Source organism: Plecotus auritus, assembly GCF_963455305.1.
Source record: "Plecotus auritus genome assembly, chromosome: 4".
NCBI lineage: Eukaryota > Metazoa > Chordata > Mammalia > Chiroptera > Vespertilionidae > Plecotus > Plecotus auritus.
The window spans coordinates 181,618,841-181,740,736 of NC_137775.1; the positions used below are offsets into that span (position 1 = coordinate 181,618,841).

Below are 121,896 nucleotides of genomic sequence, written 5' to 3' on the forward strand. Positions count from 1 at the left end.
GACCGGCCAGCAATTAAATGGGATGGCCAGAAAAGTCCATCATCAGGGATCAAGCCACTGTTCAAAGTCATATCAGTTTTTAAATAGTGTGTGGGGTTTCCTGATGCTGACACAAGCATAAATTCACAGGGATACAAACACACTTGTCAGAACCCCACGGGCAGACCCCTACCAACCCCAAATGAATCGGGCTGAGAGTGGTAAGCCAGACGACAGGGAAACTACACCCACCGTAAATCTTCTAAGTCCCTTTCTGCTTATCACCGTCTAAGTGTCCTTGATGGCTCAGTTCTGCCACAGCAACTTTGAAAAAAACCAAACAGATGATATGTATTAAGCACCAAGTCATCAAAAAAAAAACATCACTGCCCACATAAACAGTATCAAAGTGATGTGAGAGAGGCTGGAGAAATAGGACATTCAGACCACAAAGTCTAAGCTCAAAAAAGTCTAACCTGGAGACATCAGAACTCCTAGAACTTGGGAGAAAGTGGTTCTGAGCATCAGGTCTGTAACTATATAATAAAATGTGTCCTTAATGAACATTCACACCGTCTCCATAATATGGCAGTTGAGGCCCAGAACGCAGTCTTTATCTTTCATGCCAGTGTAGTGTGTCTCTTGACTGGCTGGTTCATGTTAACTGTTTGCCTCTCCTTTGTCTAAAATAGGGACTTTTCATTGCTGAGACAAAGGGTCAATTCTAGGCAAAAGGAAAGGCCAAATAAATGAGTTAGGAGCTAGCTAGTAGAGCATACCACATTAGCACAAATAAGCTATCAGATCTCCGTGGTCATCTTGGCTCATTAAAGAGACAAAACTAAACCAAGCAAGGAGAATGAATCATGTTTGGCACTTACAGAGAGCAGGCCCGGGGTCAGGGTTAAGGTCATTAAGAGGTGGAGAGAGGCAGGGATTAAAGCTACATTCACTCGTAGGGTCTCTGAGATTGGAACTCTACGGGGAAATTTCTGGAAAAGGCCTCAAATAGTCCTTTTCCATGGAGTTACCACAGAATATTTCAAATTCTATCCATACATGGAATGAAAACTAAGTTCAACTGGCATAAAACGTATGTAAAATCATGAACTTGATGCCCTGTGAAGGCTGCTCAGAGGGGCTGGGAAAACTCCATCTGGAAGCAAATTAACTCTTTCAGGGCACAAGGCTGTCTCCTAACAGTGTCAGGGGAGTAATTCACTTCCAAACGGCCCGTTCATTTTTATAAGGAGAACTGGTAACAATTATGCCAATTTCATAGGACTTAAAGGGAAACTAATGAAAGACTTTTTATTTCTCTGAATGTGACAACATCAACGAGGAGTTTTCTGCGCTCAGATCCTGTTTGGTACTGAAACAATATTCGTTCTAACCTCCAATAATCCCAACTCGAAAGCATTTTAGGCATTTATCATTTTTAATGACTGCAGCAAATGCCAAAATTTGTCCTTTTGAAGATAAAATGCTACATTCAAAAAAGTCATGGGATTTGCATATACAGCCAAGGCTGAGAAACACACCCCAAACCTGCCCTTTGATTTTATGAGTCTGGCTGTGAGGAAGGTTTCCACAGTCGCTCACTCTGCCAATGTCATTATTTTACTGTGCAGCCTGCCAAAATGCAGCCCGTAGCTAAGCTTGTGTGTCAGGTTTATTCAAGTGGCTCATTCTAGATGAGCCCTCTTGCCATCTCTTTACCCGGCATGACGGACTATCATTAATAAAAACGTATTGATCCCTGAATCTGTTCCCGGCTATTAAAAAAAAAACACCCTAATAAATGAGATGGCTATATGAGCAATAAATAATACCCAACCAGAGAGAGTCCAAAAACTGTCAGGAGCGCATGCTTCACATTTTCTTACACCCTTAACTAAGAGGAAGCAGAATTTCCGAGCTAAAATAAACCCTGGAGGTCAGCGCAATGCTCTCATTTTAAAGAGAAAGTGACCCACAATACTGTACCGGAGTGCTGGCGGAGGGCCAGACCAGCTCGCCTGCCTCCCAGGCAGGGATGGTTCTGGTAAGCAGGCCACTCAGAACCTTCCCTGCAGGCTGGCTGCAAAGTGCTTCTGCTTTCCCGTATTTTCCTATTAACATTCCGAAAGAGTCAAGTTCTCGTCTGCATACAGAGGCCTGCATCCTTTTTAGGTATTCCTGAATTATTAAATGATGAAAACAATTACACAGTAAAAGGTCATCTGCAACCTCACTGTCACCAATGAGAGACGCTTCCTTGTGCGCCTCGCGGAGATGGACACGCTAGCTTATGAGTCTGACACCTTGCATGGAACGTTACAAATCCCCATGATGTCCTTAAGCTCCCTCTTCAATTGAGCTGAAAGATGGTTAAAAACCCCACTCGGGCAGCCGACTCTCCATGGGCTGGCCATCTGAGAATGCTCCCGGGTACAGTTACTGGGGCCGAGGCTGGGAGGAATGGTGCTGTTTCCCTGAGCAGTGGGGTAGAATTTATGCACATGGGTAACGCTGCTCAGAGCTGCCTTTCTCCCCCACGCCCCGCAGGAAGTGGACAGATCACACACATTTCTGATTGCTTAGCATAAAAGTCAAGATCAAAACCCGTGCAATGAGAAAGATGGCTAAAGAGGAGGCCTCGACCAGCGTGGAGTTCACCTACATTTGGGCTCAGCTGTGGCTGCGCATAAGCACCACCATCATGATGTCAGGTTAATAGCACGGTAGGAGAATCTCTCAAACACCTAACTTCACAGAATCCCTCGAAGAAATCAAACCCGTGTTATTATGAGATTCATCTTACACCTCAAGGTCTATGTAGCAGGATATGAAAGCCTGCATTGGGAATTGCTGTGTCCGGTTAAGGGAAATTTGTGTGTGCTTATTTGCATGCAAGGTGAAGTTTAAGGTACATAAATAATGAGACAAAAGCTTACTACCAAAAATGCCTATTTTTCCCCATGAGTTTCTTCAGGCAAACAGCATAAGCTAATCCTTTGACTAAGCAAACTTTGTAAAAAACCCACCAGACTTCTTGGGCAGCTGTGTATCATAACTCAGAGTAAAAGAAACTGGATCTGTCAAGGAAGAATCTTTAAGAAACAAGTTTAGGCCATTAGTACGTCACCTCCCACAAACCCAATGTCCTAGCTTCCAACCCCTCAGTCATTCGCACCTTGATGGAACTCCTGCTCAATGCCAGGTGCTGTCAGAGCTCCCTGGCGTGGAAAACAGACGGACAGACTAGCAAATACAATGTAATAGGATACGTCCCATGACACAAGACACAACCAAGGGCTATGGAGACAGAGGGGGAACGACTCAGCCTGAGGTGGCTCAGGAAGGCCTTATAGAGAACACGGTGCCTCAGCTGCTCAGCCAGGAGAGGAGGCCATTTTAGGTGAAGGAAGCGGCATGTGCAAAGGTGTGTGAGAAGCAGGGCATGCCTGGGATATGACCAGCGCTGGTGAAGTGGGAGCAGACCACAAAGGCCCTGAACAGCACGCTGAGGAGTTCAGACTGCATCCGAGGCTCCAGTTTTATGCAGGGGATGACTGGGTTTAGATTGCGGTCTTAGAAGGACCTCTCACACTGATGTGAAGAGTGAATTGGGGAGGAGCCAAATCAGTGGCTAAGCAGCAGCTGGGACTCTACAGAGACCAAGATGAGTGGGTGCCCACAGCTGCGAGGTCAGGGGAGGGAGAGAACGGAGAGTGAGTGTAAATGGGCACTTGGGACTTTGCACGGTGAAGGGAGGTGAGGGCAGTGCTCTCGGATAGGATTGTGGTGGTGACGTGCAGCTCTGTAAATTTACTGAAAGTCGTTGAGTTGTACATGTCACATGAGCACATTTTATTGTATGTAAATTATCTCTCAGTGAAGCACTTAGAAATAAGAGAGAAGCAACTGCAGAGACTGAAGTATCCTAGACAAGAACGGATGAGGGCCTGAGGAAGGTGCTAGAGATTTGGAATTTGCTATGGAGAATGGATGGAGGAGGAGGAGGAGTCAGGGAGGGATTCTGGGAACCTGGATGGGACAGGGACCAGGAGGAGAAGCAGATCTGCTGGGGAGGATGGGGAGCTTAGGTTTTGATATGCCAAGTTTAGAGGTACCTGTGGAACCCACACCTGGGCAGGGTTTATCAAACTGCATCATAGACACGGGGGCCGATAACTCTCCTGGGGGCTGTCCTGTGCATTGTAAGATGCTTAGCAGCATCCTTGGCCTCTACCCACACTATGCCAATAGCATCCCCCACCCCCAGTATAACAACCAAAACTGTCTCCAGACAGTGTGTCCTATGTCCCCTGGGCGCAAAACTGTCCCAGCTGAGAAGCACTCACCAAGAGAGAAAGATCTTCTCACATTATTTCCCCCCTTATTTTTCAGAGACATCATTCACATACCACAAAACTCACCATTTAGAAGTGTACAATTCAGCAGTGCCCTCGCGGTCCCGGATCTGTCTCTTGCTTCAACAGTGTTTGGACGGAATAGACCCAGGTATGCCCCTTCTTCCAGCCTCCAGCCACCCTCCTGTGTCTTATCCAGTCACCACCTTCAGAACCACCTCTGGGACCAGCCAACACATCCGGGTTTTTTTTCTACCTTAACTCCTTATTGCCAAACAACCATGAGCTCCCAAATTCACCAGAATTATTCCACCGAGGTGGAGTCAACCACCTGGCCAACCTGCAGCTGCAGGCCTCCCACACCTACCTCTCTCTGGGCTTCTATTTCAATTGCAACCATGTGGCTCTCGAGGACGTGGGCCACCTCTTCTGAGAGTTGGAGGAGAAGAAGCACGAAGGTGCTGAGCATCTCTTAAAGTTGCAAAACAAGCGTGGTGGCCGCAATCTCTTCCAGGATGTGCTGAAGGCTCCCCAGGACGAGTGGGCAAAACTCAGGACCCCATGGAGGTCGCCCTGGCCTTGGAGAGGAACTTGTACTAGGCCCTTGTGGAGCTGCAGGCCCTGGGTTCTACCCGCACAGACCCTCAGCTCTGTGACTTCCTGGAGAATCACTTCCTGGATGAGCAGGTGAAACTCATGAAGAAGATGGGCAACACCTGACTCACCTCTGCAGGCTGCCAGCCCCCAGGCTGGGCAGGGCGAGCATCTCTTCCAAAGGCTCACTCCAAGCATAACTAGGAGCCTTTGGAACCCAGAGCCCTTTGAGAGGCCCCTCTGCATCCCCCGGTGTCTGGCTTTTATCTGAGCCTCTCTCTCCCCGAAACAACCAGCCATTCTTTTAACCACCCTGTCGCCCTCTCCCATGCCTTGGACCAAATACAACAATGAAGCTTTTTGCAGCAAAAAATGAAATAAAAGTGTACCAATCACTGGCCTTCAATACATTCACAAAGTTGTGTAGCCATTATCACTATCAAATTCCAGGACATTTTAATCACCCCAAAAGGAAACTCCGTACCTATCAGCACCCACTCCCACTTCCCTCTACCCCTCTGGTCCCTGGACACCAATCATGACTTTGTCTCTATGGCTGGCCCATTCCTGACATTCCACACAGAATCACACAGTATGTGGCCTCTTGAGTCTGGCTTCTTTCATTTAGTGTGTTTTCAAGGTTCATCCCCGTTGAGCATGATCAGTGCTTCGTTCCTTTCATGGCCAGTCTCCCACGGTGTGGATACACTGCTCTGTTTATGTCATCATCAGCTGAGGGACATTTGGATTGATCCCACTTTTTGGCTATTATAAATAACCCTGCTATGAACAGTCATGCACAAGTTTCTGTGCAGACATTTCATTTTTCCTGAGTACACAGCTAGGAGAATTGCTGGATCACGGGGTAACTATGTTTACCCTTTCGAGGAACTGCCCACCGACTTTTCAAAGTGGCGGCACTCTTATAGTCCCCGGCAGCAGCATTGTGCGAGGGCTTTAACTTCTCCACATGCTCAACAACACCTGGGATTGTCCTTCACGCATACTTTTTGTTTCAAGTTCCCAAGCAGGCATTTAATATTAGGCTACACTGTTTATGACTACTTCAGCGATGAAAAAACTAATGGTCAGAGGACAGTGACAAACAGGTCATGCTTAGAGGTCAAGTCCTTTCCAGCATTATTATTTATTATTCTATGTTGCAAAACTATGATTAATTTCAACGCTACTACGGGCACATGACCTGGGCGTGCTGGTTTTAGTTTTCAGAGAACCCCCACGCTTGCCCTCTTCCCCACTCAACCGTTCAAAGACATCCACTACTTAGCAAGTGTCCCCTCTCGTTGGTGCACCATTATCTTTCCCTCTTTATTTAATCATTCCACTTCCATCAGCACAACCCATATCTCTCATCTTAAGAACCAAGAAAACTTCCCTTGACACCATATTCCCTGCCAGTTATCTATCCCACTTGTCTGTTCCTTGTACAGCAGAACTCCTTGAGAGTTGTCTCTCCTCATCACTTCCAGTTTCTCTCCTCCCATCTTCAATCCCATTCCCAACACTCCATCCAAACACTTGTCAGGGTCACCAATGGCTTTTGTTTGGCCAAATCCAAATGATTCATCCTCAGCCCTTCGATTACTCAGTTCATCAGGAGCTTTTGATACAAAGAATCATGGCTTCAGGGATGCCACTCCCATTTTTCCCGCCTGACTGATCCCTCCTCCTCAGGACCCCGTGCCAGTTCCGCCTCATTTTCTCAACCTCTAAAAGTCATGGAGTAACACAGGGCTTGTGCTTGGACCTCTGCTTTTCCCTACTTAGATGGCTCTGAGGCACCTAAAAATAAACTCCTGATTTTTTTTCTCCTAAATCTCTCACCATCTTCCCCAGAGTAAATGAAAACTCCTTTCTTTTATCTTCTCTACCAACCCTGAGGTTATCCTGGATTCCTACCTTTCTCTCATCTGTTGGTGGCTCTTCAAAAAAAAATAAAAAATTATATATATATATATATATATATATATATATATATATATATACACACACACACACACACACACACACACACATATATATATTTATTTAATTGATTTCAGAGAGGAAGGGAGAGATAGAAACATCAATGATGAGAGAGAATCATCATTGACCAGCTGCCTCCTACATGCCCCACACTGGGGATATCAAGCCTGCAAACCGGGCATGTGTCCTGACCGGGAATCGAACCGTGACCTCCTGGTTCATGGGTCAATGCTCAACCACTGAGCCATGCTGGCTGGGCCGTTAGTGGCTCTTTTATGTTCAGAATCTGACTTCTTCCTGCCTCCTCCATCATGAACATTCTGGTCCCAGCCGCCACCATTTCTTAACTGGATTATTACGATCACCTCCTAACTGGGCTCCTTGCTTCCACCTTGCCCCCACAATCCATTCTCCATCCAGCAGCCACACAATCCCTTTAAAAAGTAAGTCAGAGCACATCAACTCTCTGCGTAAGATCCTTCCTGGCTGGCTGTGACAGGGTGTTTACAAAATGACATGATGGCCCTCCCCGTGCCCACACCTCCACAGTCCCCTCCCGTGCGAACTCTGGCTTGGCTAGGAGACTTGGGCTAGTACAGCCACGAGGTGAGCAGGGGCTTGCAAAGTGCTGTGTTGTTGCTGGGAGCACCGCCACGTGAACAAACTCGGGGAAGCCCTAGCGAGTGAGGCCGAACTAGACCCTCCAGTTCCAAAGGAGGTGGCCCAGTCCAGTAGAGGAACTCAGCCAAGCTAGAGAGTCTTGAGAAAGAATAAACGTTAGTTATTTTAAGCCAATAAATTGGAGGTGGCAGTGTATCAGCGTCTGCACTCCCATCTCATGACGCTTCACTTACAGCCTCCTGGTTACTCCTCATAGCTGGTGTTACCTGCCTCGGGCCTTCGCACTGTTCCCTGCACTTCCAATGTTCTTTCCTCACATCCTGCATGGCTCCCTCCCTTTCTTCTCTGCTCAGATGTCACCTTATCAAAGAACATCTCCCTCACCACCCTAACCAAGTACCCCTGGTAATCCCACCCATCCTCCTTACCCCCCCCCCCCATTAGTCCTTATTATCACCTGACATATGCATTGAACATTTATTGCTTGTCTGTCCCAACACCTCACACACGTGAGAGACCAGAATTTATGGTTTACAAGGGCAGGATTTTGTAGTTAGGTTCATCACCATTGCTCCAGCACTTGCTATAGTGCCTAGAATTTTTTATCATCAGGAAAATGATGGAAGTTGTCCTTCTGCCAAATCTGGTGTCTAGGGTCACCTGGGACATTTCTAGAAGCAGAGGTGGGGAAAGTGACAATTGTGCTCCATATTGTTACGTCTTACATTGCATGCGGCTGGTTTTCTACAGCACCCACAACCTAGAAGCCATTCAAACCAATGTGACTGAGGGTTCAGGCAGAGCAGCAGGGTGCTGGCTTGCCGCTGGCCAATTCCCCTCCCCCTTTTCCCATCCTTTCCCCATTCCTCTGTTACACCAGTTTCTCAGACCATCTGATTGTTCACTGAATGGCTGGGAAGACACAGAAACTCCAAGAAAGGATTATCAGCATAGAAATTTATTCAATTTCAAAATAATATGGTTCTATTTAGAATACTATAATAATTATCTAAAGCAAGTATCATCATTGGCTCTGAAACAGGTCTAAAGATGTCATTCTTTTGAAGTCAAAAATATGCAGTAAGAATGTACAAGGAAGGAAAAATATAAAAACAAGTTTGCTGAGTATTGGGAATTGTTACAAGAGGGACACACTAAGATACTGTAACAGAGTCCAAATTAGAAAACATACAGCAAGTTCTCCTGCTTTATCAATTCCCCAGAAAATAACTCAGTAACCTCAGTAATGCAAGACCACCACCACCTGGTGAACAGGACAAGCTTGCTGAGGGACACAGGTAGTAGCTCACTGTATTCCCCCGTTCTCTAACTCCTTCCGTGCACTGAGTTCTTTTTTTCCTTTAAGATCAATTTTGTCCGGTTGGAGAATATTTTATTTTGTTTGTAAAGTGGTATAAATAATATCCTGATTGAAGTAATCAATGATTTAGCTGAAGATGCTCAAGGATCAAACTTTTGAGAAAAGTCAATCAGCTAGTTAACAGAGACCACTGGGGGCTTGCAGAAAAAAAATTCAGATAATGTATGTTTGCTAAATAGATAAAATTAAGCAGTAAAAAATGGGTGAGAACCCATTTAACTGTGACCTAGACAATCCGAAGCAGACAGGTGACCTTTGATTAAACTCGTTTACTTGTGGAGTGAGCGGTGGGGAGGCTCCGAGACAGAGTTTGGTTTCCAAGAGTGTCCAGGGCCAAAGTGCCAACTCAGAAGGTCTCCTCCTCTCGCAGGAACTGGAACACGGACGAGAAGTCCTTCTTCGAGTAGCCCTTTGCACACATCATCCTGTAGATCTGATGGGCCTGGCTGCCCAGGAGGATTGGGCTCTTTGTGCTGGTGGCGGAGTCCTGTGCTAATCCCAGATCCTAAACCAAACAAGGGCAGGAGGGACACGCTGAGACGGGGAGGAAGGCTCATTTTGAACTGTGGCTCCCCAAGGCTTTGGTTTCAAAGAAGAGAAAATGAAGTCTGAGAACAAAAGATACTTATAAACACTATGGTAAATTATATGTATATATACATTTTATAAGTGCTTTCGCTGATAAACTGCTGCCAAATTGCTCCAGCCAGAAACTTTGTCCCCTCTTCTCCCCCGCCGCCCCACTCCTCCGCCTTCCACCAGACCAGTTTGTTTTAACTTTGACTTTGCACAAGGGTGAGATCACACAGGCAAATGCTTTTGCAGGATCTGCAGAAGCCTGTATGCCCAAGCCAAACCCCACTGTGGAATTACTGGATATCCAATCTCTTATTCAACAAATATTTAGCAGCCACTATGTGCTGGGCAGTGTTCTAAGTGCTGGTGATACCCAGTCACTGTTCTATGCTTACTGTCCGGGGGAAGACAGACACCAAAACAAATCCTAAGATTCCAGACAAGGGCTGTGAAGAAAAAGAAAGCAGGGTGAGGGGTTAGAAAGTGATGGACAGCAAGGGGGCGGGGGGGGGGGGGAGGAAGGGAGGAAATGTTTAGGGAAGACCTCCCTGAGGCAAGACACTGGACCTAAGACCTAGACGTAAGGGAGGTAGTGAGTGCTCTGGAGAGCTGGGGGAAGAGTTTCAGGCATTTGAACAGCAAGGTCAAGGTCCTGAGGTGGGACATGGTGTGCATAGTAAAGAAATAACATGAAGCCAATGAGGCTGAATTAGAGCCAGCCAAGGGGCTGGGAGGGCACGGGGCCGGACGGCAGAGGTGGAGCACGGAAGCTTTCATGTCTGCACTTGAAGTGCAATGGGACAACCATCTTCACGATGGCCCTTTAGTGTCTCATAGACCTCATCCTCACTCTGGAAGTTTCGGAGCACAGATGGCTGTTAGAAAACAGACAAAGTTAACATTATAAATCTTCTATAGTTAAACTGTAGCTAACATATATCTACTACCATAAAAATGGAATCTTGTCCAAATTTGAAATATCTGGAGTACATGGCAGATAAGACAGGTGTGGATAACTGAAACAATATTCCCCTTATTTCATTTACGTGTGATTTTATTCGAGCTGCAAACAAGTGGCAAAACCAACTTGATTTTCTCCTTACCATTACCACGCTCACTTCCCCCACCAAGCGCAAGTCAACGAGCAGTGAGAGGGGAAAGGCAAGAAGCAAGATGAGAACTAGTTCTACTCTTTGCAGAACGTACTTGATAACTGAGCAATCACTGTACCATCCACTCAAGAGAGAAAATGATTCAAAGAAAAAACAAGCAGATGTTAAAGAATGAATTAAACCTCTAGCTTCTTAAATATGTATGATGTCACAGGTACAAGCATTATTTTGTATTTATTTGCATAATATTCACATGTAAAGGGTAGATCTGGAAAATCTACTTAACCTTCAATTCTTCTATAGCTTCGACTAAAAAGCAAGTTGAATTATCACTCGCACACTTAACAAGCGTGGGAGTGCTCGTGCGCTGACAGGCAGGCCAGCCTCTTGTCAACACCATTGAGCTGCACACCTGTAAGATGTTTTTATTTTTAAATGACAGAGAAAAATCCACATAGGAAGATGGCACTTAAATTTTTAACCTAGTAATAAAACTAGAATATAAGAACTCAGCAAAAATAACATATTGAGAAGACAACACTATTGAGAAAAAAAATTCTAATGAGAGTCTTTCAAAGGAGCAAGTAAATTATTATCCCAAATAAGAGTTCATGAAACCAAAAAAGGGAAACGCAAATGCTTTGGTGGCTGCTCCCTTAAAGCATGAACATTCTTAAAAGGAAGAGGTGGCCTTTCAGTCAGACCCGTCATCCTAAGTGTTAGGAAAAGAAGGCGTCCTTTGAAGCTTCCTGTACAGAATTTAAACAAATGAATATCCCACTTCACTCATCAAATAAAGTATTTACAAACTCATGAGCTCAGTGGGTGATTCAGGACAAATATAAAACAACTGCTAAAGGCTTCAATAAATTAATGGAAGACCAACATATGCTTTACAAGGAAACAGATATACTGGGGGAGTACCAAGAGTCATCATGATTTTCCATAAGCTGCTTCTTAGTGCCCATCAGGAACAAGCTTCTAGGTTCTGGAGTTCAGAAGAAAGATCTAGTTTTTGTGTTGACTATGTCCTGAGTAAATACATACAATGTGTTAGAATTTTATGAGGTAAGTCCTAGAAATAAGTGTATAAGCCTCTACTTCAATGGCCTGCTAGCACTGTGCTCCCTAGCACCGTGCTCCCTAGCACCGTGCTCCCTAGCACCGTGCTCCCTAGCACCGTGCTCCCTAGCACCGTGCTCCCTAACACCGTACTCCCTAGCACCATATTCCCTACACCATACTCCCTAGCACCATGCTCCCTAGCACCATGCTCCCTACACCATGCTCCCTACACCATACTCTCTAGCACCGTGCTCCCTAGCACCGTGCTCCCTAGCACCGTGCTCCCTAGCACCGTGCTCCCTAGCACCATACTCTCTAGCACCATACTCCCTAGCACCATACTCCCTAGCACCGTGCTCCCTAGCACCGTGCTCCCTAGCACCGTGCTCCCTAGCACCGTGCTCCCTAGCACCGTGCTCCCTAGCACCATGCTCCCTAGCACCATACTCCCTAGCACCATACTCTCTAGCACAAGATGTAATGGCAGTGAAGTAAAACACCTCTTAGTAAGTAAAGCCCCCATCTGCCCAACAAGCTACTATGGCTTTACTCATTGCAGCACTGAGGGCTCTGTAATCTCTATCACTTTATCGGCACAAATCTAACTGGCTGTGCAGTGTTTTTGCTAACAGCTCTCTGAGGTAATGAAAGATTTTTAAAAGTTCCTCTCTAAGTGCTCTCATTCTAAGCAAAATTAAGAAGTACTCTTCCTTGTAAGGGAAATGACAACTGCACTTCATAGAAGAAACAAGAATAAAACAGTAGTATCCATGTGTTCCATACTGTGCTGCCTTATGCTAGTAGTTGAAAAAGCCATTTTTTATTATCAAGGAAGTCATTTTAAAAGAAGGGCCTTTAAAAGAAAAGTGGCAGATTCCTCCTGGGCAGGGACACTGGAGAAAACGACTCAAGAAAAGGTGTCCAGCTGAGTAGAGGAGAGCTCCGGAGAAGAGTTCCCGGATAGAGCCAGCCCTGCAGAAGAATGGGGCTGCCCAAATCCACCCCTTTGATTAGAAGCCTCCTCTCTCCCACACTTGACCTGTTAGCTGCTTCCTCTGTTGGAGCCCTTAGCAGAATTTTAGGAACTAAATGAGCTAACGGGTCACAACCCACTTCATACAGATACCGAAAGGACACTGGGCATAGTGTCTCTTTCATTCTTCCATGTGCCCTGACAAATCCCCCTGCAGAGCTGATGAAACAGGGCACCCTAGGGGGCTACCTTCTGTTTCCACCGACAGCCCCATGGCATAACTGTAAAAGCCCGTGCGGAGGATGTGCACACCTAAATACAGGGAGGGGGGAGGGGGGAGGGAGGGAGCAAGGGAGGGAGGGAGAATTAGACCATTACACATTTCCCCTCTCTTGGAAAACCTCTGCATTTACCATACCTTAGCCATGAGTGTTGTTCCGAATCCACCCTGATAGTTATTAGCCGAGGGAACTCCATCCATCACCCCAGGTACAGGATTGTAAGTGTCACTTGACCAACACCGTCCTGAGCTCATATTTAGGATTTTAGCCAATAGTTTTGGGTCAAGCCCTAACCTGTCAAAGGTCAAAGAAAAGAAGTGTTAAGTGTCAAAATCCACAAGTCACGTGTGACTTATCTACCTATGGGGATGCTCCATCTTCTCTCTCCATTTATTTTATGTCTTCAAAAATCAAAGCAGATGGGTGAGAGTGAAGAATCCAATCTTAAATTATAAGGCATTAAGAGCTAGTGATCAAACCATTCTGAGCCAGACCTTCTGCAAAGAGAGAAAACCTTCCGCACTATTGTACTTCTAAGAAATAACACAGTCGCAGAGAAGTGCTGTTGGTTTATCACACGTGGGTTTTCTATGGACATCATGCATTTACGTGTCACAAAAGAACCTTAAACGAATATGGATCATCTAAGTTTTACATTCTTTATTCACAAATGATATATTTCAGAAAGAAATATTGACGGAGAAACTATGTGTCATGGGAGTCTGTGTGCATTTTCATGTCTGTTTATTCTTTTAGCTTTTCTGAGAACACATGCAAGAGATGAGCCATGGGCAGTAAGTGAGCTTAAGAGAAGTTATCGTTATCAAAGAAGACCTTTCTTCCTGCAAACTTCTCCTTGTTTATTAAATCTCCTTCAGACAATCTTGCTTATGAAGCAAGTCTGCACCGAGTTGTGACATATGCTATCTATTCGGAGACATGCATTATAGTTCTGGGCCAACTGCTGATAAGGTTACTGATCCTGATAAAACAAAGCTTGCCCAAGCGGAAACATCATTTGTTCTATCACTGGGCTGATGGCATAAACGACTGTTCAATGTGGAACCGGAAAAAAAAAAAAAAAAGAATCAAATGCTGTATGACTTTGATCCTAAGTCTCTTAATGCAGTTTGGGAAGCACAGTTTTCCGAAGTATCACTAAATCAAGTTTCAAATAAAACCTGCTGCTTTTTCTTAAAACCAATCTCTTCAAGAATTAAAAAAAAAAAAAAAAAGACTGGAAAGAGACACATATAAATGTTAAACAAGCTGCGCATTTTGGCATGTTTAAGTTCTTGTTTATTTAGTGTGTTCAAAATATATGTCTGCTTACTTCCAAAGCTGAATATCATGACCAGTAAACATTCTGCCTGTGTTAGTACAGGGGGCTTGGGCTAATAGCCAACATGTATATGGACTTGTCATGTAATAAAACTGTTATGTATTATTACATGACATGCCATCTATATGAATTCATATGGTGGGTCCTGTTATAATGAGAGGTTTTTCCTAAGGATTATAAAAGGTATCAAAGACCCAATCGAAATTGGCTATCACACATTCTGTCCAACTGTAGACTGCTGGGAAGAAACACAACAGTTTCATTCATTCTTTTATAAAGATCAAAGTTTGTTACATGTATAGTTTGCTACCAATGCTTTCTTTCCCCTTTCAAATAGAATTAGGCTCTCAATACACTGTTGCAGGAGGTGACTTTGGAGAAGAAAAAGCCAATGTGCTTAGGGAAGAACTGTGAAAAGTAAACTCACAAATTAACAAGTTAATTTGTGCAACTGCCGATATGTTCTCTAGGCACAACGTCTAATGTGTTCCATGAGCAAGAATATTTTAAAGACCCCACAACATCGCTTTTCCCTTCCATTTGGAATATAATTTAGGGGTTTCCTAATTTAGATTCTTTTAAAATGGTTTATCACATTTAAAGCAGCAGAGTTGCTCCCCTCTTTACAATTAACCAGGTTATAGGTAACAGTACCGCCCCACAGTTTGTACTGCTAAAGAAATTCATGCCTTGTCTGTAAGCCTCACCAAAATGGTGAGCAACTTAGGGGTATCCTTCGTAAACCCCTAAGTTTCATTTTTCTTGAACGTTCAAGGGAAAACACTGGCACTCATTCATGGAGTCCTTTTTGGTGAACACATTACCGTTCAGGATTTAGGAGCACCTGAGGGGCACGCGAAAACGAGGCAGCAGTTGTTGCGTGCTCACCTCTCAATCAGCTGCCTCCCACCATGCTGATTCCCTTTAGGAGATGGCGACTCCCTCTCCGCTTTTCCTCCAACCACCCCCCACCCCCCGCCCAGCATTAAAAAGAGCAAGTTAGAAGTGTTTTGCATTTCATCTTTCTGGAGGTTTTTTCACCGGCACATATATAACTGACAGTTAAAATTAGACATGATATTAAAATCAGTTGCTGGAGTCCTCTGTCTTCCACTGAAACCAGCTCGAATACACAGTAATTGTCATTCAGAGAGTCTATCCTAGAACGTCATGCTTCACTGGAGAAGACTGAGTTTCCATCTGAAATCAACAAATTAATCCAAGACAGGTATCTGAAAGGGCAAGTTTAATAGGAAGCAGCTACTGGGCTCTCAACCATGATAAAATGTTATTGCTGTTTCCCTGTAAATTGGCTGGGAACATATGATACTTTCTGCATAAGAGCCCCACTGCTGTTCAGGAGATATACAGCTCAAGCCGTCAAAAGGATGACAGTCTGTCAGTCCCCATAATAACTTGCCACTGGATGTGGTTCGTGAGTGCACGCGTGCATGCATGTGGCATTGCAGTTGCTAGAATATTCTCTGATATAAACAGAATGAATTCATTGCTCTGACCGCATATATAATGCAACTCATATAAACGTCACTGTGTCAAATCTACTCACCTTTACAACACAAGAATTTTAAATGAACTATTGAGAGAAGTAAAAATGCATAAATTGTAAAAAAAAAAAATTAGAGAATTCAAATGTTTACCTTCGCTGTAACCAAGGCTTTTAAGGGCCAAATAAGTTTGTTCACTTTATAATCTCTGTATCTATCTATACTGTCTGGTTTTACGTAAGAACAAAGCCAATGATTTCACTAAAGTGAACAGCTCTAGAAGTGAAACATCTAAGACCATGTCAATCTTAGTCAATCATTCAGTGACTCAGCTAATGCTCACACAGATCTTCCCTGTGCAGGTGCTGTACCTGCTGTACCTGGAGCCAAGGAGACCAGAGTGAAGGCGCTAAGTCCTATGACTGCCCTCCAGGAGTGGGCCAGTTAAGATACACACCCAGATACCTTTGACCTGAGGCAGGAGAAGTGTCTGCCTCCCTCCCTCCCTCCCTCCCTCCCTCCCTCCCTCCCTCTTTCCCTCCCTCTTTCCCTCCCTCTCTCCTCTCCTCATCCCTTGACAAATCTTCATTGAGTGTTTATTATGTGCTAAGTATGTTCTTAAGATATGGCAGTGAACAGACAAAGCCATTCCCCTTCATGTTCTAGTTGGGAAGACAAAATAAACAAACAATCAAACATACACACACACACACACACACACACACACACACACATATATATATATATATATATATATATATATATATATATATATATATATATATATACTGAGTGGCCAGATTATTATGACCACCCCATCAGTACTTCGTTGGGCCACCTTTTGCCTTAAATACTGCAGCGATTCTTCTTGGCATTGACTCCACAAGATGTTGAAAGGTGACGCGAGGAATCTGACACCATGCCTAATGAATAATAGCACTGTCCAGTTCTGTGAGGTTTGATGGTTGTGGAACCAGCTGCCTGATGGCTCTTTGAACTTCGTCCCACAAATGCTAAATTGGATTGAGATCTGGTGATTGTGGGGGCCACGTAAGCAAGGTAAAGTCTCCCTCATTTTCTTGAAACCACTCCTGCACAATATGAGCACCGTGGCATGGTGCATGGTCTTGTTGGAAGAAGCCATCTCCATTGGGATATGCCATCAACATGATAGGATGAACTTGATCAGCAACGATACTTAGGTATGTTGTGCTATTCAGATGTTGTTCCACACGAATTAAAGGGCCCAAATCATGCCAGGAAAACATGCCCCAAACCAAAACACTGCCCCCACCAGCTTGAAGGATTGTACTCATGCATGTGGGGTGCATGCTTTCATGCTGTTTCCGCGAAATTCTCATCTCTGCCATCTGCATGATGCAACTAGAAAAGTGATTCATTGGACCACATGACTTTTTTCCAATGCTCGACTGTCCAATCCTTGTGTTCCTGTGCGAATTGGAGACATTTAACTTGGTAACTGCAGACAGCAAAGGTGTTTGAACAGGCCTTCAGCTTCCATATCCCATACAATGCAGTGTACGGCTAATTTGCCTACAAATGTCAGGTGGTCATAATAACCTAGCCACTCAGTATGTGTATGTGTATATGTATATGTATATATATATATGTGTGTGTGTGTGTATACACATACACACACACACATATACATATATATGTCTTATGTATATAAAATGCCATCTAGTGAGAAGTATTATGAAGAAAAGGCATTCAAGTATATTCAATTCAAATACTAACCACTACCCCCATGACATCAGTCACCACCATGTACTGAGCAGCTATTATGCGCCAGAATCTGTTTTTAAAGATTTACATGGATTAACTCATTTACTCTTCACTACAACCCTATGTAAATATACTATTATTTTTGTCATTTTATAGATAAGAAAAGCTTAAGTCGATGGCAGAGCAGGGATGCAGACATCAACTGATACCCAAACTCTCACCATCCTCTGAGTCTCACTGGGCCACGTGGGTAGTGAACTTGATAGCCAACCAGCCAATCTAATGGCATTTTATCAGCTTATTAAGAAATTGGGTCAAACTTTTACTCCAAACCTTTTGCCATTTGCTAAATCTACGAGGGTATACACTTAAGGCCTCAGTCATCACAAAAACAACACCAAACAGGCAACATCTTCTAATGGCAGGAGTCCAGAAACTAAAATTATTCTTCTGGGGAAAGTTTTCATCTTGAACAGCCTTCCAGAAGTTCAACTGTTAAGCTTTTGGCAGAAGAAGATAATATGGTTGTTGCTGGAGGGGCCTGGGCCCTGGTTGGTAATGCAAACAACTTCTACCACCACTACTGAAAATAATAATAATAATAAAAATTCCCGGTGGAGCAAATATAAAAACAACACAACACAACTCAACTATCAATGCTGGTGCACAGGGACAAAAGCTCTCTAATGCAAGCAGGGCACTGCGAGGGCCATAAAACTGCATCCCAACCAGAGCCCAATCAGAAGGGAGAAAGGTCTAGTAAAAAAGAACCCCAAAATACATTTGTATACCAATATTTTTTATAGATTACTTTTTTTATAGCATTTTAAACTTTCACTAACATCCATAAAGACTCACTGTAAAAGATCATAGAGTCAATAAGAGTTCTTAACTGTAAGATTTTCTTCTTCTTCTTTTTTTTTTTTTTTTTAAAAAGGAAACCGTGTTCAGGAAAAACGCTGACTTATGAGAACAAAATTAATCAGAAATGATCACTTCATAGGAATAGGTGGCTCAATTTGTAAATGTTGACATTAATGCTCTAAAAATGTTCACTTTGGAGTGAACAGAATATAAATGTGGCAGAACCACTTTGATGCTGTACTACTTTGTGGGAATTTACTACTTGGGAATTTATGCTCACTGATGCCAATTTTCTCTTTCACCTTGCAAAGCTCAATAAATTGTGGCTGCTCTCTACACTCTATTAGAGAACAATCCTGTCATTTTAAACCATGTCTGTAAACCATGAAGAAAAGACAACAGCAGAAGCAATCATTTTTAGGACTTTCAAATCACTGAGAATCTTTGTAAGATAAATTGATAAAATCCTAATGCTATGAAAATAAGGAATTCATTAATACAATCTGAAGAACCAGAAACATAGCTCATTGTAACAGTTAGGTAAAACCAACAAGTTCTTTGTGTTCAAGAAGAACACACAAATATACATATATCTGGAACAGTAATGTCTATAGAGTTTTGAGAAAAAATTAAATATTTGAAAGTTCTTATTTCTAAATATTATTTTTGACATTGTGGATCAAAGCCAATGATAAGGAAAATTTTATTTATTGCTTCTGCTTTTAATATTTCTATTTGGAATTTTATCACTTTTCATTTTTTATTTGATAAACCACTCTAGTAGCTAGTGTATACATTTCATTGCATGCATTTCATTCAATTCATTTGATTTTCATACTCTTATTTTTTTGAGATAGAGAGAGAGAGACATCAATTGGTTGCCTCTTGCACTTGCCCTGACCAGGGATCAAACCTGCAACCTGGTGTACCAGAAGATGCTCCAATAAACTGAGCCACACTGGCCAGGGCCATACTATTCTTTATTAGCTGGTATTTGGAGTTGGACTTCCACAAGCACTTACCATACAGAAACTTCATTTGAGAACGGCAAATGACCATCTAATAAGAGTTTTGCTGGGAAAAGTATTTGAGAAGTGCCAGCGGCTACATCACTATGCCTAAGGAACATCCTGACTCAGTAATGCTCAAGGTAAGAAGCGGAATGTTAAATAACAGGCACACATAAAGAGGGAAATGTCAGTACAGTATAACCTAGGTTCATCCAGGCTTTTACTTTTTACTGTGTTTTCATTTATATCCGGAAAAAATGAAGATAAAATTCTAGAGATGAACATGCATACTAATGCTCTAATCTTACTGTCAACACCAATTAATTTTGTATGCAATTTTGGTGCCAGAAATTTATATTTTCTTCCTCCATGAAATTAGTCTAGACATATAAACAACTTACTAATAACCAGTTTTTCAATTATAATAAGTGACCCATAGCCTAAAGCCGACTACAATACAGAAATAACAATGAATAACTTCCTATACACACTACCAGTTTTATTAAAGCTTTGTACAGATATGCTAAGTTTACCATCTTACAGACACTCAATTTTAAAATGTAAATGGTACAGGATATTGATAAACCAATTAGCGCTGATGCAAAGCAAATTCCTCTTTTATCTCAATTACAACATGACAACTTAATAGGTCAAGATAGTTTAACATCTGAGACAAGGGCAATTCAATAAAACAACAGCATCTTGATATGGTAATTAAGAGGAAATGTGAATCCATTACTATGTTTTAAAAAATATCTCAAATACTTAGGCTCTTTATATTGCTTTCATCAGAAGCTGTGATACAAAGTACCACTCTGATCTGTTATATGTTTGGTATGTAGTTTTGGGAAGTGTGAAAAAAACATCCGAATAAAGCATACTGCTCTTCAAGCATTCTCTAAAGTAAGAAATATATATTTATTAAATTCATTAAATAAAAACATTAAAAAATTAATTAAGTGATTAATCAAATGTAGCATTCCTAACCTCCAAAAAATTACAGGCTTAAGTTAAGACATTAACCTTAAGCATTCTAAGGGATGATCATCATCGGATGAAAAACAGAATTCCTGAATCACTTTAAGCAAAGTATGAATGTCATCTTATTTTAATGGAAAGATATACCCTTAATGTAAAGTGACAAAACCAATGACAAGTTAAAATGAAAGATGTATGCCATCCAGTTGATCCAGGGAATAAGCAACTACAAGCCCCTATAGAGTAGGTATTGGGGACTATATTTAAAATAGATACATAAAACCAGTCATGGGGCAGCATAACACTTGAATTCACTACACATTAATGCCGTGTTTTATATAAATTTGTCCCACACTGCCAAAGCATGTTTAAATTTTATAGTAAAAGTGTTTCTTGCATTTCAACCTAACAGGAGAAATGGAGCTTCCACATAAAAAGGATAATGTGACTTCGAATATACAGCACAATGCAGTTTATGGCTATGGCAAAGAATATTCATGCTCTCCAGGGTCCTATTGGTTGTCAAATAAGCAAAGTCTATTAAAGTTCAATAATGAAGTACTTTCAAAGTGTTCCTGGATCAACTCATTTATCTCATGAACATTTTTTTTCAACATCAGAAAAATCAAAGCGGAAAGCTCATAAAAATGGTTAGCACGTGAAAATGCACTATCCTACAAACCTGATCCCAAGATTCATAGCTTCAGCGGTTCCAATCATACTAATAGCTAACAGCATGTTGTTGCAGATCTTTGCAGCCTGAAAAGAAATGGAGTACGTAGTAAATACCTTTATGTTCAAGTTATAACTCACAGGAAGCTTTTCTTCACCCAATTCCACATACTTCTTTCTAACAGTAAGAACATTCAACAGTGGCTTCTCTCCACTGGGAAAGGAACATGGCGCTGTGTGCTTCCCTCTGAGCCTAACACACTATCCCAGAGCAGGGGCTGGGGGCCGTGGCATCTCTCCCGCTAGGTAAGACCCCACAGAGCTCCTCCTGTGCGCTCAGCATGAGAGGGAATACTGATCTACGTGTCATGCCCGCTCTTAGAAGGGCGGGGCTTACATTCTAATTAGGGAAATGGGAATGACACTGAATGAGAAGGCAATGAACAAACCAACGAAAACAAGTGGTAAATTGTACGATGGAGGCTATAAGATAGAGACAATAGCTGTTCAAAGAAATAAGATCACTGAGGTAGGAGCAAAAGAGGAAGTGGAACCTGAAACCACTTCTCCGAAGGCCAGGCAGGATTTAATCATGCAAGAGAGAGAAAGGAGGAGAGGGGGGGGGGGGGGAGGGAAGGTAAATACGTAAGAGCATGGGATGGTCTTGAGAACAGGAAGAAAACCGACTCGTGTGCCCAAGTTTTAAAGAATGGTGAGACATTTGATGGCTAAGGCTAGGGAAGAGCTACGAAAGCTAAGGAAGGGTGGAGGGTTAAAATTCATTTGACATGGTAAGAAATAGCAGTCTATTCAAAGTTTCAGAACGGGCAAGGACTATAATGACACAAGCATCTTGATGGAGTTAGTTTCGCTTACAGTGTTGGGCAGAGTGGTGAACCTGGAATGCCATTAGGCTTCGAGCAATAAACGAGGTGTGAGACAATGCAAGAAAGACTGCATCAGGAAATACCTGGTCTGGAATGGACAAGACGGTCAACAATGAGAGCCGCTGAAGCAAAAATCATTAGAACTTGGAGACTGACTAGACAGGGGCATGGAGACAACAGACATATCTAAGGTAATGCCACAGTCTTGAGTAAAAGCACGAGGGAACCAGTGACCAGGATGGAACATTAAGAGGAGGAGTGTGTCTTGGATGAGAGGGAGATGAGCAGCTTAATTTCAGAGTTCTGAATTTTCATTCACCTCTGTCTGACTAGAAAGTTGATATAACATATTTCTAAATGAAAACTATTTGGTTTTCAAGAAACAGATTAAAATGCATAGATTATATCTACCTGACTATACTGCAAATAGAGTTATAGCATGTAATTAGAAAATTAGAAGGAGGATAACAACAATTCAGATAACATGAGCACTACAAACAGAAACAGCTTTAAAGGATGATTTCGGGGGTCACTGGGATGATAGGTCAAAATGTGAAGGATGGAACTTGATATCATTTTTTTTTTATAAAAAAATTGACTAATGTCTGCTTAATTCCAACACGAATAAAGGAAAATTAGTTTATTTCAAATTAATTTAAGAATACTTGGGCCAACAAAACATACACAGATTGCACAGAATAAGTAGGAATAACAACACGGTCAGGAATGAGAAATGAACACTAGCCAACTTTCCACCACAAGCCAGGGCCGTCGATGTGAATGAACACGTCACCTGTCCAGTCCCCACAGCACCACAGTACACCACGTTGGAGCCCATGCAGCTCAGCAACTCCTTGGCAGCAGCAAATTCCTCTTCGACTCCTCCCACCATGAACGTGAGGTTCCCAGACCGAGCAGCTCCGACACCTGGATGGTTTGGGGGAAAGGGAGAGTGAAATGGGAGACAATCCCCAAACCAACTGAAAACATCTTGCTTCCAAATTATCTTTGTCAGGTATGTACAAGACACTCTAAATTTCTCCTGGAATATTTTAATAATCAAATATCATGTAGGTTAATCACAAGCCAAAAGAGACAGACTTAGTCAAACCCTCAATTCATCTTAAATATTTAGGTACAATCATGGCAGGACAGACACAGGAATTTGAAATGTGAATTTTATCATTCCCGTGCATCTCTTATGCCTCTAAGTAACCTACTCAGCAGTAACAGAAAGCGTAGGAAAAAGGTCATTTGTACCCCAACCAGCATGGGAGCAGCCAGGGGAGTTTACTGCCTGAGTATGAATTTGGGGCTCTGGCTCACACGCTTGCTCTCCACACATTATCTACAGATGAGATCCACGAAGAGCGACCGGCTCTTTCTCCCATAAAGAAAGGAGGCATTTCAGTAAGAAAATAGTTGCTTATTTAGAGTGATTACAATGATGTGCACTTTCCAATATTATTTGATTTTTCTTTTACTTCCTGCTATCTACCTCTTGGGCAATTCATTCCTACTGATATGAGCAGGAAGAACAAATAAACTAACACTGGTTTGGCCAGTCCTTAGCATCTTTTTACAAGCGCCTGATGCATGTTCATTAATTGAAAATAAGTGAAGAAACAACTTCTACTTTAGCACAGAAAATATGCCCTAGACTTACCCTAAAAGGGTAGGAAAAGGGGTTGGCAGGGGAGGGAGCTTTATTTATCCACATTTTTATTAACTGTAAAATAAAACCAAGGATATTATTACTGTTTTTGGTATTAGAGAAATCTTAATTCAAAGTTTTCAAGTTAGGTTTTGTTGTTCAAATCCAGGACAGTATTAGAAGAGCTATATTAGTACAGTTTTTGCCTTTACAACTTATTTTATAGTACAGCTAGGAATAAAGAAACCCTAATTGTCTGCACTATGTATCAAATCTGGCCATTAGAATGGACAGCTGCAAGTAATGGCCTACTTTTGAATTTAATTTATTCAATGAAATACACAGTTTTTATACATAAAAAGCCCAAGTGAGGAGAGCCCTATTTCATTCAAATTATGAATATTTTGCAATTGCCAAATCAAGTAGCCTTTCTATTTTATAGGTCATGCTATTTTTAACTAATTATTAAAAGCAAAAGAAGTCAGCATTATGTTAGCCAAACAATTTTGGAAGGAGGGGTAGCCACATGTGGTGAAGGCCTGAGAGGCTCATACATACAGTTAAATTACATTATTTCAATATATTTTCAGACACACTTCGGAGTTGATTATGTATAAAACCCCAATTATAAAAAATGCTTTTAATTAGCCAATCTGTGTCATTTGACCATTCTGATAACACTGACGTTTAAGTGACTATCATTTTTTTAGTTTTTAATTTATTTCACCAAGATGGTAGATTGTTAATGTTTTACAATTATTCTTCTCAATTTCTATAGCCATTTTTATTTAAACCACATAACCACCCTTACTTCTAATCCTGTTGATCTGACTTAGAGAAATTAGGCAGACAATTTAAGTCAAAGCTTACAAACAAATCCAGCACTATCCATCATAGGTCACTAGCTTTGTATCCAGATTACAGACTGCTAAATAGCTTCAGAGAGTCATTTATTAAAGGAAAAATTAATGCTGACAATGGTTCTCAGCTGGTTAATCTTTTGACAGGTGTACTTTCTCACTTGTTCAAACACATATTTCAAAAAGAAGAAATCAGTTACTTACGCAAGAGAAGACCACGAAAGCAAGACTAATTCATCTTTTAATTCAGAGATCTGTGGTATTTCTACTCTTTCTTGTTCTCAGTGTGGTGGTATAATTATTTCTGACTATCATAGCCTACATTCCAATCTAAGGGTCTGACTAAGGTGGGTAATTCTAAAGTTTTGGCATTCTTTGAGACTGAATACTATCTTTCCATACATATTCGTCTAACCATACAATATTATCAAACCTAGTCCCACTGCAAAGGCAAAATTAAGACCTAAATTATCCTAAAATGAATGTAACCCTTTTAAGCTCAGAAAATAATATCTAGAAAGCTGGAACTCTAAAGCTGTGTAAGACATCTTATAAATTTCAGAAGACAATGTATACACTTTAATGTTTATCAATAATTAATAAACAAATTTATTACATTGCCATGCGATTTTAAATAATTAAAGTCCACGTCCCCAAATAGAAAAACATGGAATATACACTCAAGGAGCTGCTAAAATATTGGGAGAAGTATTTATTTTACCTTATATTTTAGTAATTGTATATACAAAACCAAAATACATCGAGTGCTTAATTCTATTACAGCATTTACTGCGCCTTATTAAAATATTTTATTTTCTTACCTGATCCCTTCATTGCTCTATAAGTTCTGACAAGGTCAGCACTGTGTCTTGTTTATGTCAGCATTCCCAGTAGCTACCATGGTGCATGATACATTCAATAGCTGGTTGTTTGGTAAATAAATTTCTGAACATGGATGAAGGAGTAAAGGATCCAGGATGGAATGTCTGGTTTAGGGATGTGTCCCTTGCTGGCTGTTATTATAAACAAATGACCTAACTTCTCTGAGTCTCAGTATATAAAAAATGGGGAAAGCATTAATAACTTCTTCCGAAAGTAGCTGTGAATATATGAACATATGTTGTAAAATACAAAATACTATTTAAATGTAAGTCCTTTATACTTCACTAGAGGCCCGGTGCACAGATTCGTGCATGGGTGGGGTGGGGAGATCCCTCAGCCTGGCCTGTGCCCTCTCACAATCCGGAACCCAATAGAAATTTTAGTTAACACTTTAGGAACAGCTTTTTGTCCAGTACAATTAAATTTTCTTGAATATTCACTTATTTGAATTAGCCTATTTAATTTAATCTGAAAACTTGATTATTTTACTGTCAAATTTAATACTCTATCAACAATCTTAGTTTACCCTGTAAATATTAGTGGAAAGGATTATTTGCATTCTTGAGTAGGCCCTGAGCATTCCTGGTGCTAGGCTGGATTTAGATATAGGGCAGGTGCTGTCGGCCAAGTCTCTGTCTGTTACCTGGGTCCCAATCTGAGCTGAGCCAAGTCACACTGTCTGTTACCTGTGTCCCGATCTGAGCTGGGCGTGGGAAGTAAAGCAGCCATGGGAGCAGGAGACCTCCCTCAGACGGGGCGAGGGTTCAGGCCCCTGCAAGGTTGGGAGGGTGAGGGTCTGTGCCCCACCTCTGATGATCCCCAAGTTCTCTCCTGATGGCCCCTCTGCGACTGTGCCTGTCTTAGGTTGTTCCTTCCCTGAGGAATATTACCCGTCTCTGGCTAACCAGTCATCCTCTGGGGCCAAGCAGGGTGATGTGAGGTTCAGTTCTTTCTCCTTGGTAGCCTATGCCCCCGTGGCCTCCACGCCCAGCACCTGCCTTGGGATCCCCTGGCCTGCTGGCGGGGCCCCAGAACTGATCACATATCTCGGGGAACTCAGGTTTCTTCTCCAGGGAGGGCCCAGCTCACACGATTGGGCGAGAGACAGATCCATGGTACCAGCCACCACGAGGCTTCAAGCTCAGCATGAAAAGAAAGCTCAGGCAACAGCTGAGGGCAATTGGATTGTGAGAAGAGGGTCCCTCTTGGCACAAAAGGAACCCCTCGGGGGATGTCTGCCAGTTTAGGGCCGAATGAGCAGTGTGCCAAGCCACAGGTGGCCAGGGAGGAGCCTGAGCTGGGGCCGGGCACAGTGCGGCTTACACTCATCCCGACCTGCCGTTCGCACTCATCCCAGCCCGCTGAGCCTGCCGCCGGTGCCGCTCAGGGGATGCTGCACTCACCAGCGTGAGCCCGGCTTCTGGCTGAGCCGCACTCCCACAGAGCGTACTGACCACCAGTGGGCAGCTCCTGCATTGAAGGTCCGTCCCCTGGTGGTCAGTGTGCGTCATATCAGCCAGTCATTCCATCATAATGCTTAGGCTTAGGCTTTTATATACATACTAAAGGCCCGGTACACGAAATTCGTGCACGGGGGTGTGTGTCCCTCAGCCCAGCCTGCACCCTCTCCAATTTGGGACCCCTCAAAAACACATAATCCCTAGATCTGGACTGATAGCCAGCCATATGCACTATACTGCCAAACTGGTCATTAAAAAATTGAATCACTACCTTACACCTTACACCAAACAGCTGTTGCAAGATCAGGCCTAAACAGGCAGTCGGACATCCCTCTCACAATCCAGGACTGCTGGCTCCCAAATGCTCGCCTGCCTACCTTCCTGATTGCCCCTAACCGCTTCTGCCTGCCAGCCTGATCACCCCCTAACCACTCCCCTGCCAGCCTGTTTGCCCCTAACTGCCCTCCCCTGCAGGCCTAATCACCCCTAACTGCCCTCCTCTGCCAGCCTGGTCACCCCTAACTGCCCTCCCCTGAAGGCCTGGTCCCTCCCAACTGCCCTCCCCTGCTGGCCATCTTGTGGCGGCCATCTTGTGTCCACATGGGGGCAGCCATCTTGTGTGTTGGAGTGATGGTTAATTTGCATATTACTCTTTTATTAGATAGGACTAGAGGCCCGCTGCACAAAACTCCTGCACAGAGTGGGGTTCCTCAGCCCAGTCTGCACCCTCTCCAATCTGGGACTCCGTGGGGGACACCCCCTTGCAATCTGGGATGACTGGCTCCTAACCACTCACCTGCCGGCCTGATTACCCCTAACTGTCCTCCCCTGCCGGCATGATCTTGCCCCAACTGCTCTCCCCTGCTGGCCTGGTCACCCCTAACTGCCTCTGCCTGCCTGATCGCCCCTACCTGCCCTCCCCTGCAGGCCTGATCTCACCCCCAACTGCCCTCCCCTGCAGGCCTGATCTCGCCCCCAACTGCCCTCTCTTCAGGCCTGATCTCGCCCCCAACTGCCCTCCCCTGCAGGCCTGATCTCGCCCCCAAATGCCCTCCCCTGCAGGCCTGATCTCGCCCCCAACTGCCCTCCCCTGCCGGCCTGGTTGCCCCCAACTGCCCTCCCCTGCTGGCCTGGTCACTCCCAACTGCCCTCCCCTGCCGGCCTGATCGCGCCCCCAACTGCCCTTCCCTGCCGGCCTGATCTCACCCCCAACTTCCCTCCCCTGCCGGCCTGATCGCCCCTAACTGCCTCTGCCTTGGCCCCCACCACCATGGCTTTGTCCAGAAGGAAGTCAGATGTCTGGAAGATGGCTGGTTGACCCGGTCTAATTAGCATGTTACCCTTTTAGTAGTATAGATAGATTATATAGGATAGGATTGCTTAAATGGGGGCTGTGGGAGCCTTTTTCAGCAGGAGGAGATGCTCTTGGCAGACAAAAACACATAATCCCTATATCTGGACTGATAGCCAACCATATGCACTATACGGCCAAACCAGTCATTAAAAAACTGAATCACTACCTTACACCTTACACCAAACAGCTGTTGCCCTTAAAACCCCTCCTCAGCCCCCCCGCCTTAGGTTTTGCCTTCGCAGCAGTTCACCCAGAGTAGGTTCTGATTGGTCGGTTTCTATGCCAGTCAGCATCTCTGGGCCTATCTCTGGGCCTGATCATAGAGGCAGGGCTGATCAGCAGTCGCCCCAGGTTGCTGGCAAGCAGGCTGAACTGCTGACCTCTGGTAGAGAGAGAGAGGCTTGGCTACTGGTGAGGCGGGGAGAGAAAAGCAAGGTCTGATCACCCTGCTTCTCTCTCTGGGCCTCGGCAGCAGCCACTGCCGATCAGCCTCACCTTTCTCTCTCTCCAAGAGGTCAGCAGTTCAGCCCACTCGCCTGCTGCGCACACAGCCTAGCATTTGGTCGAGCCTTCGGTCATTTTGGATGCTACAACCCTGGCTCTTTATATATATAGATAGGTAATTTTACAACTTCGGTTGGTGAGGTGGGAGTTTAATCTTTACCTATATAATATTGCCTGGGGAGTCCTTTCAAATTTGGTATCTAAGCCGTTGTCTTCTTTAGGATAATTTTAGCCTTTCTGGATTAATCTTAGCTGGCTGGAGCTGAACCTATGAACAATGGAAGCAGGAATCCCATGGCCAGTGATGTTCCGATGACAGTGAAGAACTCCTGGGACATCTTTCAGTGGCAGCACAGTGTATGGGAAAGTGACAAGAATGCTGCCCTTGTTTGGTTTCATTCACTCAACAAAATTAACCTACTAAGAATCAAGCCTTTTGTTTTGAGTCATAAGAAACAGTAACTCTCTTCTATCTCTTTAAATAGTTTCTGATTTTTTAATTTTTTTTTTCTTGTCAATGAATTCTAACCATTTCCCTGGTTTCCTCCTCTACCCCTGCAATAAAAACTATGATGCTACACATACTGAAAACTCTCTACAGAGGCTGGAATGTGCAATGATTCTTCATGCATCTATGACTCGCCTGGGCTGTTCCCTCATATGAAATTTCCTTCCCTTCCCTCTTTGCCTGGCTAATTCCTGCTTATCTTTCAAGACAACTCATGTTAACTCTGAGAAGCAGTGCATGACCATGACTCCCTTTCTCTATTCTTATAACATTCCTAGTCATAGCTCCAATAATAAAGCTTTTCTTCTGGGGTGCCTCATTTAGATCCTTCTAGGCATAAGCTGTTTGATTCTTAGCACCCAGCACACAGCATTTCTCTGATAAACAGTCGTTGTCTTTTTAGGAGATAGGCAGTGAAGAAATCAATGACTAATAAAAATGACCAAGAATACTAATTAAGACTAAGTAAGACAATGTTTTCTAGCTTATCATAAAAGCTCAACTTTCATTTATGATTGCATAAACACATACAAGCGTAAGTGCACATGTATGAAGACGTTATCATGAAGACGTAAAATGAAGCCCATCTGATCTGAGTTAACAGACCTGGAGTGAAGGTCACACTGCTTGGACAAGTTATAATACCTTTCAATCTAAATTCCTCTACCTGAACGTGGTGATAAAAACATTTGCCACACTTACTTTGAAGCTCAAATGAAAGAATGCATTGAAAAGATATTTTACACAGTTATCAGACAAATGCTATGAAAAACTGAACAGAGCAAGTAAATCTACTTGGCTTGAACATGTCAAAACCTCTGGCCTAACAGTAGCAAAGAACTGGAAGTTGGAATTCAGTCTTACTGAGAAGCGGAACCAAGAGTTTTGACAGAAAAACTATTCTGCAAGAGTTGCTAACTTAGGATAACCAGTAGAACTCAAAATAGAACATCATTTTCAATTCTATGGCTACTGGGAAGAGGCCCTCAAATCCAAAGAGGGAAGAGATGGGAATCTAAAATGTACATCAATAGAAAAGAAATTGTGAGGTAACCAGAACCCACCCCCCCAAAAAATAAAAATAAAATGTACATCAAATGATGTGCTGACACACGCCAGCGTGGAAATGAGGATGCCCACTCCCCCAGCCAGCGTGGAAAGGAGGACCACATGCCTCTACTCAGTCCAGAGTCAAGGATACCCACCCCCAGCTCAGTCCCCCCCAGTATGGTCCTGGGGGCTCCCCCACCACCCACAGCCGCAGCAGCACCAGCAGTGGTGATGGGACCCCAGCCTCCTCCTCTGGCCACAGGCAGATGGTAGTTAGGAGGATCTTCAGTTTTTTTTCTTAGGATTCATGTCTTGGAGGCAGTCTACTAACAGGCAGCATCTCAAAAGAACAAAAGTCAAGCCAATACAATTTTTAAAAATGGTGGATGGCTAGAGGCTGGACACAAACAGCTGCAGGTGAGAGCGGTGCCAGACATACACGCCATATGTGAGAGGACTTGGTCCAGCGACTGTGGAGGTGTGCAAACTGCCGAGTTCTCTGCATGGGATTTGCATCAGGAGGGTATCTGGCATCTCCATGACCTTCAGAAGTGTCTTATCCAAAATACCTGCTGAGCTGGGAGGACGGCCTGGAGTGCCCTAGTGGTCAAGAGGAGAGGCTGCCCTTGACGAGGGTCCACCCCTCAGCCCCACCAGAATGAAACTTTGGAGACTATTTTCCCTGGGGCCCTTCTCCCTCCCCTGCTCTCCTTTGCTCCCGTGTTTGTGGGAATTCTTATTAAAAATATTAGTTCTCGCAAATTTTGTAATACTAGTAAACTTGAAACTCCAGAAAAAAATTAGATATGTCTTTAATACTGTAAAAATCTTGCCACCAAAGCACTCTCGTTGATATATAGCAAAACGTAGTAAATCACTTAATTTACTCAAAAGAACTTAAATGTTTTAACCAGTCTGCCATCAAAAGAGATCAAGAAGGGGACCAATGGGAGTTGGGCTGCAATGTGAGCCGTCTTTAAAATGCAATTGTTCTAATCATTTTCTACAGATGCAGCCTCACAAGGGGCTGCTGTCACAGGGACCATTTACGACTTGTTATGGTGTCTCTATTGTTTACCAGCGACATTCGCTGAAAAAGGCGACAGCTGGGACAGAAAGCTGCTACTCAACGAACAATATAATCCCGTGAAAGTAATCAACAAATTTAAGGGTGTTAATTAACTTTACACTTTATCATGTTCAATTAGTTGTCCTTTCTAGAAAAGATTGCCGTGCACAATCAGTTTAGAGCGTGCCATGTTTGATTTGTAAGTGATCACTGTTTCTGTTTCAGAGTCCATGTCAGATGTTCTCTTGGGTTTTGGTGACACAGATGAATGGCTCTGCACATGTTAGGGGGTGATCTGGTTTAACATAAGCCCGCATAACATAACCCCTTGTTAACACTATCTCTGGTATTATCCAAGCTGGGAATGGAATAGCAAAAACTCAGTACTATTCTGGAGTCAGATAAACAAAGTTTAGTTTGTTATCCTGAAATAAACAAAGACACAAATACATGGAGACTTAAGCAATTTTTCATCATTATTTTTCAAAATAGGACTTGTCTTTCAGGGGCATGTTTGGGATCATTTCCTCCCAGCAAGATCTCAAAGCTCTGCTGCATTATGCAGAGAGCACCACCGTATCCCTCAGACTTTGCATAATGCACAGCCTTCTCCATGGCAGGCGAACAAATGGTAGGGATGTACTGTTAAGTACTGGCTGGTGTTAAATTCTAGAATGTGACTTTTAAATCCAGAAGCTGTATTGTATAAGAATGGAAAACCTGCAGGGAAGTGTATTCATCTATGAATGCAATGCGCCTGTTTGCTTACTTTTAGTGCACTTGTTCCTACTTGCTAATAAGACAAGGAAAAAACTCATGATGGAGTGACACTATATTCAGTATTGCATTTTAATTAAAGTCACTACAGTTCCTCTGAATTGATAGAGCTTTGCATCAAAATATATCCTAAGTCTTTGATGAGGTAAACAAAACCCAAAACTAAGGTTTGGCAGGAGATGTCTATCTTTAAGAAAACAAAAGCAAGGGACATGCACCTATCTCTTAAAACACACACAAACACACAAACACACACACACACGCACACACACACACCTAAATACATAGGATTTTGAAACATCTTCACAAAGCTAAACCTTGCTCTTCTAGACTAGCTGTGTCCTGCACAATACAAATTAAACACATATAAATAAGCTACAGCTGGTTAGCTAGTGATGGCAGACACAAGGACAAAGCTGAACTTCTTCAAAATAGAAAAGTTGTTAACGCTGAAAGCTAATAATGTCCTAAGTTAAATATTAAAGAAGAAAATTATAGGCTATATCTGAAACAGCTGAAACCACAATACACCACAGCAGAAAACATCCGTTTTCTGCAGAAGATCTGCAGGGAGAAGGGAAGCGGTCGATAGATCCTTAAATTGGAAGCAATAGCCGTTCTTCTATCCCAAGTTGGCAGCTGCTACATTTGCAGACCTGGTTCATTATTTACCCATAATGACCATCAAGCTGCAGTCAAAGTCAGATCACAACAACTGTCAGCAGCTCTTTTAATTAGCCTTGTTTGAATTCAGATAAATATCACAATAGACCTGCTTATGCTGAAAGAGCAACAGAATGTTCCTCCTGGTGCTGGTCTGGCTCGAGCAGGACCAGTGCAGTATGGAGGCCGTCAGACAGAAATGCACAGTGGGGTTTTGGAAGGGTGGGTGGGGTAAATCAGAGAATGAATTGGTTTGCTTTTCACTTATTTTGAAAATCACTAGAAAATGAATTCTCTGGCATTCACCCCAATTCTAGATGGTGGGTAACACTGGATTGCAAAGAAGCACGAGGCTCCTGAAAGCTAAGTATCTGCAGTCCAAGGGAAAAGCTAATTTAATGCCTGTGGAGAGTGTGATTTTCAAAACTCCCATCTTGTAGATAATGTATCCTCCTGTTTTAAAAATCATTCTTAATAGCCAAATAAGAAATCTTGCATTCAATAGCTTACAACCTAAGTGTCCTTCTATTTTACTTTCTTTAGAAGTTGCATAATTTTCTACCTTCTTCTGTGACAGGAATCAGATATGTTCCTATACATTTTCTATACATTCCTTGCCTTCATCATTAACAATCACAAAGTAAAATAAGGGTAATAAGTCAATTCCGGGCAATCCAATCACTGCCATATTCTGGGAGTATTTCCCCCCCTCCAGTTTGCCTGAGAAGAAAAACAAGTGTTATTCAAATCTATCTTATTATTTTGTTGTTTGAGGTTGATGGCTGAAGAGAGGTATATTGAAGTATCCTACTATTGACGGTGGAACTTTTATCAAGTTTTCCTGTGGTGCCACACTTGTTTGCTTTTTGCTTTTTGGTAATTTTTAAAAATATATTTTTTATTGATTTCAGAGAGGAAGGGAGAGGGAGATAAAAACATCAATGATGAGAGAGAAACACTGATTGGCTGCCTCCTGCACACCCCCCACTGGGGATTGAGCCTAAAACCCGCGCATGTGCCCTGACCTGGAATCGAACCGTGACCTCCTGGTTCATAGGTTGACGCTCAATCGCTGAGCCAAGCGGACAGGCTTTTTTAGGTACAGTACATGATGTTTTTAGAGCATGTCTGCTGAAGTTTTCCTTTAGCTGATAATGTCTCTATTTCACTTTCACTCATGAAAAACATTTGCCATATATAGAATTCTGGTTTCAGCACTCTGGATATGTTGTTCCACTGCCTTCTGGGCACTTCCTGGCTTCTCTGGAATCTTTCAAATCACTGTTCCCCTGTAATGCATCATTTTCCTCTGGGTGCTTTCAAGATTTCTTTCTTTTTCTCTGGTTTTCGGTAGTTTGATCTAATGGATCTGAGCATGGATTTCTTTGAGTTTCTCTTGCTTCAGGCTGAGCTTGTTGTATTTATAAGTTTGTCCTTTGTCAAAATAGGGTAGCTTTCACAGTCATTTTTTCTTCCAATATTTTTTTCTGCACCTCACTCTCTCATCTCCTTTTAGAATGCTAATGGCACAAATGTTAGACTTTTTTATATTATCTCACAGAATCCTGAGGCTTTGTACATTCTCCCCCGCCCCCCGCCAAGTCTTTGTTCTCTCTGTTGTTCAGAATAGATATGCCACTTCTACCTTCATAATTGACTTCAGAGAGGAAGGGAATGGGAGAGATAGAAACATCAATGAGAATCATTGATCGGCTGCCTCCTGCACACCCCCTCCACCCCACTGGGGATCAAACCTGAAATCTGGGCATGTGCCCTGACCAGGAATCAAACCATGACTTCCTGGTTCATAGGTTGGTGCTCAACCACTGAGCCACACAGGTTGAGCACCAATTCTATCTTCATATTCATGGACTCTGTCCTCTGTAAGATCCATTCTGCTTTTGAACAAATTCAATAATTTTTTTAAATTTCTGGGTATTGTATTTTTCAGTTATAAAATTTCAATTTGGTTCTTTTTTATAGCACTATTCCGTTACTTCTTGGAACATGGTTATAATAGCTGTTTTTAAAGTCACTGCCTGATATGAAACATGTGCGTAATCTCAGGATTGGCATCTTGACTGTCATTTCACTTGAGAATTTATCAGACTTTCCTGGATCTTTCTATGTCAAGTAATTTTTCATCATACCATAGACATCTGGAATATTGCATGTTATGAGACTCTGCGTCTTGTTCAAGTTCTATGAAAAATTTTATGTTTTGGTTTTTGTCCATTTGTTTGTTTTACCAGGCAATCAACCTGGTTACGGTCAAGCTACAAATCGCGACCTACCTTATGGGTGCTGTGGGTCCAATGTCAGTTCAGTTACAAAGAATTTGAATCTGTCCTGCATGTGCATCAGGCAGGGGCCAGTCTGACACATGGGAGGCTGTCGACCCTATAGTTAAGTTCTTAAGTCTTTTGGGGGGGATGCTGTATGGCTCTGGGGTGGCCCCCAAAGTGCATATAACATTATGGGACCCCTTTTCTCGAGTTCTCTCTGAACCCCAACACTCCAGTACCCCCACACTTCCAATCTTCTCCTTGTGATCCTCTAGCTATAAAGTCCTCAATTTCTGCAGTAGGTTAGTCTCTGGGGCAAAGGAGCAGAAGAATCCTATATAATAAAAGTCTAATATGCAAATCAACTGACTGGCGGAATGACTGTCGCTATGACGCATACTGACCACCAGGGGGAAGATGCTCAAGGCAGGAGCTGGCCCCAGCCTACAGGACCCAGGCCAGCCAAGGCGAGTGCCAATGGGTCCCCCCCACCACCACCATCACCCTGCTGGTCACCCCGCAGATCAGCCCTGATTGCTGGCCAGGCCTAGGGACCCTACCCATGCACGAATTTCGTGCATTGGGCCTCTAGTAAAGATAATAAAAGCATCAGAGGTTCCTCCACACTTGGACCATATTCCTCTGGTAGAGAGAAGGATTCTCTTCCCTCAAAATTTTAAGTGTCTGCATAGCCACCACTGCCACCATAAAATCAGTTTCAGGAGTAAGGCTTGCCTTGTGGCAGAGCTGGGAGGAAAAAAAGATAATTTATCGCCCACTCTCTCTGTCTCATAGGCCCTTCCTTTCTGCTCCGTGGACTAGAACGCTCCCCTCTTAAAACTCCCGCCCCCCTCCCACTCACGCACAGTTCCAGAATTCATGTTGCCTTTGAATCCAAGCTGGGAGATACAAAGGGGGGAAGGGGCTTCAGGAAATCGCTGGCAGAGCTTTTGCACCTCAGCTTCTGTTTCCTTTTTCCAATCTATTTGTTATCATTTACTTTTCAGAGTCCTCAAATAGCTGTTCCATTCATTCTGTCCAAGGTTTTTTGTTATATTCAGTAGGAGAAAAGGGCAAAGTGTTTTCATTCCAATCTTAACCAGAACAGGAACCTACCCATCATTCTTGAAGAAAAGTTTTGCTGGATGAAAATTCTAAGTTGACAAGTTATCTGTCAGTACTTTGTCCATATTATTCCACTGTCTTCTGGCTTCCACTGTTGCTCTTAAGAAGTCAGCAATTCACACAAAAGACTACATACTATATGAATCCTACATACAATAAAACTATAATAAGAGAAAGTAAATCAGTTATTACCTTGAGCTGGGGGAAGGGAGTGACTACAAAGGGGCATGAAGGAACTTTCTGGGATGAAAATATTCCATATCTCTCTATATAAAAGCCTAAGTGACCAGTTGACCGTTTGAACAGTCAACCTGTCGCTATGATGCGCACTGACCACCAGGGGGCAGACACCCAATGCAGGAGCTGCCCCCTGGTGATCAGTGCGCTCCCAAAGTGGGAGCGCCGCTCATCTGACCGATTGGCCCAGGGCTCATGGCTGGCCGCTAAGCCCGGAGACTGCAGCGAGCGGCAGTGAGCCAATGGAGCGGCAGGTGCAGCAGGGCTGGGATGAGCAGGAGTGGCAGGTGCAAGTGGCAGGCGGTGTTGGACTGCTGGTTCCCGCCCGATCCCCACAGGCCACGCATAGGGGCCCCACCAGTGCATGAATCTTGTGCACTGGGCCTCTAGTTTAAGTATGATAATGTTTATGACTATATACAATTGTCCAAACTCCTTTCTAAACTTAAAATGAATGAACTGAACACAAATTATACCGCAATAATTCTGAAGGGGAGGAGGAAGTCTGGTATCTGTCTATTATTCTTTTGTAGGTAATCTGTCTTTTCTTTCTAGTTGTTTTAAATATTTCTCTCCTTATTGGGATTTTCCAATTTTACCTCCATGTACATAGTAAGATTTCTTTTCCTTTTTTAAAAAATCTTTATTGTTCAGATTATTATAGATGTCTTTCTCTTTTCCTCCCAAAGCTCCCCTCCACACGGTTCTCACCCCACCCCAGGCCCTCGCCACCCCACTGTCCATGTCCATAGGTACTACAAACATGCATGTAAGATCTCTGTCCAATCTCTTCCCACACCCCCCATACCCCCTTCCCCCCCAGAATTGACAATCAGCTCCATTTCCATGCCCCTGATTCTATTACATTCACCATTTATTCTGTTCATCAGATTTTTTATTCATTTGATTTTTAGATTCATTTGATAGATATGTATTTATTGTCACTTTGTTGTTCATAATTTTTTATCTTTACCTTTTTCTTCTTTTTCCTCTTCTTAAAGAATACCCTTTAGCATTTCATATAATACTGGTTTGGTGGTGATGAATTCCTTTAGCTTTTTCTTGTCTGTGAAGCTCTTTATCTGACCTTCAATTCTGAATGATAGCTTTGCTGGGTAGAGTGATTTTGGTTGTAGGTTCTTGCTATTCATCACTTTGAATATTTCTTGCCACTCCCGTCTGGCCTGCATAGTTTCTGTTGAGAAATCAGCTGACAATCTTATGGGTGCTCCCTTGTAGGTAACTAACTGTTTTTCTCTTGCTGCTTTTAAGATTCTTTTTCTTTTGTTCTTGGCATTTTAATTATGATGTGTCTTGGTGTGGTCCTCTTTGGATTCCTCGTTTGGGGTCCTCTGTGCTTCCTGGACTTGTAAGTCTATTTCTTTCACCAGGTGGGGGAAGTTTTCTGTCATTATTTCTCCAAATAGGTTTTCAGTATCTTGCTCTCTGTCTTCTTTTGGTACCACCATCATTAGAATGTTGGTACACTTGAAGTTGTCCCACAGGCTCCTTACACTATCTTCATATTTTTGGATTATTTTTTCTTTTTGCTTTTCTGGTTTGGTGTTTTGTGCTTAGTCATATTTCAAATCTTTGACTTGATTCTTGGGATCCTTTAGTCTACTGTTGAATCTCTGTATATTATTCTTTATTTCAGTCAGTGTATGCTTAATTTCTGACTGGTCCTTTTCCATTTTTTTGGTGTTCTCACTAAGATCCTTGAAGGTCTCACTAAGTTCCTCAGAGGTTTCTAGAAGATTCTTGAGTAACCTTATAACTGTGGTTTTAAACTCTATATCCAATAGTTTGCTTTCTTCCATTTCTTTCATTTATGACATGTTTGTCTCCACATTTTGCTTCCCTGTGTTTGTTTCTATGTATTGGGTAGCTGCTAAGTCTCTTTGAGTTGACAGAGTGGCCTTGTGTAGTAGGTGTCCTATAGGGCCCAGTGGCTCAGCCTCCCCAATTACCTGGGGTGGACACTCTTGGTGCACCCCTTTGTGGGCTGTGTGCACAGTCTTATTATAGTTGAGCCTTGATTGCTGTTGGTATCACTGGGAGGCACTGACCTCCAGGCCAACTGGCTGTGAGGACCAGCTGTGTCTACAATGCGAGAGCTGCTGTGCAGGAGACACCCTTATGGGACAGGACTTGCTTCAGTGGGGCTTTGGTGCTTACTGAGTCTGCCCCTTGGGTGTGTCACTTATGGATGTGAAGAGTTGTAATTTGGTATGGTCTCACACTGACCACTGGGTACACTGGCTCTTGGATCTCCAGGGAGGTGCAAGTCAGCTACTGCCTGAGGACACCCAGCAGGAGCTACAGAGAGATCTGCTGATTCCTCTTCTTTGTTTGGGGTTTTGAAGTGCCCAGATGAGGCCCAGCTGTGAAGCAAGGCAGGCTGCTGCTGCCAGGCCTTGGGCCTTCTTTTGGAAGCTTTGAAGCTCTCTGACCCAGCTGCAGTTTGTTATGTTTTAGTCTGAGAAAGGACAGGCCATTTATATGCAAAAGCCGCTGGGCACATCTTGGGTGGGGTTCTAAATTGGGAGGGGTGGGGTCTCAGGGAATCTCCAGGGCGGAGCAAAAAGCAATGGTTGAGAGAAAAACCAAAATGGCGGGATAGGTAAACACCTAGACTGCTGCCTCGCACAACAATTTCAGAACTACAACTGAAGGACAGAACGGACATCATCCGGAACCACAGGAAGGCTGGCTGAGTGGAAATTCTACAACTAGAAGGAAAGAGAGGGGCACACTGAGACTCAGGGGAGCTGCAGAAGGCAGAGGTACTGAGACGCACGCACGGAGAGGGCGGGCAACTGAGTACGCGGCTTGGTATCACTGGAAGGTCAATTCCTCCCAGTGATACCAACAACAATCAAGGCTTAACTACAACAAGACTGTGCACACAGCCCATAAAGGGGTGCACCAAGAGTGTCCACCTCAGGTAACTGGGGAGGCTGGGCCACTGGGCCCTATTGGACACCTAGCACACAAAGCCACTCTATCAACACAGGGAAGCAGCCAAAATGTGGAGACAAAGGAAGAGGTCACAAATGAAAGAAATGGAGGAAAGCAAACTACTGGATATAGAGTTCAAAACCATGGTTATAAGGTTTTTCAAGAATTTTCTAGAAAAGGCCGATAAATTTAGCGAGACCCTCGAAGATACGAAAAAGGACCAACTAGAAATTAAGCATACACTGACTGAAATAAAAAATATTATACAGAGATCTAACAGCAGTGGCAAGAAACAAGTCAAAGATTTGAAATACAAAGAAGCAAAAAACACTCAACCAGAGAAGCAAAAAGAAAAAAGAATCCAAAAATATGAAGACAGTGTAAGGAGCCTCTGGAACTACTTCAAGCGTACCAACATCAGAATTATGGGAGTGCCAGAAGAAGAGAGAGAGCAAGATACGGAAAACCTATTTGAAAAAATAATGACTGAAAACTTCCCCCACCTGGTGAAAGAAATAGACTTACAAGTCCAGGAAGCGCAGAGAACCCCAAACAAAAGGAATCCAAAGAGGACCACACCAAGACACATCATAATTAAAATGCCAAGAGCAAAAGACAAAGAGAGAATATTAAAAGCAGCAAGAGAAAAACAGTTACCTACAAGGGAGCACCCATAAGACTGTCAGCTGATTTCTCAACAGAAACTATGCAGGCCAGACAGGAGTGGCAAGAAATATTCAAAGTGATGAATAGCAAGAACCTACAACCAAGATTACTCTACCCAGCAAAGCTATCATTCAGAATTGAAGGTCAGATAAAGAGCTTCACAGATAAGAAAAAACTAAAGGAGTTCATTACCACCAAACCAGTATTATATGAAATGCTGAAAGGTATTCTTTAAGAAGAGGAAGAAGAAGAAAAAGGTAAAGATAAAAATTATGAACAACAAATACATATCTATCAACTAGTGAATCTAAAAATAAAGTGAATAAAAAAATCTGATGAACAGAATAAACTGGTGAATATAATAGAATCAGGGGCATATAAAGGAAGTGGACTGACAATTCTCAGGGGGAAAGGTGTGTGGGGGGTGCAGGAAGAGACTGGACAAAAATCGTACACCTATGGATGAGGACGGGGGTGGGGAGGGTAAGGGCAGAGGGTGGGGTGGGAACCGGGTGGAGGGGAGCTATGGGGGAAAAAAGAGGAGCAATTGTAATAATCTGAACAATAAAGATTAAATTAAAAAAAAAAAAAAAAACCAATGGCTGCCAGTCAGCCCTGCACCCGGGAGGTCCCAGCACAGGAACAATGACCTTTGTGAGCACCTCGGTATGGAAGAAAGCTGCCTCCGAGTTCCTGCCCCAATGCCAGACAGTCCACTTTCTTCCCATATGTGTCTGGGTCCCCCAGAGTCTCGCCCGGCACTGGAGCTCAGAGCAAGTGGGAGCTTGTATCTCCCTCCTGATTAAAAAAGTGGCACACCAGGTGGCAGCCCGTTCCATGCCTCCGCACCTCCTACTAGTCTCAGTGCACTTTCTTCTTTACCTCTCTAGTTGTAGTACTTCCACTCAGCCAGCTTTCCTGTGGTTCTGAATGATATTTGTTCTGTATTTTAGTTGTAATTTTGATGTGGTTGTCGGAGGCAGCAAGTACAGGTGTTTACCTATGCTGCCATCTTGGTTCTCCTCAAGATTTCTTTTTCTTTAACTCCTTTTTGGAGTAGCTTGTACTTCCTGTTTCTGTGGATTTATGTCTATCCTAGAAAATTCTCAGACATTATCATATTGACCATTTCCTACAATTCCACCTGGAACTCAGATGCATGTTTTACTTTTTCCTTTCTAGCCATGTACCCATGTCTCTCAACCTTTCTTTCATATTGTCCACCTCCAAGTCATTCTGTACTATATTGGGTTATTTCTTTAGATCTCTCTTCCTATTTACTAATTCTCTCTTCAGCTCCCATAGGCCATTTAACTCATCTATTCATTTTTAAATTTCAACGATTTTCCACCTAATTTGATATTTTCTTGTTCATTTATATTCAATTCTATCTTTTATTTCTTTAAATGTTTTATATATAGTCATTTCACATTGTTTTGGAAATTTTAGTATCTGTAGTTCTTAGGAATTAAATTTGTTCCTATTGATTCTTGGTCTAATGACTTCTCTTCTTATGTGTCTGAATTTTTTTTTTTTTTTTTTTTGAGAGTTCTACTGTGCTTAATATTTGTGAATTTTGCCAGTTCTGGGTTGAGGATGATTTTCTCCAGAGATAATTTTTATTCATTCTGTGGGTGACAGGACCTACCAACTCAGAAGACCTTAATTTTATTAGTTGGGTTTTTTCCAATTGGGTGAGCTAAATTTGAACTCTGTACCCGTGGGATCACACCTACTGTTTCAAAGATTCAGGGGAAACTATTTTATTTCCCAACCTATAACCAGCACAGACAGTCAGATTTCCTAATTAGTTTCTTTCACTGGCAGGCAGATTATCCACAGGCCACCCTTTTCCCTGGGGAAATGGCCTCCAGTTATTTTGGCTTTTGGGGGGAAGAGCAATGGGAGGCAGAGGTCAGATTTCTCACTTTGTGTTAACACAGGGCCTAGCTTTCCATTACCCCCATGATTTTTCACCTATAAATATTAATCCCCAAAGCCCCTGGTTCCTGAAATTAACATGTGCCCTCCAGGGTAGCCAGAGCTTCTGGGTTTATCACTCTAATTTCAGGTTACTAGTCAATTATTTGGTCACTGAGAATTTCCCTTATATTTTTAGGAACTTGATATGCATTATCAAGTGTGTTTTTTGTTGTTGTTAATTTATCCAACACCTGGGTGTTGTATGACAGCACAGCATTTTAATCCACCATACTGTCAGAAGCAGTAGATATCTATGTAAAGAAACAAAATGGGTCCTTAAATGTCTAAGGAAAGGTGGATTTTCATCTTATTTTTATACCAGGATATCCTTAACTCTATTCTGATTATAAAACAGGCTTCATCTTTACCATTAGTACCTGTATTCCACTGAAAATTTACAACAACAGAATGTTGCTTTTATGGGATCTAATTTCACAAGTGAAATTAAGAAATTTCATCCAACCAGTCAATCAAGTTTATAAATATTTTCCATGAAAGTAATCTAAAAGGAAACATTAAGTGCTTGAATCTCTAGATCACTTTAATTTAGTGCTTTTCTTTTTGTTTTATATATCTCATTCAAAATACCATACATAAACCAAATATTTACTGAATATTTTCTATATACAAGGAATCTACTCTTGTCTCTTCAGGGTATACAAAAATAATTAAGACCAAATTCTTGCTCAAATTAAGTTTTGTAATCTAGACAAGAGTTAATGTACTATAAAATTAACTTCAATACAAAGAAAATTAATTGCCATTAAAATGCTCAAAATTCAAAAGAGGGAAACATCACATTCCTTTGTGATGGAAAAGAGAGTAGGAGAGCCTTCACTAAAAAGATCACATCGCCCTGACCAGTTTGACTCAGTGGATAGAGCGTAGGCCTGCAGACTGAAAGGCCCCAGGTTCCATTCTGGTCAAGGGCATGTACCTTGGTTGCGGGTACATCCCCAGTAGGGGGTGTGCAGGAGGCAGCTGATCAATGTTTCTCTCTCATCGATGTTTCTAACTCTCTATCCCTCTCCCTTCCTCTCTGTAAAAAATCAATAAAATATTAAAATATATATAAAAAAATAAAAAGATCACATCAATATGGGCCAGGAAAGATTATTAAGATTATGATATGCTGGCAGGAAATTATTTGGAACAGAGAGAGAAATTCCGGTGAAGTGAATTGCAAAAGCAAATATGTAACAGTATATAAGTATGGGGTCTGTTCAGAAAATAGTAAGCACCTGAATTTGGAATCATTAAAACTTCATATATCTTACTCTCACTTAATCTTTCTCAAATATTCCTTTTGGTGCACAGGACAACGCTCCAACCAACTGAGGCACCCAGCGAGGGCAAGCAAAAGGTTATTTTTAACTAAATTCTCAATTTCTTCAAAATAGAGCTAGGAAAATACCAGGGGCATCATTTCCAAGTATAAAATACATTTTCTTATCACTTAGGGGATTTAATAAAGAACTGTCTGTATTCCCAGTGATACTGCAAAGCAGACAGCCAAGAAGAACAAGTTGATTGCTATTCCTTGTGTTCAGAGAGAACTCATTTTACTAGACAAAGGCCTATGTTTCACCAAAAAATTTTCAGCAAAGTATACACCACCACCTTCCCTAATAGCAAGATCCTTAGCATTATAAAATTATTTCAATTTTCTAGGAATCTATAATAATAAAAGCCTAATATGCTAATTAGACCGGGTGTCCTTCTGGATGTCCTTCCGGACAAAGCCAGGTCCCAGGTGCCTGCTGGCGGCTGGAGGGAAGCCTGGGTCCCGGGTGCCAGAGAGAAGCTGGTGCCGGCAGCTGGGGGAAGGAGGCCTACTCTTGCACGAATTTCGTGCATCGGGCCTCTAGTAAGATTATAAAGCTAGACACCATACCACATAGGGTTTTGTTTTTTTTAAATATATTTTATTGATTTGTTACAGAGAGGAAGGAAGAGGGATAGAGAGTTAGAAACATCGATGGGAGAGAAACATCGATCAGCTGCCTCTTGCACACCTCCTACTGGGGATGTGCCCGCAACCAAGGTACATGCCCTTGACCGGAATCGAACCTGGGACCCTTCAGTCCGCAGGCCGACGCTCTATCCACTGAGCCAAACCTGTTAGGGCTCCACATAGGGTTTTATTGGTTGGAAATTTTAGAGCCAACCAACTAGACTCCACAGAAATGCAATGCAGGTGAGAAGAGAAACAAGTGCACAAGGCACTACAATGCGAGGTGGTGTGGTAAGTGCCCTGCGTGGAATGGTGGTTCACAGGAGGGGTCACTGTACCTAAGGAGGATGTTACGGGAGGTGACATCTGTGTTGGACTTAGAGTTTGACAGATGAAAAATGAGGAAGAGGTTAAAATCCCAGTTTTAAAAAAATAGGCATAAACAAGAACCAGAGACTTAAGTAGAGGAGGTACACGATTAAGGCATGTGGATGTAAATACTAAGAGACGAGCAGAAAAGCAAGTTGGATCCAGCCTGTGGAGGGCCCTGCGTGGCAGGCTGAGAAGACCGGGCGGCTTGGGTGAACGATGTATCAGCTGTGTGCCTTGTGCAGTGGGAAGCAAACCTCAGCCCAGTGTGCACAGAAGCACAGCAGTGCCCAGCAGCAGGGGTGGGAAAGGCGACAAGAAGCAGAGGAAATCTGAGCAGCCACGTGCTGCTATACCTGCTTTCTGAGCAGAATGCACAGGACTGATTTCAGGAAAAGACACGTGCACTTGTTCAGTTTTACACTATGATTTGGAGGCCTCCCTTGGGCAACTGGCAGAGCCTTTAATGAAGAAAACAAATGTTTATCACATAAGTGGGGAAATGCGCCTTTTCCTGAATGGATTTGGGGCTAGACGGGCTAAGGAGAGTCATACAAGCTGCCCTTCACTGCTTGGCTCAGCCAGGGTTCCTTTCAGACATGCGTAAGAGTCACACTCTTCTACTCACTCATCAAGGCTGGGAAGCTTGAGAAAAAATACTCAGTCACTGAGGAAATAAAGCAGCTGATTCATATTAAAGTGGAAAAGGAACCCAAAGGAGGGAGGAAAGAAACCAGGTGAACAGAGCAGAGAGCAGGGATGGGAACAAAGGAAACCAAAAATGAAGCAAAAAGATTTTAGACAAGGGGAAGAGCGAGGAATGGATCAGAAAGAACCACTACCTCTGTGATCACATAAATGTAACTTCCATTGACAGTGAATCTTTAATTTCAAAAGAACTTTTGGTCCATGAAAGGAGTGGAGGTGGTAACAAAGTTAATTACATCTCATAATTGATCATTAAGACTAGATAACAATGCCTTTGGCAATGTACTACTCTAATGATGGAGGACCAGCATCTGAGAAATATAATAGTATATCAGCATAACCACGTATGCAAAGTACATAGAACCACTGCCACAGTTAACGTGTCATTGAATGATTAAATACGAATTCATAATTAGGAAAATCCACACTGTAATTTATTGGCTTTTCTGACTGTTCTGGTTCATTAAAAGTTGATTACTAAACACTGACCTCTAGTGGCCCATGATTTTCTAATGCTATATTGTTTCTCTTAAAGAGTCGGCTTAGATTCAAAGAACCTATTTAGTACCCTAAATAAGACCATTACTTTGAAGATGCTAATATCCCTTTTCTCTATAAAGGGAAATACTTCTTTTACCTACTCTCCCCTCCTTAAAATACATTCTGTTGGACAAATACAAAGTGCTAAAAAGCTCTCCTGCTTCTGCCCAAGTGTCACACATTCATTAACAAATCGTGACTGAGCACCTATCCTACATGCTTGGTGTTTTATTAATACCTGGAAACTGACTCCATTCATTCTGTGCCATCCAACCATAAAGTAAATCAACATTAATACGAAAGTCATGCTACTATCTGTTCACTGCCTATACACATAAGACATACTGAAAACATTTTAACTTAAAATTCAAAGATGCTAGTAAGCTCAGGTTCATTGCATACCCAACTTCTGAGGTTTATCTTAAAAGGCAATTGATTAGCAACTGTAAAAAAAAACAACAACCACCACAATCTAGCTCATTTCTTACATTTTTCTTAAAGAAGAGATTTATATAAAGACTTCTCAAAAAAATCTACTTCTATAGCATATAAATGAACTTTCCAAGCATCATCGCTCCTTTAAAATACATATTTTTTAAAGTATCCATATGCCCACAGTAGTAATTTAAGTTAAAATTAAACCCAACTTACAAATCTGTAAACATATTTACTTTTATTACCCAAGTGTACTCATTATTAACACAAGGTTCCAGAAAAGCTCATGATATGAAGAAGAGACTTGGGTATGTTAGTAAAAGAATTATACATCCCTTCATGCCCTGAAATCAGTCAAGGTATTGATCCTGGTTCTCTAAAGCAATGGCAAAACTGCAGCTTCCTTACACCAAGTGACTAAGCCTCCAATAAATTTAAGATGTAAACAAAGGAAACATACGTACCTCCTCATGTGCTATTTCTACAGAACACATGGGTATGGGGTGCTGGTTGTTTTCTGTGATGATTTAATATAGTAGCTGGATAACGAGTTATACATCTCCAAGAACCGAATCACCATTTAATGCTATTATCAACAGTTCATGACCCACCAGCACGAAATGTCAACCTGATTAATGTAAACACTGCTGACCTCAAAAACAAAAAACAACCCCTTACTCCTATTACTAGCATCTACTGTTCTTTAGTATTAAATTATAAAAACCAAATCTTTATATAAAAACAATATTTTTAGAGAATTTGGTATGCAAATGTTGCTGAGTGGTAAAGAGTTGGTAAAATTCTGAAAAGATAGAGTTGAAGATAATACTTAAATATAAACATTTGTTACAACTGAGGGCAACATTTTTTTGAAGGTACACGATTTTATAATTTCATTATGTCATTTAAAATATTTGCTTTACTTTTTAAAAAATATATTTTGTTGATTTTTTTACAGAGAGGGAGAGAGATGGAGAGTTAGAAACATCGACGGAAGAGAAACATCGATCAGCTGCCTACTACACATCCCCTACTGGGGTTGTGCCCGCAACCAAGGTACATGCCCTTGACCGGAATTGAACCTGGGATCCTTCAGTCCACAGGCGGACACTACCCACTGAGCCAAACCGGTTAGGGCTGCTTTACTTCCTTAAACAGACAGCATACTAGGGTTAGAATAAGATACCATTTTGGTTACAATGTTCACCATTACGCTCTTACTTCTTACACGAGTTTCAAAAATAACCAGAGATAAGATCACAAGGTTCTAAAAACACTGATTTTGGAATGTCACATTTCTTTCCATGAGCACAGGAGTAAGACTGCTGGTATGAAATATTTCATTTTCTCGGTGTAATTGTAGTATAGCCACTTGAAATTCAGCCTGTTTTTGTTTTACAATATGGGCAATTTTTGATGGATATAAACCTGAAAGCCTGCCATTTCAGAAGAGAATATTTAACGCTGCCATTTTAAGATTCCTGTGAGGTAACAGGAAAGTACACATCCTCTCATCAGGGTTCAGAAGGGCTCATTAGATCAAAAAGTGGACAGCTGATTTTTACTAAAAAAAGAAACGAATTTTTGTCACTACCGTGAGATAGGTTTTCAGTATATACAAAAAGGGAATTCAACCACTGCTTCCTTGTACCTGGTGTAGAGGCTGGGACTCTAAGAAAAGCATCTGAGAATAGGCAGAACAAGTCAAGATTCTCTACAACTGAATGCAAACCTTTCTTTTTAAAAAAGTCAGGATCTGTATGGTAACCAAAAAGGTTTAACCTGAAACCAATATTAAGGAAACAATCGGACAAATTCAGAAGGAAGAAAATTCCATTAGACAAATAATACAGACTCCAAAAATGTAAGCATCATGGAAGATATTTTTTAAGGGAGAGTATAGGAACTGCTCTAGATTAAAGAAGGCTGAAGAAACATGTAATGCATGAATCTTTATTAGACACTGGATCAAAGAAAAGAAAAAAGTCCAGTTATTTGGGGTATAATTGAGAAAATTTGAATATGGGCTATTTATTAGATGACACTGAATGTCAGATTTCTTGTGACGGTAGTTTTGGAGTGATATAGGAGAAGGTCTCTGTTCTCAGGAGATTTATGCTAAAAGTCTATAGGTATGGGGTGAATGGTTTCGCCAAAAAGAAGTATTGGCAGGGGGGAGCCTATAAATTGAAATTAGGAATAGAACAAATAATTCAATAGAGTGTTGATCCACATATAAATATAATCTCTTTGTACTCATTATTTAGAAATGTTTCATGAATTCTATTTTTACTGTCTTTTTAAAAGGCAGGAGGGATAGTGCCCTCAGCAGTCCCCGATCTGTCTCTTGCTTCAACAGTGTTTGGAACAGACCCACGGACGCCCCTTCTTCCAGCGTCCTATCCAGTCACCACCTTCAGAACCACCTCTGAGACCAGCCAACACACTGGGGATTTTTTCTACCTTAACTCCTTATTGCCAAACAACCCTGAGCTCCCAAATTTGTCAGAATTGGAGGCTGCGGTCAACCACCTGGCCCACCTGCCTCTGTGAGCCTCCCACACCTTCCTCTCCTGGGCTTCTATTTCCACCGCAATGATGAGGCTCTAGGACACGGACCACTTCTTCCCCGAGTTGGCAGAGAAGCAGCACAGTGACCGCATTCTCTTTCTGGACGTGCTGAAGCCTCCCCAAGATGAGTGGGCAAAACTCAGGACGTCATGGAAGCTGCCTTGGCCTTGGAGAAGAACCCTTTTGGAGCTGCAGGCCCTGGGTCCCCCTATCTCCACTCTCACCCCCCCCCCCCCCCCCCCGCGCCGCCAGTCCCTCATCTCTGTGACTTCCTGGAGAGCCACTTCCTGGATGAGCAGGTGAAACTCATCAGTAAGATGGGCAGCACCTGACTAACTCTGACTAACTCCTTGGGTGGCCCGCCCCAGGCAGGACTGGGCAAGTATCTCTTCGAAAGGCTCACCCGTAAGCACGACTTTGGAGCCCAGAGGCCTTTGAGGGGCCCCTCTGCATCCCCTGGTGTCTGGCTTTTACCTGAGCCTTTCACAGAAACTACTAGCCATTCTTTTAACCACCCTGGAGCACTGGACTAAATAGAAACAATAAAGCTTTCTGTAGCAAAAATAAAAAATAATAAAGGCAGGAGGTCAGGGAGGAAAAATTCTGACCCAAAGACCAATACTCACATCTTGATTTACAAAAGATACTTTCTTGAAACATCTGAGTCAAATTTCTATAAACTGAATAATTCTTCATTAATTTACATTATTTTGGACTGAGTTACTCTGTACTGTGTCTCCATTTTTACAATCAATACTGCATATGTATTTTCTTTCCCTAGTAGCTCTGTGTCTGTCCTGGTAATAGCTTTCCAAGTAAATGACTAACCACACTAATGGTGTTTGTTCTAGGGTATCTACTAGGGCATTATGTATAGAAATTTCCTAGCTGAGTTCCATTTTAGGGTTGTTTTACAAATAAAAACTCAACCACCAAAAAAAAAAAGGAGCTTGGTATTTTTATCCTAATACTATTTGACTCACATTAGTAAGGAAACCCAGAACAGCCCGGAGGGCTCACAGACTATTTCTATAACACACTGCCATGCTATTGAGTTACAGCCCATGAAAATCCGAAATACTTCCATACTTAAACCACACTGCAGTACATTTTCAAAATACACGGGAGTCTATTTGAACAGCCACATTCCTATAAATTAGGATTTAGGGAAAAGAGAGAGAGAACCAGAGGAGTCAAGAAAATAAAACTCTTCCTCTGATTTTAATGAAAGAAATGTAAAGGTCATAACAGACATTACTCAATATAAGAATCACCTCCCCTGCCTTCTTAAACAGATGAGAAAAAGTGATTGATGGTGCAGGAATTGAACTCAGGTCTTCTGAGCAGCAGTGTTGAATAAAAAAAGAGATTGGAGTTTCTACAGGTCCACTCTTTTGTGAAACTGCCACCAATGAAATCCCTTTGAAAAGAAAAGCTTGAACATGTAGAAATCGAAAAATTCCCATTTCTTAGTAACCAAAAATATCCAGGTAACTAGGATTATCTGCATACAAATTCCAGAAAAAATTTTCAGGTGAGCATATTTGTAGGAATTCAGTAGAAAACTCTTTAAACCAATTGTTTAAATCCTCATCCCAGGACATGCTTGGGAAGAGGAAGAGAGGGAGGAGGTCCGGAGGGAGAGAGGGAGAGATGAGGAGAGAGAGAGAAACACCCATGTGAGAGAGAAAAATCTATCGGTTGCCTTCCGTACTCGCCTCAAACTAGGCCAGCGATGGAACCTGAAACCCAGGTACATCATGCCTTGTATTTTCTCTGTGAAAGTAAGAAAGGTCATCATTGACTTTGGGGAAGGTCTCTAGAGATCTGAAGAGAGAAGAGAAGGTATGAAATGATTGTTTAGCTGAGGGAAAAGGTGAATGAACGAAGGAAATGAACTGTCAAGCAGCGTTAAGAGCCCACTTGAGATTAGTGATCATTAATATGAAAGTGAGTCCAGGCCAAGACGGTCATCCATTACTCCAAGGCAGGTGCAGGGGAAATGAAGAGTTGGACTTGACCATGGAATATAAACCAGGCAGGAAAGGAAGTCAGGACATGAGCAGGACAGAGAGGAAGAGGCTGTTTGTTATTCTGCTTCAGTTCTAGCTCTACCATGCACTACTGTCAACTATATTATCTTCCTAATATTTGAAATGTCCTTCTTTTAAATTTACTCAATGCTTTTTCTTGTACAGAAGGTATATTTCTTGATTGATTTTGTTCAGGAATGACCAAACATAGCCTATAATCTTAGTCTCTTTTACAGTTCAGGGGTTATTTGCTGGTATTCAGCATTTAAAGACCAAGAGAGAATATCATTTTTCATTCCTACCGAAAAGGAAGGAGACTCTATTATAAGGAGAGATCTGGAAAGAGAGACCAATTCAAACAGATTTGGCTTATTGTGGTTTCTTTGATAAAGGCAGATCCTCTAGAAGGATTATGGCACTAGATTTTGCCCCCAACTTTATTTAAAGTGAAGCATATTTATTTGAGAGAAGATAGACAAGGTGCTTGATTTCTCTCTTTGGATATAATTAGTATTTGAGATTAGGAGCCAAAAGACTTACTACTCTGATTTAGGATTTAGATTTAATCTCTCTTAAAAAATTATATATATATATATATATATATATATATATATATATATATATATATATATTATTTCAGAGAGGAAGGAAGAGGAAGATAGAAACATCAATGATGCAATGATGAGAGAGAATCATTGATTGGCTACCTCCCGCACGCCCCCTGCTGGGGGTTGAGCCTGAAACCCAGGTACGTGCCCTTGACTGGAATCGAACTCAGGACCCTTCAGTCCACAGGCCAACGCTCTATCCACGGAGCCAAACCAGCTAGGGCAGATTTAGTCTCTTTTGAACAGAACTATCACTTGACTATCTGTTCCTCAGTTGGTAAGGTAACCCATGCTTCTTCATTCTCCTTGAAATATTACTGTGTGCTTTATGAGTCCACAATCCCTTTCCTACAACTCTGTCATACAAAAGTCTCTATAAGCAAAAGACATTTGACAATAAAACCTTTACCTGAACTGATATGAGGTTACAGTCTTCATTTATTCTGCTTAATGTAAACACAGATGCATTTCCCTGCAGAAATAATATGTTTGACTGCAAAAGGCCCTGCTATGGATGTTACATAACATATGGCAAGTATACAGTATCATCTTTCTAAAATTTGAACACAAAACTCACATGGCTTCAAGAGTTTTAAGGGATTGTAGTCCTGTTTTGTTTTGTTTTTCCGTGTGTGTGTGTGTGTGTGTGTGTGTGTGTGTGTGTGTGTGTGTGTGTTTCCTTCTTTATGAACAGGAACTCAAACTTCTGGCTTGGGCAGAGAGTTATAATAATTCACTTCCATTTACTGAAAGATTATGATACACCAGACACTGTGTTTTGTTATTTTTATTTAATTGAACACTTGGGAATGACTCTTTAAGTCCCAGAGATCTTGAAATTTATGAACCTTAATGCAGGCTTCCCCACCTCAGAATCCATTCATCTGGTCTCCCAGAGTGAGGCGCTGAGCTAGCTTTTCCTGGAGTTCATCGGTGGTTTTCATTTCTCTTTAGTCTGAGGCAGCATGTTATATGAGTGAAAAGCATAAACCTTAGAGTCAGCCAGGCTTGGGTGTGGATTCACTCCACTTCTACCATGACTTGGATCTGTTCCTTAACCTCTTTGGTAGACCATTTCTCCATCAGTAAAATGTACTTACCTCACAGGGCTCTCATGAGGATTAAATGAGAGAATGTCTGTAAAGTACCCAGCTATTTTATTAAAGTACCTGGCTGAGAACTTATGTAATGGCAGCTTATTAAATGTTAGTTTCCCTTACCTATCTTTACCAAAAGGCATGTGCATGGTGCTATTTACTTCTTGTATTACAGCTATTAGTCTACAAGCCTTTTTTTCACATAAATAAGATGATAGTCACATGATACACTCTTCTTGTTTTCAAAGAACGCTTATTTTGACTTCAAGGGAAGCTTTACTAGTCACAGAATGTCACAGAGACACTGTTAGTATGCAGAATTTGAGAACTGAAAGAGATGTTAAAGGGAAGTAAATACAGCTGACCCTTAATGCAGGGGTTGCAGTGCCAATTAGCACGTATGTTGTATGTTATATGTACTATATACCTTATTCTTACAACAAAGCTAGAGAAAAGAAACTTAAGAAAATCGTAAGAAAAAATAAATTTATAGTACTGTACTATATTGATACAGTAAGTTTACGGCATTTGTTTACAAGATAAATAATCTATCAATACCTACATCAATAGTGTCCTATATGATACAAAATACTGTAGATGTTACATATATTACTAACACTAGACATAAAAAAAATGAAAGAAAATGTGATAAAGAAATATTTATTAAAATAGAGACAAACTCAAGGAGCAGGCAGACAACCTTGGTGGTGGGTGTTAGGGGGAGGTGGAGGGATTGAACAAAAAGAAAAAAGAAGGTAACAGAAAAGGAAAAAAGACAGAACTCATGGACACCAACAACTGTGGTGTCAGATGAGTATTAGACTTATTGAAGGGATTACTTCACAAAGTATGTCAATGTTTAATCACTACGTTGTACACCTGAAACTAATACAATATTGTATCTCAAGTGTAACTGAAAAATAAACTTTTAAAAAAATATATGCATCCTATATAATAAAAGCCTAATATGCTAAGTGTCTGACCATTGGACCATTCAACCAGTTGCTATGACATGCACTGACCACCAGGAGGCAGATGCTCCGACCAGTAGGTTAGCTTGCTGCTGGGGTCCAGCCAATTGGGACTGGGCGAGATGGGTCGGACACGCCCTGGAGCCCTCCCGCAGTCCCTTCACAGCCCCGATTGTGAACTGGTGGGGTCCCTCGGCCTGGCCTGCGCCCTCTCGCAATCTGGGACCTCTGGGGGGATGTCAGAGAGCCGGTTTCAGCCCAATCCCCGCAGGCCAGGCCAAGGGACTCCACCGGTGCACAAATCCGTGCACCAGGCCTCTAGTATATAGTATATAATTGAGCACCCCAAAGCTTTTGCTTATGTAAATGATATCTATCAGTATTTACTATGTTATAGATTAAAAAAGTAATTTTTAAAATATTTAATTCACTTAATAATAAACCCACTACATGGTAACATATTTTTATGAAAATAAAAAGGCTTTCCAAAGCAAAAAATAAATAAATGTAATGCAAACAGCAGCACTGCTTTACAATTTTGCAAATCTCTTTAATTCTCACTCGACAGAAAGCAGTTGGATTTTCTTACCAGAATGAATGCACAGAAGCAGATATACATAGGTTGTTTTGGTTGAAGTATATAAAGAAAAGCTGGCCTCATACAGATACGTGGTTGGAAAAAGGAGAAGTATTTTAATAACCTTTTCAAATAATTGTGAATATCCTTCTTTGATACTAAACCAAACCCTGACAAATGGTGATTTATTAAAGTCTAGTTGCAGTGTGGAATCTAAAATTGTTAATAAACTTTTTTTACTCTGTTACATTAAAAATCTGTCTATTTTGCACTTTAAATGAATCTTTTACCCAGGCATAATTCTGTGACATCATACAGAGATCTTCCAAATTCCCAAGATACAATATTAGAAATTCACATTCTTAAATAGAACCACAGATCTCATCATAAAAATCTTTAGTTTTAGGAAGCTATCACAGAATCAGGTACAAGTTGCCAAAAATTCTAATTTTTGCTTGAAATATCCAATTCTATCATTGGCAACAAATATTGCCAGATGCTTTCCTAGAAGTAGCAGTTTCACTTTGTTCTTTTTCTATAAAATGCCATGTCAGTCATTCTTTTAAATAAAAATGGTGTTCTATGAAAAAGCAGATAGGTCAGCTGGCAACTCAATCCCCGAAGTACTTTTCCTCAAGACAACACAGTACCACTGCAGAAGGAGTGTTTTGTGCTACACAGACTGTTAAAAAAACACATGTATGCAAAGGTCGAGATTTAATAAAATTAACAATTTTTACTGCTTCATCAAGGACAATCTTAAGTGAAACCACATGCTATGGCAGTGAAGGACACAGCACCGTCTTGAGTCATGCTAAGACCTAAAAGTTTTACCCGCCAATCCTTTTGTACTGTGAGTGATATTAGTATTATTATAAAACTAATTTTTACCTCATGGTCCCCCTGGAGGTCCACGGATGGTGCACTGAGAACCATTGTTCTTAGTAATGCTAAAAGCACATTCTTACAGCTAAATCTTTACATACACTCTTAATTTGGGGGGATAAGCTCTTAGAAGGAGAATTACTAAATTATTAACATATTTTTTAAAGCTTTTGATGCATACATTCCAACTGTTCGCTGAATTGGTTGAAGTAATTTACATACCCAATAGCAGTCTATGAAGCTATGCATTTCCCCTCCCTTTGTTCAGAACAGACTTTGAATCTTTGCCAATTTGAAGTTTGAAAATCTAACTCTCTGACGGTTCTTCTAGGCACTAAGTCCAAGTTGCTTCAGTATGAACTGCTCTGTTCCATTAGAACTTGATTGTACTACAAGTAAGTGAGCTTGGGGCTTCTGACAGCAAGTTTTTCATTTCACTGGAAAATGCTTCCGAAGTAAGTGGAGTTTTCCTGTCCTTAAAAAAGTTGTATTGTCTAGTTACATAATTATTTGAGAGTGGAAATGTTGTAAGATGGCAAAATTCTCAATTTAAGAACACAGATGTAAACTTTATGAACAGCAAGCACAAAGCTGGCCTTCTTCCACGTTTATTCTAATCTGAGAAGATGGATGGTTGTATATAATTCCTCCACACAAATGCAGTCCACCTGGAGGTGGGGGTGGGGTGGGGAAACATGAGCAAACCGACTTCATACCAGTTCATTTTCACCCATTTTCTCTGCAGTTTATTCTTTAAACATGTTGCTTTTAACTATGAGCAATAAATCAAAGACAAATTGTTAAATTATCACTGATTTTCCAAAAAACAAGTATGTCCTTGTTGCAAATATGCAGACAGAGGGAAACATGAAAAGCAATATTCTCTTCCATTTCAAGTGATAGTCAACATTGGCTCTCAGGAAGGTGGTCAACGTGGTTTCAAGGTTTTAAGAATACAACCTAATCCATAATGACTGTTGTCTGGAGCAAATGTGTTAAGAAGCGGTGGGGGCGGCTATCCTCATGTGAAGGAGGGAAACCACTCTGGAAGGTGTTTTAGCTTTGTGGTTGCAACGGTGACCACCTCTACTTTCCTGGGACAGACTTCTTCAGCTTAACAACCCTCAATGGTGACTTGTGACATTCTCCTGCCGGTCCCTGCAGGTCCAATACCCTGACAAGCCATTATAAAAAGACTCTCTTTCAGGGCCACTGGCTGTCAGAAGCCACCAGCTGGTCTGCCACAGCCCTGCAGTCGCCAGGGTCCAGCTGCCAGTCTGGGCGGTGCTGTCCATGCTGAGCAACGTGCCACCCAGCTGCTGCGTGGTCACGTCCATCTGGAGCTCTCTAGCTAGACAAATCTCTATGCCTGTCAGATCTCTTCAGCAAGCCTTGTTATGCAAATTCAATTACTCAAGTGTGCCCTATTACTGCTGGTTAACTGCTCCTACAACCAGCCTCACACTGACAGTCAGTTCAGATTTTTTGCTCACCAAAAAGTACCTCATTTATTCTTGCTTTGCTTTTCCCTTGTATCATTAAAGCTGAACAGCCAAAGTCCACGGTATTCTAACCTCTCTGCAGTGGGCTACTGTTCTCCACAAAGAGCTCAGAGGAAAATTAATTACAAAAGAAAACCTTCCCATCAGACATAAAGTAGTGTTAAAGCGGCAGCCTCCTTACACTTGACAGGGATGGTTTTACTACCAGAAATACAAAATTTAAATCTTAATGACCGAAAGAAAAATCTGGTATAACAAGTTATACTGGATCCAAAAAATGAATTATAACAGAAAATGTCAAAGTAGTACTTTTACTAATATCCATTTTTAAGTTAAAAGGAAAGAAGTGACAAGACATGTCATGAGTAAAGCCCATGATGATGGCACTACCTTATCTTCGTCCCCCACTGCCCTCCCCAGCCAGCACCCCCCCCCATTTTTCTCCTTCGTCTGCACATACCCTCTTCACCACCACCCCCATTAGGTTTCTTTCTCTTTTAATCACTCATTTTAACCAGCCAATAATTTGAAGATGATTTGGGATATGAGTATTCAAAAGCATTTAACAATCGCTAACCCTTTCAAAAGACAACTTAGAAAAAAGATTCCACCGGGATAGAGCTGTCACTCAAAGATTCTCACCCAAGTAATGTCATTATAAAATCAGACATTTTCAACAACTGAGAAGGTAAGCAAAAAAAGATGTGTGTGTCACCAGTTGCACTTACACACTAGCAGTTTCTATGACCTGAGTATAGTCGTTTAGAAGGGAAAGAGTCTAAGTAAACGTGTGTTTATGAGTCATACAAATACCAATGCAAATTCAGCTGAAACAGGTACTACAGAGTGCAGAATGATACTGGCACACCAGCCCCCAAGAATGTTTCCAGCACAGGAATGTTTAGGGTCTTTACTCTGCAAAGAACCAGTCACTTTTGACTGCAAAACTGAAAAGAATGAAAAGACAGCTGGCCAGGCACAAGCCAAATTTAAAACATATTTCAGGTTTTAAAGCCTGTAAGACAAGAGGGGATGGAGGACTTACTGATTTTAAATATATGTAATAAAGTATATAGTATTTTTAAATATACCACAAAACCATCTTGTTACCTGAGATGATTTACTGTCTTAATTCTTAATTTTGCTTCTAGAAATTATTAACATTTCCTCAATTATATCTGAGAAATCAACACTCTGAAAGCGTAAGAAGTTATATTCTCTCATTATTTTTACTGTTTCACCCTCTTCTTGAGGAAATGGGAAAAGGCATAGTGCCTATATGCTGCTAGACCTAAAAGCCCTAAAATCCAACTGTTTAGGAAATGCTTCCCAAATGCTTCATTTTTAATGATTTTTAAAAGCAAATATCTTTTAACTTCGAGGGACCAAATTTTAAAAAGTAACACAAGTTAAAATTAAAACAGTATGCAAATTATTTCACTCATACAGCTATCCCACAATAATGGCATTTTTTAAAGTGAAGAAATGGCAATATTAGGATATAAGGTAATATTGAAAATGTTTTTTTATCTAATAAAAAATTTTATCAGCATGTTATATTTCCACTTATAAGCTCGAATTAACAAAAAAAGGGTAAGTGAAGTATATTTCTAATACATTTAGAAATTATTAAAATGTTTATACTTAGGGGAAACCTTAGATTTATTTTATTTGTTTTCATTTTTATGGTATGATGAGGTTCAGAACATGGTATTCCAAAATATGCCACCTAAATATATTGAATATTTTGGGCTGAAGAAACCTAAGACACAGGCGAAGCAGGAAGGACTCTGTGACTTCCCCCTTGTCCCGTGATGTAGTTCACAAGACCCCCGTGTGAGGGGTGCCTGCCCACCCCACACACCCAGAGGAAAGCAGCAGCCTTATCTCCAAAGACAAGGCCCTCAGGGAAGAATCCCAATGGACAGGACTTGCTAAGCTTTCCAGTTTACTACCCTTTGTTCTGTCACATTTTCCCACCACTTTCTTCTCTTTCACATTCAGGTTGAACCGTTTCTTTGGGTTTCCATTTCCTTAGGAAGACTCCCTATTACATAAAACCAATATTAAATATATGTGTATGCTTTTTCTCTTGTTAATCTGTCTTCTGACAATCTCATTTACAGGGTCCCAGCCAGAGAACTTAGGACGGTGGAAGGAAAAGGTGTTTATTTTTTCCACCCTTACAGTGGATAACATCTTTTCCTCCAAATCTTTATATACAAAGTGAAAATCAGTAACTAGGATTCATCCTTAAACTACTCCTCTAGGTTCTCAAATTCTTATCAGCTAAATGAGAACTTCCCTTTTTTCCTTCTTAGTAATTCCCACAGTGGTCTTAATAACAGGAGTAACTAACACTATTGAGAACATACTATGGATCAATAAAGACTCTAAAGGCTATCTAGGAGGTATTATTTATAATGTCCATTTTACTAGTGAGGAAACTGAGTCACAGAGATTTTTAATAACTTGCTCAAGGTCAAATGGTCAGTGTTCAGCAGAGAAACTAACTCCGAACTCCAATGCCTCCGATTTATTGTAGAAACTAAGAGAAAAGGAGAAGTCACCCACTTGGTATAAAACATTCACCAGATAGTAAATGTAGTCTGGGGAAAATACTCCTCTACATCTGAATTAAACTGACGACAGTTATGTTCTCTGAGAGGCTTTTCTCTCTGGCAGGGACTCTGGCTCACTCTGTAAATGAGTGAACTTGCCCGAGTCTATACAACTAGTAAGTGCCCTGATCTTGAGTCCTGGATCCAAACCCCATGACCTTCCCATCCATCATGCTGCCCCTTCTCCAACCTCTAAAGTCTTGTTTTGTGAAGCACAGTGTGATTTGGGTTACAACATTCCCATGTAAAGAGTAATGTATGTCTTGTCTTTCCACTCTGATATGTTAGGACATCCTGGTAAAGTCTACTCTGAAGTTGGGGTTTTGGTGAGAGAATAAAAAAAAAAAAGGAAAGATAGAAATTTCATTAGTTGATTTTCACAAAAACTAAAGGCCTTAAAATTGCATTACAGAAAGGAGTATGATTACTTGGGGAGATTCAATGGTTGTATTTTACAGACTAATTAAGAGTTTTCATCTTATACATTATTTCATTTAAGCCTTGAAATAATTAACATAGATAGACTCAGTATTAATACTCTTACTACTTTTATTTACATCCAGAAAGGTAGAAGCTCAGAGAAGTTAATTTACCCAAAGCCACACGAGTAGTAGAAACAGTGGAACGCAAATCTGTCTTCAGATTCCTAATATAAGCATTCTTTTCAGTTTATCCAATGTACTTTCATACTGTAACTACTTTGCTGCCCCACTAGTTAATCAGAATTTACAAAGCAAAAACACTGATCCCCAGATTTCTTAATCATCTGAATAGTTCCTTCTTGATCCTTTCAGAAGCATAAAGCACAAATATAAAAGTTTCTCATTGAATTCAGTCAGTCAAAAACGAGTACTGTACTTTAACAGACCTCTGGTTCGCAGACTTTAAAAGGAACATCTGCTAGTACTTAACAACACCCATCTGGTCCCTTTAAAGCTTTACCTCTATCTACGCCTCAGCTGTTTAGCACTGGGAAGGTATCTGTTAATTCCTTCATAGTCCTAGATAAAGATCTCACTTACTTCTGTAAACCTGAAATATCACTTTCTTCAAAGTCTGGTCATAATATTAGCACCTGGAATTAGAAAAGCACTTTCTTGAGATTTTTCTTGTTTATTGAGATAGGCCTCAAAAAACTAAGTTACCATATGGCCCAGCGATCCTCTTCTGCATATCTACCTAAAAATTTGAAAACATTCATTCACAAAGATATATGCACCCCTATGTTCATTGCAGCATTATTCACAGTTGCCAAGACATGGAAACAACCAAAGTGTCCTTCCATAGATGACTGGATAAAGAAGATGTAATACATATACACAATGGAATGCTACTCAGCCATAAGAAAAGATGAAACACTGACATTTATAACAACATGGATGGACCTTGAGGATATTATGCTAAGGGAAATGAATCAGTCAGAAAAGGCTAAGAGTATATGATTTCACTCATATGTGCGATATAAAACTGAAACTCATAGACACAGACAACAGTATGGTGGTTATCAGAGGGAAGGGGGTGAGGGATTAGCGAAGAGTAAAGGGGGCCAAATATATGATGATAGATAATTTGACTTTGAATGGTGGGCACACAATGCAATATACAGATCATGTATCACAGAAATGTACACTTGAAGCCTCTATATTAACTAATCAATGTCACCCCAATAAATTTAATTTAAAAAAATTATTTTAAAAAGTAAAAGAAAAAGAATAAAGGGGCTTGGATAGACTAAAAAAAAAAAAGGTACTTTCTCATCACATTTGAAAGATTCTGCCATGGCCCTAGCCGGTTTGGCTCAGTGGACAGAGCGTCAGCCTGTGGACCAAAAGGTTCCGGGTTTGATTCTGGTCAAGGGCACATACCTCGGTTGCAAGCTCCGCCCTGGCCTGGGCCCTGGTCAGGGCATGTGCAGGAGGCAACCAATCGATGTGTTTCTCTCACATTGATGTATATCTCTGTCTTTCCTCTCTCTTCCACTCTCTCTTAAAATCAATGGAAAAATATCCTCGGGTGAGGATTAACAAAAAAACAAAATAAAAGATACTGCCATGAATGGTTAAGTTAAATTATATTTCCAGCCCTTCAATTTCAATCCTTGACTATCTCCTTCAAGGAACAGAGAAATGGTTACGGGGGCGGGGAGGAGAAAGCAGCTCAGAATAAATGCTAAATACTGCAAAAGAACTACCTTAGTTTTTCTTTTTAAGGGACTTAAATGATAACACTATCATATTTTAGTATAAAATGGTCTCATCTAAGTCTTTACGTTTTTAATTTTAAGCTTAGCTTTCAGTTTCTCTAAACGGAGGCACTACATAAATTCAATTAATTGTGTACAATCAAGATTACTGAAAAATTCTCCACAAATCTCGTGTCTCCCTGGAAGTAAATTATAAGTTTGGTGAGGACCTGAGCCCTCTCGGCTCACTTACATATCCCTGAGCCCACTGAAAGTTCTGACTGCCTCCAAGGAATGACATAGGCCTTTTCATTATTTAGTTTATTATATGCAAGCATTTACACATGACATAAGGCATTTACAAAAGATGGATTTTCTTAGAAGTACAATTAAATCTGCCTTCTTGAAACTTTGTCTAACAACTTACTTGTTAATCGAGGTGAAAAGACTTCAGTTTTTTTTTTCTTTTGTTTTTTTAATATATTTTATTGATTTTTTACAGAGAGGAAGGGAGAGGAATAGAGAGTTAGAAACATCGATGAGAGAGAAACATCTATCAGCTGCCTCCTGCACACCCGCCACTGTGGATGTGCCCGCAACAAAGGTACATGCCCTTGACTGGAATCAAACCTGGGACCCTTGAGTCCACAGGCCGACGCTCTATCCACTGAGCCAAACCGGTTAGGGCAAGACTTCAGTTTTTAATGAAGTCATGGGCTTCTAAAAACTAAATACACTGCTATCTTAATTTCTCATGCTATCCTTTTTTACACCCTCACCCCCACCCCACTCAATGTAAATGCTCTTCTAAATACAGTGATTCTGGAATAAACTTCATGGTGTCTTGCCAATCTGGCCCATCTCAATTTTTGCCACTTCCTCCTCCATTTACAACCAGAAACATCAAAATCCAGAAATATCAAACTGCCATACTTCATGTTCCTGTGTCCTTGCACATGCTATATTCCATTTGCCTGAAAACATGCCTCCCCATCTCTCCGTAGCATGTTTCTACTTACCTTTTAAAATGTAAATTGGACCTCACCTATTTCAAAATGCCAACCATGAGATACCCCCAAATGGATCAGAAACTTCACTTTGTATGTTTTGTATGTTACATTCAGCACAATGTGTTATTTTATGAATATGCATCTGCCTGACCTAATACATTATGTTGACCCTGAGGGCCCATTCATCCCTTTCCCCAGAACTCGGCAGAGTTCATAACGCACAGGAGTTGCTCACTAAACGTTGTCTGAATAAAAGGATGTTGAAGAATAAAGAATAGATACCTGGTGAAAACAGACTGGATTTTCATTCAGGTCATGAGACAAAAAAGGAGAAGATGAGAAGAAATGGAGGACCAGATTAAAACAAACTACTCGGACCCACTTGGATATTCTTCATTTAAAAGCTGCACCTCTACCTGAAAGTTGTTTTTGGTGAATTTTATAGACTGACTTCTTATAATGCCTAAACCTCGGGTACTTTTAGGAAAACAACCAAAAACACAATCATGTTACCATTTTTCTCGAACTCCACTCCACAACTCTGCCTGGCCCACTGCACTAACCTCCCAATTAGTCTCCAGCTTTTACCCTCACCCTGACTTTAAAATGATTTCCACACTGCTGTAATCTTTTAGAAACTCAAATCCGATCATGTTGCCCCCTACTTAAAACTTTCTATGGCTTCCCACTGTTCTCAGTATAAAGAACAAAATGAGTGGCATGACTAAAAGGGTCTTGATAGTCCTGCCTCTTTCTTCAGCCTCATCCAATACCACACTTCCCTTCAAATGTGCCACCCTCGGCTTGGAATGTTCTTCCCCTGTGTCTACCTCGTTCATTCCCTTCCTGAAGATCACAAATCAATGGTTAGTGGTTCCAACACTTTCCTAACCTACAAGAAAATAACCTCCCTATTTACACACTCCTATAGCAAATGCATCACAGTAGTAAAAATATTGTACAGCTTTTCATGATTATAAGATTGTACGATTAGTATCTGTCTCCCCTCAACTGGACTATAAATTCAATTAGGACAGGGCCTGTGCCTAGGCCAACTGTTCACTTTCCAGTGCCAATGCAGTGTCTGACCCATACCAGAAGCATAATAAATATTTGTTGAGGAAATGAATAATGAAAACACACATTAAAATAAGAATGGGCTACTTGCTCAACATAATTTTTTAATCATCTCCCTCAAACCCAAAGCTACTACTGTGTTTAAGATCAAGCCCATAAAAGTATTTTCATTAAAGTCAGGAACATGACAAGGGCACCTGTTATCACTACTATTATTCAAAATTGTTCCGGAAGTATTAACCAAAGTAGTTAGTTAAAACAGGAATAAGAGATCTAAAACTTAGAAGAGACAAAATTATCATTTTTAGAACCAGAAAACCCCAGAGACCACTGAAAAACTACCAGAAACAATTAGAGAATTCAAAAGCTAAGCAGTGCCCTGGCCGATTTGGCGCAGTGGATAGAGCATCAGCCTGCAGACTGAGGGGTCCCAGGTTCGATTCCGGTCAAGGGCATGTACCTTGGTTGCGTGCACATCCCCAGTAGGGGGTGTGCAGGAGGCAGCTGATTGATGTTTCTCTTTCATCGATGTTTCTAACTCTCTATCCCTCTCCTTTCCTCTCTGTAAAAAAATCAATAAAATATATATTTAAAAAAAAAAAAAAAAGCTAAGCAGAGTTCATATTAATATGTAGAAATCAATATTTCTCACATTTATAAACAAAAAAGTAATCTAGTTTTCTACCTTCATAGCTTCCACTATAATAATTCCAAAAGAATCAAAGGTTTACATTTTAAAAAATAAATTCAACTAAAAGAAAAACTTTACATTCTTGGAGAGGGTATGGCCCTGCCCCTGATCGGAGTCGGGGGCCGATCGGGGGTGGAGCCCACTGCAGCCAGTGAACGGGCCAACCTCCCGCGGTCCCTCCCCCAGTCAGCCCCACCCCTGATCGGCCTCTCCCACTCTGATCAAGGGCAAGGCAGCAGGCCAATGCCCCCCATGCGAGGACATAAAATTCAGAAGTCATAAAAAGTAAGATTGACAAATTAATTAACCACATAAAAATTCGAAGCTTCTGTATTTCAAAAAGTACTACATATAAACAAAATGAATAAAGAAAAGACAAACTGGAAGAAAATATCTGCAATAAATGTATTTAATCATACATATTCACACTCACTAAAACATAACCTCCCTGAACACAGAAAGATATGTATGGAGTGTGTTTTCTCTTTGATGTATTCCCAGGCCTAGGCTAGTAGTTAGTATATGGCAGTCAATAAATATTTATTGAATCAATGAATGAGCATTTAATACTCAAACATATCAATTAGAAAAGATCAATGCTTAGCACAGTGCCCAGCACACTCTAATCAGCAAATAGCTGCTGAACGAATGAATCAGTAAAAACATGCCCAAAGGACAGGAAGAAGCATTCACCGAAAAGAAGAAATACAAAGAAATGGCCAAGAAACAGTCTTAAAATGCTCCAATTCACGTCATAAATTGAAGGAAAAAAAAAAGAAATAAAATCAAAACCACTCTGCCATTTTTAGACTATCAGACTAGAAAAGAAATGTACAGATAATGCTGCCAAGAGTATGAAGAAATACTTTCTTACACTGTTGATGACAGTATAAACTTCGGTGCAAATTTTGCAATGTTTACCAAAATTGAAAATACACTTTTTTTTAAAAAGAAACAAATTTTTGAGTCACAATTCCATTGCTTAGCATTTCTCTTACTGATAAATGTGCATATACATGGAAAGATCTATATTCAAGAATTTCAGATTTGCATTTTTGCAATAGAAATCTGCCTACATAATAGAATACTCTGTAATTAAAAAGTGTAAAATAAATCTACTATACATTAAAAGACATTAAATGAAAAAAATAAGTTGCAACAAGAATCCCCCCCCCCTTTTTTTTTGAGTGGGAGGGAGGGAGGAAGAGAGAGAGAGAGAGAAACATCTCTGTGAGAGAGATACATCAATTGGTTGCCTCCCACAGAGGCCCTGACCAGGGCTGGGGATCGAGCCTGCAACCAATGTACATCCCTCCTTCACAGGCCACATCATTGTGGGAGGTACTGCCAGAATCCTCCTAATCAAACTCTTTTGCATTCTATACATCACATACTATAACCACAGTCAGACCTGCGTTAACTTCAGATACCACTAAGACCACCTCGTATTCCAACGAGGGTTTCTACAACACCAGTTTAAAAAAAAAATAAAAGACTTAGGACGATGGGCACTCCTATTATTCTTTACTATGCTGCCCTTAACTATCAAAGCTAGGAATACATAAAAGATAAAACATAAAAGATAAAGAAGCTGGAAGAGGGAGTTTTACAGGTCAGGCTATAACTTTACTACCAGTTATATACAGCTGATCTAGAAAAAAACTCTATCTTTGAATGCCAGGTAATCTGGTGAGAAACTCCTACCTGTTTTTAACAACAAGTTTGTCAGGAGGATTCAATGAATCAAACGTTTATTTCACCACAGTAGCTAAGTGGTGGCTAACATCTTCCAATTCCAGTGTAGAAAAACCACAAACTGGCATAAAAGCTAGTAGAAGCACATAATTTTCTAAAAATACTACTAGTCAAATTAATCAAAATTGAAGAACAAAGATGTGGCCAAAGAGAACAACATCTCTTAGAATATTAGAAATATGCCCAAAGAAGTCTTTTTAGCAATAAAACTATGGACAGATATGCTATGTAAGATTCAACACCATGTCCCTTGCATAAGCTTTCTGTGAGCACAAGAGACTGCATAATTTCTTTGCTCTCGCCTATGTATACAAAAAGCCAGCACCCAGAATGCCATAACGACCAGAATGACAGGTCGCTATGATGCCCACTGCAGCCAGTGAACCCGCCAGATCTATGGGTGGGGCTGGCCAGCCAACCTCCCGCAGCCCCTCCCCCAGCCAGCCCCACCCTTGATCGGCCTCTCCCACTCTGATCAAGGGCAGGGCAGTTGGCCCCTTCCCCCTGGCCGGCCCCCACCCCTGATGAGCCCCCACCACCCTGATCGGCCCACAGCCCCTCCCCCTGACTGGCCCCACCCCTGATCGCTCCCCCCCACCCCAATAGGGGGCAGGGTTGGCTGGCCAACCTCCTACAGCCCCTCCTCCTGGCCAGCCCTACCCCCTATGGGCCTCCTCCACCCCAATCAGCCCACAGCCCCTCCCCCCAGCCAGCTCCACCCCCGATTTGCCCCCCACTTCGATCAGGGGCAGGGCTGGCCACCCTTGGCCCCTACCCCAGGCCACTGGCCCCCAATACGCCCCCCCATTCAGCCCATAGCCCCTCCCCCGAGCTGGGTCCACCCCCAATCGCCCCCACCCCCCACACCGGGCCGGCCAGACCCCACCAGTGCATGAATTCATGCACTGGGCCTCTGGTCTTTAATAATAAAGGTGTAATATGCTAATTAGACCTGATGTCCTTCCGGACGAAGCCTGGGCTGTGAGGGAAGCCCGGGTCCCAGGTGCCAGAGGGAAGCCAGTGCCGGCAGCCGGGGGAAGGAAGGCCTACTCTTGCATGAATTTCGTGCATCGGGCCTCTAGTTCTTTTATAAAATAGGAACAATTTTTCATTGTGTAGACATCTGTCCCTGTATGTTCTGAGGAAAAAGTTCTGACTATTTCTAGCATTTATATTATTTCAGACAAAACTGATCACCATTTCTGGTTTTTATTCCTAAACTTTTTTTAAAGAAAAAGAAAAAGCTCAATTGATAAAGACACTTGAGGTGTAGCGGAGGCTCTGGCTAGTTCTCAGCTTGTGATGTGAACAAGGGTGTGGTGTGGTTACCCCTTCTGTCCGAGAGAGAAAGTGCTACTAAAAAACATTTTAAAATATCAACCCTTTGATGCTTCATTTTCTTTAAAAATTTGGAGGTATTGAAACATTCCTCACCCATACATTTTGCTTATTTCAAATAGACCCACATTAGAGAAGAGAGTACAAATGAATGTGGACTGGGCATATGATGAAATGACCCAGGGGTCTGGCTCGGACCCCTCACTTTTAATGCAGATTGACATTCCTACAAGAGAATACATTCCTACCATACATTCTGCACATGTTACGATCCAGATGTTGTTAGAACTCCACCGTAAAATAAATATATTTACACAGAAAAAAAAAGGAATAAATAACTTACGGGGAAAAAATCACTTCAAATTCAAAGCTCTTAATATTCTGCTCTCATCTTGTCACTTCATTGCACATCACTGTCAATGGGTGTGCTCTCCCAGCCCCACCCAGCATGTCTTTCTCAAGGAAAATTTCTTACATAAATAAACTCCAAAGAGCCAAAGTATCAACTTATGGATTGTTTTTAAAGCTTAAACTTATTAACCACCTTTGTGGTAAACAATGAATTATGAATACCACTGGGCAGCCTTCTTAAATGACAGATGTTTAAAAAAAAACAAAACAGACTCTAGCTTGTGTAGCAATTGATATTTTACATGAATTATCTTAATTTAAAAACCTTGATTGGGCCTTTCTACATTTTGTGAAAATATCAAAAAAAGCATATTGACCTATTCTGGCTGTAAATGGTTAATTTCCTTTAATTGCCAATGAACAGTGAGGTGTATGTTCCTGCTTGGGTACAATTGTTTTCAGTGCTTCTAAGAATGAGCCTAAATGTTTCTTGAAAATTAGCCAGGACCAAACACTATTGCAGACAAAGCCCATAAAAATTTTGGACATCCTTTGGGATAATAAGTTTGGAAGAGAAGTGCAGTCCATACAAGCAAACAATCAAGATTTTGGAAAAGATGCACATAGTGACATTTGGTGCATGGTTTGGAGGAGGATTTTGTCTAAAAAGGAAGTGTAACGTTTTCCCCACAGACCTGAGAGCTGTGCCTTTTCTATGCAACATTACAGACGTTACATCGGAACCCAGATGGCTGTATTCACATGTAGGTTTGGGCTGTAATCGAAACAATTGGGCAGATTAAATGTACATGGAAATGAGCAGTCTTACTTTTGTAGTTTCATATTATACAATAAACAGTTAAAAGACGAAAAGAAAAAGAAATCACAAGCATCAATGAAAAGTACACCTTCTTATTGCTGATCTGCTGATGGGCGTGTTTGTCCCATAGTTTGAATGCTATGATTCCATTTTCTTCAGGAAACTGAAGGCAATAGTAATCTTCCCAGATCAAACTTCCACCAAGCAGTTTTAGTACAACATTTATCATACCTAGCAAGCCACCAGAGGACAACTCCATCTGCTACAACAAAACAGAGAAAGATAAAGGTCTCCAAACACTTAATAGCACTTTCCAAAAAAAGGGCTATAAACCTAACACCACTGAAAGAGAAATGCAATCTGCACTTTGCAGACCTAGACAGGAATTGCTTCAATACTATCTTTTTCCCTCTTCCTCGCCATAAAAAACTACCCACCCCTAGTTGTGATGTACTGATCTACATCCCAAGACTCTTAGGAGATTAGGAACCCACAAGTACCAACAAAGACAGGAAACAAGGACCTCTTTCCCACACAAACTTTATCACCAATCCATATCAATAATTACGTACTGAGTGACCACTGGAAAGAAAAGCAAAAAGTATGCCCACTCAGAAGCATGACCAAGACAAAGTGGTACAACTCAAACTAGACACATAACAACACAATCGCCCCTTCAAACAAAGCTTAGATGCAGGACACCTTCAGAGAATATCAGATTTTAGATCCATCCATTTTAGATCATTCTGGGGAGGGAATAACTAAGGAGCCCTTCAGAAAGCAAACAACATATCAAAAATGTGTTCACATGTGAGTATACACCAAATCTGTGGTTTGGGGTCCAGAGGGAAAAAAGTTTATTAAATGCCTTCCTTATGTCCATTTTAAAGAGAGTTTAAAAGTTAGGAACTTTATTCAAGGAATTTCAGCAGAAACAGATGCAATTGATTGATTTTTAACCTAAACGTTACTTTAAATCCTTTACATTTGTTAGTTTTAAAAATTACGATTAAAATTAAGCATGAGAAAGTAATGCAAATAAAATTAAATAGCAATTTTTCAAAAGATGAGGGGCTTCTTTTTTAGGAAAGGTTTTCTTTCCCCCCTCAAAATGGTTTACATGACAAATTGTACTAGTAAGTCCCTTCTGTTGGTCCCTTTGTTATTGTGTACATTGTGGTATCAACATACAACAAATCAAAAACCTTTAAAATTCAGACAAGTAAAAGGAAAGATATCACCTTCATTTGTACTGCCAGTGGTGGTGGTGTGGGGGGGGCGGATTTACAGAGCTTAAGTTACTATGAAACGTAGAGGAAATAACAGAGGAAAATACCCTCCATTCCTTAGAGGCTAAAATCTCATTTTGGCCGAGAAGGGGAGAAGAGCCAGGTGAAGATGCACAGCCACACAGATGCAATCTATGATGTCAACAGAAAGTAAGTGGGAAACAGAAAACAGGGCATTAAAGCACAAACAGCTTATTTCCACAGTACCTGTTCCCCAAACTCATTCCCCAGTGTGACCCTCATATCCACATGACGCATACTACAAATTAAAAGCCAACAACTCCTTATTTTGGAATTTATATAAAGTTTATTTTGGTGATCAACTGTATTGTAAACATACTTAATAAGGGGTGCTCAGCCAGGACATCATAATTACCATTCTGAAGCTGTTTTTTTCCCCTATTTTTTTCAACTTTAAGCCCACATACAATTGATAATGCATGCAAATTCCCTCTTTCTCTCCTGTAAACAACAAAACAGAATGGGTATTCTTCTTTCGGTGTCTTATTTTTCTTTACCCTCCTTACTACAGTTTTCCCATATTACCTCTCCTTCCTGAAAACAGTCACATGTTCACATTAGTGTACTTCCTGCAATAGCACAGTTCACCCTTTTAAAGTCACAACCTCAATCTGCAACAAACACATCACCTCCTAAAACTGATGTAAAGATCAAGAATTGCTCATTTTTTTCTGATGAAGAATCTCATTATTATAGGCTACTTTGGTTGGAAAAGATAACATCACTGAAGTCAGGCAATGCTAAACTTAACCTTCATCCTGCCATAATCAGATGACCCACTAAAGGTCCCTTCTAATACAATCAACAACAGGAAAAGAAAGAACAAAACCATACAAAAACAAGACTTGGCTAAACTCCAGTTTTCATCACTATCCATTAGACAATTTTCTGACCAGCAATAATCATCAGTCCCTTGGAACTTTACCTCAGTAAGGATTAGGGTCAGAAAATCTTTTCTAATTTCTTTTTTCCAGAAATTTCTTGCCAATATGCTCTGCCTTTCTACCCTCTCCTTTCATGGCAATCCATCTAGTAAGCATTTCTAGAAACAATTTGGTATATAACAAGTTGGAAATCTATGGAATAAGAAAAACTAACAAGTGAAAGAATCTTCACATATGACTTCCAAAAGAATCTGGGAACTGGTACAAGGCCTTCCGTAGTGCTCCGAGCTATAACAAGAGTATTGGCTGGGGTTTTTCCCCGGTTGAATACACCAATATAAGGGGAAGAAAGGCCTCTTCTACACTCTTTCTAAACTGATGTCGATCATGTTCGAAGCTAGAAATCTATGAGGATGAAGCCAGACATACTTAACCACTTGAAATTCTCATCCTTAGAATATGTACAACAGGAGGTGGGTGGGTTCAGTTTGTTTTCCACACATACATTAGCCTGTCCTTCTTCAGCACACTTGATCTTTATAAAATGCAGGGAAAACTGGCAAAGCAAAATGTCATAGTCCTGGCTGGTTTGGCTCAGTTGGTTGGAGCACCATCCTGTGCACGGGAAGGTCATGGCACAGATCTAGCAGGTCATGGCACAGATCTAGCACAGACCTAGGTTACAAGAGGCAACTGATCGATGTATCTCTCTCATATCAATGTTTCTCCTTCTCCCTTCCTCCCTCTCTAAAGATCATTTTTTAAAAATATGTCATAAACATATTTTCTTATATCCTTCAGTGAACCTATGTTTTATAGTTAAGCTATAATGAATATAGGTTTGTAATATATATTTTTTAATATAATCTGAATTAGGTATAGAAAGAATCTTTCACAGAGTCATATTTAAACTATTAAAACACACACACCCCATTACTCTTAAAGACCTTCTGTTAAAAGCTATTGACAGATTTCTTTTCATAATATTACTGAAGAATTGTATTTGAGAGGTATTTAAAATACTGACAAGATGAAAATCATCAATCCCCAATACATAATTATTTCAGTAAAACATAAAGTGATAATCATAATGTCAAATAAGACTAAATACTACCCTTTATTATTACTATTATTATTGAGCAATAAGCTTTGATACACCGTAAGTGGTAGGTCTTAATGCTGAATACTATAAACATACTTTAAAAAGTATACATGGCCTGGCTGGTGTTGCTTAGTGGTTAAGCACTGACCTATGAACCAGATCACAGTTCCATTCCCAGTTAGGGTACATGCCTGGGTTGTGGGCTCGATCCCCAGCGGGGGTTGTGCAGGAGGCAGCTAGTCGATGTTTCTTTCTCATGATTGATGCTTCTCTCTCTCTTCCCCTCTCCCTTCCTTAAATATATATATATTTTAAAAAATAAAATCAATAAAAACATTTTTTTAAAGTATACATGCACCCTGAGACTCCCAGTAATATTCTGTAAAAGCCAATTTTTGGTATTTAAAAAGTTGTTGAAGTAGGTCCTCAGGTTATGTCAGAGATCTGTTCCTACGGCGACATAACGCGATTTTCGCCTTAAGTCAGAACCCACCTACGTAAGCACCTACGTCACTCACCTGGAGCACATACACAGCAGTAATGAAGTGAAACAGTAACAAAATTTAAAAGAAAGAGAACAATTCCTGACCTTTACTTGTGGTAAATAAATAATAAAAAACATAAAGCACATATGTACATACGTCGAAATGACGGATCTTTTTTTTTTTTTTTTTAAATATATTTTATTGATATTTTACAGAGAGGAAGGGAGAGGGATAGAGAGCTAGAAACATCGATGAGAGAGAAACATCGATCAGCTGCCTCCTGCACACCTCCCACTGGAGATGTGCCCGCAACCAAGGTACATGCCCCTGACCGGAATCGAACCCGGGACCCTTCAGTCCGCAGGCCGACGCTCTTTCCACTGAGCCAAACCGGTTTCAGCGGATCTTTTTTTTTTTTTTTTGATAAATAAATGGATGGTGACGTAACCACGAAACGACGTATGTGGAGTCCGACGTAACCCAAGGACTTCCTGTATATTTAACTAAATAACTTACATTGGGAAAGAAAAATTTTGAAACACAAGTTAAAAGAGAAAACTTATGTGAAACTGTCCTTTGTACACATATTCTGACTACACAGCTAAATAAGTTAGCCTTTGGCTCTTTTTAATACCGAAAATTCTAAAAGACCTTCCAAGGAAGTTGTATTAGAAAGTTTGAAACTTGTGGTTTTCACTTCTGTTTACACATTTTCTTGTCCCTTTTATTCCTGTGGTTGACTAAATTCAAGCATATAAAACTAAAAATTAAATTGCTTTAAATTACCTAAGTGGACTCTTTTAGTCAGCTAATATTTTTTTCTATATTTTGGTGGGGTTTTTTTTTTGGGGGGGGGGTGTCAGTGCACGGTGGTATCAACGGAGCATGAAAAAGTATTTTCTTTGATTTTATTTTTAAATAAAATAAGTCAAAGCTTTCTCATTACTTTATCACCAAAAGAAATCCCAAACTTGAAAGTACTAGTCCTAGCATAAAATCCTCTATCTAAAATGTCTTTGTTCATCAGGCAAATTCTTATAATAATTGCACGTTGTCATATCATTCCTTTCCTCACTAAAAAAAAAAAAATAAGGGTAATCTGCATTTCATGAGGTTGCTATAAAGACTAAATGGTTTAAAACACACAAATCATCCAGCATGATAGCCTAACACACCAGAGGTACTTATACATCTTAGTTGCCTTCTTCTAGAAAATTCTGTATTATTAAACTTTTTAAAGGTAGTTAAACTACTTTGAATGCACTTATTGATAAGGCTAGGTGCTTTTTTTATGCTTTCCACTCCATTAAGATTGTCAGATTTCCTCCAAGGAAGCAGGGAGGCGGAGGACAAGCAGCAGACAAAAAACGAAACAGAAAAACAGCGCAAATGTCCTTACTTTCCTTCTCTTAGGTATTTTTTTCTAAACTTGACTTTTTCTCCCTCTTACTACCTATTTAAAAATATATATATATATTTTTTAGTCTTCTTGTTCTGAAAAAGTCAATTTTAAAACTAAGCAGATAGCATATGCCAAAAGTATGCCTAAAAGTGATACGGTACCTTGGTTGTGGAGCATTTCACAGTGTGAGGCCTCACTCTTTAAAAATAAAGACTAAAATTACTGACGACTAAGCATTCTCTCAGTTATGAATTATTTCACACCCACTCGAAGGTTCTACTTGCATATAAAACTAATTCTATGCAAACACTCTCTCTTCTTTATTCTCAACCCTGCCTTTTTTTATGCCACAGAATTCACTGATGACAAACTCTTTGGATCCCAGTTCACTTCTAAACACCCCAACACTCACCCACCCGCGAAGAGATGGCCGAATTGTTTGTGTGGAGTTGGAACAACACATCTGCATTGCGGGTGGATTTACACAGACACAGCCAGGCCTGGGAGCTTAGCAGTGTGCAGTCTTTTTCCCCCACTTTCTTCTCCCATTCCTCCCCTCCCTTTTTAAAATTTAAATTACTCTTTTTAATTTAAAAACTTCCAGATGTTTTATTACCTTGGCAGCTTTACTTTTTCTCTGGAATGACTAAAAGAGTAAGTTTAAACAGTTTTTGTCAGGTTAACGGTTTTTTCATTTTTACATATGTATCTGATAACCAGTATCCACAGTGTCAAAACTGTGATAGCAATGTTACGTTTTACCTGGCTAACTTACGTTTGGCACAATTTCTTTGTTGTTTTGTAACCTAAATATACGAAAAATAAAAATGTTGCTTTACGCAGTTAAATTGGCTGTTCTCGGATCATTTTTATCAGCAGCTACACACATGCTCCCTAAGGGATATAAAAGGATCTGATGCTTGCTTCAGAGCTTTTCATTATGCTTCTTAGAAAACCATACAATACTGTACATGCAGATACAGTAAGTCATTGTCTTCTTATGTAATATTCACAGAAAAGTACTGAAATTATTTAAGAAATTTAATATTAACATTACTGTAAAGCCTAAATGCAGCTCTTCATTGAGCCACATTAACTGTCTCCTAGTCAGCAAAGGCAAAGTTGTTTTTTCCTAATTTTCAGGCTTGTAAAAAAGAATTAAGTACGATAACTATCTTTAATAAAATTTATAATTAAAGCCATCTTAGTAACTAAAATCCTAACTTTCCAACAAATTTCACTAAATTAATTATTTTATCTAAAATCAAGTAAGTTAAGCATGTTCTATCAACATAGTTTAAGGTATAAAAAAATAATGATAATCATAATGTATGCAAAACTCCCCAACATATGTAAATGATATAAATTACTAAGAATCACATTTCAAATTTAAAAAGAAACACTTCTACCTATGAGACTGCGGAAGTATGAGTACCTAGTTTTAAGTTTTGACATGTACTTTCTGCACTACTTTCTCTTCTCTTCTCATCCTAGTTTCCCCTGTACCCCAACACATACGTAAAATGGATCATTAAGGCTAGTGGTATTTTAGTACACAGCCCCTCCTCCTCCACTTAGACAGTCTTGCCTTTTATATGTATGTGGAGGTTCCCATGGTAACACTCACTTCCACCAATACTATTTTCAACTGAAATGAGAAGCCAAAATATAAATGCTTCATTACTGAATTGCATACACCCAAACAAGTAAGCATTTTTTCCTATTATTTTTTTTTTAAATAAAAAGGCAGAGTTCTGGAATTTTGGCAAAAAGGTCATTTAACATTATAGAAATAACTAGAAAAACAGAATCACTGTAGGCAATTATATAGATGCACATTATCACATGAGACTTGCCAGTGTTTATTCTTACTGCATAAAACTGATATGCTGAGCTAGGCAGCTTAGTTAATTATAATTATGAATAGTCAGTGTAATTTTTATTATCCTAGTGTATCAAATTCCTTTTTTTTTTTTTTTTTTTAATGCTGGCTACAAACAAAAAAACAACCGTGGTGAGAAATTCGAACAAAACAAGTCAAGAAGCAATTCATGGACAGCAGGAGGCAATTCCAGAACACAGGCACAATCTATAAAGAGAAACCAATACAGCTTTTGATGTTAAATAAGTAGAAATATCAGCATACAACAAAGCTAAGAAGCAGACTGTTGTATCAAATTTAAAACTAAAATATTCAGGGTTAAATGTCATGAGTACCTTTGTCTAGACTACGTTCAAATGTGAAATTTTCATAATTTTAAAAATAAAGTTCTCTCTTCATAATAATGAAGGTTGTATATAGTTAGTTTTAGTACAATACACATTCTAACCAAGTGATTCAAAATATAGGGAAGAGAAGGGTGTGTGTGCGTGTATGTGCCCATGCTTAAAAGACCATCATCAAGGTGGGGGGTCAAACATTTACTTTGAAAACATATACATTTCTTAAACAGGTTGCGCACACTAAGAAACCTCAGAGAAGAGGGTAGAGTATAAAATGAGTACCATTTCATAAAGCTTTTTGATAAATGATCAAAGCTAAGCATTAAGCATCTCTCTGCATGGCAAATACATTTTTTTAAAGGCTAAAAACCAATAGAATGTATACCGAACCTTTTTTATTCTAACAACGTATCATTGCATCCAGATAGTTGGATTAAATAATTTATGTGTTTGTAAAAATAAAACATTAATACATATTTTAATGAAAAAATCTTACTTTTATAAAATTGTAAGAGCTTTTTTTTTATGTTTTACGTATCACTTTCTTAAAATGAGTTCATTCAAAAGACTGAAGAGAGTCCCTCAAAACCAGTACAGGAAACTGAAGGAATTTACTTTCCCCCAAACAGCGTCTAAAACGTGAACATGAATGGCCTAATGAATCATAGTTAGGCTTATGAGAAGGACTAACCTGCGCCTTTCAGAGATCTTTCCCTCCTTTTATAAATTCCCATACAGTGAAACCTGCAGACACTTTTTATATAAGGGCTGGGGCGAGTGTGAGCGTGTATGTGTATGTGTGTGTTGGGGGAGAGTGGGGCCACGCAGAGGGGATTTTTATAACATTTGTAAGGGTTTTCAGAGGCAGGATCCTCTCTGGAGTGTTTTAACAAGCAAAACAAAACAAAACCAACTGTTAAATGTTCCTTTACTAAACAACAACAAAAAAGTCTATCCTCTACAAATGTTTCAACATTTTAATTTACTTTCATTTCAATATTAACCACCTAAAAGCAAATATTTGCAGTGTTCGGAAATCTTTTCAGTTCTTTGGAGATATTTAATCAACTTTGATTTAGTTGCTCTTTTACATGAACTTCAAAAACAAAATGTAGAGAACATATTATGACCTCCTGTGAACAAAAAAGAATGTATTTTAAAATCCTCCCGTTATCACAAGCAGGTTTGGATGCAATGCCATCTGGTGGCACAGAAAAACTCTTAACTAGGCTTAGGTTTTTAGAAACTCAACTGTTCTATGAAACTCCAACCATCCCTTTTGACGACTCTATCCTCCTCCCAAACACGTTACTCCTCTCAGAGTTTATCAATAAATGATCATTTTTATTTTAAAACTTTAAAAATTTTACGCAATTTACTGCAGGTGCCAATTCCTCCGTGTTTAATTATCAAAAAAGAAGCAAACTATTCCCCCCCCCCCCAAAAAAACTAAACTGTCACAAAGCTTTCATTTTTAAAAGATGAAATGTTTAAGAATGGGGGGAAGGTAGGGATGGAGTAACCGAGCTGCTTTGTAAAATTACACTGTATAATTAATTCCATGGTAAGAATGTTTTTATGGTGTGTTTTGGTGACCTTTTATTACCATCAAGTTCACAATGCTGGTGGGCTGCCTTTTAATCCCTCGGCAGACAAAGGCCCTAAATAAACACAGATCCCTTCCTGGGAAAAAGTCCACTCTGGTTAAATGGTAAGGAAATGAGTAAATCATTAGTAATCTTTAAAGCCAAAGCTATAAACTCAAGTTACCTTAAGTTGAAATGAAAGTGTCCTGCAAGAGTTTCAAAGTTCTGTCACAGATAGAAATCTCCAGCTCTTGACTCCAGACTAGGCGCCAGCTGATAAACAAACAATTTAAGTCAAGAGCTGGAGAATTCCCAGCTTTTTCATTTAATGGCTTTGGCCAAGAGTATTTATTGCCTCCAGTTTTATTCTCACTTAGCTCTAAGAGGAAATTTAAACTCATCATTATCTTAAAGCCCCATATGGGTAGCAGTCAGCTCACCTGATAGAGCTCGGTACCAGTTTGAGTCTCTACTAGAAGTGATGTAATGTAAGCTAATTAACTATAGTTTTAGGTTGACTTTTTAACAGGCTAAATAAATTTTGTTCAATATAGTTTATATTCCCACTTGGGGTAGTAACAATTCCAAAAAATTTAACTTTACAGTTGTATTCCAAACTACTAGCTAAAATGGAAAAGGACAATGTAATCTTTCATGTTTCCCCCACATGCTCCTGCCCTGCCTCCCTCCCCTCCCTTCTCTCTCCTTGTCCACTAGCCCTTGAATGTTATATAGAGCAATTTTTCTGTATAAAATGTACACTATTTCTATTAACTTCAAAATAACCACTGTTGCTCAGTCTATTTCCTAACAGAGCAGTGTGCAAGATATAAGATGTCAATGCCTGATCATGAAAAGCTGTTGATTTTATGAGTACTAATAAGAATATAAAAGTACAGTCCAATCACAGACCATGAGATACTATCAAATATTTCTAAATGCTGTTAAAAGTTTCCTATTAAAGATTATAGATCTCAAAGTCAGAATTATGTTGTTGTTTTTATTCCTTTCTCAAAATTATCACTTTATTTATTTCTAGAGAAAGTAGGAGGGGAAGGAGAGAAGGCGAGGGGTGGGAGAGGGAGGGGGGTTGGGAGGGAGGGAGAGAGAGAGACATCGATTGGTTGCCTCCCACACAGGCCCTGACCAGGGCCAGGGGAATTGAGCCTGAAGATATTTGACAATTAGAATAAACCAACTACCCTTCTTCCCCTAGCTGCTTGCCTAATAAAAAAAAAGCTGCAGAAAAATTTTATAGCCTAAGGTAAAGAGTTAATAAAATATGACATTAATGCAAAGAAAAATTCTTTCCCTCTCACTTCTTAAATTTCAGAATGTTTTATAAACCTATCTTGGCTGGAAAAGCCAATTATTTCAGTGTCTGCCAAGACTATTTTTCTACTCTTTTAATATATGTACACAGTGCATTAAAAATGTTGGCCACTTGAGAATAAGTATTACCCACACATAAGAATTAGGGGAAATGAAACGTAATTAATGATGAAATTATTTGGATGCCTCATACTGTTTCATTTAAAAAATAAAACCCTAAGAGATTGCAATGGAGAAAAATGATGACTACCCCTAACGGTCAAAAACTCAATAAAAAAAGATGTAAGGTAAAAATCTTAAAATTCTTAATACTCTTCTAAGAGTCCACATCGCTCATATCACTGGACATAGTTTGAGCTAAATACCAAAAGCCAAAAAACCCTCTACTTTGAGGTCAAGTTCCAATGACTTCAAGGCAGAAGAGAGAAGGCAAGTCGGCCGCCACTTCACTGGCCATGATGGGAGGATGAGAGAATGACTACTATAAAATGTGCATGTAAATTTAAAATTCTCACAAACAAAACACCTAGAGGACTACAAAACAAAATAGAATCATATGGCAAATGTATGCAGAGAAGAATTTAAACTCAACATATTTTTCACCTGCTAACATTATCATACCGTCTTAAGAAAATCAAACATCTAGAAAATAAGTCTGATCTTGGTTTGATCATAACAAGGCCCTTGTCAAATTCTTAATTCCATTTCCTCCAACCCCTTCTCCCCTCAACAATGCTATCCAGGGATCACAAGCAAAACAAAATAAAGACATAGAACACATGAGGTATACTGGAACTAATTCCACACTACTTAAGAATCAATAGATGTTAATGAAAAATAAATTATACATTAGTAATAGCTTCAGATTTACTTACTAAATCTACTTCACCTTTATGTAAACACCACTAGGCAGTCATGAACTGTGTCACCAGATCCAATTGTGTCTGGTCTGACTCACATCCTGAACGGCAATTAAAGGACATTAAAAATACCCCGGGATTGCTTCAGGTAGGACCCCTGCCTTATCCCTGCGCTTTCCAACATGAGCATGTGAGGCAAACAGTGTCCCTCCCCCACAGGACAGAGCCTGGCAAGAGCAACCCTGGTAATGGTTACTTGACTGGAAACGGCAATGCCATTAAAATCTTGCCTGCAGGTTTGCAGAGGAGGGAATTTGCAAACTGCAAGAAAGTAAATTCTTAGAAATAAACTAGGCTGTTGTTAGTGATAATACGACTAACAATAAATGATGGTAATAACACAAAATCTAAGTGAAGTGATCACCTTGGCTTCTCTAAACCATTATTCTATTTTCTTAGGAGACAAATTATTAAAGCTGCCTCAACCATGTTATCTTGGGCAGTGAGTCAGCAGTCTTACCTAAACGTGTTAAGAACTCATTAACACATTATACAGGGGCTCTTGTCCATGACACTGTTGTGAGGGAGTCTTATGCGTGCCAAAGAATGTGAAAGAGGTTTTTATGGGCACCTCTTCTCTGGGACTAATTTCAAAGAAATCTTTGTAATTTATTTACCATACATTGCTGAAGTAATTGTGCAAACTGGAGAAAATCCCAGGCAAAGGTATCCTCCAGACACAAAAAGGATACCTGATGGATACAGGGTAGTAAGTCCAGGCATGCCTCTTTTTATTGCGCTTTGCTTTAATTGCACTCCACAGATGTTGCGTTTTTTACAAATTGAAGGCAAGACCCTCCACCAGCAAAAAGATTATGACTCGCTTTATCGTACTGGGGCCGAACCTGCAGTATCTCCAGGGTATGCCTGTGAAATTATGGGTAAATGTAAATGGCTAACATATTTAACCCATTTCTGGTATATCAGTATTGATGAGTCTTACGTTATTTTTAAGAAAATGGATTTGCCCATTAAACAGTTAAAGAAAATTCTAATTATTTCAGTTACTAAAGCTTTATTTTATTTTTAGTTAGTTTATATTCAGTATTACTTTGTATTAGCTTCAGGTGTATAGTACAGTGGTTAGATAATCATACACTTTACAAAATGTTCCCAATATTTTCAGTACCCACATGGCACCATACATAATCCTACATAATAAAAGGCTAAGTGGAGGCGCTGCCAGCCCTGATGGGCGCCAATGAGAGCCAGACTGTGGCAGGATGGTGGAGCAGGTGAGCGGGTGGTGCCAGGCCAAGGTGGGTGCAAGCAGGGACCCCGATTGCCCCACCGGTCACCCCACAGATGGCGACTGGTGGCAGGGGGGCAGGGCCGGCAAGCGGGCAGCGCCAGGCTAAGGTGGGTGCAAGCGGGGGCCTGATCGCCCCACCAATCACCCCAAAGACGGTGACCAGTGGCAGTGATGGGGGGCGGGGCTGGCGAGCGGGCAGTGCCAGGCCAAGGCAGGTGCAAGCAGGGGCCCCGATCACCCCATTGGTCGCCCCACAGATGGGCCCTGATTGCCAGCCATGAACAAATTTTGTGCACCAGGCCTCTAGTTACTACAACATATTAGAAATGCTCGGCAACAGTGTCATGGGGATGAGACAAACATGTGAAACTGGATTGGCAAGGCAAATCTACTTCTGCAGAAGGGTGCATGCCGGTTGAAAATCATGGGCAAACTACACCCAATGGAAAGTCCATTCGAGTCTTATTCGGGAAGTCCATTCGGGATTTATTCTAACATGGTCTGCCCTGCCCCTCACTCTGACTCTGACTTGATTGGTCAGAACTCAAAGCTCAGATTCACGTAACTACGACTGGCTAATTCAGAGGAAGGGACGGGGTAAGGAGGAGCCCAGGCTGGCAACCCCCTCCTTTCTTTGACAGAAAAGATCGCTGGTTCATGTTCACAAATATTATTGACTCTACTAGAGGCCCAGTGCACAAAACTCATGCACGGGTAGGGTCCCTAGGCCTGGCCGGTGATCAGGGCCGATCGGGGCCTTCCTTCCCTGGCTGCCAGCTGCTGGCTGGGATCTTCCTTCATTCCACACCATCCCCTGGTGGTCAGTGCACATCATAGCGAGTGAACTCCCAGTCTCCCGGTCGAACTCCCGAGGGGACACTTTGCATATTAGCCTTTATATATATAGATATATATACTAGAGGCCTGGTGCACGAAATTTGTGCATGGGGGGGTGTGTCCCTCAGCCCAGCCTGCACCCTCTCCAATCTGGGACCCCTCGAGGGACCCCTACTGGGATTGGGCCTAAACGGGCAGTCGGACATCCCTCTCACAATCCAGGACTGCTGGCTCCCAACTGCTCGCCTGCCTGCCTTCCCGATTGCCCCTAACTGCTTCTGCCTGCCAGCCTGATCACCCCCTAACCACTCCCCTGCCAGCCTTATTGATGCCTAACTGCTCCCCTGCTAGCCTGTTTGCCCCTAACTGCCCTCCCCTGCAGGCCTGGGTCACCCCTAACTGCCCTCCCCTGCAGGCTTGGTCCCCCTCAACTGCTCTCCCCTGCAGGCCTGGGTCCCCCACAACTGCCCTTCCCTGCAGGCCTGGTCGCCCCCAACTTCCCTCCTCTGCCGGTCTGGTCACCCCTAACTGCCCTCCCCTGCAGACCTGGTCCCCCCCAACTGCTCTCCCCTGCAGGCCTGGGTCCCCCACAACTGCCCTTCCTACAGGCCTTGTCGCCCCCAACTTCCCTCCTCTGCCCGTCTGATCACCCCTAACTGCCCTCCCCGGCAGGCTTGATCGCCCCCAACTGCCCTCCCTTGCAGGCCTGGTCCCTCCTAACTGCCCTCCCCTGCTGGCCATCTTGTGGTGGCCATCTTGTGTCCACATGGGGGCAGCCATCTTTGACCACATGGGGGCAGCCATCTTGTGTATTGGAGTGATGGTCAATTTGCATATTACTCTTTTATTAGATAGGATAGAGCCGTGGTTGGCAAACTGCGGCTCACAAGCCACATGCAGCTTTTTGGCCCCTTGAGTGTGGCTCTTCCACAAAATACCATGGCCTGGGCGAGTCTATTTTGAAGAAGTGGTGTTAGAAGAAGTTTAAAAAATTTGGCTCTCAAAAGAAATTTCAATCGTTGTACTGTTGCTATTTGGCTCTGTTGACTAATGAGTTTGCCAACCACTGGGATAGAGGGCTGGTGCACAGGTGGGGGCCAGCTGGTTTGCCCTGAAGGGTGTCCTGGATCAGGGTGGGGGTTCTCTTGGGGTGTGGGGCAGCCTGGGCGAGGGGCCTGTGGTGGTTTGCAGGCCGGCCACACCCCCCGGCAACCCAAGCGGAGGCCCTGGTATCTGGGATTTATTTATCTTCTATAATTGAAACTTTGTAGCCTTGAGCGGAGCCAAGCCTCCTGCTTGCTCTGTGGCTGCAGCCATTTTTGTTGGGATTTATTTATCTTCTATAATTGAAACTTTGTAGCCTTGAGCAGAGGCCAAGGCAGGCCAGGGCTGCTGAAGCTTAGCTTCCTCCATCACCGGGGGCGACTCAAGCCTCCTGCTCTCTCCAGCTTTGTGGCTGCCGCCATTTTTGTTTGGATTTATTTCTCTTCTATAATTGAAACTTTGTAGCCTTGAGTGGAGTCCACGGCTGGCCAGTGTGTGCGGGAAGCTTGGCTTCCTCCATTGCTGGGGAAACCCAAGCCTCCTGCTTGCTCCGTGGCTGCAGCCATCTTGGTTGGGTTAATTTGCATACTTGCTCCTGATTGGCTGGTGGGCGTGGCTTGTGGGTGTAGTGGAAGTATGATCAATTTGCATATTACTCTTTTATTAGGTAGGATAGATTCCCCTATGCTGTACTTTACATCCCTGTGACTATTTTGTAACTACCAATTTGCACTTCCCGCCACCTTTTTCACAAAGCTCCCCAACCCCCATCCCTCTGGCAGCCATCAGTCTGTTCACTGTATCTATGAGTCTGTTTCTGTTTTGTTTGTTCGTTTATATTATTCTTCAGATTTCACATACTAGTGAAATCATAGGATATTTGTCTTTCACTAAAGCTTTAAATACTACCAAATTAGACCAAGAAGAGGCTTATTTTAATATTTTTCAAGTCTGTCATACAAAGATCAATGCCACAAAGTACTTTTTAATTTTATAATAATAGAAGTTGATAAGTTAAAAAGGACCAAAAAAATCAACACATAGTATAATTCTTTAAGGGGAAGAACCCATAAAAATGAATTCTATTAATCATGCTAAACCAACTTATTTCAAAACATTAAAAACAATGAAATCAGACTGGGGAAAGACTAACATGTATGAATAAACACCACACACAATACTACTTTGCAACCAAACAGCGTATCAGAGCATCAAAGACCTATTGTGACAGCTCTTCCCCCTCCACACATTATAAACCACAGCAATTTCAGTTATGAAATTTGGTAAGGAATTTGCTATTGGACAGAAATAGCAATGTTTCGGCCCAAAGCCAAGTAAAAGTGCCAAGTTATAAACCTCTCTAAGAAAATGCCAACAGTCCCTAACTATAATGGCGTTAGGTGCCAAAATATAAATAATTTTTGTTTTTGTGGTCCCTTGACCATAAATTAGATACAGATCCAGTGGAAAACACAGTACATATCCAGCTCAGTGAGCAGGAAAGGCCAAGCTGCACACTTGATTTTAAAAACAATAACGGGAGTCTAGTGAGGCTTTCGTGAAGAAGTCAGCCAGCAAGGCGAGCGCTGAGAGAAACTCCTCCACAGGTTGTGTGCTCACTGCTCCGCGGTGTAAGAGTACCTCAAACAAATCACTCCAATTCAACCCAGCCAAGCAGAGTATGAAACTTGGTTTCCTGGTAGGGAACTGTTATACAAACACGTACACACAAGTGCAATTATTTAATTTGACATTAAACCCTAACTGGAGTGATACAGCTTAGCAAATCGGGGAGGCTTGCCAGCAGAGACCCCTGGGCGAGCTGCAAGTGCCACTTCAGAGTGACTCCACTCAAGGTCTCTACGCAAATCTACAGACATATTAGGCAATCAGTGAGTTTATTCTTCAATTATTCAAGCACAGTTAAGTGCTCTAATTATGCCCTGAGAGCAGACTGAACAGTCCTGGTCATTAGTCACAAACAATAGTTTTTAATTTGCTTTATGTCTAGCATTCATTACACGAGAAAGCTGATCAAATAGAAACTAGCTCTGCAGTAACAGACCCATTCCACACTTAGAAAAAACATGCCTATATCCAAGATAGTGCAACTAAACAACAGTGGACATTGAAGAATGATCACAATTTTTATAAAAATGTGACTCACACAAGACATATAACTAAATTAGGGCCTCATACTTATGAGGCCAGTGTCATGGGCTAACTTATAAAATGCCCAGTTAGCTTTACTTTGGAAACCACAAACTGTTCAACAAAGGCGTAATTTAAACATGGGGGGCGTCAATATGTAAGTGCTTCAATTTCACAACTGAGTGAACTACCTGCTGCGTCTTGGTGATACAGACCAATGTTCCAGAACACACCCAGCTTGTTCAATGCCTCAGAGCCCCTCAGAGCAGCTCCCGCCAGGAAGACACCCCTCGGGCCGTGCAACCACATATCTGCTCAGATGTCACTTCCCGGAGAGGGCATCCTGCCGACTCCACAGAAAAGGGCCTCCCTTAGTCTGTCGCCTTAACGTTTTACTCTGCCTTTTTCTCCTTCATAGCACTTATCACTGAAATTATCTTTGTTAATTTGTTTATTCTATTTCTACACATAGTAAGCTCCATGAGGTAAGATTCTGAATATCCTCAAAGCTGTAAATCTAGTGCCTAGAACAGCCGTGGGCAAACTACGGCCCACGGGCCGGATCCGGCTGTTCTATCCGGTTCTCTTGCTCTCCCCTCCGCTCCTTTACTTTGAATTTATATTAGTTCACACAAACACTCCATCCATGCTTTTGTTCCGGCCCTCCGGTCCAGTTTAAGAACCCATTGTGGCCCTCGAGTCAAAGAGTTTGCCCACCCCTGGCCTAGAACATATCTAGCACATACGAAGTACTCAATAAATGTTCACTGTGTGAAAGCAAGAATGAAGCGTGCCCCTTGCAAGCAAGGTGTTATCAAGTAAGACAGAAATAAGAGTGTATAATCAGAAAACAGTAAACAATCTTGTAAGAATTATACCAACACAATAATTTTAAGTAGAAAGCATTTCAATGGAGAAAAAAATGAAAACCTTCATTTTCAAAGTTCCTTTCTCTCTCTACAAGTTTCAGGATCTCCCTAACATCCAAGTGAATTTGTTTTTGTGTGTTTTTTTTTGGGGGGGGGGTGGTTAATGAGTGGTTTTTTGTGTGTGAACTTGTTTTAATTTATTAATGTAAGAAAACAAAAAATGACACTAAATGGGATGCAAGAATTATATGAACTAACCAACTGCCTTTCTTCCCTGCCTAAAGGATATTTACTAAAGGATTGTCAAATCTAATTCCAAATCCTATTGGTTCCTCTCAGATATCTATCATCTATGATATTTTCAGTTGATCTTTAACATACATTTTTACTAAAAATTCTTCTGTTGCCCTGGAATTAGCTACAAAATTCCCTCCCTTTAAATATCCAAAAAGGTGAACATAAGATAAAAGCCAAAATATTAATAGCCATCCAGATAGGACAAAGATAGTGTTTCTTTCTCTATTCTGCCTAGCATGTTGCTGTGATCGAACTGTTAGTGAAGCATTCATCCCTTTTGCTTGTTAAGTATTGGAAATACTACTGTACTGCATTACTTTTCATTTGGTAACTTTGCAAATCATTTTATTAGTATGTTTTCCTAAATTTTAAACTTCTAATATAAGGACTTCCTCTTTAAGTTGTTCTGAATATTATTCTACTTCTTCCTAATCTCACCACCTAGATCACAACCACATTTCCCAATAGCATCTAATAATAAAACATAACATTTTAAACACAGTGAATACTTACTATCTGACTGATTATAGAATGTAGAGGTGGTTACTTAGTTTAACTTTGAGAGAGAAGTCAATAGTCTGAAGATAAATAGCCTGGAGAACAGCTTGGAAAGGAGAAGTAACTGTAGGAAGGCCCCAAATCTATCTATCTATCTATCTATCTATATATATATAAAAAGAGGTAATAATGCAAATTAGGCCAGGACGCCGTAATGGTCACGACCAGCTCAGGAGGAGGGGCCTGGCATGTGCCCAGAGCCTGAGAGAACAACAGACAGGGTGGCCCGTGCCCGACCCCGGAGCACGAGAGAACAATACGCAGGGGGACCGGCCCCCAGCCACAGCCCTGCAGCCGCGGCACTGGGCTGCTGGGGCCGGAGCGGAGACACAAACCCACAGGGGGGCCAGGTTCGATTCTGATCAAGAGCACGTACCTAGGTTGCAGGCTCCTCCCTGGCCAGGGCCCAGGTCAGGGCTCATGCAGGAGGCAACCAATCTAAGTGTGCCTCTCACATTGATGTTTCTCTCTGTCTTTCCCTCTCTCTTCCAAGCTCTCTAAAAATCAATGGAAACATATCCTCAGGTGAGGATTAAAAAAAAAGAAAGAAAGAAATGTCATATCCTATGAAAGAGACATCTTGAAAATGCCTAAAGAAAGTTGTCATTTTTTTGTGGTGAAGGGACTGGAGTCTGTGTTGATGAAAACACCGTGACGGCTGTGGTGGCCGGCAGTGGCAGCATCAGCAGGGTGATGGGGGTGGCGCCTTCCCCTGATCAGCCTGGTAGCCTCCTGCAGAGGGAGGCCAGACTGCAGCTCCCATGAGGAGCGGGCCTAAGCCATCAGTAGGACATCCCCTGAGGGTTCCCGGACTGTGAGAGGGGGCAGACTGGGCTGAGGGACCCCCCTCCAAGTGCATGAATTTCGTGCACCGGGCCTCTAGTATTTAATATTAATCTTGAATTTAAAAAAATAGAAGACTTGATTAAATCAACCATACTTTATTAAATGGCCACCAGGAGATATACACTGGAGACAGAAATGAATAAGACCGAGTCTAGTGGAAGAAACAGGCACAAACATAAGCATAGCATAGTGACCCTCACACTAGTATAGATAACACACAATGGGAACACAGAAGGACATGGAAAATAGCCTCGTTCTTGCTATATGAGACAATCCTTTCATTCATTTGCTTTCAGGTATAATCCTATTCAATTCTAAGTCCTAACACCTCAGAACAGATCCTGTCCCAGTCAAACCTGAACATGTTAGAGATTTGTCAAGATACCACTTTACTTTCTCTTTTCCTGCAGATTTAGCTGGTTAACCAGCCAGGTGGGCCTAAAAAAACTCTGGTTCTATCCCAACCCATCAGCAGAACAAAAGACTCCTGATAGCCAGTTAATAAACATGCCAGGACAGGACTAACACAGGACTGATCTGATCTCTCCAGGGTTCTGCAGGTTCCAGCATAACGGCCTCTAAACCATTTCTTCACAAGTGACTCTGAGCAGAAATGTTCGGCCTCTTTGAGGTTAGAAGCCAGCCTCTGAGGGTTGGAAAAGCAGGCAACTGCTTCCCTCACCCCCAACAGGTTTCACTCCGTGGCAGTGCCTGTCAGCTAGCAACACAGAAGACAAAGAAGCCACTGAGGTAGATAAAATTGTTAGAAATAGGCAACTACTATGAAAGAGAGACACGGCCACCACAGGATGGGACTGAAGGGAAGGTCTGCCAAAAGTGGAACAGCCTTATGGTGAGTTGGGAGAGTAGAACTCCACTTTAGATCTGCTATGAAGCTGGAGAGCCCTGAGCAAGTGACCTAACTTCTTTAGACCCAAACCTGTCATCTATGAAATAACAGAGTCAAATTAAATTATTGCTAAGGTCCCTTCTAATAATAAAACCCCACTCTAAGAGCACAAGAAACATTTAAAAGCTAGACATACTGCCGGGCTAACCACAGGATAAGAAGCTCCCATTTATAGTTTTAGAAAACTACTGCATTTATAATATCTCTATATAAATACATGTAAATGCATTTTTTTTTAAAAGCTTAAGAAACATGAGGAATAGATAGAAAGGGATAAAATGGGGGACTATTGTAAGGTTTTATTCAAATTACCTGATTTATTCCATGTTCAAGACTGATAAATATGGAACTTCTATAAAATCGTGGGTGTCTAAGCCATGCTTTACCCAGGTTCCCTTTCCTTAATTTTAGTTAAAATGTAATGATTTTTAAACCAGTCTATTTAAGTTATAAAAAATTTCCTCTATTTTATATTAACTGAGAAAGTTGAGCCATTTATAACCTATCACATTAAATATAACTGAAAAGACAAGTATAAGCTTCTATTATATATTTCTATTACAAACTACATAATGACCATGTGTCAAACAATAAATTAGCACAAACCATCTCTGCAGTTTTCAATCTATAAAATGGTTCAGATTCAAGTGTACTTACTATTATAAATTAGCACTTTTTGCAGCTTAAAACTACAAACTAGGGTTTAAGAATAGCTTAACAGGAACAAAAGAGCAATCTCAAACTTTTATCACACAAAAAAAAGACTACTCTAAAAGTTAAAGTAACATTTAAAAATCAAATTGACGTTCTTTATCATCAAATGATAATGTTAGGCCAGCAGTCGGCAACTAGAGGACCACTGGTGGTCCGTGAGGCCCGAAAGGTTGGCGACCGCTGTTTTAGGCTATACTCCTGAAGCAAATGAAGATCAGCAGCAAGGTCACGTGGACCATATCAATTTTCAAATTCAATTACAGAACCACACAAAGAAGAATTGTTCAGTTTTATTCCATTCTATAAAAAACAAACAAACACACCAACACCAAGCTTAAAACTGCTTATTAGTATTTTGTGATCAAAGTGCCTATATCACTAACAATAAAGAATTTTTTAAAAGTGCCTAAATAGATCAAGAGAAAAAAAATTTTAGAATATAATAGAAGTAATCCTGTTATTTGCAGATTTTTAATATTTCCTACAACTTTTGTGATATTAAACCATGTTAGTACAGTTTTGGTAATATTATTATGTTTAAAATATTTTTTTCTTAAAATATTAATGTTTATTATATGTAATGTTATATTTAAAATAGTTTTTCTTGAAATATTAATGTTTATTGCATGTAACATTATATTTAAATCGTTTTTCTTGAAATATTAATGTTTACTGCATATAACATTATTATATTTAAAATAGTTTTCTTGAAATATTAAAAAAGTGCCTATATCACTATTAACCAATCACCCCAACAAATTTAATTTACAAAGTTAAAATTAAAATAATAAAAATCACACAATTAAAAAAAGTGCCTATATCACATTGTAAATCTTTTTTTTCTTAAATATGTTTTTACTGATTTTTTTTGGAAGGGAGAGGTAGAATGATAGAAACAACACTGAAAGGAAGGTCAATCGGCTGTCTCATGCATGCCCCTACTGTAGATCAAGCCCACAACCCAGGCATGTGGCCTGACCAGGAATCTAACCAGTGACCTCTTGGTGCATGGGTCAATGCTCAACCACTGAACCACACCAGCCAGGCTCACATTGTAAATCTTTACTCCTAAATCCTACTTAACCAATTCCCTGTAACAATTAGAGGGACTGATAATTATTTATACCTCCACTTATATTAAAAAATATTTCAGATATATAAGATAGCTTTACAAGACCATTAGGTTCTTTATGAAAAAACAGAAACTGATTTAAATTAATATATTTTGTTATTTCTGAATTCCAAAGCCTACAATCAAGTTTAATATTATTGGAATAAAAATGCTATTCCACTATCCACTGCTATACAATTATAATTACACTAGTGACCCGGTGCATGGATTCATGCACAATGAAAGGAAATTAGAAGGTGGCTGGCAGGGCGGGACTGGGCAAGAAGGGCCGGACACACCCTGGAGCCAACCTCCCGCAGTCCCTTCTTGGTGTTTATAGAGTGAGCAGGGTTCCTCCAGCAGGTGGGGTCCCTCGACCTGACCTGCGGGGAGAGAGCTTAAACTGGCTCTCCGACATCCTCTAAGGGGTCCCGGAGTGTGAGAGGACACCCTGCAAAGTTGCTGGCATACAGGGTGTGGAACACAAATGCAAGTGTGCAATAACCAGATTCGGGGCCGACAGTGCCCCAGCAATAACATAACCCATGGCCGAAGGTGGAACCGCACAGCCCCACAAAGAATCGGGCTCCATCTTCTCTGGTCTCGGGGTGTGTCACCCAAGAATCACCACTGCCAAGACACTGAAGCTTGGAAGCTCCTGCATTGAGCGTCTACCCCTGGTGGTCAGTGCACGTCATAGCGACCGGTAGGACACTAAGCATATTAGCCTTTTATATATATAGAAAATATGTATGTGTGTATATCATATGTGTGTATACATATGGTATTTGCTTACACAATTTGGAAAATTTGTAAATCATGGAAAATCGTAATACCCACAATCATGCCATTCCAGAAAACCCAGATACCCACTATTAATATTTGATATAATAATCAGCTGTGAGGATTTTATTAGTGGGTCTCCTTATTCTGATTGAGATGATCATATGATTTTTAAATGTTAATGTGATGAAATGTATGTATAGATTTTCTAATATTAAACCATCTGTGCATATATGAGATAAACCAAACTTGGTTGTAGCATTTGATCTTTTTTATACATGGTTGAATTCAGCTTGCTGGTGTATTTTTTTAAGTTTTTACAACTACATTCATGACTAATATAGACCTATAATTTTTCTCTCACAATGTTTCTGTCTGATTTAAGTATCAGAGTTATACAGCTCTTGTAGAATTAGTTGGAAAACATTTCCTCCTTTTCTATTGTCTGGAAAAGTTTGTATAAAATTGAGATGATCTGCTCCTTGAAATTTTGGTAACATTCATCCATAAAATCAACTCGGCCTAATGTTTCCTTTATGAAGTGATCTTTTTTCCTTTTTTCTTTCCTGTCCATTTCCTTAAGAGTTATAAGATTATTCAAGCTCATTATTTCTTAAATCCATTCTGAAAAGTCCAAGTTTCCAGGAATTGATCTATCACTACCCACAGCAATTTGAACCAAAAATTTACAACTTTTCAAAGTTGTGGAATCCTTTTATCTGAATTTAGACTAAGCAATGTATTTTGAGAGCATTAAATAACATAATTCATTTCGTTTTTGTTTTTAATGAAGGAATTGAGAATCCCTATAACAGGTCTAAAAATAATTGGGATATATCTTGGGTACCACAAAATCTTAATCACAACTTCTTTTAAATTTTATTTTCATTGTTGACAGTATTATAGATGTCTCCCCTTCTCCCCCTTCTACTTTGGCCCCCTCTACCCAGCTTAGTAGCTACTTTTGATAAGTAGAAATAGGTGTGCATGTATTTTAATACCACTTACCACCAGAAACAGGGGCATCCATGAAAACTGCTCCCATTTTCTCAACTTCTTTGGCCAATTCTTTTGAAACCGAAGGATCAATAGTACTGGAATCTATTAATAGTGAGCCTTTCTTCATTTCTCTAAGTAAATAAATAAAAATATAGTTTTTCAAAAAAAACCATAGTTTTAAAAATATAGTTTACAATGCTGAATATACATTTCATGCAGCTACCTACAGAACCAGAATCTGCTAAAAGCTGCCAGATATCAAAGTCATCTTTGGTTTAGTATTAAAGAATTATCAGAAATGGTTCAAAATCTCAAATTCATTTTCAGATCAATTATAGCTTGAAGTAAACCCAAACTCTTTCAAACAAACCAAAATAATCTAATAAACTATACGGTATAAATTCTGGTTTTAGATGAAATACACTCTAATCATAATAAAATAGATAAGCTACGATTTAAGCAATTTAAAATATCTATGAACTTTAAAAGAGGTATTTGGTAGGATTTAGTGGGGTTTTTTTTAAGTAGCTGGGTCTCTTTTAAAAGTAATTTATTTGTCTTCAAAAAGACATATTGCAAATTTCCGATATCCATGTAATTTCCACTAGGTAGAATATAAGCAATTTGAAATTTAGCCATTTGCTTCAGGATGGCGTATTCTTTAATAACTGTAACTTTTTAAAGGCAAATTAAAATATCAAACAGGCAGAAAGGGTAATATAGGAATGGACCTGGAAATCTCACAAAGTCTTTTTGTTCTTTATAGTAAACTTATATACATTCTTTGTTAAAAGAGGGAAGTAGCCTTTTCATATATCATATTTCACACCAATATTTAAATGGCATTCTTATAGTAAAACATTTTTGTTTGTATTATAAGTGCAGACAATATACCTAGATAATTCCTTTGTACTCTATAATATCACTGGCTAGGAAACTCTGACCTAACTTATATTTTATTTAAAGGACTATGGTTAACCTTTATTTTTTTATTTTTTAGTTAATCCTCGCCCAAAGTTATTTTTCCATTGATTTTTAGAGAGAAGAGAGAGGGAAAGACAGAAAGAAATATCAATGTGAGAGAAACACATTGATTAGTTGCTTCCTGCACACGCCCTGACCAGGCCCGGACCAAGGAGGAGCCTGCAACCAAGGTACATGCCCTTGACTGGAACTGAACCTGGGACTCTTTGGTCTACAGGCCAACACTCTATCCACTGAGCCAAACCAGCTAGGGCACATGGTTAACCTTTAATTAAAACTTCCCAAGACATTTAATCAGAATTATGACTGGAAAATTAAACTGAATAAATAGAAATATTAAAGGGGTAAACATATAATCTTTTCTAAATACTACAGAAAAGAAAAATCTTCCTATAGAAAAAAAATAGCACACAAAATGTTTATAACAATTTTAGACATATACATTGATCTGGTCCAAGTGCAGTAATTGTGTATATTCCACAGGAAAACGAAACAGTGTACTCTAATACAGATCACCTCAATACGTAGCGTTTCACTTTATGCAACTTAAAAAATAAAAATTAAGTTTACCGGTCTTCAGTGATATTATTTTTAAGATCTTAAATATTTAAAAAATGGGAAATCATTTAAAAAATTATGCATGCACTGGATGTGGGGAAATTATCCTGACCCAGAAGAAAATCAAGAACCAATCATGAGAAGCAAATTATAGTTCAAAGTAAAGCCAAACTCTTTCAAAGCACGCCCTTAATAAGACTGCCCTGGTAGTTGGCCACCATATTCATTAGTAAAGGATATTAATAAACGTAGGATTTGTCTCCACCCAAGTTTTTAGTAACTTTTCCTTGAGAGGTGAAGCAGGGCCATAATTGGAACAGGCTAGGTAACAAGATAGCTAGGTCACCTCAGGACCACACACACTGTGGGCCTGAGGGCTCCATCCAAAGTTAGTGTCTTTCAACCCTCCCCGAAGCTAAACATTTATCTTATCAGTTTTCTGCCTAATATCCAAGTGTCTTTTGCTTCCAAGTTTGTTTTCCAAAGCAATTCAATTTCCAAAAACTTCAAATTTCATATTACAGCTTCATGAAATTAAACTCTTTCGTTTTAGCCCTTCATGTATCTTCAGAGCCTACCCGCCTGTTCTACTTCTTTGCTGAAATTCAACAACAAAACAAGTTAGGAACAGGAACCAGTAAGAGCAGAAAACTAAATTGGGAATTCAACCACTGTCATCCTAACATAACCACAAGGGTTTGGCAATAGGCAGCAATTAGCCAAGAAGTTCTTGAAGCCAGGGAAGCGAGGCACTGGCTAGGGGAAACTCTGACCTAAATTATGTTTTATTTAAAGAGCAACTGCTAACCTTTAATTCCAACCCCTCAAAGTTCTTACTGCAGATGTGCTAACCCAGAGGACATACAATAACTTTTTATTATACAATAAAATGTTAAATAATGGTGTTCTTTCCAATGTTTGGTTTTATTTTTCATCGAAACCTTTTCCTGAATTTCTATAAACCGTATTATGCTTGTAACATTTGGGGAGTTTAACATGCAAGCTTTAAAAGTCTCTTAAACATGTTACCAATGAATGCATGAGTTTAATGCAAGAGTTAAAGGAAAGAAACGGAAGCAAAAGAAAAAAAAAGTGTTCCCAAAAGTCACAGACTTGACTTCAGTGAAAAAACAAACCCTTCACAACAAGAGAGAAACCACACCGTTCACTTTTAAGAAATAAGAAGACAGTATGGAAAGTTCTTACCAGCATAACTGTCATTTCTTAATAGTTCCAACAAATGTGAAATTCATGAACTATCATAATGAGAAAATATCCACAGTTGAGAAATACATACTTCAGAATTCCATTTGCTCCGGAATAAGCTTCTATTGCATTCATACTGGTGGGCAACATGGTAATAATTCTGTCAGCTTTCTCAGCTACATCTGCTGGGGAAGACACTACCTTTAAAAAAAATTTAAAAGGCACATTTAAATCAAAATGTAAGCAGTTTCTAGAGCAAAAGTAGGATCCACTTTTTATGCATGCGATTAACAGTGACAGTAATAAAACTCATCCTTGATTCCCAATGACAAGAAAAAGTTTACTGCCTAAAACAGAGTCCGTTCTTACACACATACAGATGCAGTTTGTATAGAATCAAATCTACTGTTTATTTTAAAAAGTGTGAAGTGAATTGAGGGGGAAAGGGCAAAACCCAACAGTCCTGGGAACAGACAAGACTTCTCAGGGATTCCTCCAACTCAGATTCTTAAACAGCATACTTCTTTGGTAGATACTTTGACTAAGAAAAACATTCTAGTACAATAGGGGCTGGTAACCAAACTACAGGGTTTACTGGTATTTCAATGGGCAGCAAAAATCCCCTAGTAAAATGATCAAGCCTGGATCTTCTAGTCTCCATTTTCATAAAAAAGAAGAAAGCCCTGGCTCACGCATCTCAGCAGTTGGAACGTCGGCCTGAGCACCAAAGGGTCGGTCACATATTCAATTCCCAGTCAAGGGCATGTACTTGAGTTGCAGATTCGATTCCTGGCCCCACCTGGGTTGCCTGTGGGAGGCAACCAATAGATGTGTCTCCCTCACATCAATGTTTTTCTCCTCTCTTCCTCTCTCCCCGCTGTCTTTCTACTCTCTAAAAATCAATGGAAAAGATATCCTTGGGTGAGAATTCACACAACAAAAAAAGAAAGAAAGAATTCTGCCTGTTTCAGAAAAGGAAAGGTCAGGACAAGGACATGAGCACTTCCTGCACTGATTCTGAGTACTAACAGGAAGGCTGAGGGCATAGCAGTAAGCTACCAAGACTCATGTGGAAACTATATACAAGACAGACATACAAATACGCATCAAGCTATGCTTTCATTTCAACCCTCATTTCTGCTTCCATGATGACCAGGAACTGGCTGTAAAGTTGCTCTATCCCAGTGGTCGGCAAACTGCGGCGCTCTGTTGACTAATGAGTTGGCCGACCACTGCTCTATCCAATCTCTGTATGTGCACATGCCGGCATGGGTGTACACACCCTTACTCACATACCCCAACCCCTTGCTCTCTTTCACATATACACCTTGATTCACCTGGCCAGCCACTCAGCAACCAAAGAAGTCAGAAGAGACCAGGAGCTCACTCCTTGACTCAAACTCTCCTTTAACAGAAAGAATCCATCACCCAATTGTCCTCTAAAGCTGTATCTCTCTTTAGAAAAAGACAAAAGATTAATAGGAGGATAATTGAAGATTTCTCCATAGAATGATTGACATATGTATTAGAAATTGACATATTCTCTACTAGAGAATATTAAGTGACATGTAAGCACCTTAAGAATGGAAAAGCCTATGCATTTCATGTGGTGGAAATACACATAACATTTTCTTTTGTCTTTGATGCACAGTTGATGAAAAGTAAAAGAATGAGAAACCAAGCACAGCGTGTAACCTAAATATCATAAGCTACAAGTAATTTACATTTCCATTTTCCATGACAGACTACCACCTGCCTTCTAGATAAATGTAGTTTTAACATAAATTTCTTAAGTCATACTTTAAAATTTCAGACACTCAAGTATCCCAGCACTTTGTATATTAACATTAAATGATATCAAACATCTCACAACCTAAAACAACAAAAACAAAAGATATTCTCTCTTTTAATGTTTCACTTTAAAGGCAATATAGCATTTTAGAGTCTATAATGCAGCATATTTAATATGTATATTTTGATATATCATAGGGATTTGCCACAAATAATTCTGGAAAAAAAATACTTTTCCCATCAACGACAAATACTTAAGTTGCCCTGGCCAGTGTGGCTCAGTTGGCTGGGCGTCATCCCGTGCCCCACAAGGTTGCCGGTTTGATTCCTGGTCAGGGCACATGCCTGGGTTGCGGGAGGATCCCCAGGGTGTTTCCCTCTCACATCAATGTTTCTCTCTCTCCCTCTCCTTCTTCTCTGAAATCAGTAAAAATATATTTTAAAAAGAAGAAATAATTAAGTTAAATGAACACCCTTTCTACACCCAAATAAATTCTGAGATTCAAAAAGAGGCAATTATTTCCTGGCAAAGAGTTCAAGTTCTCTAGAGAAAAATATAGCTCAGTAAGATGAGGAAGAAAAAAAGAACTATGACATTGTAGGAGTCATAGTTCTCCATTCCTGGACTGTATCAAGGATATGGGCTTCACAGAGAGCCCCCATCGGTTCCTTCCTACTGAAACGAAGTAAACACAATGCAGAAACGGTGGCATACCTCTCGGTGGCCTTTCCTCCTGTGGCAGATCTTCCAGGGACTGCAGTCAGCCTAAAGGCCTAAGAGTCAATTTCAGACTTTCTCTTAGGAATTGAGAGACTCTTCCATGGAAGGAAATTCAATTCCATCTAGATAACTCCTTGAGAGGTGCCCTCAGGAGCACCAACAATTTAGCTCACAGACCCAAGGATACTTCACACCTCCAAGGTTCTCATGCCAATGAATTGGCAGTGCCAATTCATGCAACTGCCAAGTGCATGGGGTGGCCAATCAGCCCCCTGCATCCCTAGCATCTGCTTCTTGGGATGCTTGTGTTGCCAGAGGACCACTAACCCCTCAATTATACAGGAAATAGTGTCAAAGTCACAGGTCCGGAAAAAACACACAATGATAGTGATAGCTGGAATGTGATCACTGTACTGGCCACCACTGCGCCATAGCTAATGACTAGATACAATTGGTACATTATAATAAGTCTCTAATTTGTACTACAGAAGGCATGTTTATTAGACAGATAGGCATGTGTGTCCAGCTATTCAAATCATCTTGCCTTCCATGTAATGACTTCAAGAGTCTGAAATAACTGACAAAATTTGGCCACGACTCAAAAGCTGGGGGGAAAAAAAAAACAAACCTTGTTGCCTGTCTGACACTAACCACAAAAAGGAGCCAAACTAATTAGAGTCCCTTCAATTACATTTGCTAATTGAATGGATACACAAAGATGGCATGGATCAGTGAAAGGAACACTAATTTGGGAAGCCAGACATGCAGGTTTAGTTACATACAGTTCAGCCACTAAGTAATGTGTGATTTTGTGCAAATCACTTAACCCAGTGGTCGGCAAACTCATTAGTCAACAGAACCAAATTTCAACAGTACAACATTGAAATTTCTTTTGAGAGCCAAATTTTTTAAACTCAAACTTCTTCTAACGCCACTTCTTCAAAATAGACTCGCCCAGGCCATGGTATTTTGTGGAAGAGCCACACTCAAGGGGTCAAAGAGCCGCATGTGGCTTGCGAGCCGCAGTTTGCCAACCACTGACTTAACCTGTCTGGCTTCAGTTTCTGAACCTACAAAATAAGAAGAGTGATTTGGGTTATCTTTAAGGTTTTCTATCTCCAAAGTAGAAAGAAAATGTAGGCAAAGAAACTTTCATATTTAGTAACCTTAAGTTCTAGGAAGGTACAGCCTCTATAAAAAAAAAAAGGGGGGGGCGGTGCTGCTGATGGGTTGGGAAGCATCTGCAATGACTCAGAACAAATGTACAGGATTAGCAGGGCTCCAGTACACCTCCGCCGCTGTGGACGGTCACTGACCTGGCTCACTCTTGGGCCATGGCTATGCTCAGATCGTCATGGCCATCTCAGAACAATCTCTTGCTAATTCCAATTGCCTCATTCTTATGTTCCTATGAATAAGGATAACTCTACTTTACCATAATCCGAATTTTGACTGCAGGAGAATGGCTCCCCTGTGTATCATGATATCTACAGACTTCACCAGTTTCTGTAGCCACTTTCTCTGGATTTAGATTCATCTGCTAGTACACATCGATGACAGGTGTGCAATACAGAGTAGGAGACTGGATAAATTAAAGACAAAACCTGCTTTGCTGGGGAAGGAGAAAGGGTGAGGGCATCAGACCCCAAGGTAATCAGAAGGAATTGCATCTCCTTTATGCATATCCAATGGAAGGAGACCATTAACAAGTTGCTTTACATTAAGAGAAAAAATCTCGCTCTCTCTTCTCGACAAAAGTCACAGAAGTCAAGCTCAGCACTGCTTCCCAGTAAGTGGGTAAGATAAACTTGCAAAGAAAAAAGATGAACATGACCTTGGTTTAATTTGCCACTTTGTGTTTTTTAATCTTCCCAAGTAGAAAAGCATACACTCTGTTAAAAACGGACAAAAGTAGTTTGTGCCTATATCTTGAAACATTTGGTAGACAATGATAGAGCCCACTCAGCAAGAGACTTTTAAAGTTCTCATTTAACAAGACCTGAGTGGATGCCAGATTAAATCCTAGGAGAATTATTTAACCAGACATGTTCAGCCTTACAACCCACGAACAACAGGATGCTTTCCAAGTTTTTAAAGAGAAAACAAAAGAGAATCTAATTAAGCCCAGTTCAACCAGAAAACTCATGCAGAAATACTGTAAGACTTTTGGCACAGATCAGTGGCATCTCCAGGGAAATTCCTTAGACAATAAAAATAAAAATGAAGCACAAGTCATATATGCCCTTGATGCTAAAAGAGAAATCAGTATCTTCTGCAAAATAAAAGTGGCATGGAAGGGATGGTGCAGCGATGCTGTCAAATCACTATCTCCTAGTTTTAATTTTTTTATTTTTATTTTTTATTGTTTAAAGTATTACACATAGTAGTACACATATCTCCTTTTTCCCCCCATCGGCTTTCCCCCAGCAGTTTTAATTTTTATCATCATTCTTTCACTTAAAAATATGTCTACATTTTCTTCCAAAGCACCCTGGACTCAATGACTCGGCCAAGACAGTAGTGTCTGTCTCTGTGTGGTGTTGGAGAGTGAAGATTTGGGAGAAATATGGTAGAGACACAACAACATTCATAACAACAGTAGTAACACCACACACTATGTTCAGGTTGTCTAGCACTAAGTGGAAGGTACTATTACTATCCCCATTTTATAAGATGAGAAAATTTAAGTAGAAAGAAGTTAAATAATGTGTCTGAAGTCACACAGCCAGCACAGGGTAGAGCTGGGATTTGAGCACAGGCAATCTGGCTCCAGGGCCTGTGTTTTTAAAACTGCTACATTCACAATTTACTGATTCATGATTTCTAGTATACAAAGGCCTAATAGTTATCATGTGTTATATTCTCAGAAAAGATGCTAAAAGTTGAAATGAGGCACGTAGGTTAAACCTGAATTTCCAATAGAAATAAGGATACAATAAAGGGATACTGAAAGAAGAATGCACATATTTTTTTATGGAAATGACTACAAATAACATATTTAAGCAGTTATAAATGCCCTATTAGAGTAAGCTAACATTTAAAGGCATAAATAAGTTGGTTAACTATAGTGATGTAAGACATATATAACATGTCAAAGTTTTGATTCCCTTCAGAACCCATGTATTATTTTTCACTACTAGGTAGAGCTTGAAGAAAAATCTATGGGGTTGGAACATTCCGAAGCATTTCTTTGCCTGGATCTGCAGGTGCCCCTCTGGCCCCTTGAGGGGAGGGAGGATCCTGCCTGCAGAAAGCAGAGCCAAGAGCAGGCAGAAAGGAACCTGACTACATTTGTGCCCCAAATTCAGCTGTGCCTGGAATCAGACCACTCCCCAGCTATTCAGTTATATAAAACAGTAAATCCCCAGATTTTGCTTTTTAGAAAAAAGAATAAAGAAGAAATAGCACTTCTTCAAGGAGATGTCCAAAGATCTTTAGAACCAGTTGGCTGCTTTTGATCCAGATATGCCTATTTTGTAACTTTTTCTCCCTAAAAATTTCCCACTAACAATACAGTAGACATTAGAAATCAACTAGCCAGAAATTCTACAATCTTTGGGTCGGGGAAGAAACTCTTTTCTTGGACGGCCATTTCATCAGCTTCACTTGACACAGTAGCATTATGGGAAGAAGGGGACACCTGTCCTTAAAATGTAACAGTCAACTCAAATATAGTCTGAATTTTTAAACCCTAATCCCTTCATTGCACTATTGTGCACAATAGCAAGAAGTTTCAAGGTTTTCACCTCCATGTTTCTATCACATCCCTATCCCTAGTCTTGACTTTGTCTTGTAGTAGAATGAAACTTATATTTTATTTTATCCAAAAATATTTAAAACTAAATATGAAATAATACTGACATTTTACTATATCAGAACTTATTCATCCAAATTAATGTTACCTTTTAAAGTAGCATTCCTAGGAGATCACACTTGTTCAAATGACATTGCCACTGTTCAGAATGTTTTTTAAGCTGCTAGCATAAATCATTTGTCAACAAATGTTTTCATTTTATTATGACATGATACTTCCCCTCAGACCCAAAGCTTTTTTTACCCTTTATCTCTCTCCCTTCATTTATCTACCCTCCATTTCTGTTATTATAATCAATACTCAGAGGACTCCTTAGAGCTGAGACTCTTAGGCAAGCAGAGATGTGAGATGAGCTGTGGGAAAGAGGATTCTGTCTGCCAGGCTTGCTGCTTCAGTGTGAACCACACACAGAACTTTTCCCACCATGTGGGGGGCAGGGGTGGGAACTGCACACAAGAAGCTAAAACAAGCCTTCACTCTTCACTACTCTCGAGGGGCAGCTACCCAGAACCCAACTTCTTTCCTTCCTCACACCCACTTAGGTATCTCAGGGAAAATGGAAAAAAAGGAAAAAGTAATAATTCAGACTGTGTTCCAGAACCTTCTCATTTATTTTTAGGAATCTGAGAGACCTTGTCTCCATAACTTTCATTTCATTTCTGTTTGAAGATGATTAAAGATTATGCACAATATCGATGTAGTTTCCTACCAAAAATAAAATGATTCTTCACAGTTATTTACTTATTTTTTCCTCCTCAAAAAAACTGTTTCAGCACTTTATTAGAGTCAAATTACAATTTTAGTAGAAACATCCTTGTAATGTTATTTATCTTGTGACCTGAGACACATCTGATACCTTGCCATATCTGACTCAAACTATTTTATTCTCCACAGCACTCCTAGACACATGGCAGGGACTCAATCTTTATATGTTAACCTAAAGTAGAAATCTCTAGAAACCTGGGGACTGAGGCTTCCACCTTTAAAGAAAATTGCTTCTTTATCCCCATTTTTCATCTGGATAAATCTACTTATTCTGCTACTAGAGGCCCAGTGCACAAAATTCATGCACGGGAGGGAGAAGGAGTGTCCTTCAGCCCTGGCCTGCATCCTCTCCAATCTGGGACCCTTCGGGGGATGTCCAACTGCCGGGATCAGGCCAAAACCATCAGTCCGACATCCCTCTCACAATCTAGGACTGCTGGCTCCTAACTGCTCGCCTGCCTGATTGCCCCTAACCGCTTCTTCCTGCCAGCCTTATCGCCCCCTAACCACTCCCCTGCGGCCTGATTGATGCCTAATTGCTCCCCTGCTGGCCCAATCGCCCCCAACTGCCCTCCCCTGCTGGCCCGATTGCCCCCAACTGCCCTCCCCTGCCAGCCTGATCGCCCCCAACTGCCCTCCCCTGCAAACCTGGTCACCCCCAACTACCCTCCCCTGCTGGCCTGGTCTCCCCCAACTGCCCTTCCCTGTTGGCCTGATCTCGCCCCCAACTGCCCTCCCCTGCTGGCCTGGTCGCCCCCAACTGCCCTGCTCTGTCAGCCTGGTCACACCCAACTGCCCTCCCCTGCAGGCCTGGTTGCCCCAAACTGCCCTCCCCTGCCAGCCCGATCGCCCCTAACTGCCCTCCCCTGCCGGCCTGGCCGCCCCACGCAGCCCACTGTTCAGTCAATTGGATTGTCCCTCACTAACCCCCCTGCTGGCCTTGTCGCTCCACGCAGCCTGCTGTTTGGTCGTTACTGTTACTGTGACAGCGTCCTGGACAATTTGCATATTCCTCTATTATTAGTTTAGATTCCGTTAAATATCTACATTTCAGAGAGAATTTCCCTAACTGCATTCTTACCCAATATAATGCACATTTTACTAAAGACTAATGAAACTCTTTTTCTTTTGACTTATCCATTTGTAAGCTATGCTGAACTGGTGCCACAATCAGTTTTCAGAGATTGTAATGGGCATAAGCAGCCACCAGCCTGAAAAGTTCCAAGATAATCATATGACACCACTGCTATCCTCATATGGCACACGAACCAGTAAGGGAAGGAGTTGGAGAATACCAATTCTGCAGATGGCCTCTCTCTCTAAGTTGCCTAAACCTGCTCTTTACATAGACATTGTATTTCTCAGTATTTATTACAAGTCTATTAACCAGAAGTTGACTACAGAAGTTCGGTTCTCAAACTTAACTCATTCCAAAAGGCTGTTTAAGAAGCGTTAGAAAACCGAATCACTTTTTCCCATTAGAAATAATGTACGTTGAGCCCTGACCGGTTTGGCTCAGTGGATAGAGCGTCGGCCTGCGGACTGAAAGGTCCCAGGTTCGATTCCGGTCAAGGGCATGTACCTTGGTTGCGGGCACATCCCCAGTAGGGGGTGTGCAAGAGGCAGCTGATCGATGTTTCTCTCTCATCGATGTTTCTGGCTCTCTGTCCCTCTCCCTTCCTCTCTGTAAAAAATCAATAAAATATATTAAAAATAAATAAATAAATAAATAAAAATAAAATATATTTAAAAAAAAAAAAAGAAAGAAATAATGTACGTTGAATTAATCCATTCCAGACCCCCAAATGATTCTGTTTTAACCTTTCTTATATACAGTACATGTCTAACATACTGTTTAATCTATAAATACTTTTTTCTTAAATTTAAGGAACCTTAAACGAATTTTTCATGTATCATTGCCTACAAAATGCTGTCACTTGTTGCTTTTTGTTTATCCAATTAACACAAGTTTTCCTACCTATTCAATTGCCTGTGATTGTTGTCTTGTGAGCACTTTCACACCCTTGGCAACATTAGCACATTAGGGTGGCCTCTTCATGTTTTAAATTGTGCTAATTGTCACCAGCAACAAAAGCGTTACCTCCGCCTTAACCGGTTTGACTCAGTGGAGAGGGTTGGCTTGCGGACTCAAGGGCCCCAGGTTCGATTCCCGTCAAGGGCATGTACCTTGGATGCGGGAACATCCCCAGTAGGAGGTGTACAGGAGGCAGCTGCTCGATGTTTCTCTCCCATCAATGTTTCTAACTCTCTATCCCTCTCCCTTCCTCTCTGTAAAAAATCAATAATAAAAAAAAAAAAGCGTTACCTCCTTTGCCACTCTTTTTGTCCTGCTGAAGCATCAGCATGAAAGGCTTGTCAGGTCAAAAACTAAAGTTTTGGTTGACAACTGAGACATTTTTTCTGTGAACAACTTGGTCAAGAACCGAATTGCTCAAGATGGGAGACTTCTGAGAAACGAGGTTTGACTATATTTAATAGTATATTTTTTCTCTCACTTTTTTCTATATTTCCTCAGAATTTTTTTTAGTAATCTCCCAGTTCTAGGATTACATTAAACCCCCAGTTACCCCTCTACAAGTTGTAAAAGAATTTCCTTCATATCTTGAAAAAACAAAACTCTAAATTCAGTTAACATGTGGTCTTCTGTGTATATATATACTATAGACAGATAGAAAGAAAGAAAATTAGCAATCAGGTTTACAACTCCATTGGGTATACCAAGAAGCAGTCACTTATTTGAATGTATATTCATTTTAAACATCAAAATCTTAAGAAGAGACCTTACCTGTTCACCTGCTTCTCGAAACTCTTTGCATGCATCAGGGAACACATCATAAATAACAAGTGGGTAGCCATGTTTCATGAGATTTTTTGCCATTGGATTCCCCATGTTGCCCAGTCCAATAAATCCAACTGGAGTCTTAGAGGCCATTGACCTAGAACACACTGATTTCAATGCATTACTTTCAATAAGAGCAGATAACATTTTTCATTGCAAACATTCATTTAACATTAGTAAAGCCAACTGTTTGGTTTTTTATACCCATCTCCCCGTTCCCTCCCCTTTGGCAACCATCATCTTATTCTTTGTATCTATGTGTCAGTTTGGTGAACTGTTATTTAGATGTTTTCTATTAAAAACTTTTTAAAGACTAGTTCTAAACTAATGATCTAATCACATTTATAGATGTTGACAATGTGCACGCAGACTAACTTCTACTTTAGTTTTTCAGGAAACAATAATAATTTTTAAGCAATCTCTTTTCTAGAACATCCCTTTATCTTTTTTATTTTCTTTTAAATCTTCACCTGAGAATATGTTTATTGATTTTTAGAGAGAAGGGAGGAAGGGAGGAGGGGATATAGTGGGAGAGAGGAAGAGAGACACTTTATCATTTTTAACAATAAACTTTAAAATGTTATCATTTATAAAATATATATTATGTACTTTATTATGTGAAGGATTCTAGATTCCTCATAACTATATTTATTTCATAATAATGTGCATAAAAAATAGAAAGTATTCAATAAAACCTATACCTTGAACAAGGTCCAAAAATAGAGAATTTTTTACATTCCCCCCACCCCTCACTTATAGAAATCATCCCCTCCAATGGCATAAAAAAGTCTGAATACAATGTTAACAAAGGAGACTGTCCTTCAACCAAAAGTCACAAGTTTATAGATAGTGTTCTAAGAGCAGGGGGACACTTCCAAGGGCTTTTAATGGCAAGATTAACAGTCTCAGGACCTTGGGCTAAGGAGTCGGTGCCCTTTCAGAAAAGAGGTACTTCCATTTATAGGAAAAAAAGTCCTTCTTTTAAAAAGCTGTACGCTGGTTGTTTTATTTTCTTCTTTTTCACAAAAAGCTTTTTGAAATCACTGTGGCAAGACAGAGCAGACAGGCTCTGCATTACCATGAAAATAATATTAGACGTTATTTCAGTTTCTGGAATTAGAAGTCCACTCAACAAATATTGACTACATAGAGTTCTATGACAAAGCTCGGACACAGACACCGTTATGGGCCTTGCCCTTGAAAATTTTAGTACAACCAGAAAGTACGAGAAATAACTCCACTTGTCTCGTCCCCTATCATTTCCCACCTTATTTTTTCTTTTTCTTTCAAGGGCTCCAGTTTTAAAACTGTGTAGTGTACCAACTAACCAGTCACTCTTTTAAGTTTCAAGTCCTCTCAACTTACAAATCCCTACTCTTCCTTGAACTTAATCTACATGCCATAAGATTTCTTTTTTTTTTTTTTATAGCAAAGCTGGAGATTTATTGAAGAACAAGTACAGACTCCCACGTGGGGAGAGGGAAGAGTGACACAGAATGGACTCCCACGTGGGGAGGGGGAGAAGGGTCCCCTGCCATAAGATTTCTTAAAGGCAAATTATTTGAAGCCCTGATGCTTAAGAATCAGAGGTCTTCTTGGGTTAAAAGCATATTTAATTCCTTTTAGCTTGATGATGGTCTCTAACATTTCCATTAAATAGGGTGTCATTCTTATGCAACATCACCTCACCAATGCACAGTTTAAAACAATGGGTATGAAAGGAGTCCCGCGTCTGACTTTCTGGTCCACAAGAGGTTCAATGATGATGGTCAACAGCATATTCATCAGCAGAACAAGAATCAGAGGGGGGTTATATCAACCAGAAGACTAGTTCAGCTTTTGAAATATTGACAGTATAGCAATTCCTAGTGATGAGATCTTAGAAGAGCTGAAGTAGAGAACTGATGTTAGTTGCTGAAGGTGAGGTAAAAAACAATGAGGCCCTTGGCACTCACCCTCCAGGGAACGCACATCTACTATTCCCTTGCCCCTCACCTTCCCCCACAGGCGTGCATCTCCTAAACTCTGAGGGACCCCAGGAGACTTGCAACTAGGGGAGCAATGGTCAAAGACTAACCCCTGAACCTATCTCCAAGGCCCCCTTTTCTCTGACTTCCCAGTGAGCCAAAGCAGCCCGGCCTGGGCTCTCCTGTGGCTTCTTCTATGCCCTTCCTTGTTTCACTGTCCTAAGTATATTTTTGCTTTGGCCAATAAATTCTTGCTTACTTTTCTAAGAAAGATAAAAATTAAAACATAATGAGGCCCTTGCCCTGGCTGGTGAGGCTCCGTTGGTCGGAGCGTTGTCCAGTACACCGAAAGGTCTCAGATTTGACTCCCAGTCAGGGCAGATACCTAGGTTGCAGGATTCAATCTCTAGTATGCCGCGTATGGGAGGCAACCAATCGATATTTCTCTCTCCCTCCCTTCCTTTCTCTCTCTCTCTCTCTCTCTAGAATCAACAGAAACATGTCCTCAGGTGAGGATTTTTTTAAAAATCTATTAAAGTTAAAAATTTTAAAGAATAATAAAAATAATCAGGCCCAGAATTTTAATTGGCCAATATGAAAATCAATGAAGATGAAGTCTTTAACAAGGGCTCAGTTCTCTTCATAACATCTTTGCTTGTGGCTAAGTTCAAGAAAGGGTTATATAATTAGGTGCTTTGATGTCATAAGAGAAGAGTTTATTTACTGACAGTGATATTTAAGAACCCTCAGTTTAGAAGATGAAATTCCTATCCACGCAAGGTTAATTCCTAGATGTATGCCCTTGAACTAACAAGTTACTTAACTTCTCTAGACATTTGTATCAACAAGAGTAACTCATTCAGAAGGTTATTGTAACTACTTGAGATAATACAGGTAAAGCATTAAACAGTGCCTGGCACATGATAGTGAATAAGATTTGCTACTTTTGCTATCAGTGATCAAGAAGTAGCACAAGGTTACAAGTCATATGCCAAATGTCTAAGGAAACACAGATTTTAATTAATGTGATGCATCAGAAGGTGTTCTTGTACAGTATAGAAGAATATGTTCCTGCCCGGCTGATGTGGCTCCTGCGTCGACCCAGGAACCAGGAGGTTACCTGTCCCATTCTTTGCCAGGACACATGCCTGGGTTGCAGCTCAATCCCCAGTGGGGATGGTACAGGAGGTGGCCAATCAATGATGTTTCTCTCTCATCAATGTCTCTCTCTCTCTATCCCTCTTTTTCCTCTCTCTCTAAAAAATCAATATTTTAAAAGAAGAAGAATATACTCCCAACGGAGCAGATATTCAAAGTAGTATAACGAAAGTATTATCCTAAAATTTTTCACACTTAAATAATGCATCTTCCTTTAAGTAAGTCACATACATTAATGTGTAGAAATAGTAGAGTTAGACAACGTAGCTAAAATCAAGCTGGTAGAAAGCCAGTCTACACAATACCAAGGTGATACTGATGGATAAAGAAGCTACTTGGAGCCCAGCCAGTGTAGCTAAGTAGTTAGAACGTCAGGCCTCGAACCGAAGGGTCGCAGGTTTGATTCCCAGTCAAGTGCGCATACCTGGGTTGCAGGTTCATTCCCCTGGCTGGTGGTGGCGAGGCAACCAATTGATGTGTCTCTCTCCTCCGCTCCCTCCCTCCAAAAAAAAAGTTACTAAACTAAGGATGGAGACTTACTTTATAAAGACTTTCATTTTTTGAGTCAGGTTATTTAAATATTTTAAATTTTTTATTTATTGCTGTTGGGGGAGGGAGAGAGAAACTATAGAGGGCCTGGGTGTGTAGATTTTTTAAAATCTGTATAAAAAGTATAAAACTAAATTTACTTACCTTCTAAAGTAAAATATAAAATTTACTTTTATTAAATGGTGAGCAAATAGTAATATATGTAGTTTAATATTGCTTATTTTTCTATTTCCTTTTTGATACTTTAAATATTAAGAGGTAGTATTAACTGGCAACTTTCAGGTCTCATTTTTTTAAAGTAGTAAATAATTATATGGATCTTTATAGTACCACCACCCTTATGATATAAACATCTTAAACATACAATGGAGACAAATAATCCACAGATTTCAGAACACTAAATGTGTTACTATTTGGACATGGTTCTTTTCTTAATGTCTCTAGGCTCCAAAGTTGCAGGTAGATTTTTTTTTTTAAGACTCCAATTCAAAAAACTTAACCGTCTTGTACCAAACTATTAACAGAAACATTTAAAACAATTCCAAAGTCAAAACAATTACTGAGTTGTTTTTAAACAATCATCACAAAAAAGAACTATTTAAAATTTATTATAAATCTATATCCATAGAGCATCTTTGGGTCAAAGGACCCAAGGAACAAGATCACGTGCTGAAGTAGTCTCACCAGCATTACGGAACAGCATTCCAGTTTACAGACAGTTATTATAGCCTTGGGCCCAGGCTCTTCCATCATGAACTGTAATAACTTTATAACCCCGAAAGGTACATCAAGAGTTCATTAAAACATCGTTTGAACACATTATAAAACCACAAAACAGCACATATGTCTTCCTTGGCTACTCAAAACGGAAAGAACTGAGCCTTCAGGTGAAAACTGGTGCGACATTTGCTACTGTGGAAAAGTGACTACTCAATTTTTTTTAAGTTTCTCTAAAGTGGGAGGCTTTTTTTTTTTTTTTTTTTTTTTTTTTTGTAGCTCAGAACAGTAGCTCAAATAGAGGTTACAATAAAGGTTGGCAGGTTCAGTGAGTTTGTATCTTGTTATTGTGATTCTATATCAGACATCTGTTCTCTTGCATCACATGGAGGAAGCCTGCCCTTCTCAAGTCAGGGAAATTCACTCTTCTGCTTAGCTTGTACTGAGGGAGGAAGGGGAGCTATTAAGACCTCAATTCCCTAAGTGCTGTATTTTAAATCAAAGATAAAAAAAAAAATACAAAGGCTTTTTGAGAATCCTGAGTATGAGCTTGCAGTGCGGTGTTACAACTCTCAAACTTCTACAGGAAAACAATGGCAGTGTCCTCACAAATCAACCAATTTTTCAATTAAAGAGGAATCCTGGTGTGCCAGGAAATGCAGGAATGAGGAAGAATCAAGGACTATAACGCTCCAGATCCTGCTGGATAGATGCCCTAATTCACTCGCCCAAGGAGCCTCAGGTTCTTCACTTGGAAAATGAAAATGATTTTATATCTGTGGGTCTAAAATCTGTCTCTTCCCAAGTCCATGCTTAGCCTCCCTAACTTGTAATGTTATGGGGAGAGGGAGGAAGGATAGGTTCAGGTCACGATTTTGAAGACGTGTGAAGTGTCTGGGTTAATAATTTGACAGAAGTGCCATCTTCAGGGAGCACGGTTCCAAAGGAGGGGCGGTGGGAAGCCCGCCTCGCGGGTCAAGGGTGAGTTAAAACTTTGCTTGAATGACTTACCAACTGGTTGGCATTAACACCACTTGTGTAAAACCATCTTGTACGATTAAGGTGGTTATTCAACAAATATCAGGCCCTGCAGCCCAAGGGGGCGCCCGCCCTGGGTGCACCCCAAGGGAGCTGAACGCCAGCCGGCGCTGCAAGGCCAGGGGTCGCAGGGGTGAATGCGAGGTCGCCCCTGGGGCTGGGCCCTCCACTGGTCCTCGAGCCCTAACTTACTCCAGAGGAGCACGTCCCGGACCCAAATATTATTCCCTCTACCCCCAGGTCTTCCTACCCCTACCTACATCCCGAAAGGGGCGCTGAACGCCATTCACCTGGATTCGGGGCAAGGGTATTAGGGGGAAACACAGCGGCGCAAGACACCAGGCCCTGGGACCAGCCAAAATGTGGGGCAGTAAGCCTCGACCCAACCGCAGCGCCTCCCGTAAAAAAGACCTCTTCGGCCGTCAGGTCGCGAGAAGTGGGCGGCCGGAGGAGGGACGGGGAAAGGAGGCGCGAGGTCCTTACCCGCTGCAAGGCTGGCCGCTGCCGGCCGCTGCCGGCGGCTCCAGTACCGGAGGCCGGAGGCGGCTCCGCGGAGCCAGAAGGAGGCTGCCATGCTGCCCCCGCCCCGCCTCCCCGCTGTGACCTCCGCCGCTCCGCCGCTCCGGCTCGCCCACTGACTGCGAGTGTACGCGGCCAGGCGGGCGGGCACAGCACCGGCGTGGACCGCGCGCGCACGCGCTCTGCCGCTCGGGGCGGGGACCCACCCGCGAGGGGCGGAGCGCGGCACCCAGAGGCACCGCCCGTCAGGACAGGTGCTGCCAATCCAGGGAGCGAACCAATCAAGATTCGCTGGTCCTCGCACTTTGAGAACCACCAATAAGGCTTTTGAATACCCTCATCAGGCGCCCTGGCCCCGCCCCCAAGCTCCTCCCTCCTGTACAGGCTGCGGGAGTTCCCTTGTTTACCAAGGAGCGGAGGGCGTGTGGGAGGCGGTGGCTGTCGCTCGCTGACGCCTCCTACAAGCACCTGACTCCCAGAGCTGCCCCCGCGGAGAGTTGTAACTGCATGTGTTGCCTTCTTGCAGCAAATACTAAACTGTGACTCGCAGCTGCTGCTGCGATTTTTAGGTGAGAAAAGAAACTCCCAAGTTTTAAAAATATGGGACCAGTTTTTAACTGCAATAATACGTGGGTCTTTTAATGCTAGCAGTAGTACTCTTAGTGTCTGTTCGTTGGGAAACAATTGACAGGAACCTACCATGAATAACATAACTTTTTAATTTATGTGATTTCATTTAACCCAACAGTTTCTTTCATACAATTGAAAAAGAGTAGGAAAACAAGTTGATAAAATTGTCCTCTTTGAAAGGTGGAATTACTAGGAAGTTATATTCTCTATTCCAATATATATTTCTCCAGTGTCTTAAAATTCTGCATCCATTTTGTACGCAAAACTGAAGGTACATGAACGTCCAGAAAGTAGTGTATATGTGTGCCAGAGAGATTTATTCATTCTTCTGTCTGTGGTTGATGTACATATTTGAATCTCAACTCTTTGGTGATAATTGCAGGGCTTGCCATTCCCCAGACCCCATCAAAGAGTTGGGAGTCAGGGACACACAAAAGCAAGACTTGAATCCTTTGTAGAAGAGTAGTACAGGAGGAAGGTGAGTGAGGAGTAGCTAGGGCAATCGGAACCCCAGGATGCTCACTACCCACCCACCCCCCAATTCATTTTATTTACTCATTTGCCTAAATTGTGCTCACCCAACCTTTTAATCTAAGTAGCAGAATCAACAGATTTGACTTTGACCTTTTGCGCAGTCACTCAGGGAGTTGGAAGTTCCTAAAGAAAAAGCAAAGAAATTGGATAATTTCCATGCACGCTCTCTCCTGGTTCTGGGCATGCTAGCAATGTTTCCAGGAACTGGTACCAAGTGCAGGGTTCCCATTTATAACTGATACAAAAATAGTTTCCTTCTTTGGCTGTCTCTCCACCCTGACCCTCTACCCCACACCAACCAAAAAGAAGGAAGGAGGAAAAAAGGAAAGGGAAAAAAATCTTGTCTACCATTGGAACAGTCCCCTAGCATTTTCTATCTGACCCTCTCTTCTTGGTTTATTTAGGTTTTAGCTAGAATAGACCTCCTGCAACCAATAAATGTAGCTCCCTGGACAGGTTTCTATAATTAACTGCTGAAATGCGCTTGCCTTTCAACTATGTCAACCTGCATAGCAGAGCTATTTACAACACGGGACAACATAGCCATTGATCTCCCAGCTCCTAAAGTTTATATCCCAGTCCTCCTGAGATTTTATATCCAATCAGATTGTTTTTGTCATTTTTATTGTGGGCTACTGTTTTTGTTTCTCTAGGTTGTTTATAGGGCTCTTTTCTTGAAAATTAGTACTACTTTGCAAAAGGTTGCCTCCTATGAACAGTGAGTGTTCTCTTAGGACTCCAAGGAGGGTCAGAAATAGAAGCAGGCAGACCTGAAGCTGGACATGGGATCTTTTTAATTTGCCTTTTTTTTTTTTTTTTTAAAACTGATGTGATGGCTTTGAAAAGGAAGTGAGTGGCATTAAAATTTTGATTCTTTTTGCTCAACCAGGATCAGGGCATAAGTCACAGTTTCTCCATAGCCCTACACCCGTGGTCGGCAAACTGCGGCTCGCGAGCCACATGCAGTTCTTTGGCCCCTTGAGTGTGGCTCTTCTACAAAAAACCACGGCCTGGGCGAGTCTATTTTGAAGAAGTGGCGTTAGAAGAAGTTGAAGTTTAAAAAATTTGGCTCTCAAAAGAAATTTCAGTCGTTGTACTGTTGATATTTGGCTCTGTTGACTAATGAGTTTGCCGACCACTGGCCTACACCATGTAGTTTAATATCTGCTCTCAGAAGCCCTATACTGATTTATAAATTAAGGCTCTGAGATTTTCATGGAACTTTATCAAAAGCATTATGATTTTTAAGGATTACTATTTGAAGGTGATTGCGGATAGTCTTGTATTTGCAAGGGCAGTTCCTACCTATGGCTGGCTTTCTTTATTCCATTGCCTTCCTGATATCTTTGTGTGCAAGGCACTGCAACTTCTCCCTAAGTCTCAGCTACTAGTTTTGTTTAAAATTGTGTTTCTGTGCCTTATAGGCTCTTCAGTTCTGCTTCTGGGAAGATGAGATAGGTATATTTTTCTCTGTCCCTCCCAATAAATACAACTAACATCTGAACATCTATAATAATGAAAGCGTAATATGCTAATTAGACCAGACGACCTTCCGGACAAAGCCAGGGCTGCGAGGGAAGCCCGGGTTCCAGGTGCCAGAGGGAAGCCAGTGCCGGCAGCTAGGGGAAGGAAGGCCTACTCTTGCACGAATTTTGTGCATCGGGCCTCTACTTATATATAAAGCAGGTGGAGAAAAGAAGGCATAGCAGCTAGGGACCTCAGGACCTAAAGAGGAACAGAGTGTTAAGTTCTTGGGTTTTCATTTAGCTTTATGTTCCCTTATTGGGTATTAGAGAAGCCAAAACTCAGAAACATGAAAATGCCAACAGGCACAGACAAAAATGTCCCTGTGAAAGGCTACGCTCTCTAGCCAAAGGATGAAAAAGATGCAGCCTACCAAGACAGATAACTTTAGAAAATAACCACTCTGGCTGAAACCGGTTTGGCTCAGTGGATAGAGCGTCGGCCTACGGACTGAAGGGTCCCAGGTTCGATTCCGGTCAAGGGCATGTACCTTGGTTGCGGGCACATCCCCAGTGGGGGGTGTGCAGGAGGCAGCTGATCGATGTTTCTCTCTCATCGATGTTTCTAGCTCTCTATCCCTCTCCCTTCCTCTCTGTAAAATGTCAATAAAATATATTTAAAAAAAAAAAAAAAGAAAAGAAAATAACCACTCTGCTGTAGACAAACACCACACAGTAAAAACCTATGGCCCCACCCCACTGTGCTAGCCAAGGCTGAGTGAAGATTTCTAGATTTGCACACTATTCTGGCTATCTAATGAGACACCCCAACATCCTAACACCCTAATCCCCCTACTCCTTAACCCACCAGTGTAGTGTCAGAGAAGCCCCAATAGAGAACCAGGATTTAACATTCCCACCATTGGCTGGTAACAAGGACCCCTCCACATGTGCCCCTCTGCCACCCCCAAGGTATCACTGGAGACATAGAGAGCCTGGACTTCCACCCCTACCTGACAGTAACGAGACACCCCTCCCTGTCCCTGCCTGGGTAGAATCAGAGGAGGGGCCAAGTGGAGAATCAGGACTTACATCACTGCCCCATGTAAGGAGATCACCCCTCCCCACAGTGGTGCCAGTGGATGCCACATGGGGGGCAGTGATGAGGCACTCCTACCCCTGCTAGCTAGGGAGGCATCAGAGGAAGCCTGGTGGAAAATTGAAACTCCCAGTCCACCAGTAATGAGGAGCCCTATTCCCACCCAGTGGTGTCAACAGAGGCCGAATAGAGAACCTAGACCTCTACTCCTGCCTGGCATTAGCAAAGATGGTGCTCTCTCCAGTCCCTCCCTTGCCAGAGCAGTGTCGGGTAAAGCCAGCTAAAATAGTTTAAATAAGAACCAGAGTGTCATAATACACAAAACGTCCATGCTTTAATAGAAAATCATTACTCTTATCAAGAAATGGGAATCTCTCTAATTGAATGGGGGGGGATATGTCAATATCAAGGTGACAGAGAAGTTAAAATTATCTGACAAAGATTTTAAAGCAGGCATCACAAAATGTTTGAGCAGTTAGAACACACTTAAAACAAGTAAAAAAAAATAATAGTCTCAGCAAAGAAATTAGTCTCAGAAGATATAAAGAAGAAATTCATGGAAAATTTAGAACTGAATAGGTGTCTCTTTTTGTTTGTTTTGGTATTTAAAAAAATTTTTTTTCCTCACCTGAGGATATGCTTTTTATTGATTTTAGGGAGAGGAAGGGAGAGAGAGAGAGAGAGAGAAACATTGTTGTGAGAGAAAAACATCAACCAGCTACTTCCTACACACCCTGGCTGGGATCGAACCCGACACCTGGGTATATGTGTGCCCTGACCAGGAATTGAACCCACCACCTTTCATTGTACAGGATGACACTCCAACCAACTGAGCCACACTGGCCAGGGTAAACAGGTGGCTTTTGAGAAGTCTACATCAGCTGCCAGTCTTCCACAAACTATTAACCTTAGCTTTAGTGATTTGGGTCTCCCACCCACATTCTGTAATGTCAGGTGTATCTAGGGGGCTCCAACTCTTAACTCTATAAAAAAAATCAAACCAAAACTTACTCACATTCAAGTCTTCCTCCAGTGGGTTCTGTATATTACTTTATGTGTTGAGGGTCTCCAAGACTAGTTTTAGGGATTCTCTGGAAGAACCCAGAACTGAGCATCTATATATATAAAAGCCTAAGCAACCGAATGGCCTGTCAACCAGTCACTATGACATGCACTGACCACCAGGGGGTAGTGCTCAACACAGGAGCTGCCCCCTGGTGGTCAGTGCACTTCTCCTGCGGCCCCTCCCCCTGGCCAACCTCCTGCCACCCTGATCGGCCCCGATCACCAGCCAGGCCAAGGGACCCCACCCGTGCACAAATTCATGCACCGGGCCTCTAGTGTAATCACATTCGTGGCTGTGATTCATTACAACAAAAAGTCATAAAGCCTTAAATGTAGTAGTGGGGGCCCACTCAGAGATAATATTTAGGATTTTGTAGACTCTGGCCACACATTCACTAGCCTACCTGTCACACTGACTATCCTCTAGAGTAGCACCGTGCAAAAGAAATGCAATGCAAGCCACACGTCATTTTAAATTTTCTAGAAGCTGCATTTCAAGACAGTAAAAGAAACAAGTGAAATTAATTTTGATATTGTATTTTATTTAACCCAATATATTAAAAATGTTTTCATTTCCTCATATAATCAATATTAAATGCTATTAATGAGATGTTTTACATTCTTTTTTCATGCTCACTCTTTGAAACCTGGCGACTGTTTTATATTTGTAGCACGTCTTAATTGAGACAAGCCACATTTCAAGTGCTCAGTAGCCTCATATGACCAGTGGCTACCAAGTTGGACAGTGTGGCTCTAGAGAAAGGCCAAGAGGTCAGAATCCAGCCATTGCCACAACAGTCAGGAAGCTGGCAACCCTGTAATGCATGCTATTCCTAGGCATTCATTTGCAATATAGATTGGTGCCTCCAATGCCATTGTCCCAAGGAAACACCTGGGCAGGTGCCCTGATACACATTCAGTAGGCTCTCACACACAAAAGCCAGATTAGCTTAATTAAAAGGGTACAAAAACAGCTCCTCACCATGAAGGCCTAAAGACCCCACCTAAAAACAAAACAAAACAAAACAAAAAAACCAACAACACGAAAACCCTAGCACTTAGCAAGTTCAGAATGAAGCCCTAAGTAGCTATGGGCCCCTAGAAGTTAAGGCTGGAGTTTTAATTCTTCCAATGGTTAATTTTAGGTTTTAATGGGCTTTGAGATCAAATCGGAAAGCTACTCCATCCCAGGTCATCCATTAAAAAACCTGGATAGTCCAACCTCTCAAAGATCGGCAGACCTCTTCCAGTGACTCCAAAGGAAATCCCAACATCTGTCCATGGTTGGCAGCACTCTGTGAACACCCTGACAGTTAGTACATGGTGTGAACTGGGAGTAAAGAAGACCTCTAGGGAAACTATAGCCAGTTACATGTCCCAGCAGACAAGACCTGGATCCAGGCCTTTCTGCTATGCCAGGATGCAAACTGAGCGGGCTGCTGGGCCCTTTCAAGAGAGCTGTGTTGACTCCGTAGGGACTCTAATAGTCCCATATGCAACATAACTTCTTTCATGAGTCAGACAAATGCAAAAGATACCGCTGGCTAAAAGATAAGTCAATGATTCCCAAGAAGCTATTATTGCTTTTCCTGTCCCCTAAGCCTGTTAGGGGACGATGTCATGCAACTTCATCAAACACCTGCCTTTTTCTCTGGGTCCATTCCAGGGGCAATGGTGCTATTGATGAAGATAGTTTGTGTATCACTTCTACCTGCTCACACTTGGGCTGAAAATTCTCTCATGCACCTGCAACATGCAAGAACAGTACAGACCACCCTGCTCCTGCAGAACTCGGGGGGCGGAAGAGCCATACTTGGAACCCCTCTGTAAGGCATTTCAGATCCAGGTCTACTTCCCATTCCCACTAAATCCACGACCAAGAGTCCATGAATGGAATACCAGAATAATTCAGATTTAGGCCATCTTCTTAAGAGGGCACTTGCCCTTCGTAAAGCAGCCTTCACAATCTGTTCTTGGTATTTAGGAGTCTGTTTGCGTTGTGTTTGTTTATTTGTTTATATTGTTCTTTAGATTCCATGTATAAGTGAAATCAAATGGTATTTGTTTTTCCCTGACTGACTTATTTCACTTAGCATAATACCCTCCAGGTCCATCTATGTTGTCACAAATGGTAAGATTTACCTCTTTTTTACAGCCAAGTAGTATTCCATTGTTTAAATGTACCACCGCGCTTTTATCCACTCATCTACAGATGAGCACTTGGGCTCCTTCCAAATCTTGGTAATTGTAAATAACACTGCAATGAACACAGGAGTGCATATATTCTTTCAAATTAGGGGTATTGCTGGTGAACCAATATTTACTCTAAATTGGCCTGGGAGAGACAGAATGTCCATGGTAGTTTTTACTTGATCCTGTTTTGGGCAATGGAAGATTCTGTTGCTTATTTGTCAGACTTATTTTTGGAGGGTGGGGAAGGTTGCTTCTTTTCGTAACCTTCACGTTGTTTCTTTGTAGTCAATCATTAGTGAGGAAAAATTAAACCTAATGAATTCCAATTTGGAGTTTATAATTATTGCATATTCACCATGACAATCGTCATTCTATATTCCCTCCAAACTTGACATTTTTGAAGAATATAGTTCTATTCCCCTAATGGCTATATTCTAAGTAATATGATAATCTAACAAATGATCTATTCTGTATCAAATGAGAGAGCATCCTATAAATTACATCTTTTCAAAGGTCATATCATGATCATTATTACCAGGCTTCACTCTGTTACTGCAAAGGATAAGTTAATTAGTTTTCTTTGATAATAATTTTATGAAGTAGGATCATATTGTGAAGACAGCAGTGAAAAGGCTTTTATCATAGCATTGAGGAAGACTAGGGTGGGAATAATGGTCATTGTTGTTGCCTATAAGGCACCTACTCATAGTTCCATTTCCCTCCCCTTCCTAACAGTGTCCTGATCAGGTACCAGTATGATTCTTACGTACATCAGAGGAAACTCACACCCAGCTCCAGGGAAAGATTGTTTTGAATTAAGATGATCCCATCTCCTTGGTTACAGTGATGGTGCTGGAACTGTAAGCTGATCGGCACATGCATTCCTCTGGCCACAGGGACTGCTTCAGGAGCAACATGGAAACGAGCTTGGATGAAAAGAGAAGTGCAGAACCTTCTGAGGAAGAGTTTCCCTCGTTCTTACAAGAGAATCACAGGAAGAAACACCCTCTCTTTCTCTGGACATTGAGGAAGGCAGATGTGAAGGCAGCATTTTGCCATGGGAAACGTCAGTGTAAGGACGAATCCAACAAACAGAGGAATAACAAACAGTCTTGGCAGGCAGGATTAAGCTAAACCTGAAGCTTTCTCTGCTCTGGAATTCCATTACGTGGACCCGTGAATTCCCAGTTACTGAGCCAATAAAAACTCAATGCAGTCTGAGTTTCTGTTACTTTCAGGCAGAAGTATCCTAACGGAAAAGGTGAGTTTTTTTAAATTTCACTTTTTAAATATTTTAAAGCTGAAAAATTGTTAAGCACATGGTAAAATTTAAGCAATATAAAAGGATAATCAAAGTAAATGTTCATCTCATTTTAGACATTATCCACTTCTCTAGAGTCAACCACAGAGTAAGTTTCACAATGTATGTGTGTGTGTTCTTGTTTCTACTCAAATAGAAGCACAATATACACATCGTTCTACATCTTGCTTTTTATTATTTATGTATCTTAAAGATCATTTAAAATCATATATATAGATTAATCTCATTCTTTTTTTTAAAATATATTTTATTGATTTTTTTTACGGAGAGGGAGGGAGAGGGATAGAGCGTTAGAAACATCGATGAGAGAGAAACATCGATCAGCTGCCTCCTGCACACCCTCCACTGGGGATGTGCCTGCAACCAAGGTACATGACCTTGACTGGAATTGAACCTGGGACCCTTCAGTCCACAGGCTGATGCTCTATCCACTGAGCCAAACCGGTTAGGGCTGATCTCATTCTTTTTAAAGGCTGTACAATATTGTGTGAAAATACCGCAATTCTTTTGATTCTACTTTTTGCCCATATAGATAATGATGACATGGTCATGCTTAAATTTACATATTTGAACAAAGATGTAAGTATAAACTTGAGGATAAACTCCTAGAAATAGAATAACTGGGTCAAAAAGTGTATACATTATATATATATATATATATATATATATATATATATATATATATATTTTAAGAGTAAAGTTTTTTTAAATATATTTTATTGATTTTTTACAGAGTGGAAGGGAGAGGGGGAGAGAGTTAGAAACATCGATGAGAGAGAAATATCAATCAGCTGCCTCCTGCACACCCCCTACTGGGGATGTGCCCGCAACCAAGGTACATGCCCTCGACAGGAATCGAACCTGGGACCCTTGAGTCCGCAGGCCAATGCTCTATCCACTGAGCAAAACCAGTTAGGGCTACATTTTACTTTTAATAGATATTACCAAAATGGATAAAAGGGATTTGGGCAATAGCCATTAAATTATTTTCCTCCTGTTTGTTGATCTAAAATTTGATATCATAATAAAATAGTTTATCCTTGTGTTCAAAATTATGCCGTATTTTATTTTATTATTTTTTAAAGAATATTTCTTTATTAATTTCAGAGAGGAAGGGAGAAGGAGAGATAGAAACATCAATGATGAGAGAGAATCATTGCTGGGCTGCCTCCTACATGCCCCCTACTGGGGATCGAGCCCACAACCTAGGCATGTGCCTTTGGCTGGAATTGAACCCGGGACTCTCCAGTCCGCAGGCTGATGATGCTTTATCCACTGAGCCAAGCTGGCTAGGGCAATATTATGCTATATTTTAGATTGATTAATATTTGAACCACAACTTCATTTCTGTTTTTTGTTTGTTTTTCTAGAATTTCTAATAGCCTTTTTTTCCCCCTAAGAAAAGTAGCATGCCTTCTTCAGCATGCTCAAATATCTTCCAACACCTCATTTATTCTATCTGTGACATGGAATCTATGCCTTTCTTATTACAGATACTCCTTTTTTGGTCCCCACTGAATTCTTGTTCTAACTTGGAAAGATATTTCTAGGCCTGCAGCACTCCCAGTCATTTGGGATTTCTGCTCATTGATCACTGGGTTAGGTCCATGTTTTCTGTATTGCAGGTCATTTTCTTTCTGAGTTTCTTCCCTCTCGTTTTTTTCTCAAGTAAGTACATCAAGTAACTTCTAAGAAAGGAAGTTCCTGAGTCCTTGAATATTATCTTGTTCTGTTAACAAATTGACAGTTTGACTCCAAGTTTCCAACCCCAGAATATCTCTGAGGGTTTATGGACAGATGACTCCTATGGTCCTCCTGATGGCATCTGACTTGTGGCTTCCTTCCCTCTGTTCAATCCATCACATGGTTGCATCTCTTTTCTGACGTCCCTAGAATAAATAATTAAATAAATAAAAATCTTCATCTGTTAGTGATTTTCATCTTATTCTTTTCATTCTTGGGATTTCATTTCCTTTTTTTTAATTTTTGTTCCTTTCATTTTAATTGCAGCCAGATCAAACACATGTGTACTGTCTACCATTCAAGTGGGAAGCCTCTCCTTAATTTTTAGAGTCTCAGAATAATTGTGTTGGTTGTTATCATGCAGAATAATTTAACAACCTACCTACCTTTTCCAGCTCATGGTGAGATCTAACCTCTTATATAATTATATGAAAGTGAGCTATTTAGGTGGGAATGAAATGTCACCTTTCAGAAATATTAGTCACCTAGCACTTCAGGGTGATTTTAAAGTATCAGCATAGACATTATAGGAATTCAGTTGTCTATTTACCACCAAAGCATTTAAGGAAATGAAGCAAACAATGAATGGGTATTCCTATTAAGTGCTGGTAACAGCCTGAACTTTTTGTAGGCTGTTGGAGTGTGACTCAGAATGGAGTCGTACTAGTCTGTAATTAAGTGGGTGTGAGTGAAATGAAATGATGCATTATTCATATTTTCTTATTAGCAATTTATTATAAACATATAACCTATAAGCAGTGTTGTGCTAGTAAATTTTTAACAGCCAACTCTACAGGGGGAAAAAGTATGTGTGTGTGTGTGTGTGTGTGTGTGTGTGTGTGTGTGTGTGTATATTTAGTATTACTTTTTATAATATAAAAGATGTGTGGCATACAATTTACAAATAATATAACATATACAATATTTATTATTTATTATAACTCCCATATAGTCAATGGATTCTTACAGAATTATTTTGTTGAGTTTTGCCAAGCTTTTGTATCTGTAACCAACATATGGTTGCAATTAAACTATGATTTGACAAATGGAGTTACATCCTAATATGCTAACTCATTTTGTAATAAATCTATTGTCATTAAACCTAACATACATAGTCAATTTTTCATGACCAGCTTGAAAAATTCCTGAAAATTTAACAGTTATCTCTTGCAAACTGGCACAAGCCAACTCCAATACACCACTACCTATAAACTCCACTTCTCCAACCTAGGGTTCAAAATAAGAACCCATCTATACCCCTCTGATATCATTAAAAAGTGTCTTTCTTGTCTGTAATTCCCTATTTCTAACCAATGCCCATCTCCTACCATAAGAAATCCACATACATTAGGGACTGGGCAGTTAGCTTTACTTACCTCCAGAAGAGACACTAGAAATTCAGCCCGTCAACTAAGGTGTCATATTGGGCTAGGGCTAGGCTGTTGCTGGCATCACAGCCACATGGTGGCGCAATTGAAACACAAGAATTGCAGTTGCCTCAATACCCCCTCCACACACACTCTCCA

The 121,896-nt window shown here is 40.7% G+C and overlaps 1 protein-coding gene across 2 annotated transcripts; it reads right to left on the minus strand.

The window, feature by feature from the left end:
• Positions 1-8,477: 8,477 nt before the first annotated feature.
• HIBADH (3-hydroxyisobutyrate dehydrogenase) lies at positions 8,478-110,533 on the minus strand. Of its 2 annotated transcripts, none has more exons than XM_080666434.1 (8): positions 110,287-110,533; positions 104,321-104,481; positions 94,515-94,624; positions 91,685-91,806; positions 22,721-22,854; positions 21,051-21,127; positions 13,061-13,217; positions 8,478-9,421 (listed from the first exon to the last, which is right to left on the minus strand). In XM_080666434.1, exons 1-8 carry the CDS (start codon positions 110,375-110,377, stop codon positions 9,263-9,265), a joined length of 1,011 nt encoding a protein of 336 aa, XP_080522560.1. In that variant the 5' UTR covers positions 110,378-110,533; the 3' UTR covers positions 8,478-9,262. The 2 variants fall into 2 exon arrangements, with proteins under 2 accessions (XP_080522560.1, XP_080522561.1); XM_080666435.1 differs by having other exon boundaries at positions 8,478-9,938; positions 110,287-110,507.
• Between the last annotated feature and the right edge of the window lie 11,363 nt (positions 110,534-121,896).

Coding starts and splice junctions, on each gene's coding strand:
- HIBADH (XM_080666434.1), bottom strand. CDS start 110,377: ATGGCAGCCTCCTTCTGGCTCCGCGGAGCCGCCTCCGGCCTCCGGTAC. Junction 22,855..91,684: donor GGATGCCCCTGTTTCTGGTG/GTAAGTGGTATT, acceptor CAAACCATCCAG/GTGTCGGAGCTGCTCGGTCT. Junction 9,422..13,060: donor GAACAACACTCATGGCTAAG/GTATGGTAAATG, acceptor TGTTTGGTTTAG/GATCTGGGATTAGCACAGGA.